Consider the following 144,179-nt stretch of genomic DNA (forward strand, 5'->3'; position numbering starts at 1 on the left):
ACCTCGCCCAGAGAATGTGGGGGAGCTGCGCTCATTCCTGGGTTTCTGTGGCTACTATCGGCGATTTGTGGAAGGGTACTCACGTAGGGCCAAAGCCCTCAACAGCCTGCTCCGCATATACCCGTCTGAAACGGGCCAGAAGAACCACTCTGCCAAACAGCCCTTCGGGGATAAAAGGACCCCCGAGTGCGACCAAGCCTTCCACGACTTGAAGCAGAGCCTGACGGCTGCTCCGGTCTTGGCCTACGTCAATCCCGACCAACCCTACATCCTACACGTGGACGCCAGCCTGAGTGGCCTAGGAGCCTTGTTGCATCAAAAATATCCCGAGGGGTTGCGACCCGTAGCATATATCAACCGTAGTCTCACAGTCAGTGAGCAGAACTATCCGGTACACAAGCTCGAGTACTTGGCCCTTAAATGGGCCATAGTGGACAAACTTCGGGACTATCTGTACGGGGTGTCGTTCAAAGTATGCACCGACAATAATCCTCTCACTTACATCATGACCTCAGCCAAACTTGATGCGACTGGGCATCGCTGGTTGGCCACGCTCTTCAATTACAACTTCACCTTGAAATACAAACCTGGGCCTTTGAACATTGGAGCTGACGCCCTGTCGAGGCGACCGGGGTTGATCCCTACCACCGACGAAGATCAGTGGGAAGAGATTCCGGGGCCCGGGATAAGAGCACTCTGTGGCACGGCAGCCATCATAGATGAACAAGTAGCCTTTTCAGAATTATGGGTGGCTGACTCCCTAGGGTGCACCTCTACCGCTATACCTGAAGCCTATCGTGACCCGAGTGGGATGCATGTTACCCCCGATCAAATCATTGCTTGGGAGGACATGGTACGTTACCAAGAGCAAGACCCAGTCGCAGGGATTATCCGTGATGCCATTCGACAAAAGCGACGGGGCCTGCTTTGCCAGACTCCGGGGGATGTCGGAGGTATACTAATGCGGGAGGCAGACAAATTTGAAATACAAGATCGGCTGTTGTACCGAGTGGTGAAGTATCATGACCATCCGGGTCGCCGCCAACTAGTGTTACCAAAACTACTACAATACTTAGTGTTGAAAGCCCTCCATGATGAACACGGACATCTGGGGGTAGACAAGACTTTCTCAAATGCCTGGCCTTCCAGTCTACCGGATCAAAGACGCGGAGGGTCAGATAAAGACGTGGCATCGCAATCATCTGCTCCCTATTCCCCAATTAGAAGAAGGAGACTTAGAGTGGCCTACAGCTCCCCTGAGTGGGGAACTGTCATCAGAACAAGAAAGTCTGGAAGATCCAAAGGAAGGAACCTCTCAAAATGTCTTTCCGGCCGCGGGGGCATCTCCCGGAGGAGCTACGGGCAAAGAGCCCCATGGCCCCATGACAGAGACACTGACTCCAGTGAGTCCACCGCTAGATCCCCAGAGCCCGTGCTTTGTGCCACAAAGAGACTTTACAGATATGCCCAGCCCCTCAAGGGCCGAGTTGGAAATACCCGATGAGAATTGCTATTCTCCCAAAGAGGTAGCGGAAGAGCCAATTCGCAGAAGCCAAAGAGCTGGCCAACCTCCCACGAGGTTGGCTTATGATCAGTTCGGGGCACCCCATTATGAAGCTCAGCAGAGGGCTCACAGCCGGGTTCAATCAGTGATTATCATGTTCAGTGAAATGTACAAGTTGATAGAGAACCCAATGTATTAGTATTTTTCATTATATAACTGGTTGTGTTGTTATCGTTGTCCAAGCGGGGAAGTTGGAATCCATAGGGGGGAGGATGTAGCCGTGACCCCGGATTCACCCCAATGAGCGGGAGCTTGCGCTTGCAAATAGTTGTTGTAAAAGCCAGCGAAGGAGGAGAGTGCATTTGGTGGGAGGATGCATGTCCCTTGACCCAGCAGACCTGCGGGGAGGGTCAGGTGGGAGAGTCTAGCCAATGGGCGGAGGAGGTGCCAGAGATATAGGCAATGGTTGCGCGCACGTGGAGCCAGAGCTGATTGGAGAGGAGAGGAGATGGAGAGTCTGTGAGGGGAGGTTGAACCGCCCCGGCGCAGGCCAGGTGCCCCAGGCCCAGCTAACCCTGAGTCACCTTAGAGACAAGCTGCACTAGGGATCGCCTTAGTAAGGTTCCTGCCCCCCTAGTACTGTAAGTTTTGACCGGGACTATTCTGTCGAGAGGGAGGTCTGGGCTCAGACCCCCTCCTGGAGTTGCCGGAGTCCGGGTGGGAGCGCCCCGGACCCTAGAGAGAGAGAGAGAGGGATAGAGCGGTGTCGACGTAAAGAGACCCTTTTTGAAGATTGTGGCAGTTCGAAGCACCGGAGTGCTCGGCAGGTATTTCATCAAGTGCACCAACTGTATCATTCATTCACCCGAGACATAGTGGCTGCGCAGTCACCCATACACACACATAGGGCCTGCTGTGAGCGGGAGGACTAATCCATAAGGATTGGACACGGGGTGGGCTCACCCGGTGGCGGGTGTGGGGATTATTGTTTGCGGCCGCCGTGGCGCAGGTTTTGGGGCGTCCGACGTGGCGCTAGGAAATGTTGACGTCCGCCGTGGCGTGTTATATAATGTATACCCGTATATAGGAATGTTATGGCATGTAATGTACTGTGAGTTTGACCTGCAAGTAAAAGAGATTCGTTTTAGAACTTGGCTTTGTAAGTGTGATTCTTGCATATATGTCCTGCGAAGACTCACTCCCCTTTTGGCGAGAGCTGTCGCAGGTGGAGGCGCTGCACCCGTTATAAATATTGCGCGCACCCCAGGCTCTCCGTGGCAGAGACTTAGGCCCTGTGAGCCAGCAGGTAATACAGCACATAGTAGCAGCTTGCTAGTGATAGGAAGCAGGGCTACATATATATATATATATATATATATATATATATATATATATATAAATACACAGTGGTCGACAAATCACCCAAACATCTACTCGCCAAAAAAAATATCTACTCGCCACCTAGTCCCAACTCCATCCTAGTCCTGCCCCCAAGCCCTCCCCGCTTTAAAAAAATAAAATAAAATAAATTGAATAAATTCCTAGTAAGAAAAACATTCGTTTTTGACATAAGTTTATTTATTGTATTACATTATACTACAATTAGTCCTTGTTACGTGTGTGTGTGTGTGTGTGTGTGTATATGTGTGTGTGTGTGTGTGTGTATGCGTGCGTGCGTGCGTGCGTGTGTGTGTGTGTGTGTGTGTATGTATGTGTGATCTTACCTGATCCGCAGTCCAGGTACCTCATTCCCGCAATGTTATATGTTGGAGGTGAGGTGTTTCTTACCTGTCTTCTAGGTTAGGGGGAATCCTGATGTCTCCTGTGTGAAGCTTGAGTCAGATCTGGAAGTAAGCAGTATAGGTTATTTCGGTGTAGGTATAGGGCAGTTAAGATATATAGGGTAAGTAAGATATCAAGGTCCCGTGTGAGAGAGAGAGACAGAGAGTGGGTAAGAGAGAGTGACACACAGAGAGAGAGAGCGACAAAGAGAGAGAGAGAGAGCGACACACAGAGAGAGAGAGAGCAACACACAGAGAGAGAGACACAGACACAGAGAGAGAAAGCGACACACAGAGAGAGAGAGAGCGACACAGAGAGAGAGCGACACAGAGAGAGCAACACAGAGAGAGAGAGCGACACACAGAGAGCGACACACAGAGAGAGAGAGAGCAACACAGAGAGAGAGAGAGCGACACACAGAGAGAGAGAGTGACACAGAGAGAGAGAGAGAGCGACACAGAGAGAGAGAGCGACACACAGAGAGAGAGAGAGCGATACACAGAAAGAGAGAGTGACACACAGAGAGAGAGAGAGCGACACACAGAGAGAGAGAGAGCGACAAAGAGAGAAAGAGAGAGCGACACAGAGAGTGAGCAACACAGAGAGAGAGCGACACAGAGAGAGAGAGAGCGACACAGAGAGAGAGAGCAACACACAGAGAGAGAGTGACACACACAGAGAGAGAGAGCGACAGAGAGAGAGAGAGTGACACAGAGAGAGAGAGTGCGACACACAGAGAGAGAAAGCGATACACAGAAAGAGAGAGCGACATACACAGAGAGAGAGCGACACACAGAGAGAGCAAAACAGAGAGAGAGAGCGACACAGAGAGAGAGAGAGATCAACACAAAGAGAGAGCAACACAGAGAGAGAGAGAGAGCGACACAGAGAGAGAGAGCAACACACAGAGAGAGAGCGACACAAAGAGAGAGAGAGCGACACAGAGAGAGAGAGAGAGCGACACACAGAGAGAGAGAGAGCGACACAGAGAGAGAGAGAGCAACACAGAGAGAGAGAGCGACACACACACAGATAGAGCGACACACACACAGAGAGAGAGCGACACACAGAGAGAGAGCGACACACACACAGAGAGGGTGATAGAGAGAGAGACCAAGTCAGTCATCTCCCTCACCCACACTCTCACACTCTCACACACTCTCACACTCTCACACACACTGACACACACACACTAACACTTTCACACACACTCTCACACACACTCTCACACACACACTGCCACACAATCTAACACACACTGACACACACACACTGATAGACACACACACACACACACACTGACAGACACACACACACACACACACACTGACAGACACACACACACACTGACAGACACAAACACACACTCTGACAGACACACACACACACACTTTCTGACAGACACACACACACACACACACTCTGAAAGACACACACACACAAACACACACTCTCTCTCACACACACTCACACACACACACTCTGACAGACACACATACACTACCAGAAACAGCGCCGGGAGTCCCGCTCACCATCAGAGGTATGTTGGAGTCATCGGGGGCTGCGGGCGACATCGGGAGCTTGCGGGAGACATCGGAGGTTTGAGAGGGCCTGCGGGGGTTTGTGGCGGCTTCAGGGAGACATCAGAGGTTTGAGGGGGCCTGCGGGGGCATACGGCAGCCAATGGGGTTATGCGGGGGCCTGCGGCGGCAATTGGGGGTATGCGGCGACCATTGGCGGTATGTGGGGCCTGCGGGGGTCATTGGGGGTAAGTGGGGGCATTTGAAGGTATGCGGGGGCCATTGGGGATATGCGGGGGCCATTGGGGTTATTTTTATGCTGGAGTCTCAATATACATAAAACTCACACGGCCTGATGTGAGTCCTTGTCCTCAGAGGGTGATGTCCTGTATGGATGGTGTCTGGGTTGTCTCAGCAGAATTATCCCCCGATGGGTGTAGTGTGTGAGTGTCTCCTCTCCCCGTTTCCCAGATGACCAAAAGGAGTGTATGCCAACAAGGGTTAACAACAATAAAAAAGGTCTTTAATGGGTATACAGTGGAGACATAAGCATATGAAATGCAAACATGTGGTGAACCATAACACAATGAAATACAATAAAATAAGACACAATGAAATGAAATAAAGCAAACACAAGGACTACACTCACACTTGATGTCAGATAAAATGGCCCAGCCTCAGCCGCTCGGTACACTCCTGCACGGTCTCCTCCTCCGTTCTTGTTCCCACTGGCGCGTCCGGCAGCGGAACCGGAAGAGGGGATCTGCAACGGATGTCCTGTAGTGTGCTGGGTCCCTCTCTCAATGAGCTCCGGCAGCTCATTGAGAGAGGGACCCAGCACACTACAGGACATCCGTTGCAGATCCCCTCTTCCGGTTCCGCTGCCGGACGCGCCAGTGGGAACAAGAACGGAGGAGGAGACCGTGCAGGAGTGTACCGAGCGGCTGAGGCTGGGCCATTTTATCTGACATCAAGTGTGAGTGTAGTCCTTGTGTTTGCTTTATTTCATTTCATTGTGTCTTATTTTATTGTATTTCATTGTGTTATGGTTCACCACATGTTTGCATTTCATATGCTTATGTCTCCACTGTATACCCATTAAAGACCTTTTTTATTGTTGTTAACCCTTGTTGGCATACACTCCTTTTGGTCATCTGGGAAACGGGGAGAGGAGACACTCACACACTACACCCATCGGGGGATAATTCTGCTGAGACAACCCAGACACCATCCATACAGGACATCACCCTCTGAGGACAAGGACTCACATCAGGCCGTGTGAGTTTTATGTATATTGAGACTCCAGCATATGAGTCTGTAATCAATCCACTACAGTCAGCGTTGAGGGAGAGACACCACACAAGCCTGTGTGAGTCACTGAATCCATAATTTTATGTATTCTTTGATTAGTTAAAGTGGAAAACCAATTATCAACCCCTCCAGCATTATCCTCCTCCTTGCTTCCACACCCTGCCCTTACCCCCCTCCCCCTTTCCCCCCCCACCCCCCCCCCCTCTTCCCCCATCCCCCACATGTGTATCTAATACACTGAGATTTTAATTCTTTTTTATTTCATTCGGTTCCATCGACATCGGGAGGCCCATGAGGTTTGCGCTGACTATCTTCACACTACAACTGCCACGCTAAGAAGGAGACGGGATTCCCTTCTCCGAAGTCAAGCAGCAACCAGGAAATCATCAAAAAAGGGCCAGTATATATTTTTATATACTCTTTTACACTTCGTACACAATCACATATCTATATTCCAATTTATTTGAATAGCTTAGGCGTTGCAGCACTTTCTCCGCCACAAATCCTAGGGAGCGCCCCAGTTCAAACAACCTCCAGCCATTGGGGTTATGCAGGGGCCATTTGGGATATGCGGGGGCCATTGGGGATATGCGGGAGGCCTGCAGAGGCACTCTCTGGCTGCTTCAGGGAGGAGAAACGTGCTCAGAGAGGCGGGGGAGGAGGGAGTGCTGCTTCGGCCAATAGGAGCTCGCCATGTTGTTAAATCCACTCGCCCGGGGCGTGCAGATGTATAGGTTTGTCGAACACTGTATATATATATACCATAACCTAATAATAATTTCACTGCTTGCTGAATCAATGCACTCCTATCCACATCCTACAAGTTCTCTAATGAATACTGATTAATTAGTCACAAACACTGCAGCTATATCCCTTCACCACACACACAAACACAATACAGTAGCATGCTAATTTAATATTTCCAAGATACAATATGAACATACACAGACATTTTACTTTTATTTAGTAATTTTTCATGAACTACAGTGCAATTATGTTTTTATGCCCACAATGCACAAGAGTGGTTTATTTATTTTAGAATCTGTATGATTGGGTTAGGGGAGTGTTCTGGTGTATAGGGTTCAAGTTCACACAGAGGGCTTAATGTGTGAAGGTGGGAAGTATGGGGTCTAAGCAGGTTAACCACATTAATTTCAGCTCCATGAGCGCTCCAATTCCAGTGATACAGTACATACCTGTAAAGATATTGCAGGGGTGTAAATATTGAAGCAGAGGTACTGTGAGGGTGTAAATCAGGAAGACATGGTAGCGTGGGGTGTAAATAAGAAACACTGGTTTTGTGGGCTCTAAATACAGAAGCAGTGGTACAGCTGGGCACACAATATGGACATTTAAAGCTCCCTCATGCAGAAGGATAATAGGAAGCGGCAACATCATCCCTTGTGGCTTCTATATGACTTGGGTATATGAGAGTTTTAAACAGCATTAACATACATGCTTCACATCTAGGGAGGAAATTTACAAATAAAAAAAAGGAAAAGCCGCGTTAAACAGACTCAATGGTTTATAAGTTAAAATATGATATATATTTTTAAGGAAATGGTTCGTGTGGAATCCATGCTTCAGTATAAGCAGTAATATCCTGCCAAGCTCTACAATCTATAATATTACTTGCAGTAAATATGGATATGGAGCTGCATACTGCACATATTGAAATTTGAGCCAAGTATTTATCAATAATATGTGCTGACATGTATGCTTACACTATTGTACAGTGTGCCATAATAAAACACCTACATATGCAGTACCCACAGCACGCACAATATGTACGCATCTCCCTGGATTGCATACTGTATGCGTTTCACTGAGGAACATGGGGATTAGCACAAGACCATAATGTGACCATGGGACACTGCGAGATCAACAGAAGTATGTTTTTGGTTGCAATAACATTGGCAACATCTTTATATGCAAAAATATAGCAACTAAAAAAAATATTTGTCTGTTGCCAGAATTGCATAGGTTAACTATTCTCTCTCTGCAAAATGTTTGCACATCAATAGTCATATGTCTTTCTTCTATAATTTCTAGTCATTCATTAAAATGATTTATTTGTTTATTTTCCAGGTACTGTTTCATTCCCAGGTGTAGCCCCAAGTGGGTCTCAGCAGTGTGAGGTTTGTTGTACTATATTTGCGATATGCTACAGTATATGGTGGAGGGTTCTTGTCGCCTTTTTCACCCACCATAACTTATAATGTGTATGGTAAATCCTACAGCCTTGAAAATGGCAAAGACAGTACAGCCAACCTCACACTGATGAGACCTATCAAGGTTGAAACATGTCTGTGAGTGATTTCTCTGGCTTTGCATATAATCCCATGCTGTGCTTAAAAGCTGTGTTAGCAGCGAGCATTAGTTCATAATGGTTCCATGTAAAAATAGTTTTCAGGCAAAAGGTGACACTGTGTTTGCTCATTTGCATGTGATTTCCCAGAATCCCTTACTGCAGTGGAAGCACTGTAAGCTAGGTGATAATGGTTGAAAGGCAGGGTTGCAGACCTGTCTAAGACATGTGAATGTGCTCACAAGTGATATTCCTTATTGGCAATACAGTATGCTAACAGTGGAGGTTTTTTGTTGCATTTTCCCCCCCACCACAACATAAAAAGTGTGTGTGTGTGTGTGTGTGTGTGTGTGTGTGTTTGTGTGTGTCAATTATTTATTTATTATCTAACTTAACAATAACGTGTATTAAAAAATCTATCCTCCTTATACCAATCTACGTTTCATCAAATATGGATGAATATGTGAATCTATATATTAAATTTAAATATTAGTTGTAAACCTAAACCTATAATAATTTTAATTCCAATATCAAAAATTAATTATATCCAATAGTATAATATAATAACAATCTATCAATTATATACCACTACACCATATAAAAAAATATATATAATAAAATTATATCAATCACATAATTATTTAATTCTTAGTGTGATGAGAATAGCATTCACAAAATAAAAATTATAAAAATAATAATAATTTCATATTCATAAAAATCTCATATGGTATAATCATACATAACATTAACATAAAAAAATTATTAAAATGATTAAAAAATGAAAACAAACTGGAATGACTGAAAAGTAACATCCAATCAAGGAATTATAGAAATGTATAAATGATTCCTCTCAAAGAAAAACACAGAACACTATCCAAAGAAAGGGAGAGAGGAACCAAAAAATAATAAGAACCAGAGACGCAAGGCAGAGAAACGCAAAGGCAGGACACTAAACCAGTGTACTTGTATCTAAACTCTCGTTACGACCCCTGAGAGAAAGTGTACCAAGTGAGTATATCCAAAAAGACTCTCTCATACAAAGTGTTTTGAATCTATCTCCACCCAGTAGAGTACTTGGAATACTTTCAATGCCCATAACAACAAGTCCCTTCGGGTCCTTAGAATGCACTTGAGCAAAATGTCAAGGAACACTGTGTGCCAACTTTCCCTTAATAATGGAACGTCTATGCTCCAGGAATCTGACACACAGTGCTCTTTTAGTGCGACCCACATATTGCAACTAACATGGGCAAGATAGAACATACACTATGTATGTAGAGAGACAATTGATTGGACCCTTTATTGTATATTCAGATTTATTACTAAATGAAGAAAAGGTGTCCGACAGATGTAGATGTCCACACATTAAACACCTAGATCTGCCACATTTAATATTTCCCGATACCAACTGTGAACACTATTCGCAACTGTTTTGTCACTGAGTCTACTTGGGGCCAAGATGTTTTTGATATTTAAACCCTTACAGAAGACCAGTGGTGCCACAGTGGACAGCTGACTGCCGAGGTGCAGATCCGAAAGCAACACTTTCCAATGGCGATTGATGATCTGTCTAATTTTGTGAGAATACCAATTGAATTTTGTAATAAACTTGACCTCACAGTTGTTGTTATTGACTACCAAAGGCATAGATTGTTTATACTGTTTAAGCTTGGATTTGGCTAACAGATCTCCACGTTCAACAGACCTGACCTTCTTAAATGCCTCCTGCACTAAATCCATATCATACCCTTTTTCCTTGAAATTGTCGATAAGAAGACGCGACTGCAATTCAAATACCCAGTCGGACGAGCAATTCCTCCTCAGTCCATTAAATTGACTGAGGGGGATATTGCATAGCCACTTTGAATGTGCAGTCTAGCGTGTATATAGCCATTAACCTCAACGTCCTTGAAATGCACCCGCGACTGGATGTTCAAATTCAAATCTATCGACAATTCCAAATCTAGAAAGACAATATTAGACACATCAATCTGGTGGGTAAATCTAAGGCCCATGTCATTGGAGTTAAAGTCGGTCAATATCTGCTCGAGATCACCCCCATCCCCATCCCATATGATCAAGATGTCATCGATGTACCGGCCATAGAACACCAAACCCTGGCATTTTCTGATGATTCTGAATTTATTAGACAGGAAGCTCTTAGCACTCAAAGGGTTATATCATTTGATAAGGAAATTATGGAGAGGAAAACTAAAAAACTTACTAGAGATAATGATGATTACGAGAATGGGAAGGTATTGAATTGGAAACTCCCTAATCCTTCTAAAAATTACCAAGCTAGTAGGAGGTATTATAAGAAAAAATCTCATCGTAGTCATTCTAGGAATGAATCTCATAAAGAGGTATTTGATAAACAGAGTGAACCAATGGATGCTTCAACCGCAAACTTGGAGAAGTTATCTGTGCTGATACATTATATATATATATATATATTAAACACAAAATATATGCCGCAATCAAATCACCCCTGGATGACTAAGTAGTCAAAGATAACCAAAGGTCAGGGTAGAAAATGACCCTCTGGTGGTGCTACCGACCCATAGGGAATATGTTACACAAAGAAAAAGAAAAAGGGAGGGTCAAAAAGGTGCACTCAAACAATATATAATGAAAAAATGGAAAAAATGGGCTTTATTAGCAAAGAGTATAAAAAACACACAAGACAGACCCACAGAAATCATATAATAAATTGCTGTGTGACACAATGATGGAAAATTATACACCACAGAGGCTCATGAGGTCTGGTAGGAACCAAAACAAAAAAGTACAGATATACCATAACAAACCAGGGGAAAGAAAATTCCCCCAGTAATGTAACTAAGATCGGCCGATCTATAGCAAGAAAAATACAAAAAAATAAATAGAATTGGTAAAACAAACCAGAACACAGAAAAAATAAATTGACCTCTTAAAAATGGTGAGAAATGGTATAACACACAGCTGAAGGTAAATAAAAATGTGACCCTATAATGTGCTGCAAACAGACTGTGAAAGGCTGATGCCAAAGCTGTGCTGCACACATGAAATAAGCAGCAAGAGAAGGGAGTCCAAATAGTGCACTGGTAGCACTCATCACAAGTCCCCAGAGGTAAAAGCTCAATAGTAATGAGCAAAGGTAATGCTAGAGCAGCCCAGGGACAGGGAGCACTACAGATGGGTAGTGAACAGGGCAATGAGGAAGTCCCGCAATACAGACCAGTGTCCCATGCTAGGGCATCAGCGACGTCACAAAGGAAAATCTTGGGCAATCTGATGCAGCACACGGGTCAGGAGGAGGTGGGGGTGCTGTCACAGCTCTGCTCCGACAGCCGTTTCGCCAAAAAGGCTTCTTCCGGGAGCGTACAATGTCAGCATTCACAAGCATTCTTTAAAGGGCTCCGTTTTCGCGCCAAAAGTTCACTCGCGGCAAACAGCCAATAGGAATTTCTGAAAAATAGAACCGCGTCAGCTGTTGCTATGTGAAGGCGAGAAGAACTTAGAGGGCAATGAACCTTAAAGAGACAGACATAGGGGGACATAGAAAATAACATAATGTGTTTAAAAAAAGACATAATTACTAAGCAGGATGTTTAAAAGCAAGGAGAAATGGATGAGGATAGAATAAATGAGTAATAATAATATCAAAGAAAGTAAATAAAGAAGTGATATTCTCAAAGTAAAATTAAGTAGACTGAAAATATTACAAATGAGCAAAAAATAAATAAAAAGAAAGATGAACTAAGGAAAAAAGATAAGATTCAGAGTTAGACATCTCAGAAAGGCAAAGCAATTTGGGAAAAACCTAAAAGCATAAAATAGATAAATGAAAACCTAAAGAAACATTGCAAAGCTGAGATAGTCATTGAGTCCTGTTGGAATAAAAGTCCCCAATTGAACTATCCATCTGCATTCTTTTTTCAGGAGAAGTTGCTCCACATTACCACCTCGAATGCCTATGTTAATTTTATCAATGGCAAAAGCCACCAGGGATGAAGGATCTGAGTTATGCACATCACGGAAGTGGCGTGCCACACTGGTGATTTTTTTAAAACATGCCAGATCTTTAGTTGCATTTTTAATGTTCCGTGTGTGCTCCAGAACCCTTACACGAAGTTCCCTGGTGGTCATGCCAATATAGATCAGGCCACAGGGACAGCTCATATGGTAGATGACATTCTTGGATTTACAATTAAGGAAATGGAAAATTCTAAAATCTCGGGTGCCTTTAGAATTATGAAAGACATTGGTCTGCTTCATATGTCTACAAGCAGAACAATGTCCACATTTGTAGAATCCTTTTAGGTTAACTTGGTTAAGGAAAGTAACTTTTGGAGGAGTAGTGTAATGGCTCCTGACTAGTAGATTCTTTAAGTTGGGAGCCCTTCTACTAGTGAGATTGACTCTATCACCCAGAATGGCCCGAAGATCCTGATCTACCAAGAGGATGTCCCAATGTTTTTGGAGGATGTTTTTGAGACTGTTCCATTTATTATTATAAGTTCCAATGAACCTGATTGTTTTAGAAGATGTTCATTTTGGTTTTGGTTGTAATAGAGCTTGTCTTTCTAGTTTATAGCTATTATTAAGACCCCGTTTTATGGCCGATTGACTATAGCCCCTTGCTTTGAATCTATTGCTCATCTCTGTTGTTTGGGCTTTAAAGGTATCCATAGTCGAGCAATTACGGCAGAGTCTGATAAACTCTCTATTGGGTATTCCCTTGATCTGGTGCATGGGATGGAAACTGCTTGCATGTAGTATAGTGTTGCAGGATGTCGTCTTCCGATAAATATCGGTGACTATGCGTCCATCAGAAGCAACACTGATACTAAGGTCAAGGTACTTTACATTAGTAGCACTTGAAGTGTAAGTGAGCCTGATGTTAATGCTGTTGTGATTGAGAACATCGATGAACTGTTTCAGCAGGGATGCGGTGCCCTGCCAAAGAATGAAAATATCATTGATGTATCTCAACCACAACAGCACATGGGACGTGTACTCACTATTGGCTTCCGAAAAGACCTCTTCGCGTTCCCACCACCCCAGGAAGAGATTCACATAGGAGGGCGCACATGTTGCACCCATAGCCGTTCCTCTGATCTGTAAATAATAAGTATTTTTAAATAAAAAATAATTATGTTTCAGAACGAAATCCAAAAATTGTATTAATGTATTTGTGAGGTTTATACTCAGTTTCTGCATGGATATAAAGAATCTTGTGGCAAAAATGCCATCTTCATGGCGGATACAGGTATATAGTGTTTCAACGTCACAAATGACTAGTATAGTATCATTTTCAACAAACACATTATCCAGCTGTGAGAGTATATCCATGCTGTCCCTGAGATAAGAGGGTAAAGTTTCCACAGACAAACGTAGGAATGCATCAATGAAACGGCTTATGGGCTCACATAACCCTCCTATACCCGATATGATAGGTCTTCCTGGGAGGTGGGAGAGGCTCTTGTGGATTTTGGGCAGAAGATATAATGTTGGTGTAACTGGGTATTTAGTAATTAAACCGTCATGATGGCGTCTAGTAATAACACCCTCTGCCAGTGCCTCACGCACTAAAATATCGAGCTCTTCCTTGAACTTAGTAGTAGTTGACTATGATTCCAACAGGACTCAATGACTATCTCAGCTTTGCAAAGTTTCTTTAGGTTTTCATTTATCTATTTTATGCTTTTAGGTTTTCCCCAAATTGCTTTGTCTTTCTGAGATGTCTAACTCTGAATCTTATCTTTTTTCCTTAGTTCATCTTTCTTTTTATTTATTTTTTGCTCATTTGTAATATTTTCAGTCTACTTAATTTTACTTTGAGAATATCACTTCTTTATTTACTTTCTTGATATTATTATTACTCATTTATTCTATCCTCATCCATTTCTCCTTGCTTTTAAACATCCTGCTTAGTAATTATGTCTTTTTTTAATCACATTATGTTTTTTTCTATGTCTCCCTATGTCTGTCTCTTTAAGGTTCATTGCCCTCTAAGTTCTTCTCGCCTTCACATAGCAACAGCTGACGAGGTTCTATTTTTCAGAAATTCCTATTGGCTGTTTGCCGCGAGAGAACTTTTGGCGCGAAAACGGAGCCCTTTAAAGAATGCTTGTGAATGCTGACATTGTACGCTCCCGGAAGAAGCCTTTTTGGCGAAATGGCCGTCGGAGCAGAGCTGTGACAGCACCCCCACCTCCTCCTGACCCGTGTGCTGCATCAGATTGCCCAAGATTTTCCTTTGTGACGTCGCTGATGCCCTAGCTTGGGACGCTGAACTGTATTGTGGGACTTCCTCATTGCCCTGTTCACTACCCATCTGTAGTGCTCCCTGTCCCTGGGCTGCTCTAGCATTACCTTTGCTCATTACTATTGAGCTTTTACATCTGGGGACTTGTGATGAGTGCTACCAGTGCACTATTTGGACTCCCTTCTCTTGCTGCTTATTTCATGTGTGCAGCATAGCTTTGGCATCAGCCTTTCACAGTCTGTTTGCAGCACATTATAGGGTCACATTTTTATTTACGTTCAGCTGTGTGTTATACCATTTCTCACCATTTTTAAGAGGTCAATTTATTTTTTCTGTTTTCTGGTTTGTTTTACCAATTCTATTTATTTTTTTGTATTATTCTTGCTATAGATCGGCCGATCTTAGTTACATTACTGGGGGAATTTTCTTTCCCCTGGTTTTGTTATGGTATATCTGTACTTTTTTGTTTTGGTTCCTACCAGACCTCATGAGACTCTTTGGTGTATAATTTTCCATCATTGTTTCACACAGCAATTTATTATATGATTTGTGTGGGTCTGTCTTGTGTGTTTTTTACACTCTTTGCTAATAAATCCATTTTTTCCATTTTTTCATTATATATTGTTTGAGTGCACCTTTTTGACCCTCCCTTTTTTCTTTTTCTTTGTGTTATATATATATATATCTTCCATTATTTCTCCATCCAGCAGAAGCCCTATTTTGCCTACAGATGTATCCAGACTAACTGTTCATGCACATGGGGAAGCAACAGAAGCCTGACCAGAGCATCCCCCATAAGCAGTTAATCTCTATTTTTGGAGTCACATTTGGTTGAATTGAACCCCATTGGCATCCCCAGAGCCACATTGTTTGGCTTTCTATGCTGCAGCTCTAGAGACAGTAACTCTGGCTACATCTGTACCTGAGGGAGGCAAGATTTCTGGAAGTGAATTTTCAAGTGATATGCAAGCTTACAGCTTGATGAATAGTACAGGATTGCACAGCCAGAACGAAGTTGTGTGAAAACAAAAAGTTTTGCACATGGTTCTGACATACTGGTCATTCCTGAAGAAATGGGGCTTTGCATGTGATAGTGCTAAATCTAAATCTATGTAGCAGCCAGACCTTTTAGAATTATCTTATTAGATGACTTGATGAATATTTGTGATTATAGGCTAGACTGAAATTCTGGGCATTATTGAAATCCCTGATCTCTTTATGGTCAAAATTCTATGCATTATTCATTCAGTAATGGCCCGGAAATTTTTGGCATCTTGCCAAGTTTTTCCGCCAATCTGCTTTGAGTTCTCATATACACTGAGCGAGAGTAGCTCTCAGACAGGGGAGGTGATTGGATAGGAGGCTCCAGCCAGACACTGACTCCTCCCCCACACTGCCTGAAGAGAGATAAGCACAGGAGACAATAAAAAGTTATGTGTGTCTGTAACTGCAGTGTGTTTTGTGCGTGTTTAATGGATGTGTGTGTTGTGTGAGTGTGTGTACTAAGGGGGAGGCTTCATTGTGTGTGTATATTAAGAGGGAGGCTTCATTGTGTGTGTTTACAGAGGGGGGCTGCATTGTGTGTGTATGTGTGTGTATAGAGGGGCCAGATCACCAACAGGGGGGAGAGCTGGGACTGGTGTCCCTGGCCCAGTGGCTGTGTGGCACTCCCCCAACTGCACGCCTCCCTCACTAACTGTCCCATGCCGTGCTTCTTATGCTGGCATGCGCTGGGCCTCTCTGATGTCAGCGCATGCCAGAAGCAAGCTGAGTTCAGCTTCCAGCATGAACTAGCATGAGGCCCGGCGCACACCTGCGTCAGAAGCTCGGCTTCTTGACTTCATTTTATTTATATGTATTTGGTGGGTGGGTTTTTTTTGTATGTATTTGTGGGGTGGTTTTTTTGTATGACAGATGCAGACGCCATTATTCGAACATTTCACGCGTTGTATACAGCTGCGGCATCCATTATCCTAATGCGGCCGGATCCGCGTCGCTCTGATAACCGCGGGCAGATGCGGTATATTTTCTTTTTTTTCCGGAGCAGTTTCCGGTATGTTAGCGCTGTCTGCTATACTGCAATACTGTCTAAAAACACAGGTGGGCATTCGCGAGCTGTTGTCTTAAATGTCTAATAGCCATTCAATGTTCAGCCGTACATTTTCTGCAAGTCTGTGTGTGCGAGCACAGTATTTGTAAAATAGAAGATTTAAAGTATACAGTATTACAAAAATATAACGTTGCGTCTTCTTCAAATATAAAATTAATAAATTTCTATATGTACTGTATTATTTTGTAATCAGTACTTTTACTTCTTTTCATACTGTTTTTATATTATGCGTGTACTGTACAGTACTGTATGTCTCATTTGAACATTGTTAAAATGCATAGGCGTGTTACAGTATCACATTTCGGCGCATACAGTATAGCGCTCTCCCTCCCTCTCGCCCCCACACACACACCAAGCTAAAGTACTATTTCAACTTCTTATCTACAGTACACCTCTCCCAGCCAGATGTTTTCTGAAAGCCAGATGGCTTTCTGGCTTCAATCATCCCGAACATGTCATCACATTCCTGCGTGTATAACGTACAGAGCCTGGTGTCACATTTCCGCGCATGCGTGTATAACTTCACATTCATTTGGAAGTTCAAGTTTTTTTTTTTTTTTGTTTGTTTTTTTGTTTCGTTTCCAGACATGTGCCTGCATAAAAATTATTGGTATTCTGATATTCAATCGGTACTGTAGCTTTTTAATGAGACACTAGTCATTCACATGCTTTATGAGATTTTTATTGATTTGGTGGTATGGGGATCAAAACATTATTATGACCTGTTGAAAATATTTCTTTGAACTACAGTACAGCTAATCCATTATGATGACTCATCCATCCCCCCACTCAACCCTTTGAGGTTTTGTTCACGGTAACGCATTCGCACTTGTGATAAGCCCTTCTCGAATTGAATATGTTAATCTGATTAGAATATCTGAATAGAATAATCTGAATAGAAATGTGTATCCACACCTTCCCGAATTTTATATTTTAATCTGACAAGCCCTTCTTGGCAACTACAGGAAGTAGTGTAGCCCAACCCATAAACACTTCAAACACAAACTCAAAGCCTTCTTCAAGAATCCCCACCCCCCACACACACATTCAAAGTGAATTTAAAGTTCAAAGAAGAAAAAAAGAGAGTTAAAAAATATTCTTAGGGGGCGGGGCTGGCTGTTTCAATTATTATGATTATCGTGAATGTAATGAAATATTTATTTTATTTTATCAGGAATAAAAAATACAAATAATCATGAATAATACAAAATTCAGTGTTTATCTTCTTTGTACACGTACAGTACTGTACAGTAGTTCTTCTGTCAGTTAAAAATTGAGGGCCGGTGCATAATCATGGAAGAATGAAAAATACAAATAATCATGAATAATGCACATTTAAAATAATAAAAACAGTAATAAACATTTTTAGTCTTTCTCTTCTTTGTCATGGCCACATTTCATTCTGTAGTTCATTGAGAGAGGGTTTTTTTTTGTGTAAATGTGTGTACTGTAGCTACACTATACACACAGTTCACACAATTTACACATGATACACCCCTCCCCCCGCCATACTTTTTTATTGCAGATCTCTGTGAAAAGGAAAGAAACAATTAGTGCAGTTACAGTAAGTGCATATAATGGCATTGTGTACAGTATTGCTACTCCATATTGGACTATGCAGTTACTACTGCCAAACTACTGTATACTGGAACTACTGTATGACTACTGTAAAATGCTTTGTAACAAGATTGGGAGTGCAGCTCTCTGTGAAAAGAAAAAAATTAGTGCAGTGAAGTGCATGCTGTATACTGTAAAACAATCGGTGCCATACTTACATGTATCATACTGTACTTGGTGTGCCTGTACTTACCATACTACAGTACAGTACTGTACCATACTACCTTCCTGATTCATGCCCATTATGCTCTATCACAATGGGCAACACAGTCGCAATATGGGCGATATATTTATTACATTGTTCCACGGTGAGTACATTGTTCCAAAAACTCATTATGCCATTTGCCAACTCATCCTTTTTTGAGAGTTTCATCACTTTTCGGATATGATCCTTCAGCTGATGCCAGACCATTTCGATAGGATTGAAGTCTGGCGATCTGTCATTGGAGGGGGGGGGAAGGAGAATTAGTTAAAGAGATACACAGTGAACAGTGGGAAAAAATGAGACACGGTTACCGTACTTACTCCGCTGTCATCTTCACCCAGTTTATACCGCAGGCAAGAATATGCGCAGTTGACGCGGTGTGCTTCAGATCGTTGTCCTGGTATAAACGTTGACCATCTGGGAACTCACGTGTGATGTATTCCACAATCTAAGGCACTATTTGCTCTTGGAAAAAAGCTTTATTCATGATTCCTGTAACAAGAAAAGAGAAGTGCTCAAAATAATGCACACTACAGTAGTACAGTACAGTGCATAAGGCAACAGTATGTGACTTTGTGCATTATTATACCGTACCATCAAAGATGGCGATGCATCCTGGTCCACGCCTAGAGATGGCAAACCAAGCATGCATCTTCACTGGGTGTTTTGGACGCGGTTTCATAGATATGTGTCCTTTTTTGTGGAATGCAATGGTTCAAATCTCTTCAGCGATACAGTAGACTCGTCAGTAAAGATGTAATCCTGAAATGTTTCGTCACTGTCAATCCATGCCTGTTCCTGGACCACTCTCTTGATCTTGTTGACGTCCCTTATCATAGTGTACGCTCTGTAATGACAAGGAATAATTTTATAGGTACAGAACAGTTTAATAAACCACACTTTAACTCCTGAACTGTCCAGTACTAACATCACACGTCCATATTTCCATCCAATTCTGCGTCTCATCTTCTTGATGTTGGTCTCTGATACGGTTAGGTTGTGATTTGTATGCACAGTGTCTTTGACCCTTAGGGCACTCTTCTCATCATTCTCTGGAATGATGCCAGCCAATCAGAATGGCTGTGCTTCATTTGCATTTAAGATGACGTCACGAAATCCAAGATGGCCGGCGTCACATGGTATTTCAGCCAATCAGAGTGTGGAATTGTTTCCCACGATCTGATTGGCTGAAATACCATGTGACGCCGGCTTCGTGACGTCATCTTAAAGGCAAATGAAGCACAGCCATTCTGATTGGCTGGCATCATTCCCTTAAAGTGACGTCATGTAAAAAAATAAAAAATAAAGCCGGAACATGGTTTGAACAGCCAATCAGGTGGCTGCTCACCATTTTGATGCTAAATGTGACATCACAAGCCCTATTTAAGGCCGTGACGCCTCATTTGAGCCCAAGAAGCTGACGAGACAGCATCGGCTGTGATTTAACATAGGGTATTTTGGATTGACAGATGAAGAAAGAAGATAAATAAGAACAACAAATGGTTACAGATGAAGATAGAAGACGGTGAGTAAAGAAAGAAAAAAGAAGATTTGGGTACCTTTACTGGATCTTCATGGCGGATGGCATGGGATGCTGTTGGAGGCCTTCAAGGTACGTGATTTTCCTGTTACCCCAGGAGTCGGAGGGCCACCGCTTCTAATGGTAAGTAATATATTGAATGTTTGTAAATGTCTCTTTTTACAGGTTTTTTCATTGGATGTGATTTTTGATTTTTTGGGGGGGAGGCACATTGACTGATAATATATTAATCTGTACCACTTTAGGGTACAGATTAATACATTATTATCACAATATTTGAGGGCATTTGTGGCTTGGTATTGCTGTTGTTTTTTTTAATGTCAGTTTCTTATGTGGATGTCATTGTTTTTTTTATGCTTCATGTAATAAAATGTTTGCGATTGGTGTTCGTTTGTAGTTAATGTTGTATTATGTTGGCTAATGCGTTTTATGGTTCTTTCAGAGATTGTTTGAATGTATTTATTTGTCTTTTAATGTTTACATTCATTAATGTTGTTGTAATTAATTGGTTTGATTGGTTAGTGTTACTATTTATTTTGAGTTGGTTTAGGAATTAATTGGTTTCAGTGGTTAATGGTTTAATTAAATAATTGTTGATGTTGTTACTGCTTGTATTGATTGGATTAGCTGGCTACTGTTTTTATTGACTTTATTTAGGTATGCTAATGCAGTGTTTAATAATGGGCAAAAAATCTATTATCCATATCTGGATAATAGTTATTTTGCACATTATTTTACTGTATGTGTTAGGGCGGATGGGGGTCGTGTATTGATGTTTGATAATTCTTTTTTTAATATATATTTTAATAATAGTGTAGATGTGCAGGGGGTCTCCGGAGCTGACCCACGTTGGTTTCAGGTCCGAGGACCCCCTACTTCAGGAGATACAGGCCCCATTATGGGGTGCCGGTATCCTCTGCACTTTCAAGCGTCCGCGTCACGTGACCAGGATATTGAAATTCTGCAGGGGATACCGGCACCCCATAACGGGTCCTATATCTCATGAAGTAGGGGGTCCTCGGACCTGAAACCAACGCTGTTCAGCTCCGGAGACCCCCTGCTCACGTACACTATTATTAAAATGTATTTATTTATTGTACGATCGCCTGTAACAGCCTTGCATGGAGATGGCAAATCTCCATGCAAATGTTACAAGCGGCTTTTTTTTCAATCAGCTAGCGTACGTAAAGGTTTAGAACGCTAGCAGGGGGAAAATACATTGCACGCACGATAAGCCAGTTTTGGGCACGTCCGATAAAAAATGGGCTGAGGGCCTTAGTGAATCGCGCCGCCAACTTCATTTTTTATCGGACATGCTAATTTTTTTCAGCCCGGCGCGAAAGCTCGGAGCTTAGTGCATAGCCCCCTAACTGTGAACCACTATTCTCAACTGAAGTATCACTAAGTCTACTTGGGGCCAAGATGTTCTTGATATTTAGACCCTTGCGGAAGACCAGTGGTGCCACAGTGGACAACTGACTGCTGAGGTGCGGATCTGAGAGCAACACTTTCCAGTGGCGATTGATAATTTGTCTAATTTTGTGGGAATAACCATTACATTTTGTAATAAACTTAACCCCACAGTTGTTTGTGTTGATATCTGCCAAAGGCATGGATTGTTTGCACTGTTTGAGCTTTGATTTAGCTAACAGATCCACACGTTCAACCGACCTGACCTTCTTGAATGCCTCCTGCACCAGAGACATATCATATCCCTTTTGTTTGAAATTGTCGATGAGACGGCTGGCTTGCAGCTCAAACACCTGGTCGGACGAGCAATTCCTCCTCAGTCTATTAAACTGACTGAGGGGGATATTGCTTAGCCATTTGGAATAATGTGCACTTTTTGCATGTATATAGCCATTGACCGCCACGTCCTTGAAATGCACCCGTGTCTAGATATTCAGATTCAAATCTACTGACAATTTCAAATCTAGAAAGACAATACTAGATGCATTAATCTGGTGGGTGAATCTGAGGCCCATATCATTGGAGTTAAAGTCGGTCAGTATCTGCTCGAGGTCACACCCATCTCCGTCCCATGTGATCAAGATGTCATCAATGTACCGGCCATACAACACCAGACCTGCCCCCAGCCGTGCATTGGGCCAGATAAATCTGGATTCCCAATAACCCATAAAAAGGTTTGCATAGCTGGGGGCAAATGTGGTGCCCATGGCCGTACCACAGGTCTGGAGATGGAAGCTATCCCCGAACAGAAAATAATTGTGACCAAGGATAAAGCCGACAAGGGAGAGGATGAAATTAGATTGTGATACATGTAGATCTCCACCACCCCCCAAAAAGTGCGCAACATCCTCAATACCCTTATCATGCCCAATACATGTATATAATGACTGAACGTCACAGGTGGCCCATTGAAAAGTAGATTTCCACTGTATAGAAGAGAGGGAGTCTATGACGTGGAGCGTGTCCCTTATATACGAATGGAGATGGACCACATATGTTTGTAAAAAATGGTCCACATATTTAGACACACTCAACGTCATAGACTCCACCCCTGACACAATGGGCCTACCTGGTGGGTTCACGAGGTTCTTGTGCACCTTCGGGAGGTGGTAGAAGATAGGAATACGCGGATTGGCTACATAAAGAAATGTAAGTTCATCCTTTGTAATAAGCTTCTCATTAAAAGCCTCCCTTAATAGTGAGCTTAGCTCTAACTGATAGTCCAATGTGGGGTCAACATTTAAGACCACATAAGAAGCTTTGTCTGAGAGCAATCTCCTTGCCTCAGCCTCATATCCTTGCTATTCTGTACCACAATACTACCTCCCTTGTCGGCCTGCCTTATCACAATCTGATCTTTCAACCGCTTCAACTCCTTAAGTGCCTCAGATTCACCCACTGACAGATTGCTATTAATAAATGGTGAATCCAGACATAATCTTTCAAAATCTTTCAAAACAAGCGTATAAAAAGTATCAATATAACTACCCCTCGATTGATAGGCGTAGAATAATGATCTGGGTTTAAAAGAGGTAGATACCAAAGCCTGTGCAGGAGTGTCCTCCAACAAATCCAACCAACTGTCTCCCACTTCTGAATCAATACAAAGCACAGAATGTACACTATCCTGTTAGTGTGACTCACCCATAAGATCAACTAATGTTTTCAAACAACCCATATCACCTTCATTCAGCCCATTAACTAAAAATTCTGGATCCTTTCTCGATCTGATAGAAAATAGCGTTTTATTGTTATTTTTCGCACAAAACTATTCAGATCGACAAACAGATCAAAAGCTCTCGGTTTGGAGCTTGGGGCAAAGTGTAACCCTTTATTTAAAAGTGATATTTGTTGGTTGTGAGTATATGTGAAGATAAGTTGTAAATACCACTCGGTTCTGGAATAGTTATTCCTTCTCTGCTCTTTTTTTGCTGAACCTGCCTTCCTGCTCTGGTTCCTCTTGTCCTCTTTTAAAGCCCTTTGTTTGATTCGGCGTGCGATTCTGGGCATCCCACAATGGGTATGATTTCTCTTTCAATGCCCGTTGGCTTTTCTCTAAAAAAGAGGCACAAGATTTATTAGAATCATATTTCTTGGAAGCCCGAACCAACTTAGGTCTAGCTCCCTGGCTATCATTAAAAAATTTTGCCTGAACAATCAGGTTTTTATTAGGACTTGTGATAGCTGTTGGGACACTAAGTACATCAAATTTGTTATTAGTCTGAAATTTCTCCAAATTTGCTGTTGAAGCATCCATTGGTTCACTCTGTTTATCAAATACTGTACCTCATTGTGAGATTCATTCCTAGAGTGACTACGATAGGATTTTTTCTTATAGTGCTTCCTACTTGAGTGATAATTTTTAGAGGGATTAGAGCGTTTCCAATTCATTATTTTCCCATTCTCGTAGTCATCATTATCTCTAATTAGTTTTGTAGTTTTCCTCTCCATTATTTCCTTATCAAATGATATTACCCTTTGCGTGCTAAGAGCTTCTTGTCTAATAAACTCAGAATCATCAGAAAATACAAGAAGCTCTTTCTGCAAGTTATTTATTTCCAACTCAAGTGTTTTTAATTTGTCCTCCCTATAATCAACTAAGATTTTCATCAAAGATAGAGAACACTTTTCAAGGGTGTCATTCCAGTTTTTAAAAAAAATTTCATCCATATCGAATGATGGTTTCTTTGAAATCCTGAGCCCTCTGGGAATAATATTTTCATCAATATAATGTTGAAGGGACAATCTGTCCCACCAATGCCTTGTCTCATCGTTGAGACATTTTTCTAATTTAAACAGATTACTTTTCATATCTGGATCATCTGGCAATATAGCAGGGTTATTTTTAGCAACAAATTGATTTCTCCTGCTAAATCTCTCTGCTGCAGATTGCATCATTATGACTAAAAATATCTGTGATAGTTAGTGATAAATTTGTGATTATGACCTCTTTAATAGCAGCTACTAAGCTATATAGATAACAAAGACAACACAAAATTTAAGTAGCGCTAAAGAGGATGTGAAATAACCCTAATAAATGATAAATTATAATAACATATTTAAAATATTTAAATAAATTAAAATTACCACAATCTAACCTAATAATATCTACAAACCATAACGTGATAGTAAAAAAAAAAGGAAAATCAAAATTGAATGTTCCATTCAAACAAAAAATCCAGAGAGAAATATAGTTCCAATAGAAGATCCAGGGAGCGTCTTTGCAGCTTTAAGGGGAGTGGTATAGCCAACCACTTTTGGAATCTATGAACAAAAAACAAACAAAAGCGCAAGCTCCATAGCACGTAACTGAGTAAAAAATAAGGTACATTTATTTAAAAAATCAGCAACCCATAAGAATGTGCACTTACAGGATTTTAAACAGAACCATTCGTGGGAGAGAAATCTCTATTGTGGTCATCTGCAGGGGTAGGGTGAGTCCCAGGTTTGCAGAGTGGATGTAAACAGCCCAGGTTCACCATGAACTCCTATCCCAAATTGGAAGCAAGATATAAATGCATCCAATGCCTGCACGTCCTTTGCTCCCTCATACAATGGTTGCTAACACTTGAAATTACCGCCAGCCGGAGCGCAGGGAAGCCAGGGACTCCAAATACACCAACACAAACGCGATGACATCACAGCTCTACGCGTTTCGTCACACTGCAGCGACTTCGTCAGGAGTATGTGATTGTCAAGGACAGCCAATTAAATAGGCTGGATCAAGAAAACCTATTTTCACATTGGTACTAAGTTTCACCAAAAATCGTATAACTCTAAAATTACTATAAATATCAACATTACAATGAATAACAACAAAAAAACATCAATAATTATGTTGTTCACATCATACAATGAAAATAGCTAAAACTAAACAATTTAATTATGTATAAACTCAAATAACACAATGACATGTTAGAGAAAGCTGTCCCACTATTACCAATCTAAGTTTCATCAAATATGGAAGAAAATATATATATCAAATTAAAATTAAAGCCTAAACCTATAATTTTAGTTTCAAAAGATATTAATAAATCAATATATTAATTAGAATATAATAATATGAATATATAAACAACCAAATACCACTACACCATATAAAAGTGAATGATAGGAAAATCTAAATAAAATTGAAAAGATATATTAAAATCAACCTATTTAATTCCTTGTGTGATGAGAACAATATTCACAAAACAATCTTTACATTATATATACTAACAAAAATTATTAAATTGATAATTCACATAGTGCATTAATTAACATTACATCTTATTACATATAATAACAACAATTGTTACATTAAAAAATAACTACATTTAAAAAAGATAAAGGAAAAAACTGGATTAACTATTAAATAACACCTACTTTAAGGATATATCATATAATATAGAGGAATCCCCTCCAAAAACACAGAACCCCATCCTAGGATAGGGGGAGAGGAACTAGCAACCAGAGCAGCAAGGCAGAGAACAGCAAGGCAGGAAACTAAACCAGTGTGCTAGTATCCAAGCACTCATTAAGACCCCTGGGAGAAAGTGTACCAAGTGAGTATATCCAAAAAGACTCTCTCATACATAGTGTCTTAAATCTATCTCCCCCTAATAGGGTACTCGGAATACTCTCAATACCCATAATAAAAAGTCCCTTGGGATCCTTTTGGTGTACTTGGGAAAAATGTCGAGGAACACTGTGTGCCAGAACTCCCTTAATGATGGACGTATATACTGTTGCGGCAGACTTTATTCTATCAAATCAGCGGTTTGTCCCTGGCTTGTTCCTGGAATGCGACGCTGTTCACCCGGAGCATGCTGCGTTCCCAGCCAGGGGTCATGCCCGGCTGACGCGCGGTTGATGTGTTAATTGATAATGGTTCAGGATTTAATAGGCTGCAATGTTTCTCGTGTCCGCCAGATGGCATAAATTCATGAATTGTAATGCAGTATATATATAAATATATATATACTGTATAACAACAACAACTATAATCCCCAACATACAGTACTGTACACATACAGTACTGTATATGCACATCAATGATACTATAGGCCGGTGGGGGCGAGATGTGTTTGCAGCAGAGAGAGATCCGCTGCTCTCTCTGCGCAAACATCGGCACATTAAAAATTATTTAAAATACATTTTTATTCATAGTGTAGATGTGCAGGGGGTCTCCGGAGCTGAACCGCGTTGGTTTCAGGTCCGGGGACCCCCTGCTTCCCGAGATACAGCCCCTTTTATGAGGTGCCGGTATCCCTCTGCATTTAAAGGTCCCGATCACGTGACCGCGGCATGTAAACCAAGCAGAGGGATACCGGCACCCCATAAAGGGGCCTGTATCTCGGGAAGCATGGGGTCCCCGGATCTAAAACCACAGCGGTTCAGCTCCGGAAACCCTCTGCACATCTACAGTATGAATAAAACACGTATATAAATAAACATTCATTCCTTACCTTTGCGGCTATGTGCTACGGTAACGAAGCAGCATGACTGTATTTTAAATAATATTGTACAGTGGGCAGGGGGTTCCCTGAGCCACAAATCAAAGCTCCTGCACAATATTATTAAAATACAGAAATGCTGCTTCATTACCATAGCTGATAGCCGCTAAGGCAATGAAGGGGTTAACCCACCGTGCCAGCTTTATTGTGGGTAGCGGTGGTGGGTGAAGGGGGTATTTGGCCCTTGGTGTGAGTTTAGGACTTGCGGGGGGGTTGCGGGTGCACTTAACCCCTTCAAGACCATAGCAGTTAATACCGCTATGGTCATGAAGGGGTTAACCCCTCCCGCTACCCCCCCGGAAGCCCTAAACAACCATCATTGGGGCTAAAACCTCCTTCACCCACCCCCGCTACCCACAATAAAAAAAATTCACACACAGCAGCCGCCCAAAAAATAAATAAATAAATCTAAATAAATAAATAAATACATGAATATAAATAAATATATTTAAAATACATTTTTATTCATAGTGTAGATGTGCAGGGGATCTCCGGAGCTGAACCGCTGTGGTTTTAGGTCCGCGGACCCCCTGCTCCCCGAGATACACGCCCCTTTATGAGGTGCCAGTATCCATCTGCATTTAAAGGTCCCGATCACGTGACCGCGGAATGTAAACAAAGCAGAGGGATACCGGCACCCCGTAAAGGGGCCTGTATCTCGGGGAGCAGGGGGTCCCCAGACCTAAAACCAAAGCGGTTCAGCTCCGGAGACCCCCTGCACATCTACACTATGAATAAAAATTTATTTTAAATGTATTTATTTATATTCATGTATTTATTTATTTATTTAGATTAATTTATTAATTGTGCTGCTGCTGTGTGAATTTTTTTTATTGTGGGTAGCGGGGGTGGGTGAAGGGGGTATTAGCCCCAACGGTGGTTGTTTAGGTTTTGCGGGGGGGTAGCGGGTGCACTTAACCCCTTCACGACTGTAGCTGTATTAACTGCTACGGTCGTGAAGGGGTTAAGTGCACCCGCAACCCCCCGCAAGTCCTAAACTCACACCAAGGGCCAAATACCCCCTTCACCCTCCCCCGCTAGCCACAATAAAAAAAAATCATGCACAGCAGCCCCACAATTAATAAATAAATCTAAATAAATAAATAAATACATGAATATAAATAAATATATATATATATATATATATATATATATATATATATTTATATATACAGTATATACACACACATGATGAACCAATATACAAATAAATGTAGAAGGGTTATCAAAATCATACTGTACTACAAATAACACTTCTCCATACAGGCACACTACATTAAAATGAATTTCCTTTAATAATCCTAACTGATCTTAAAATCTAAATCATCAATTGCCAATGAAAAACCTCACATTCCAATCAATACATTGCATTTACATTGTATTTATGATGCATAAAATCTATGCACCATATACATTCTGCAAATGAATGTGAACAATATCATTGCAAGCAAAATACAAATACTGTACCTCCAAACAAGTAAACTATTTTAACCAATCAAGTAAACAAAAATCAAAATATAAGTACCAACCAGAATACAAAATTTAAAACCACAGCTAACCCTTACAATACCAAGGATTACATCTATCTAATTATAAAAAACATTATAATGTACACACATTGAAGCATTGCAATAAAAAACATACAGTACAGTCATCCCCTGTATCTCCCTGCCTTGAGTGTAATCTGTGTAAGGCCCCCTCCCCCTAATGTTTCTGTTAAATCTCCCTGCCTTGAGTGTAATCTGTGTAAAGACCCCTCCCCCTAATGTGTCTGTTAAATCTCCCTGCCTGTGTTGCTGTGAGTGCAGTTTATGTAAATGTGGGGAGGAGGAGTGGGTTATAACCCCACCTCCTTGACTGTGATCTGTGTAAAGCCCCCTCCCCCTAATGTGTCTGTTAAATCTCCCTGCCTGTGTTGCTATGAGTGCAGTTTATGTAAATTTGGGGAGGGGGGGTACCCGATGTGCATACTGTATAATGCAGCGCCTCACTGCCAATGGCCCACCCGGTGAGGTCTAACCACCCTCACCCACTACCCACCTACCGTTACCCCCCCCCATCCTGGCCATGGCCCCTCCGCTTCTGCAAAACAGACACAAAAATTAAAACATCCAAAGTAATGTCCCCTAAACCCTTAATCACCATAGCGGTTATTAGCTAGAGTCATTAAGGGGTTAACCCACCCTCACCCACAACTCGGGATGCCTACATACCCTCCCACACTAACCCCCCACCCCGTGAGGTCTAACCATCCTCACCCACTACCCACAAGGGAGGCCTACCCACATACCGTTGGGGAACCCCCCCCCCCACCCTCAGTACCCACAATAAAAACAATACAGTGACCCACAATAAACATCATTATATTTATTAAATACATTACCCACCCCCTGTGCCCCCCATAAATACAAGATTTATCCTTTTACAAACAGGGTTCATAACGCAGCCCCACGCGAGTCCCCTTTGGGCTGGCGGGGCACCTGACAGACCTACAGGGTACCAGAAGCCCTTTTCAAACAGGTTCTGGAGGCCTGCTGGTGGGTCCCGCCAGCACCATGGCCCCCAGGTGGTCTCCATGGGTCACCGTGGGCCACAATTGGGTACCCACGGTAGGCCCGCGTATGTCTGGGAGACCCGGGTCAGACCCACAGGTGTCTGCGGGGCCTCGGGTGGTTCCCACGGGGGTTTGGGGAACTCACGGGTGCTCACTACGGGTCCGCAGTGCCCCCACAGAAGTGGGACCACACAGCTTTATCCCCGCAGACTACGGGTCCGCGGTGCCCCCACAGATGTGAGGCCACCGCTTCATGACCGCATGTGTCACCCGTGGAACCACCAGCCTGAAACCCGTGAGATACCAGAGAAAACCACAGGTGGTCTCCAGAGGTCTCATGTGGAACCACAGAACAAACCCTGAATGTAAAAAAAATAAACCTTGCCTATACATTCAATACATACACCACCCCCCCCCAACACCTACAGTACAATAATGTGCAAAATAACTATTATCCAGATATGATTGCCCATTATTAAAAACATTAACAAGCATATTCAAATAAATAATAAAGTGCTACTGACCTCATCAAGAAGAAGTCTCCGTCGCCAGCAACATTCTTGTCTTGCCCACAAAATACATTGCCAAAACAAAGCCAATACATTGCAGTTACATTCAGATATCAATTAACCCCTTAAACACCTTATCGGATAATAACCGCAAAGGTAATTAAGGGGTTAAGCCACACTGGGTCGATACCCACCCTTCACCCATGAATTCGTACAGTGGCTGCATCATGCAACTATATATATATATGTAACAGCTGCTCTGCCTGTAAATATATGGTACAGACCGACAAGTTTCTAAACAGTAACCATACAAAACTGACGAAGTACTTGGTACGAAACGCGTAGAGGTCACGAAAGGTCATCCTGCGCGTGTATGCTGGTAAGCTGAGACGGAGCTTGCAGGAGACAGCAGCGGTTTTATCCATCTCCGCGGTGCCGAGATCCGGATCCTGTGCAGACACCGCGAGTCTGCTGACTGTCTCAGTGTGAGTGTCCATTTCCCCTTGCCAATGCCCAACCCTATGGCGGTTTCTATACAAATCTGTTGATAGGTTGTTTTCATGTTTGTTTTTTTCTTTCATGTTTTTTATATAAATTTTATTGTATTTGTATACTGTGCAGCTTAGGGTTTAGTCACCATTAGGTGTTCTTCTTGGTAGTACTTAGCCGTCCACCTGCACAGCTGTTCTGAGGTGGGGTTGGATCCCCTCAGTTTTTGTGTATTTTTAATAAATTACCTTCCACTAATCCCTGGTGCGCATTTGTGCATTTTTTATTATCTTGTTTTTCAGGGTGCCTTCCCCCCTTTATAAGGGGGGTTCACCTAGATTTGAGAGTTTCTGGGGAGACGCTTTATGTACATGCTGCAAAGGGATCATCCACACCATCACACAGCACGAGCGCTGAATATCCTGTTTTTTCTACATTCTGCAAATGAAGTTAACAATATCATTGCAAGCAAAATACAAATACCTCCAAACAAGTAAACTATTTTAACCAATCAAGTAAACAAAAATCAATTAGCAATCATTATTTACATCCCTAAACAATTGACAGTCCATCCCGAACAATGAAACAATTAACTAATTCACGCCTGGAGTAGAACAATTTAGCATGTGAAAAAATATTAGTACCAACCGGAATACAAACTTTAAAACCAAGGCTAACCCTGAACACAAGCACACAATACAATATCAACAATTACATCTATCTAATTTTAAAATACTTTAAACACACAATAAAGCATAGCAGCATAGACAAATTATTTTAAAATACACGAAAGAAAGCTTTTAAAACAACATAATTTCTTACCCTATATGTATATATCTCTCTAGACATATATACATACATACATACATACATACAGTTGCAAGAAATGATATACCACAAAAAAAATACACATGTTAAAAAAGCTTTTAAAAAAATTAACAAGTTAAATAAAATACATTTATTTAGTTCACTTACCATTACTTGGCCCCACCGACTCCCGTTGCGCACCTTTCTCACGAACCAATCCACCAGGCAAAGGAACCCATAAAATAATAAACCATACAAAAAAATAAACATTAAACTAAAAATCCAAATCAATCCATGGGTCTTCTAATTGTAATCCATCTTCATCTTCATCTGTATTCTTCTTTCTTCTATCTTCTTCCGGGCGGGGTCTTCTTTCCATCTTCGGCCACGCCCTTGTCTTCTTTCTTCTCCGGAGGTCCTTCCTCCTCGGCGTCTGGCTTCAAAATGAGACGACATAGGCTTTTAAAGGCCTATGACGTCACATTTTCGTCATATGGTTCCCACGGCCCTGAATGGGCTGTGAAAACCATGTGTTTTGGCCGATAAAAATAAAAATGATGACGACACTTAAAGCAATCAGAATGGCTTTGCTTCAATTGCCTTTAAGATGACGTCATGAAAAGAAACATGGCCGGCCTCACATGGTACGGTAGCCAATCAGAGCGTGGGAACTCCATCCCTACTCTGATTGGCTCTAGTATACCATGTGACAGAGGCTTGGGGGGAGAAAGGATGTGACATCATTGAAAGCTTGTCACATGGTACTAGAGCCAATCAGAGCGTGGGAACTACATCCCTACTCTGATTGGCTGTAGTACCCTGTGATAGGCTTTCAAGGACGTCACATCCTTTCTCCCCCCAAGCCTCTGTCACATGGTATACTAGAGCCAATCAGAGTAGGGATGTAGTTCCCACACTCTGATTGGCTACCAGACCATGTGAGGGCGGCAATGTTTCTTTTCATGACATTTCTAGGGTATCTCACGGGTATCAGGCTGGTGGTTCCATGGGTGACACATGCGGGGATGAAGCGGTGGCTTCACATCTGTGGGAACTACATCCCTACTCTGATTGGCTGTAGTACCCTGTGATAGGCTTTCAAGGACGTCACATCCTTTCTCCCCCCAAGCCTCTGTCACATGGTATACTAGAGCCAATCAGAGAAGGGATGTAGTTCCCACACTCTGATTGGCTACCAGACCATGTGAGGGCGGCAATGTTTCTTTTCATGACATTTCTCGGGTATCTCACGGGTATCAGGCTGGTGGTTCCATGGGTGACACATGCGGGGATGAAGCGGTGGCTTCACATCTGTGGGGGCACCGCGGACCCGTAATCTGCGGGGATGAAGCTGTGTGGTCCCACTTCTGTGGGGGCACCGCGGACCCATAGTGAGCACCCGTGAGTTCGCCAGACCCCTGTGGGAACCACCCGAGGCCCCGCAGACACCTGTGGGTCTGACCCGGGGCTCCCAGACATCCGCGGGCCTACTGTGGGGACCCAATTGTGGCCAACGGTGTCCCAAGGAGACCACCTGGGGGCCATGGTGCTGGCGGGACCCACCAGCAGGCCTCCAGAACCTGTTTGAAAAGGGCTGCTGGTACCCTGTATGTCTGTCAGGTGCCCAGCCAGCCCACCGGGGACTCGCGTGGGGCTGCGTTATGAACCCTGTTTGTAAAAAGATAAATTTTGTATTTATGGGGGGCACAGTGGGTGAGTAATGTATTTAATAAATATAATGATGTTTATTGTGGGTCACTGTATTGTTTTTATTGTGGGTACTGGGGGTGGGGGGGGTTCCCCAACGGTATGGGTAGGCCTCCCTTGTGGGTAGTGGGTGAGGGTGGTTAGGCCTCACGGGGTGGGGGGTTAGTGTGGGAGGGTATGTAGGCGTCCCGAGTGGTGGGTGAGGGTGGGTTAACCCCTTAATGACTGTATCGGTTAATAACCGCTATGGTGATTAAGGGGTTAGGGGACATTACTTTGGATGTTTTAATTTTTGTGTCAGTTTTGCAGAAGCGGAGGGACCATGGCCAGGATGGGGGGGTAACGGTATGTTGGTAGTGGGTGAGGGTGGTTAAACCTCACGGGGTGGGCCATTGGCAGTGAGGCACTGCATTATACAGTATGCACATCGCCCCTCCCCTCCCCACATTTACATAAACTGCACTCACAGCAACACAGGCAGGGAGATTTAACAGACACATTAGGGGGAGGGGGCTTTACACAGATTACACTCAAGGCAGGGAGATTTAACAGAAACATTAGGGGGAGGGGGCTTTACACAGATTACACTCAAGGCAGGGAGATTTAACAGAAACATTAGGGGGAGGGGGCCTTACACAGATTACACTCAAGGCAGGGAGATACAGGGGATGTACTGTTCTGAATGTTGTTTATTGCAATGATTCAATGTGTGTACAGTATAATGTTTTTTTACAATTAGATAGATGTAATCCTTGGTATTGTAAGGGTTAGCCTTGGTTTTAAATTTTTTATTCTGGTTGGTACTTATATATTGATTTTTGTTTACTTGATTGGTTAAAATAGTTTACTTGTTTGGAGGTACAGTATTTGTATTTTGCGTGCAATGATATTGTTCACATTCATTTGCAGAATGTATATGGTGCATAGATTTTATGCATCATAAATACAATATAAATGCAATGTATTGATTGGAATGTGAGGTTTTTCATTGGCATTTGATGATTTAGATTTTAAGATCAGTTAGGATTATTAAAGGAAATTCATTTTAATGTAGTGTGCCTGTATGGAGAAGTGTTATTTGTAGTACAGTATGATTTTGATAAACCTTCTACATTTATTTGTATATTGGTTCATCATGTGTGTGTATATACTGTATATATATGTATATATATATATATATATATATATATATATATATATATATATATATATATATATATATATATATATATATATATATAAACCATAATACTGAGTTAAGTTATGGTGAGTAAAAAAAGTGACAAAAACCCTCCACAGGAAAGCAAATATGCATATATAGCTGTATGCTCATCTGCATGTCTTAGGCAGGTCTGCAACCCCGCCTTTCCCCATTATCACCCAGCATACAGCACTTCCACTGCAGCAAGGAATTCTGGGAAATGACATGCAAATGAGCACACAGTGTCACTTTTTGCCTCAATAACCATTTTTTACCATATATATACTGCATTACAATTCATGAATTTCTTGGCTTCAAAGACAACAGCTCGCAAACACCCCCATGAGCTTTTCCACGGCATTGCAGTATTGCAGCCAGCAGGAATAAAATGCTTAAATCACAGTTGCGAAAATAACGCAATACACCCCGGGAGATAACGACACAAAACCGCAGATAACCGGGATAATCTGAAATTCGCGGAGCTAGCCGAGTTAAAATAAAGTTGGTTGCCACTGTATATATACAGTATAACAGATATATATATATAACATAATTTAACAGATATAATATTAATGGTACTTAATGTGCGTGTGTGTGTATGTGTGTGTGCCAGAATGTGAGTAAACTGTGTACTGTAATGAGGGGGTTGTGAGTGCGTGAATCATAATGAGTAATAATGAAGTGAGTGATAAAAGGTGCAACTCACTTTCAAATAGAATTGATTATAAGAATGTAGGAATGCAATTAAGATAATAGAGGAAGGAGGTGTAACACAAAAAAAAATTGTACTGTACAGTTTATCTAATAATTGCTAGGAAAGTGGTTCTGTTAAAAACAATAAGCCATCTAACCAATAAAAGTGCTATTGCAGTACTGCACGGTACAGAAAACATATAGTACAGTATTCAAAATACTTAACAGTATAGTACAGTACTTACGCAGTAGTTACCGTTGGTGTCCTCTTGACTTTTTTGGTCTTACCGTGGGCATGATAGCTTACGGTGGCTGCTGGTACAACGAGGCCTGAAGTACTTAACCAGTGTTGAATATCTGCAATTCGTTGTCCTCTCGTATACATCTCCTTTATTCTCATGCTGAGATCCTTAGAAATCTTTTTAACAGGCATCGTTGCGTGTAGAAAGAAATTACAGGCACAAGAATGTGTATTCGATGTTTAGTCGATGTGTATTCAATGTGCAGTGAATTCACAAAATGGATGGTGTATTTAAACTTTAATGACTCACATTAGAGTGCGCCCACTTTTAACACCTGCACCTCGTCGCCATGCATAAAAGGTGACACACATTGCATAGCCTCCCACTCGATGATCTGTATCTGAACTTGCCCTTGTCCAGATATTGCATTGTGCCATCTGCTTCCATGGATCAACCCAGATTCTACGGACTCAAGAGCCAACTCTCTTCTGCCGTGCCTGTCTTGCAGAAAAAGTGAAAGGCAGCAGCCGTTTCCAAGCCAAAGCCAAAGCGACAGGCTAAGGCTAATAAAGAAAACTTTCTGACGACTCCAAATGCTAAGGCTTTTAAGAAGCCTTATTATGTCAAGAAGAAATTTGGTGATGTACACTCAAAGCAAAACAAATGGTCACCTTCTCCATCAGCCCTCGCCGACGCTGCCACTTCTCTCCCGGGAACCCAGAGGACACCTCCTCCATCACTTCTCGCCGCCGCTGCTGTTTCTCTCCCAGAAATCCACAGGACACCTTCTCCATCACTCTTCGACGACTCTGTTGCTTCTCTCCCGGAAATACAAAGGACACCTCCTCCATCACTCCTCGACGACGCTGCTGCTTCTCTCCAGGGAACTCCCATCTCATCCTCTTCAGCACCCATCCACACAGATGTCCACAGCTCCCCATGCACAAGATCCAGCTTGCTAGACCGCATGCTGAATGGGTTAAGTGTTGATATCCCTGGGAACTCTATGCTGGTAAAGATAGATCTTCTTTTAGAGACCATGCTAAATATGGATCAACGGATGGAGAAGATGGATAAGCGCATGGAGAAGATAGAGACTGACATAGCGGGGATACATAATTTGCTTGGAGTTTATGCCCCTGTATCTCGGACGCCGGAGCAGGAGGGTGGCATGGATGGGATGAATGGGACCTTCTACCTTCCATCACCAAGCGCACCCCCTCCATCAGATGAATATGTGTTCATGTATGCCGTTGAAGAGGATGATATGACAATCCCGTCAAGACCACGACAGGAGACAACACTGACAAGGTGACCAAGACAGGAGAAAGCATCCTCCCAGACAACCTACCCTCCCCCGTCGCCACAAGCACACCCGCTACCAGAAGAACACCCGCTCCCAGAATCCAACCCACATATGCTTGCATTGAGATGGTGCCCGACGTCCTCCTGCGCGAGCTGCCCCAGCCACTCAGGGAGGAGTATAGGTTTTCAAGTGCTGGAATACCCCAGAGGCATGCCATGTTGATTTTCAAGCACCACATGCCCTACCCGGTGTACTGCGGGTGGGCCCACAATGTAAACTATGAAGGGAATCGCGACAAAAAGGCTCTACCTGAAAATTTAAGAAAGGCTATTGTGGAGGAATTGCAGCGCTATTTTACAATTACCGATCCTTTAATGAAAATCGTGAGAGACTCCATTAATGGCATTTTGCGGCATACAAGGAATCGGCCCTGGAAGGACAATCTGCTGGGGTTCGAATTCGCTGAGTGATTGGTCCTCTGTTCAAATGTTGATTCATTTCTGACTTGTTCATTGTTTTAAATTGTATTCTAATATGTTTTTGCTTACAGTACTCCAGAAATGTTTTTATACTCTACTTACAGTACTCCACCAATAAAAATAATGTTGATTGTTGTAGATTGTATTCATACTGTCAATGTTTTTACTTACTGGACACCATTAATGTTTTTTTACTTACTGCACTCACCAATAAAAAAATTGCTGCTTGTTTTAAATATAAGCAGCGAGGATGTAGAGGAGCACAGCAGCGTTTCTTGGCAGCATACCAGCTAGTGGATCGCCAAAATGAGGATAACTTCAAACAGGGAATTGTATTAAAAGGATACTTTAATGGTCAGTACTAAACAACAATGGTAGGGACGCACCTACGCGTTTCGTCCGTAAAGGACTTTCTCAAGGTGTAAAGAGAGGTTCATAGATGCATCCTTATATCCACAAACCTTTTCGCGCCAAAATCGCGGCATCTATGACGTCATCTCCATGCGACCGATAGTCTCGTCGCTACTGTGACGCGGGCTAGACTCCTAACTCACGCCCATAATGGAGAGGACGCATAAAGACGCCGTGATTGGCTGAAAAAGCAATAATATTGAATGTGAAAACTTTAATCAAAAAAAACTTCGTCAAACATATATTTGTACACAAAAAACTCATATAGACAAGACCAGTGGATATAAGATTGAGCCTGTCCCCTTAGAGAAGGAAAAGGGCAGACAGAATCAATCAATAACCCATGAAAAAGTGAAATTAAAATATATACATAATATGGAAACCAAACTAGGAGTAATCAAATTAATGCCTACAAATGCATATGCAATACTAATTAATTAGTGGTAGAGGTTAATAATCCTAATTCCGGGCAACATACTAAGTATATAGGTAAATATATCAAAAAAATGCTAAAGAAACATGGAACTCTCATTCCCAAACTCATTATATTGTTAGAGCTGGAATCATCCATTGAAAACAATATGGATAAATTGGGTGTAACCTACAGTATAGTTCAGTGTATAACCAATAGTATACAATTATTTCTTTGTACTGAATCCAGCAAACAATATAGCTGGATGTCCTTGAACTTGTCCTACATGTCCTTGAACTTGGATCCAATATGGTATATGTTATTATCAATATATCAATGAGCTATCTATGGTGAAGCACCAAAACACCACTAACTTGTTTTAAATATACCTGTATGTTTTTACTTACTGGACACCATTAATGTTTTTTTACTTACTGCAGACACCATTAAAAAAAAATGCTTCTTGTTTTATATATAACTGTATGTTTTTACTTACTGGACACCATTACTGTTTTGTTACTTACTGCACCCACCAGTAAAAATGTAGTGTACTGTACTATACAGTTCCATGAGGCATACTGTACAGTACTGTACTGTACAGTATACTGTAGGCATGCGCATTACAGTACATCAAAACAGTATTAAAACGCATTATCGGCATTAGTATTATTATTAGAACACACATACTGCACTGTAATACATGTACAGAATAAATGCATACTTTTTATTTTTGGGGTTTATTATACAGTACAGTATGTAAAAAAGTATTGTATACTTTATGAAAAAAACAGCATACTGTTTCAGGTTTCTATAAAGCTCACAGATATTCTATCCTAATCAATAAAAATGACACGGATTCAGATTCAGCAGTGTGCAAGCATCGTTACAAAAAGCGATATTATCCATCGAAATCCCTCCATTTGCCGTTCTCAGCCTGATGACTAAGTTTATTTTCTGATGAAGAAAAATAAAAGTATTACTGTAATGATTAGTTCAAATTAATCAGTCCCCTAAAGAAGTTCCCACAGTCAGTCCCCTCGGTCAGTCCCAACAATAATTTTCTCGGGTGGGTGTCTCTTGTTCACATACTGTACACGCATGCGCCTACAGTAGATGTGATGAGACGCATATGCGTTTAAACAAGGTTCCAATACGCATGCGCCTAGCTGTCCACCAATTGTTCAGTATCTACTGTAGAAGCTGCTCAGCCAATGATATTGCTAGACTACATTTTGGCGAATTGTGACAAAAAGAATAGAACTACTGTAAATAACCCTAAGCAAAGCGATTGATCATAGGAGAATCGCTTTAATGTGCATTGATATTGATATGGTAAAAAAAGAATTACTGTAAATACTGTACGGCAGCTGTACCCACCATAGACATTGCCAATCGGTTGGCGCCGAGCCACTGACAGTCCCGTATTCTTGATTATACACGTAGTTGACAGGTGACAGCAGGCCCGCTACACCTGTAGTTGACAGCTCACGAAGCTAGAAATCGTTTTGGTACATGCAAGTTTGCTGGTATCTGTACGTGAAATCTGGCCCAGGCAGCAGGTATCCAGACGGGGACAGATAGCAAGGGTTGCCGGTCAGCAGATTTTCACTGACGGTCTGACCGTTATTGGAAGCCGGTACGTTAAATAAGCGTACGTTATGTCGGGTTTTTTGAACACGGACTGCAGTGTTGCACTCATCTCTGAACTCTCAGAACAATAGAACACCAGACACTGCGCATTTAGTTTTTAATATGAAAAGACTAAATTGATACATTATTGTAACTTCTTCAGTACCAAGGTCAATTCACAATGGACCACTGTTTTTAAACACTTGCAAGTTGACACATTACTGAAGCACATGTACAGTACTGTAGTGTACACATTAGAATTCATTACAATTCATGAATATCTGCCACCTGGCAGATGCGCGAAGAATTGCAACAAATGAAATCCTAACCATTATTATTAAACAGATCAAGCGCGGGTGACGCCGGCATGAATGCAACATGAATACGGCATGAATGTCGCATTAACGCTGCATGAACGCGGTGAAGCGCGTGGCATTCGGAAAAAGTCACCGAAAAATATCCGAGAAGTTTTCAAATAAAAGGGGCCGTGGCTGTACCTCGGAATACCCATGTCATGGCTCGTCATTACCGCGTGTTGATTCGTATTTTATCGAGTGCAGAAAATTGCATTTTAGAGTTCACACATTACATTACAATTCATTTTTTTCTGCCACAGAAACGCGAAGAATTGCACCCAAAGAAATCGGAATCCATGAAATTCAAACAAATCAACTGCGTGATTTGCTGCGTGGAGTACAGCAGAGCACACAAAAACGACTCTGTGATATGTTCGAATAACGGCCGCTGCAAGATGATTCCAGGATGTAGCCTGCTCTCAGAGAGTGAGGTGGTGTCTGCCTTACCCCATCAGGGTGTAAGGAGGTGGCAACTAGCCTCAATGGCCTCAAGCCCTTGGGGGGGCCTAGTACGGAAGTGACCATATGCAAGATATGAGGGAAGATGTACCATGATTTGTAGGGTGTAAAAGAGTACCTCTCTTGCAAGAGAAGGAATCGGGTTCTTGTCTGTCAAATAAAAGATGAACCGTTCCTGGCCTCTGTGTGGTTACTGAGAAGGGGTTCTTGTAGGGAAAACTCTCTGCCTCTGGCAGCTCCCTACAGGCTATAGGCACTGCACCATAGAACCACCAGCTTGTCCCGTTGTGACTCCCACTACCATCGGTGGAGACTCAGGCTTCCTGGCCTACAGCTGGTGAGCTACCCAGCACCATAGACACACGTAGCATGCAGATCTCCCGTAGAGGGGGAGGGGGGAAGGGATTGAATAAGTATTTGGGGAGGGGTTAAATATGTATTTGGGGGTGGGGGATTTGTATTTATTTGGGGGTAGGTTTTTTTAAATATGTATTTGAGGTGTGGGGGGATGTATGTATTTGAGGGGTAGATTTTTTTTGTATGTATTTTGGGTGGTGGGTTGAATGTATTAGGGGGTAGTTTTTTTTATATATTTGGGGGATGAGAAGGTTTTTTGTATTTGGGGGGTTGGGGCTTTTGGTATGTATTTTGTTGGGGTATTGTCTAAGGGGAGAGGGAATTAGTGAGGACTGTGGTAATTGATGAGGGGGAGAGAGAGAAGAGAGAGGGGTGAGGGAAGGAATGAGGAGGGAGTAAGTGTGAAGAGAATTGAGGGAGTAAGAGTGAGACAAAGGGGAAAGAAATCCATGCGAGGCAGGGAGGGATTGAGTGAGAGTGGGATAATTGATGGAGGGGAGGAGATTAAGAGGTGAGAGGGGGAAGAGATGGAGGGGAGAGAAATACATGGGAAGAGGGGAGGAAATAGGGTGGGCTCGTGAGATGTGAAATGGGGGGGCTTGTGAGAAATTGTAGTCTTGGAGCCTGGGAAAATCTGTCTGCGGCCCTACAGAGGGGGGCTGCATTGTGTGTTTATGTGCACAGAGGGGAGCCTGCAGTGTGTTTTTGTTTGTTCAGATATGGGGGAGCTGCAGAGTTTGTGTGTGTTGAGGGAGGGTGTGTGTGTGTGTGTGTGTGTGTGTGTGTGTGTGTGTGTGTGTGTGTGTGTGTGTGTGTGTGTGTGTGTGTGTGTGTGTGTGTGTGTGTGTGTGTGTGTGTGTGTGTGTGTGTGTGCTTAAGTGTATTTACAATTTCATTTTAATAACCAAGTACAGTAAAAGCACAAGAAAATGTAAAATATCATCTTGCTAAAAAATTAATATAACTATACAAAAGTGTTTGGGGGCTATGCACTAAGCTCAATGGCTTTGCGTTTTGATTTGACCAAAAAGCAGGTTCGTTAAAAAGTGAGGCCGGGGACGCGATGCACTAAGGCCTTGAGGCCATTTTTTAACGTACCTGCTCAAAATAGCTCAAAACAGCCACAGTGTACGGTTTGCTTTTTTTCCCCTGCTAGCGTTCTGAACCTCTCTGTTCGCTACCTGATTTGCATGGAGATTTGCTATCTCCATGCAAGACTGTTACAGTTGATCCTACACTAAATAAATACATTTTAATTATAGTGTACATGAGCAGGGGGTCTCCCTAGCTGAACCGCATTGGTTTCAGGTCTGAGGACCCCCTACTTCTGGAGTTACAGGCCCCGTTATGGGGTGCCGGTATCCACTGTAATTTTAAAGCTTCCGCGTCACGTGACCGGGAAATGTACATTCAGCAGGGGATACCGGCACCCCATAAAGGGGCCTGTAACTCCTGAAGATGGGGTCCCCAGACCTGAAACCAATGCTTTCCAGCTCCGAGGACCCCATGCCCATTGACAGTATTATTAAAGCAAACGTAATCATTATTTTTTATATGTGTTCATTTACACGCTAAGGCCATGATGGTCCCCTGAGGTTCATATATGTCCCCTTATTTTTCTGGGGTATATGTGGGATAGACCATGGAAGGAGTGAATCCATGTAATATAATTTTCTTGTCAATTACAGTGTGTGTCATTATTTTTGGGTTGGGACATGGCAGTGTAGTGGTTAAATTCTGAAATGCTGACGTCGTCAATTTAGGCAATCACCTGAAAACAATAGTAATCACACTTGTGGCCAACTATTTGGGAGGGATACCCTATATATAGCGTCCATTTTGTTCATTTAGTGTGGGTGTTGTTGTGAGGAGAGATAGAGTCGAGTTGGTGGTAGTAGTTGGAGAGAGTTGTAGAGAGTTGGAGAGAGTTGGTGATTTGTTGGCGAATATTGAGTGAGTTGTCTTGTATTATTATATTTTGTTTATCTACTTTTTTTATTGTTAGTGTGATTGAACTTTCTTAGTGTGTCATTTTTCTTTATATTTGTTTCTTGTGAGTGAGTCAAATAGAGAGGATGAGTGGACGTGGGAGTGGACGTGGGAGTGGATATGGGAGAGGACGTGGGAGTGGTGTGGTGGCTGGTGGGAGTGGGAGTGCGGTGGAGCGTGGGAGTGTGGGTGCGGTTGAGCGTGGGAGTGGGGGTGCGGTGGAGCGTGGGAGTGGGGGTGCGGTGGATGGTGGGGGAGTGTTGGAGTGTGGTAGTGAGGGTGTGGTGGCTGGTGGGGGAGTGTTGGAGTGTGGGAGTGGGGGTGCGGTGGCTGGTGGGGGAGTGTTGGAGCATGGGAGTGGGGGTGCGGTGGAGCATGGGAGTGGGGGTGCGGTGGAGCATGGGGGTGCGGTGGCTGGTGGGGTTGCGGTGGCTGGTGGGAGTGGAGTGAGACGTCGTGCCAGGGCAGGTACGTCCCGTGATGACACTCCAGGTGGTGGAGTGCAGGTAGATGAGGGTAGCGGGACTACTGGACTGGGAGAGAGGGACACTGTTCACCATACAAACAGTGATGATGATGATGATGATGATGATGATGATGATGATGATGATGATGATGATGATGATGATGATGATGATGATGATGATGATGGAAGTGATGAGGGGCCATCAACAAGCCAGGCGCGGCCAGAGGGCCTAAGAAACCCCTGCTTTTCACATCGCGAAAATGACATCCTGGTTGAAAGTGTCATGGATTCCTATGAGCAACTCTATGGATCATTAGCATGTAAGTTTTGTATTTTAATTATTCGAGAACAATATATACATTAGGTTGTATATGCCGCATTCTCATGTATTAACTATATTTCACATGTGTAAGTTGTGGGGTGCTGTGGAACAATGAAGGGACCTCTAATCTGTCTTAAGTACATATAGAACATAAAAAGTGTTGTCCGCACTCATAATGAATACTAAACAATCAATGATACTTTAAATGATGATATATATGAATGACTCAAAGTGAGGGTCATTCATTGTCAATGTGCCTACAAAATTTCATCACATACAATTAACTGAAGGGTGAGGGATGGTGAGGGAAGGGTGAAAATTGGCATTATGAAAAATTATAGGATATAATAAACACATCCCTAAGAGGGAAGGAAGTGGTTTAGATGAGACGCAGGGGAACGCGACGTTTCGTGCTCACTTACCCCTTTTAGAGGCCCATTATCATAGTCAGCACAAAGTGGGACTATGTTACTTACCCACTCCCTCACACTCATTTCATCACATTGTTAAAATAAATGGTATTAAGATGCCATTACTGTTAATTCAAGACATGCCTAACGTTACATACAGTTGTTAAACATGTATGCTGTAACGGAGGTGTGCAGCTGATTGTTCACATGTAATTTGTCAGGAATGCGCGCATGACCTACACTAATAGGTGTCTGTAATTAGAGGGACATGTTATAATTGTTACAATATTAACATACAGTATGATTTAAATACTGAAATTGATATGAACACTGTTACATATACACAGGTAAAACCAAGACCAGTGTGAAGTCAAAATTGTGGGGCCAGATAGGCCGAGCTGTCTCATCAGCTGGTGTCTTTCCAAGGACATCAGAGACGTGTAAAAAAAAGATTTGGGGACATAAAACATAAGCTCAAGAATAAGATGGCACAGGCCGGATGCATCACAAGTGGGACAGGAGGTGGACCTCCAGCATCACTGAAGTTACAGCCTTACCAGGAAAAGATGATATCAATAATGACTCCCCGCCTTATATTTCGAATTGGAGGGAACAGAGATATTGGGCCATCTCTTTCACATTCGACACCAGGTGAGTCGTATGCTATGAGATCAATATTTACTTGAGAAATGCAAGCATTTAAAAATAAAACTACAATAATCTTTTAAGTTGTGAAACTGAAATGTCAACATTACACATGTCCTTATTCATTTATGTCAAATATGCATTTTATGTTAAGCTGCAGTTCAATAATTATCCTGCATGTGTGTTTTTAGATAGCAATCACTAGTGTACTGACCATAAATACTTGTAGCATGTTCAGTTTTAAACAAAACTACTTGTAAATAACAATTGTATTTGATTTGAACAAGCATGCTTGTTCCTCTTGTTCATGTATGAACCATTCACATTAAGCATATTTAAATATGTCGTCAAACTCCGCACATCAATACAAGGACAACTATAATTTCGCAACCTATGCAGTTGTTTATTTAATTAGAGATTGCACACAAACTATTGCCGTTATAAAATTTACATAACAAAAACATAAACAGGACATTGAACTGCAGCTTTAACTGATGCACATCTCCAAATTTTCGACGAAACATATGTGCATTTACATAGTATGTTCAGCCAAATAAAGAGGAGCACAAAATTACTTAGTCATTATGTTGAATTTAAAATGTTGTTATTTATTATATAGTGATTGCTGAGGACATGGATTCTGATGTGCCTGCATCACCACAACAACCTTTCCGAATTGAGGATGAGATGACAGTAGATCCCACACATATTAGTGTCCCAGATGCGTATGATTCCGGACCTGATTTGCTTGGATTCCAGGATACCCAACCAAATCCTGAAAGTGATGACAATGGGGAGATCCAACCGGGCCAGGGAGACCAGGTTTGTGCTGAAGCATTATCAAATTTAACCAGCCTAGAGGCCAGGTTTATCAAAAACCAGCAAGATCAGTCACACATACACTCTCAAACACATGAGAAAATATATGAAGAAATGAAACATATGAGCAATATAATGACAAGACACCAGGACACACTGGAAAAAATGGCAAATAGCCTCTCTGTCATAGCCACATGCATGGGTCAACTTGTGGCACATGTCCAGGCACAGCCTCCGCCACAGGCACAATTACAGCCACAAAGCCAGCCACACGCACAATCGGATATACACATACTATCCGATCTGGAGCTATTATCAGATATAGATGTAATATCAGAGCCAGAGAGGCAAATAGCTCCAGAGAGGCAAATACAGGCAGAGATCCAAAGTGAGGCAGAGATCCAAAGTGAGGCAGAGATCCAAAGTGAGGCAGAGATCCAAAGGGAGCCAGAGAGGCGAAGTGAGCCAGAGAGGCAAAGTGAGCCAGAGAGGCAAAGTGAGCCAGAGAGGCAAAGTGAGCCAGAGAGGCAAAGTGAGCCAGAGAGGCAAAGTGAGCCAGGGAGGCAAATCGAGACAGACACACAGCCAATACTACATCAGGATCATAATGCGCCGGATCCTATGTCCCAGGCTCTTCCCCTGGCCCAAATACTAGCACTGGCACTGGCACAACCATTGGCACTGGCTCAACCACTGGCACAAGCCCAGGCACTGGGCCAGCATGAAAAAGGCAAGAAGACGGCAACGATCAAGTCACCGTGGACGTGATCCCACACCAACTCCTCCCACACGTTCAACACAACGACTATCCCCCCCCAAAAATAAAAGGTCTTATTATTGTTCCCGTAAATCTTCATATTCAATTATTAGCATTCATTAAGGTTCAGCAAACATACTTGACAATGTGCAATAATCAAGTGTGTATGTAACACAAGTAAGGTGCATACATGTGAACGAAACAGCATATGATCTTGCATGTGTGAATAATGTATGTCATATCTATTTATATTTTATACCGTCTGAATTGTGAAAAATTAACATAATAAATATTTGTTCATTTGAACATGTTATTTCACAAAACAATTCTATCCAAAGTGTGTTTCAGAGCTTGGCTACTGAATCATGTATAATACTGCACCGACACACTTTATTCGAGCAAATGCCCGATTTGTACCTGGCAGATACTTGGAATCCGCCGCTGCTCACCTCTTGCATGCTGCGTTGCGTTTGCCTTCCCAGCCACGGTTCATGCCTGGCTGACGGGGGATCTGATCTGTTAAATGATAACCAGAAGAATTTACTAGGCGGCAATGTTTCGTTTGTCCACCAGATGGCATAAACTCATGATAACCAGAAGAATTTACTAGGCGGCAATGTTTCGTTTGTCCACCAGATGGCATAAACTCATGACTTAAGTAATGTGTGGACTTTGCAAGTTGTTTCGTTTACTATACCAAAAAAGATACTTTATCCCAGTACAGTATGCTACAGTATTGTAACTTGTCCTTGAGACTGAAGGAAAAGTTGCAAAAAATGTATCAATTTAGGCTTTACATACAGTACTGTATTAAATAAAGACAAAGATCATTTTCGCTTACACTATTCTACAGAGACATGAGTGTTCAAGTGGAGCCCTCTTTCCAAAAACCTGACAGAAGTTATGCTTATTTGATATGGGCCGCTATTAATGCAACAGAGGATAAGATGGCAACAGTTGTTCAAATTTATCAGTATTTTATCGAAAATTATGACTTTTACAGATTTTCGCCAACTCCTCATTTGTGGAAGCGCGCAATAAGGAAAAGGTTATGTAGTGACCCCTGTTTTCACCGTATTGAGCCCCAATTTGTTGGAGGGTATTGGTGTGTGGCACCGGGTTTTTCCCGTATCTATGATAATGGAGGCGGCAAAAGGCGAAGGGTCGTGTTAAAACGAAATAAGAAGCGACAGTCCCTGCCAAGCAATGCGCCAGAACCAGAACCAGAACCAGCAGCAGCACCAGCTTATCATGATGCCCTCGCCATCGGTGACAACCCTGAGATGGATTTCGCAGACAGTTTTGATGAAGCTTGCATGTACCTAAGCGATTTCCCGCTGACTACAGGTGGGCTAGTCCCTCTGCAAACTATCGACGTGGGTGATGATGAAAGCTGGACTGGAAGTGGGCCGGCGCCGGCGCAAGCTGAATGGGAAATTCAGTAATACAGTATGGTGAGTACTATTATTTTGGTGGGGCTGGCTGGGTACTTCTTTAGGGGGCTGACCATTACTGTACATTAAAACTTTTCATTTTGTTTTTCCTCAGAAAAGAAAACGGCTAATGGGGGGATTTCGATGGATAATATTGTGCTGTACAGTACAGTATGCTGATGTTTTCCAGCCGAACAGTATACTGTGTAATAAACCCGAATAAATAAAACTATGCATTTATTCTACAGTACATGTTCAGTAAATTACTACACATACTGTACTGGGGGCGAGATGTGTTTGCAGCAGAGAGAGATTTAATAATATTGTACAGTGAGCAGGGGGTTCCCTGAGCCAGAAATTAATGCTCAGGGAACCCCCCCCCCCCCCTGCTCCTGATCAATATTATTAAAAAAATACACACAGCAGCCGCCAAAAAATAAATAAATAAATGACAATAAATACATTTGAAATACATTTTTATTGATAGTGTAGATGTGCAGGGGGTCTCCGGAGCTGAACCGCATTGGTTTTAGGTCTGGGGACCCCGTGCCCCCCGAGATACAGGCCCCTTTAGGGGGTGCCGGTATCCCTCTGCGTTTAAAGGTCCCGATCACGTGACCGCGGCCTGTAAACCAAGCAGAGCAGAGGGATACCGGCACCCCCTAAAGGGGCCTGTATCTCGGGGGGCACGGGGTCCCCAGACCTGAAACCTGTGCGCTTCTGCTCTGGAGACCCTCTGCACATGTACACTATCAATAAAACACATACAATATACAGTATAAATAAACACTCGTTCTTTACCTTAGCGTCTATGCGCTATGGTAAAGAAGCATTATTTTAATAATATTGTAAAGTGAGCAGGGGGTTCCCTGAGCCAGAAATTAATGCTCAGGGAACCCCCCCCCCCCTGCTCCTGATCAATATTATTAAAAAAATACACACAGCAGCCGCCAAAAAATAAATAAATAAATGACAATAAATACATTTGAAATACATTTGTATTGATAGTGTAGATGTGCAGGGGGTCTCCGGAGCTGAACCGCGTTGGTTTTAGGTCTGGGTACCCCGTGCCCCCCGAGATACAGGCCCCTTTAGGGGGTGCCGGTATCCCTCTGCGTTTAAAGGTCCCGATCACGTGACCGCGGCCTGTAAACCAAGCAGAGCAGAGGGATACCGGCACCCCCTAAAGGGGCCTGTATCTCGGGGGGCACGGGGTCCCCAGACCTGAAACCTGTGCGCTTCTGCTCTGGAGACCCTCTGCACATGTACACTATCAATAAAACACATACAATATACAGTATAAATAAACACTCGTTCTTTACCTTAGCGTCTATGCGCTATGGTAAAGAAGCATTATTTTAATAATATTGTAAAGTGAGCAGGGGGTTCCCTGAGCCAGAAATTAATGCTCAGGGAGCCCCCCCCCCCCCCTTGCTCCTGATCAATATTATTAAAAATACGGAAAATGCTGCGTCATTACCATAGCGAATAGCCGCTAAGGCAATGAAGGGGTTAAGGCATAATAAACAATTAATACATTCAATACATATTTTTCACGTCTGTGTTAAAACTCCCTGCCTTCTCTCTAATCTATGTAAAACCCCCTCCCCCTATCCCCCTATTGTGTGTGTGCGTTAAGCTTCCCTGCAAGCTATGTAAAAAAACCTCCCCCTATTGTGTGTGTGTGTTAAATCTGCCTGGCCTGTGTTTCTGAGTGCTGAGTGCTCTGCGTTTAAAGGTCCCGATCACATGATCGCGGCCTGTAAACCAAGCAGAGCAGAGGGATACCGGCACCCCCTAAAGGGGCCTGTATCTCGGGGGGCACGGGGTCCCCAGACCTGAAACCTGTGCGCTTCAGCTCCGGAGACCCCCTGCACATGTACACTATCAATAAAAATGTATTTCAAATGTATTTATTGTCATTTATTTATTTATTTATTTATTTATTTAGATGTATTTATTAATTGTGCTGCTGCTGCTGCAAGTCGTAAACTCACACCAAGGGCCAAACACCCCCCTCACCCCCAATAAAAAAAAATTCACGCACAGCAGCCCCACAATTAATAAATAAATCTAAATAAATAAATAAATAAAGACATGAAGAGAAATAAATATATACTGTACAGTATATACTTTGTATATATACTGTATATACACTGTATATATATATATACAGTATACTGTACATATATACACTGTATATATATATATATATATATATATATATATATATATATATATATATATATACAGTATATATATATATATATATATATATATATATATATATATCATACAGCTATATTTGTATATATATATATATATATATATATATATATATATATATATATACAGTATATATATATATATACATACATACTGTATGTGAGTGAAAAGAGAAAAAAGTAACCCGTATGGGAGCACTCAGGTATGCAATTGATATATTTGTTTATTTATTTGACACAGTGCAAAAAGGGATGAATAAACAGTACATGATTTAAAAACACTTAAAAAAGAGGCATGGACCCTTAAACACTAATGAACAGCACTAGGGAACGACACACACTGTCAACCCTAAACATGAAAAGGATAGTGACTCAAAAAACACTAGGGAGAATCAAAGTGAATCACAATAGGTTACTGGGTTCAAAGGCACCTACTGTATACAACGCTAAGGATAATGCACACTACACACCAAAAGGTAGACTTGTCAAAGTATAAATGACAGTCTCAAAGCATCACACATCTGCATTAGCATACAGTGATATAACCAATGCCTACAGCACAAATCATGTGTAGTGCAAAATTATATATCAATGGCGCTCTGCACTAACAAATTGTAACATATAATAATAGTAATATAAATATACAACCAGTGGCGTGGATGTTTCTCCTGGAATGGATACTCCACATGTGATGAACGAACATGTAAGGAAAAAATCATAACATAGTGTAATACTGTTAGGCATACATACAAACATATAACATAAGACGGACGCTGGGAACAACAGATGACCAATTACAAACACATTTAATAAAGCATTAAAAATACATAAAATACATAAAAATGAAAACTGTAGGACACTCCAACTCAGGTGGGGGTACCTGCTTACCGAATGTAAGAAGGTATCAAGCAGTGGATATATAAGATATATAATGTGTAGAGCAATGAAGTTAATGAATAGCATACAGTATAAAACATAACATTATAATCCACACAGTACATTGCATTTACAGTACATTGTATACTGTAAATGATGCATAGCATTAAATCTATGCACCATATACAGTACTGTACATTCTGCAAATGAATGTTAACAATATAATTGCAAGCTACTCTACCAGTAAATACTGTACAAAAACTTCCAAACAAGTCAACTACAGTATTTTAACCAATCAAGTAAACCAAAATCAATATATACTGTAAGTACCAACCAGAAAAGACAATTTAAAACCAAACTAACCCTTACAATACCAAGGATTACATCTATCTAATTGTAAAAAACCTTATACATTATACACAGCATTGTTTAAAGCCCCCTCCCCCCTAATGTTTCTGTTAAGCAGATTACACTGAAGGGACAGAGATATAAAGGCCTAAAGCCCCTTCCCCCCCTAATGTTTGTGTTAAACAGATTACAATGAAGGGAGAGAGATATAAAGGCCTAAAGCCCCTTCCCCCCTAATGTTTCTGTTAAGCAGATTACACTGAAGGGAGAGAGATATAAAGGCCTAAAGCCCCTTCCCCCCTAATGTTTGTGTTAAACAGATTACAATGAAGGGAGAGAGATATAAAGGCCTAAAGCCTTACCTGCATTGGTAAACCCTCCCTGCATTGGTAAACCCTCCCTGCATTGATGTCGTGCAGTGTACAGTATGTAAATGTGGGGAGGGGGGGGGCCCAATGTGCATAATGTACTGTGAGGTCTAACCACCCTCACCCCCTACCCACATACTGTACCCTTACCCTCCCCCCCCCCCCCCATCCTGGCCATGGCCCCTCACGCACAGCAGCTCCACAATTAATAAATAAATCTAAATAAATACATGAAGAGAAATAAATATATACTTTATATATAAATGTGAGTTTATAAATAAAATAAAGAATATTATTTCTAGGGGCCCTAGAACAGAAGTTCCCACGCCAATTTCGCGCTCATTGCTCTTTTTTTGCTCTTTTTTTACAATGTTGCTGGTCTTGCGGCTTTGCAGTCTGCAAGCAAAAAGCGCAAAGTGTATGAAGTCTGGGTGAGCGCTTTCCACATTTGATGCCTACGGCACCTTCCCATTTCTACACACTTCAATACCTGCACAATTGGTAGCGCTTTCCATCCCAGCTACCATTCTGGATATTCACCTCTCACAGGCCATTCTTGCCCGAGTCTGTCCTATCAGACAGGGGCATTAACCTGTATCCACACCACCTGGACAATTTCTCTCTGTCAGAGACTTGTGCTATTTATTTTATATATTTTTGTGTAATTATTCATGCAAATTTATGCTCATTTCATACTGTATGTGGTTTTCAACATAAAGTGGCTGCTGGGCCTGATCCTAACTCATACAGTATAGCGCTTCCCTGTTTGTTTGTTTGTTTATTGCAAGCAAAAAGCAGTTTGTAGTACTGAGTGTGAGATAAATTACTGTATTTATCAGTGTTGATCAAAGAGAGTTGATCAGAAGGATTCCCCTTATATACAGTACGTAGAATTAATAAAATTGTATTATTTTCCGATATCCGCAGTGATTCTGGTCAACCTGACAGATTTTTAGTAATACAGTATACTGTACTGCAAGACCATGTGTTGTCTACCTTTTACTACAGTATACTGTACTGTATGAATGACAATAGAGTGCTGTATACTTTATAAGGGGAATCCTTCTGATCAACTCTCTTTGATCAATACTGATAAATACAGTATCATATTTATACCCCTTTAGCACCTGTCGTTCCATCCTATGCACCCATTTACTGTACAATGGTGATTGCGGTCGTATTCACGTACTTTATGTGAGATAAATTAACCAGTTCTTTTATTGCTGAAGTCGCCACAAAATACTTTTATTTACAAATACAGTACAATACAATGGTGAAACTTTTCAAGTTAACAGCAATTCAAAACATCAACACACAATAATACATACTTTACAGTACTGTACAGTATACTGTACTAGTATATTTGGGCCTTGTCTTTGGGGGTTTATTCATGCAATTATTAGGGTGACCTGGCATTGGAAATACTGACATAGTACAATCCTAAAGCTACACCACCCACCCCCTCCCTTAGAGTTTTTAATCCCTCCCTGGCCAAGCATCAATCGTCTGGCTAATCCAATCCAAGCCATTGTTTTGTTAATCTGGCCCTGGGCTGTTCAGAACAGCCACTGCTTCTAAATTACTGAAAATATACAGGATAAATATACAGTGATGTTAAATAATCCTTTCTGTGGGTCTGAGAGGGTTGAAAGTCACCAGGTCCTCATACAGTAGAGTACATTCTCGAATACCTTTAGAATAAAAATACAGTATATATAAATATACAGTATAAATATTGCACAGTATACTGTAATGTTAAATAACCCATCCTGTTCTTTTTCCCTTCATACTGTAACAGTATCCTCATTGTGTCTGCGGTACAGTAGTTCATTGAGAGAGGAGAGGTTTTGTGTACATCATTACTGCTGTTTATATACTGTACATTTGACTGCACAAGCAGATTTGACGAACACAAGGCCCCCCCTCCCCCCTAGTGCACCCTTTTTCCTGGAACGACAAGAAAACAAAAACTTTGTTCAGTTACTGTACTGTACTGTATGTGCGTACTGTATTATGGTAGAACTACTGTACAGTAGGTGGCTGGTGCAGCTTTCTCTGGAAAGAAAAAAATGGAGCAGTTAGTAGGCAGTTACTGTAGTATGTCAAACTAGTCTACTGTACTGTATACTGGAACTACTGTATACTCTGACTATTGGGAAAGCTAAAATCTGTGCCATACTTACCTGTATCATACTGTACCTACTGTACAATACTACAGCACTGTACTACTTTCCTGATGCTTGTCCATTGCGCGCGATGACAATGGGCAACACAGTGGAAATATGGTCTATATATTTATTGCATCGTTCCTCGGTGAGTACATCGTTCCAAAAACTCATTATGGCTTTATACAACTCGTCCTTCTTGGAGGGTTTCGCCACTTTACGGATGTGGTCCTTCAGCTGATGCCAGACCATTTCGATCGGATTGAAGTCTGGCGATCTGTGATTGGAAAGAAAGGACAATTAGTTTAAGAGATACAGTACACAGTACAAACAGTGGGGAACATAAATGGGACACGGTCTACTGCACTTACTCCGCTGGCGTCTTCACCCAGTTGATGCCGCGCTCAAGGATATGCGCCGTCGACGCGGTGTGCTTGGGATCATTGTCCTGGTAAAAGCGATGACCATTGGGAAAGTCTTGTGTGATGTATCGCACTATCACGGGCACAATGTTGTCTTGGAAGAAATCTTTATTCATGATTCCTATAGCAAGAAAAGAAAAGTGCTCAATAGTACAGTACAGTGCATACGGTAAGGCAACACTAGTCAAGTACAGTGCATTAGGCGGCATTATATTTGAGAAATTGTACCTTCAAAGACGACAATGCATCCCGGTCCACGCCTAGAGATGGCACCCCACACATGCAGCTTCACAGGGTGTTTTGGCCGCGGCTTCAAAGTTATGCAGCCTTTTTTGTGGAACGCAAATCTTGCAAATCTCTCCAGCGACACAGTAGACTCATCAGTGAAGATGCAATCCTGGAAAGTCTCACCGCTGTCGATCCATGCCTGGGCCTGGAGCACTCTTTTGATTTTGTTTGCGTCCCGTATCATGGGGTACGCTCTGTAATGACAATGAATAAAAAATGTTAGCGTCACAGCGCAGTACAGTTTGCAAAACAACACTTTTACTTTACAGTACAGTACCTCCTGTACTGTCCACTACTAACCTCACACGTCCATATTTCCATCCAATTCTGCGTCTCATCTTCTTTATGCTGCTCTCGGATACAGTCAGATTGTGGTTTTCCTGAAGAGTGTTTTTAACCCTTAATGCGCTCCTCTCATCATTCTCCTCACTTATTCTGTCCACCAGAAGAGTAGTCTCCCTACAATGCAAAGAAATTATATTGTGTTATTAATATGCAGCAATATAAAATGTATACTGTATACTGTACATGTAATGTTGTAATATACAGTAAATATAAATATACAAAAAATGTATACTGCTGTACTATAAATATAAATAGACAAAATATACAGTATACAGTACTGTTGTAATATAAATATACTATATAAAAATACTGTTATTATATCATAATAAATACACATCATACTGTATACTGTATATTCCGTTGTCAGATGAATTGCAATATACCAAAAGTGTATACTGCTGCACAAAAAATATAAATTGACCACACATACAGTACACTACAGTATATACTGTTGTAATATAATAAATATACTATATAAATACGGTATACTGTTGTTATATCATAATAAATACACATCATATACTGTATATTCGTTGTCAGATGTATTGCAATATACCAAAAGTGTATACTGCTGCACAAAAAATATAAATTGACCACACATACAGTACACTACAGTATATACTGTTGTAATATAATAAATATACTATATAAATACGGTATACTGTTGTTATATCATAATAAATACACATCATATACTGTATATTCGTTGTCAGATGAATTGCAATATACCAAAAGTGTATACTGCTGCACAAAAAATATAAATTGACCACACATACAGTACACTACAGTATATACTGTTGTAATATAATAAATATACTATATAAATACGGTATACTGTTGTTATATCATAATAAATACACATCATATACTGTATATTCGTTGTCAGATGAATTGCAATATACCAAAAGTGTATACTGCTGCACAAAAAATATAAATTGACCACACATACAGTACACTACAGTATATACTGTTGTAATATAATAAATATACTATATAAATACGGTATACTGTTGTTATATCATAATAAATACACATCATATACTGTATATTCGTTGTCAGATGAATTGCAATATACCAAAAGTGTATACTGCTGCACAAAAAATATAAATTGACCACACATACAGTACACTACAGTATATACTGTTGTAATATAATAAATATACTATATAAATACGGTATATTGTTGTTATATCATAATAAATACACATCATATACTGTATATTCGTTGTCAGATGAATTGCAATATAGCAAAAGTGTATACTGCTGCACAAAAAATATAAATTGACCACACATACAGTACACTACAGTATATACTGTTGTAATATAATAAATATACTATATAAATACGGTATACTGTAGATGTACACTACAGTTTTCTATATTTTTTTTGGTTAAGTTTTATAAATACAGTATACTTACGCATTTGTTATCTTTGGTGCCTTTTTGCGGTCTCTGTTTTTTCCTTGTGCATGACAGCACACGGTGCTTGATGGCACAACGAGGCCAGAAGCAGTTAACCAGCGCTGGATATCTGCAATTCGTTTTCCGCTCGTGTACATCTCCTTCATTCTCATGCTGAGATCCTTTGAAATCTTCTTAACAGGTATTGCTGCGAGTACTGTAGAAAGAAATACAAACACAAGAATGTGTATTCGATGTTTAGTCGATGTGTATTCAATGTGCAGTGAATCCACAAAATGGATGGTATATTTATATGTTAATGACTCACATAACAGACCACCCACTTTCAACACCTGTACCTGGCCGCCATGCATAAAAGGTTGTACACGTTGCATAGCCCACCACTTGCTGATCTTTATCTGAGCCATTGTCCAGATACTGCATTGTGCCTCCCGCTTACATGGAGCAGCCCCGGTTCTATGGACGAAAGAATCATCTCACCTCTGCTGTGCCTGCCACACTGAAAAAGAGAAAGGCAGTTACCGTTTCCAAGCCAAAGGCAAAGCGACAGGCTAAGGCCAACAAAGAAAACCTTCTGCTGACCCCAAAGGCTAAGGCTTTTAAAACACGTCAGCCTTATTATGTGAAGAAGAAATACGGTACTGTGCTCGGTACGCAAGACGCATGGCAGCCAACTCACCGAATCCGCAGACCACTTCCCATAAGCTTCGACGACTCTGCTGTTGCTGTCCCGGAAATCTTCAGCCCGGCTTCTCCACCCCCATCTTCTCCGGTTCCATCTGAAGATGCTGCTGCCTCTGAAATCAACGGGTCACTGTCTCCTTTGCTCTTGGACGACTCTGCTTCTCTCCCGGAAATCCAGCGGTCACCTTCTCCATCCCTCTTCCACCACGCTGCAGCTTCTCCTGTACCGGGCATCCCCAGGTCACCTCTTCCACTCTCCATCGATGCCGCTTCTCTCCAGGGAACCCCCATCTCATCCTCCGTTGCACCCATCCCCCCAGATCTCCAGATGCCATGCACAAGCAGCTCGTTGGACCGGATCCTGAATGGGCTAAGTGTGGATCTCCCCGGGAATTCTAGTGTGCTGGCAAAGCTAGATCTGCTTCTGGAGTCGGTGCTACATATGGAGCAAGGGATGCTACAAATGGAGCAGCGGCTGGATCAACGGATGCACAAGATAGAGGCAGACATAGCGGGCATACATTATTTGCTCGGTGTTAATGCCCCTGTTTCCCCGACGCTGGAGCAGGGGGGTGACATGGATGTGATGCATGGTACCTTCGACCCCCTTCCATCACCAAGCACACCCCCTCCACCAGAAGATACAGTGTACTATGCTATTGAGGAGGACATGACAACCCCGTCAAGACCACGCCAGGAGACAACCCGGCGACCACTACCGGAGGAAAACTTCCTCCCAGACACCCTACCATTGCCCATCGCCTCAAGTACACCCGCTCCCAAAAGACCTCCTACACCCGCTCGCATACAAACAGTGCCCGACATCTCCCTGTGCGATCTGCCACCGGCACTGAGGGAGAAGTATAGGGTGAGGAGTGCTGGTATACCACACAAGTATGCCTTGATCATATTTAAACACCATGTTCCCTACACATTGTACTGCGAGTGGGTGTTCAAAGTGAACTATGATGGGAATCGCCAAAAAAATGCCCTTCCTGCCAATTTAAGGAAAAAGATTGTGGAAGAAATGCAGCGCTATTACCCTGTTACAGATCCTGTAATGAGAGGCGTTAGAGACTGCATTAATGGCGTTTTGCGCCATGCAAGGCATCGGCCATGGCTGGAAAATGGGGAGGACTTTCAGTGAGACCATACTGTAATATTGTGCTGTACTGTACAGTACATGTTTTACCCTATAGTACCTGCTGTACTTAAACAAAGGATACTGAATATTGTTGTGTGTTGCACGGTTTTTGTACTGTATTTGTAAATAAAAGTTTTTGGTGGCGACTTCAGCAATAAAATAACTGGTTAATTTATCTCACACTCAGTACTACTGTACAAACTGCTTTTTGCTGCCAGACTGCAAACCCGCAAGACCAGCAACATTGTAACAAAAGAGCAATGAGCGCGCAATTGGCGTGGGAACTTCTGTTCTAAGGCCCCTATAAATAATATTCTTTATTTTACTTATAAACTCACATTTATAAACCCCGTCACCCACCCCCGCTAAACACAATAAAAAATAATCACACACAGCATCCCCGCAATAAATAAATAAATAAATAAATAAATACAAATAAATACATTTGAAATACATTTTTATTTATAGTGTAGATGTGCAGGGGGTCTCTGGAGCTGAACCGCACTGGTTTCAGGTCGGGGGACCCCGTGCCCCCCGAGATACAGGCCCCTTTAGACATGAAACCTGTGCGCTTCAGCTCCGGAGACCCCCTGCACATGTACACTGTGAATAAAACACACACATCATTAAAGAATCATTCTTTAGCTTAGCGGCTATGCGCTATGGTAAAGAAGCAGCATTTCTGTCTTTTTAATAATATTGTACAGTGAGCAGGGGGTTCCCTGAGACAGAAATCTAATCTCAGGGGACCCCCTGCTCCTGCACAATATTATTAAAAGTTCAGAAACGAGGCTTCATTAGCATAGCGTATAGCCGCTAAGGTAATGAAGGGGTTAAGGCATAATAACCAATAAATACATTCAATACACTACCCACTACCCATGGCAACCTCCGCTGCTGTACAGTAAAACAGAGAAAAAAAATAACACTTTCAAAGTAATGTCCCCTAACCCCTTAATCACCATGGCGGTTATTAACCGCTACAGTCATGAAGGGGTTAACCCGCCCTCACCCACCACTCGGGACGCCTACTGTACATACCCTCCCACTCTAACCCCCCACCCCGTGAGGCCTAACCACCCTCAACCCTCACCCACTAACTACCCACAAGGGAGGCTTACCCACATACCGTTGGGGAAACACCCCACCCCCACCCCAGTACCCACAATAAAAACAGTACAATGACCCACAATAAACAGCATTCTATTTATTAAATACATTACCCACCCCCTGTGCCCCCCCCCCCCCATAAATACAAGATTTATTCTTTTACATTCAGGGTCCATAACGCAGCCCCACGCTAGTCCCCGGTGGGCTTGCAGGGCACCTGGACAGACCTACAGTTTACCAGCAGCATTCCACAGGTTCTGGAGGCCTGCTGGTGGATCCTGCCAGCACCATGGCGCCCAGGTGGTCTCCTTGGGTCACCGTGAGCCACAATTGGGTCCCCACGGTAGGCCCAAGGATGTCTGGGAGCCCCGGGTCAAACCCACAGGTGTCTGCGGGGCCTCGGGTGGTTCCCATGGGGGTCTGGGGAACTCACGGGTGCTCACTACGGGTCCGCGGTGCCCCCACAGAAGTGGGACCACACATCATCATCCCCGCACCTACGGGTCGGAGGTGCCCCCACAGAAGTGGGACCACACATCGTCATGCCCGCAGACTACGGGTCCGCGGTGCCCCCACAGAAGTGGGACCACACATCATCATCCCCGCATGTGTCACCCGTGGAACCACCAGCCTGCTACCCTTTAGGATACCCGAGGATTCCCCGCGGGTGGTCTCCAGAGGTCCCACGCAAAACCACGGAAGTAACCCTGAATGTAAAAAAAATAAACCTGGCCTATACATTCAATACATACACCCTCCCCCCCAACACCTACAGTACAATAATGTGCAAAATAACTATTATCCAGATATGGATAATAGATTAATTGCCCATTATTAAAAACATTAACTAGCATATACAAATAAATAAAGTACTACTGACCTCATCAATACGAAGTGTCCGATGCCAGCGCCTTCCTTCTCTTGCCCACACAAAACATAGCCAAAACCAAGGCAATACATTGCAAGTACAGTACATTCAGATATCAATTAACCCCTTAAACACCTTATCAGATAATAACCGCAAAGGTAATTAAGGGGTTAAGCCACACAGGCACGATACCCACCCTTCACCCATGAATTTGTACTGTGGCTTCATCATGCAACTATACAGTATATATATATACTGTATATATATATATATATACAGAGAGACAGAGAGAAAGAGAGAGATATATATATATATATATATATATATATATATATATATATATATATATATATATATATACATATACACACACGTTATATACACACCCATGATAAACCAATATACAGTACAAATAAATGTAGAAGGGTTATCAAAAGCATACTGCCCTACAACCAAAAACGTCTCCATACAGACACTACATTAAAATCAATTTCCTTTAAAAATCCTAACTGATCTCACAATCTACTGTACTGTATATGATCACAAACCAATGAAAAAAGTCACATTCCAAAATGCATAAAATCTATGCACCATACTGTATACATTCTGCAAATTAATCAACGTAAACAAAAATCAATTAGCAATCATTATTTAGATCTCTAAACATTTCACACTCAATCATGAACAATGAAACCATTAACAGATTCACGCCTAGAGCAGAACAATTAAGCCTTTGAAAAAATATAAGTACCGACAAAAATACAACCTTTACAGTACAACCAAGGCTATCTATCCCTGACCTTCCTCAAACACACAATACAATACCAAGGAATAATACATCTATCTAATTTTAAAATACTTTAAACTCACAAAATAATTAAAAACACATCTAATCCAGCTTTTAAAACATCATCATTTCTTACCCTGAATGTATACTGTACAGTATATCTCTCTAGACATATATATTGTACATACTGTACATACATACAGTGGCAAGAAATGATATACCACAAAAAAAAAAAATACACAGGTTAAAAAACCTTTTGAAAAAATTAACAAGTTAAATAAAATACATTTCTTTACTGTAGTTCACTTACCATTACTTGCCCCCACCGACTCCCGTTGCCCAGCTTACTCACGAACCAATCCACGATCAGGAACCCATAAAATAATAAACCATTCAAAATAATAAACATTAAACTAAAAATCCAAACCAATCCACGGGTCTTCTACTTGTAATACATCTTCATCTGTATTCTTCTTTCTTCTATCTCCTTCCGGGCGGGGCAGGGCGTGGTCTTCTTTCCATCATCGGCCACGCCCTTGTCTTTTTTCTTCTCCGGAGGTCCTTCCTCCGCGGCGTCTGGCTGCAAAATGAGACGACATAGGCTTTTAAAGACCTATGACGTCACATTTTGCGTCATGGTTCCCACGGTCCTGATTGGACCGTGAAAACCATGTGTTTTGGCCGATAATAAAAAAATGATGACGTCACTTAAAGGGAATGAAAGCACAGCCAATCAGAATGGCTTTGCTTCAAATGCCTTTAAGGTGACATCATTAAAAGACACATGGCCGTGCACACATGGTACTAGAGCCAATCAGAGCGTGGGAACTTTATCCCTACTCTGATTGGCTCTGGTATACCATGTGTCAGGGGCTTGGGGGAGAAAGGATGTGACGTCAATGAAAACCTGTCACGTGGTACGGTAGCCAATCAGAGCGTGGGAACTTTATCCTTATTGACGTCACATCCTTTCTAATAATCGTGATTAGTGTTATAATGTGATATTAATGTGATATTAATATAATAAAAACCTGTTACATTATACATTATAACACTAATCACGATTATTAGAGCGCAGTTCACCCTTTGTTTCTACCACTTTTTGCTCACCACTGCTGCACTTAATTGTTGTTTTTTGTTCTGTTTTATTGCATATTATAACTCATCATGGCATGGTCATTGTCCAGCTGTAGAGAAAAAAGGGCAGCCCTTTTTGACTCTATGTTCAAAGATGAATCCAGTGTCTTTGCTGTTGATACTACTGATCTTTCCATTGAAGTTCATTTCAAACAATTAGAGAACTTATTGCTAACTGAAGGCAAACAATGGTTAGATCGTAATATGCTCCAAAGATATCTGGATTGTGGCAGGGTGCCACGTGGGTTACGGTTTTCAAAAAATCCCACATTTGGGAGAGATAACGTTCACTTCATGAAAGAGTGGGACAGAATACAGGAAGAATGTTCTAGAGAATTAATGAGATTAATTATCTATGAGCGCACTAAAAGCATTGCTGAATTAGAGAAAGATATTAGCAAGAAAATTCTTATTTTGGAACCCCTGGTAATACATCAGGATTGCTCCAAATTAGAATGCGAACTCAAAATGACCTTAGAGTCAACCACGGAGGAAATTATGTTAAACAAACAAAAGAAATTTTACCGTGATAAACATGACTATGATAATGGAAGACAGAAAGATTGGGCAAAATTTGATAGAGAAAAAGGTATCTCCAATAATGGTCAAAATCCCCCCAAAAAGCAAACAAATGATCAACAACAAAAACAAAGGACCGGTAGTTACCGGACAACAGGTGGAAGTAATAAAAACTATCAAAATGACCAGGAGAAAAAATCTCATACAAATTATCCTAAGAAGAGATATGATAATTATTATCAAAGTCAAAATAAAAGAAAAGATAGTTAAAAATAATTATCAAAATAAGAGAAGAGATAGTTCTAATAATAGATATGAACCTAGAGAGACACATCACAGAGACACATATCAGAAAGAAGCTCATCAGGAACATCATAAACGAGCTAATACACCCCCAAGATTAGACTCTGACCGTCAATCCCCTCCACGTTCCCTTTTTCTGGAGGCTCTCAAGTCTCGGTACTTGGGGCCGACAGAGGGAGGGAAATCCGAAAAGGAGAAACAACACCAAGGGATAATACGATGTCAGAAAAGACATCATTCACCCGAAGAGGGACCAGGGGAGGGTGTAAATCCCAAGCAAAGAAGAGAATCACGATAGATTCCATAACACAAAGCAATAACCTATCCAATGGCATATTCAATTTATCCTCAATTGCCTTGTCTTCTTATCAAGAGCAAGTCTTAAATAAAGGCCTTAAATTTTCGCAATCTAGCGGGCCTAATGGATTTCAATTATTTACTGACTTGCACAAATTTACTAGAAACTTGACGTTAAAAAGACATTTCATTAAGAATAAACTGGGTATTGATCAGCCTAATTTAGAAATCAATCAGATATCAGTCAATGAGGATGAAGTTGATACTTTATGCAAACACACTGATTTTAAACCTCAATCAAGGTTTTATCCTGCCCATAGTAAAGGCAGTTTTATTGATTCATTCTTTAATGTTGTGAACAATGAGTTCACTAAAATGGTTAAAGACTTTAAATTCTCCGACATCAAACACAATCTAACGTTCAAAGAACACCAAGCTGTGAAAGAATTACAAGAAAATAAAAATATTGTTATAAGACAAGCAGACAAGGGTGGGGGAGTCATTGTCCAAAATAGACAAGACTATGAAACAGAGGCATTTCGAATTTTAAACGATTCGATTTACTATGGCAAGTTGTCTAAAAATCCTACCAATGACTTTTTATCAGATTTAAAAGCTCTATTAGATGAAGCCGTGGAGTCCACAGTAATTACAAAACGAGAATATCAATTTCTTTGTGTTGAGTTCCCAAGAGTTCCAGTTTATTATCATCTGCCTAAAATTCATAAAAGTTTACAAAATCCACCTGGCAGACCGATAATTTCTGGCATCAATTCCCTGACGGCAAATCTGTCCCAATATGTGGACCATTTTTTGCAAAAATATGTAAAGATTTTGCCCTCCTATGTTAAGGATACAACTGCCGTTCTTAATTCATTAAAACCCAAAATATGGAAAGAAAACTATAGATGGGCAACATTTGACGTGCAGTCATTATATACGTGTATCCCACATAGTAAAGGTATTGATGCCATTAAACAAACTTTATTGAAAGATGAGGAATTGCATCCCCTCAACTGTGAATTCATTGTAGACGCCATTCAATATATCCTGTCACACAACTATTTTCTATTCATGGATCAATATTATATCCAGTTGTGTGGCACAGCTATGGGGACACGCTTTGCCCCTAGCTACGCCAACATTTACATGGGAGTATGGGAAGATCTCTTCATTTGGAATAATAATCCATTTGCTATCCATGTGATTAGTTGGCAGAGATATATTGATGACGTTCTATGTATCTGGGAGGGGGATGAGACGATTTTAGATCAATTTAAATCGTATCTCAATTCCAATGATTTCAATCTGAAATTCACTGCTGAGACTCACACAAATGAAATTGATTTCTTGGATCTCCATTTGGAATCTAAAACTGGTTCATATATTAACACGAAAACCTTTTTCAAAAAGGTGGATACCAACAGTTTTCTATTGTCAACCAGTAACCACAAACGGTCCTGGATAGACAATATTCCTGTCAGTCAATTTATGCGAATTAAACGCAACTGTAGTCAACAAATTGACTTTGAAAATCAATCCATCGTTCTAATGGACAAATTTATAGAACGTGGATATGATAGAGCACTTTTAATAAGTTCGTTAGAGAGGGTCTGTAAAATGGATAGAGAATCCCTCCTTATACAAAAAGGTTCTAAAAAAGATTTCAAACAAATAGACGAGAACACTGAGGGTGATAAAATCAAAATTCCATTTATTACAGAGTATAACTCAGTTAACACACAAATCCAGAATATTATTAAGAAAAACTGGAATATCCTGTGTAATGACCCCATTCTGGGTTCTTCTTTGTCTCCACAGCCTAGCTTTATATACCGCAGGGCCAAAAGTCTCAAACACTATTTAGCACCTAGTGATATTGGACCTCCAACTATATCCTCATCTGAGACTTCATGGCTACCAATCAGACCTAGCGGTAACTATAGCTGTGGCAAATGTAAATCTTGTAAAATGCTTAGTTTGGAACGGAAGAAATTTTCTTCACACACTACAAATGAGAGTTTTTTAATAAAAGATTGTATATCCTGTAAATCGACATATGTAGTGTACCTCCTTCAATGTCCATGCGGATACCAGTATGTTGGTCGGACAAAACGTTACCTTAGAGTGAGAATCCTGGAGCATGCTAGGAATATAAGATTAGGATTAGAGAATCATAGCGTCTCCAGACACTTTAAGTTAAAACATAATAGTGACGATAGTTGTCTTAGATACATTGGCATTCAGACTGTACCCGCAGGAAGAAGGGGAGGAGATAGAGACAAAATGCTCTCTAAAGAAGAGAGTGTTTGGATCTACAAATTACAAACACTGTCCCCGTTAGGACTAAACGAAGAAATTGATGTCTGGTCTTTATACTAAATTATGAATCTTTTTATAAAAATTTAAAATAAATATTTTAAATTATTTAAAATGTACAAAATACTTTTATTGGTTTTAAAGTTTTACAACTAATAAGGAATCAGGTTATTTAATAATGTTCTAGTTCTGCAATAATATTTTATCTCTGTGAAAGTGTCAACCTGTCTTTTTCATATATATCCGTATCTTATATCTACTGTCTTTCAATTCATGCTAGTTTAGAGTTGTTTAACATTGATATGGTTATTAATATTTGTTTCTTTATACTTTTAGTTATTTATCGATTGGATTCCCCTATTCTCAATAAAGTTATATGTATTAGGGGTCCTATCTTTTTAAATTTCCCTCATTTGTTTGAGAGGCTGGACTCAAAATAAACAGCCAATCACAGGAGAGGGTTTTGGTATAAGAAGCGCCCCATTCTAGACCTCCGATATCCCTGACGAAGTACCTTTGAAGTACGAAACGCGTTGGATAAGAGGGCGCATTCTGATACTATCTGCAGTGTGCCAGTACCCTATTTCTGTCACCTAGCCCCATCTCCGTTACTGCAATCTATGCCATCTAACTTCCGTGGCTGGCTGAGACTGCAGAGTGATCGGCGCCGCTTGATGACGTCATCCGAAGCGCGCTGCAAGCAGACGCCACACGTGCAGACGCACGCCTGAAGCCAGTGACTGAGAGCCTGCTCCTACCGCAAACAGCCACGGTTTACACGTGGAGAGACAGCTGTATTCCACCGGACTGCTGTATTCATGCTGAGGGGCTGCTGCCCTGCATCACGGCATCCTGAACGAAACGGGAGAGGAGAAGGGGAGCCATCCGGTGATCTTTACCCACCATCTGTTGCTGACTGGTAACATGTCCAAAACATGTACTGTTAGTAACTATTGAATTTGATGTACGTGCAATACTCACCTGTTTTACCACAATATAATTTTATATACTACACTATGAGGTTTTTTGCGCTGTTTCTTTTGTCTTTGTATTTCTAGCTCTGGTCTGTGGAGCCATTCCTTGAATATAGCAGCATATCCTCACCAATTAAGTAACAGGTTTTTATTATATTAATATCACATTAATATCACATTATAACACTAATCACGATTATTAGAGCGCAGTTCACCCTTTGTTTCTAAAAGTAAAGGTTGCATTTTTTTTTTTTTGGCTTAATAATTTTGTATATTCTCCTAATATTGTACCAGGATAATAAAAGATGAAACACATACACATTATATCCTGTGTGTGTGTGTGTATATATATCTATATCTATCTATCTATCTATCTATCTATCTATCTATCTATCTATCTATCTATCTATCTATCTATCTATATATATATATATATAGATATATAGATATATAGATATATATACAGGCATACCCCGCTTTAAGTACACTCACTTTAAGTACACTCGCGAGTAAGTACATATTGCCCAATAGGCAAACAGCAGCTCATGCATGCGCCTGTCAGCACGTCCTGAACAGCAATACCGGCTCCCTACCTGTACCGAAGCTGTGCGCAAGCGGGGAGACTATAGAGCCTGTTACACATGCGTTATTTACATCAGTTATGCACATATATGATTATTGCAGTACAGTACATGCATCGATAAGTGGAAAAAGGTAGTGCTTCTCTTTAAGTACATTTTCGCTTTACATACATGCTCCGGTCCCATTGCGTACGTTAATGCGGGGTATGCCTGTACATATATATATATATATATATATATATATATATATATATATATATATATATATAAATTAGTGTGTGTTTGTAAAGAAATATATCTATATATATATATATATATATATATATATATATGGAAATAAAAGACAGCGCCCTTATTAGCATACACCTATAACCCTGCAAAACAGACCTCACACTGCAGGATGATATACCCAGCACAGATATATGACAATGCTTGTAGATTAGCAGGAAACCAAGCAAATTGCAATATAAAAGGTGAAAAAACAAAATTGTGAAAAAATATATGAAAAAATAAAAAATATATTAAAAAATGTATGTTGGCAACAAAAACAATAAAAAAAGAAAAAAATACCTAAAAAAATTCTGTGTACTGCTGCGGCACAGTTTATTCGAGCATTTGCCCGTTCTGTGCCGCAGCAGTAGCCTGGCGCGCGCCCGAGTGTGACGGGCGCACGCCGAAGCAGCGGAAGAGCGCCCTCCGATCGGGGCGCTCTCCCTACCGCTGCCGGGTCCGCCGGGTCCCCCGGAACCCCCTGCCGCTGTCCCGCGATCGCGGGACACCAGGGCTCCCTCGGGGAGCCCCTGGACACGCGTGCAGGGGGCGCACGCTCCCGATGACGCGTGACCGCGCGTCTATGACGCGCGGCACGCCGAGGGGCGGCCACTAGCAAGCCGGGAGATTTCCCGGCTTGCGGTACCGACCACACTTCAATAAAGTGTGTCGGTAGTGTAAGTCTCTTTTGTGTTGTTGACAAAAATGTATAATCAATATAAAATGATGTCCATACAAATCCTTAAAAATGAATTAGAAGTCCTGGGCAGCTTAATTCTTGGGATCACCAACCTCCCAACGATATCTAAGAAAAAAAGAAGAAAGAAAAAGCGCCCGATCCTAGTGTAAATTCAGATTTAAAAGGTTTTAATTATCATGAACAGACGATTGCCAACTCACACTTTGTCAGTTTAAAATAAGCAATTTATGGGACAAGCCCATGCACCACGCTGACGTCCAGGTTTCAGAAGTCTTCCATCTGCATACAAGTGTAGCTGCTGTGAATCAGCACTGCTGTGGGATATGCTGCCCGTACAACCTTTCTCCTCTGCAGGGAAGGTAGATGTTTCTGGCTGTATTCAATCACCCACTGATCAAGTAGCAGGATGCAGGAACTGACGTCTGTGCTCTGGAGCTTGAGCTTGAGCTGCTTGGCCACCGTAGTTTCCTGTACCATGTGACCCTACGCGTTTCCTCTGTCTCAGCCGATTTCATCAGGGGATAAACACTGGTAGAGTTGACTGAATATTTATACTAATGCAATCCAATAAAATATGTAAATACCAGTCAACCTAGATCAATTACAATTATATAAAGAACATCTGTGCTGGGTGGTTTAACCTAATAGCAGAGTATATACAAGGACATGATATATATAAGAGAAATTGGATGATAAAGTTATACATAAACTACATAATTTTATGTGGATATAAATAACCATAAAATATAAAAAAACATAATATAAAATGAACAAATATTATAAACAACATATATTATCAAAAGTATAAGTTTTACCTATAAATTAATTTGTTTTACTATAACTTTACTACAAATTTATACAATTAATTAGCTAAAATGATTGATAAATTTATACCATATTATATATAAAGAAAGGTTTAGTTAGTATTAAATACATTATAAAAGCATTCATTATCTATTAAAAGATATATATCATGTCCTTGTATATACTCTGCTATTAGGTTAAACCACCCAGCACAGATGTTCTTTATATAATTGTAATTGATCTAGGTTGACTGGTATTTACATATTTTATTGGATTGCACTACGGTGGCCAAGCAGCTCAAGCTCAAGCTCCAGAGCACAGACGTCAGTTCCTGCATCCTGCTACTTGATCGGTGGGTGATTGAATACAGCCAGAAACATCTACCTTCCCTGCAGAGGAGAAAGGTTGTACCGGCAGCATATCCCACAGCAGGGCTGATTCACAGCAGCTACATTTGTATGCAGATGGAAGGCTTCTGAAACCTGGACGTCAGCGTGGTGCATGGGCTTGTCCCATAAATTGCTTATTTTAAACTGACAAAGTGTGAGTTGGCAATCGTCTGTTCATGATAATTAAAACCTTTTAAATCTGAATTTACACAAGGATCGGGCGCTTTTTCTTTCTTCTTTTTTTCTTATATAGATATGCATATATCTATATATGTATATATTCTTATACATATATATATTAGTGTGTGTAAAGAAATATATATTAGTGTGTGTAAAGAAATGATTATTGACATATATCTTCTTGTTATGCAGTAAGCATTTTGTGGTTAGATGTAACATTAATGTTGTTAACGAAATGATTTACGTTTAGTACATAGGTACATTATACCAACCGTGTGTTTAGATGCATTATTAAGTAACTATGTAACCGATATATTTCTAACATTAATATTATATATCTACTTCTTTCACAGATGTTCACCGCTCCGTTCAAGACAGAAGATTATGTGAATGCATGTATCCAAAGACCGAGCAACTGAGAGCTTTTCCATTATGGCCACATGCCAAAGACATCACATGGCCAGTCATGCTATGATACCTCAAACTGAACATGCACACTTTTATATATCGTAGTTAATCATAGATTATCGCTTTTTAAAAAAAAAAACATTAAATAGATAATGTAGGCTTTTTGATACTAACTTTAAATGTGTGTTAACATTCCAATAAACTTTGACATGACATCTTTTGTTAGTGCTCCTTTTTTATCAATGGGACGCAGATTACAGTGACATCATTGAAGTATAAAAAATAAAATTGTATATGTGCCTGAAGAAACACACGTGTACTTGTGTTCAAAACGTATTGTTAAAAGTTTTACTTGAACTATTGTAGGAAACATTTACATAAAATATGAATCTGGAAATGTGTGGTTTTAAATTAAACATTAATAATGATAGGGATACATGGCAGCTTAATGATAGAAGAGATCAACATCTCATCTGCTTATACTCATGCAGACACTAATTATGTATGTAGTTATACTTACATACGTAACAATCATAATATGAAGTAAGGAATGTGAAGCATAACAATTCTGTAAACCTTTAATAACACCATTAATTATTTATAAGTTGATCATGATGTTGAAAGTATGAGCCAAAATACATATATAATCATTTACAGTAGTTCAGTTGTAAGATAACACTATGCAGAGTATTGAATACAGCATTTGTTTTTCACTTAATACACAATATTCTGCATGTAACGATGCACACATTGTACAGTTGGTTTGAAAGAAGATTAATACAAGAATAGAGGTATTAAAAATAAACATACCATAGGCAGCCGAAGTTCTGATCATTCCTTAGAAAATGTACAGTTCGCTGGAGAGAGCAGCATCCTAAGATTATACACACAATGCAATGTTACACACACAACGAGATGATGACAGATTATATGATATGTATTGTTAAAACTTACACGTGAAAAATTTAGCAATTAAGGTCCTGCGAGTCTCCACCCCACTGGCTGTGTGGTCCCTAACCCCTGCAGGAGGCACGAGAGGATCCTCCTCTAAATCATCACGAATGTTGCCTTGAAGATTGTGACGTAGTGCTATGTTGTGCAGAATGCAACAACAAATCACTATGTCACTAACCTTCGCTGGCGAATACTGTAGCGCACCACCAGATCTATCAAGACACCTAAAACGACTTTTCAACACTCCAAATGTCCTCTCGATCACCGAGCGTGTGGATATGTGTGCGGCATTATATCGTTCCTTTGCAGGGGTTTGAGTATTACCCAGTGGGGTCAGAAGCCAAGGGCGGCTACCATATCCTGAGTCGCCTATAAGAGAGTCAAATGACATAAAGGCTAAAAGTTGTAAGTAAATTCCAAACATTGTGTATTGCCTTTTCATAATACATGACAGTGAATAATATAGAACACATGCCCTAACAATGAAATCCTGATCTACCATTACGATGCATGACATGGATTACATATAGAAGTTAACAAAAATGAATGATTTGATGTTAATTAGAATCTTAGCAACACACAATGAAACATTAATCTGGACATTAAATGTAGCTGTAAGTTCAGTTTATTTAACATTGACTGACCCAATAGCCAACCTTCCTCGAATTCCCCCGCTTCAAATTTGCGAAACACTAACGAGTTTTTTAAAATATGTGAATCGTGGCAGACACCTGGGAACTAAGCTACCACACTCAGAATTTTCATGTATGCATCACATACGACCTGCACATTGAGCGAGTGGTAATTTTTCCTGTTCCGAAAATCCCTCTCCTCTTCATGTAGCGGGGTCAGCGCAACATGTGTGCAATCTATAGCACCCATCACATTGGGTAGCTCAGCTACATTATAAAATGCAGTCTTCAGTGCCTGCCACTCTGTTTGCTCACTAGGAAAATGTATATAATCACTAGCGCGTCGAGTCAGTGCACATAGAAACTGGCTAAAGGTCCACGAGAATGCCGACTGCGAGACCCCGCCTACTATGCCCACAGTTGTCTGAAATGAGCAAGAAGCAAGAAAATGTAAGGAGCTCAGCATTTTAACAAGGCCAGGCACTGCATGACTCCTGTCTGTTGTTGGCTCTAAATCTTCTCTTAAAATTTCATACAGTTCCAAGATAGCTGCTGAGCTCAATCTGTAACACCTGATAATTTCTTCCTCCGTCAAGCCCTCTATGGAGGTTCTTTGTCTAAAATTGTGGGGGGCTATATGTCTCACAACACGGATCTCCCTCGCTTCCCTCTCTCTCCTCTCTCTCCTCTCTCTCCTCTCTCTCCTCTCTCTCTCCACTCTCTCCTCTCTCTCCTCTCTCTCCTCTCTCTCCTCTCTCTCCTCTCTCTCCTCTCTCTCCTCTCCAACATAATCTCCCTCCTCCTCCTCCTACAAAAAAATCAGAAAAGCGCAATCTGGTGGCGGTTCCATGTCGTCGTGGTAGGTAAGTGCCTTCTTCTATCCTTTAAATAGGCAGACTAATTAGTCAAATGATTATAAATGATGACACGTGTGTTGGTTAGTATTGTGAGCATATTAATTTTACTAATTGTACAATTCATTGTAATGTGATTTCGATGTGTTACACACATAATGAAATGTGATGTCATCATCAATTATGCACCATTCAAAAATAAACAATGTAAGCGATGCTGCGACACAATATTACTAATTGCCAGAAAATAATAACTCTATTATTACATTTCTCAGAAACATGTTGAGTCATGAACGTAGTACATCTCTATAAATAATGTTTTGTGACTGTAAAGCTGTGTCAGAAGGGTGGATTATTGGCAATATGTTTGTTTGGTGATGACGGGAGTATTGCCCTTTAAATTAACCCCCTGCTAACGTTTGATGGAACACTATAAAGTTTACAAGATACATGTAATTACATTGATATACAAATACAAGCAAACATGTGGTGACCTTTAATGTAAATTGTTGACTATCATGTCCGGGGGAAACAAATATATTCACGCCAACATCCGTGGACCCCCAGACAGCTTGGAGGACCACCCATGTACCCCTCAGAGTAAATGTTGTTTCTTTCTCCATCTGAATGTATGTTAAACAGAATTATGCATATGTGGATAATATTATTTACTTACACTACAATACTGTACTGTATGTGTTATGTGTTTGTATTAATTGGTATGGTTACTTGTTTGGGTCTGGCACACGATTGGTCACGCATGCAAATGGGGAACCACGAACAGTCACGGACCCCCCAACACACCCGGGACACCCACGGGGATACCTGCGTGACCCCCGGCCTCCCTCGGGGACCTCAGCGGGGTCAGCTGCGACCCCCGGGCTCCCTCGGGTACCCCCGCGGGGTCAGCCGGGTACACCCGCCGGCCTGCTGTATGGGTTTTGCGCATGCAAAAAAACCCAGAATTTTTTCTAAGTCCAGATTTCTTTGCGTCTACTCTGACCTGACGTGTTCTGATTAACGCTACTTCCGCGTTTGCTAAGGTTGCGTTGCTTAGTGCATCCCGCTTAATAGCAGAATTTCACGCAAACAGGGCTGCGATCGAGCAAAGTTGGACTTAGAAAAAATTCCTGAAAAAAGTCATTTTTAGAGTGCAAAGTGCCTGTTTGCGTTGCTTAGTGCATCGGGTTGAGCCAAAAAGCACGATCGAAGAGCACTTTGCGGTCTAACGGACTTAACGGAGCTTAGTGCATAGCCCCCTTTATCTTTTTTTAATGATTTTTTTTTTATAAAAAGCCTACATTTAGTCTATAATAGTAATAATCCCCTCAGAACAGGGCATTACTGGTCAATAATTCCCTGGCTGGGTTAAAGTCCCTCGGCATCACCTCAGGCCTTCAACTCTTCCAGGATATTATTGGCAAGTGATGCCCTGTTCTGAGGGGATTATTACTTAAATATTGATAATTTTGCAAACAATGCATGTCCAAGTTTTACACACTTGTAGTCATATATCTTTCATATAATCTCTTCTCCCATTTATTCCAAGTTATACTGTAGTAACAATATTAGTTCTGGACAAATATAGATTGTTGTAGGTTGCAATACCAACATTAGGGATTTTCATATACTGTATGACATATTATTTCCTATTATTATAATACACATTTTATTTCATATTTCTTATAAAATACATATTCATTCATCTATGAAGAACCGCAATGTTGGTCCCCCAATAGATGTTACAGCCTAAAATGAATCTGCAAATGACTTGTAACAAATGTAAAGGCACTTATAATTCATATTAAAATGTACTGCTTTATGTTGTAAATAATATGGTCCATTTAATTGATTGAATCTACATGCTCTTGTGTGCTGTCTCTCAGAGAATCATTTAAATAGTTTCCATTTGCTGTTGACATGTTTATTTTCCAGTTCAGTTGAACAATTCACTCTCACAAGGTAAATTCTTAATTGCTGTAGTCACAAAGTTCAATATAGCAGCTTTGTGAGCTTTGAAATGTTATCTTAATACAGACTTTTTACCTATAAAATCAAACAAAATTACCAGTCTATTTCAGACATTAAGTTCTCATTATTTATAATTGTATGGTCTAGCATCCCTCCCAGCTACAGCATCTGTGTGACGGCCCTTGCACTCTCATTTTTTGTTGTTGACATATTGATACCCTTTTTAACTTCAAACTATTTGTTTGTTCATTTTAAACTTTCCTGATTTGGCTTTTAAACATTGGTATGTCTATACAGTACTTCATTTGTTTAGAATTTTTATTTGCTAGGAGATATAAACTGAGCAGTAAGTTACAAAGTTATTCTCACTAATTAAGTTATTTGTGTGAACTCTATTGTCGAACTAAGATACATTCTTGGATATATTTTTCATTATGTCTGCAATTTTGATATCAAACTTTTTTAATTGTTAAGTGCAGTTTGTCCGTTCTTGTGTTAATTCAGATGTGTATATATTATAAACAGGAAAAAAGGGAGGGATTTTTTTTTTTGCCAAACAAAGCATGCTAAATCAATTTTTTAGCACTGTATATCAGAGATTAGATTTTCAATTAAAATTTACGTAAAATGTAAGTAATGGATTTTGAAAAATAGAATTTTTGCCAATACATTGCCATTGAAAGAGTCAACTTCATGTTGTGTTTTAAGGTATGAATATTAGTTGTATCAAGTTAGCTTTCAGTAAACTGCTAGTTGTGTTGTTACAGTATATCAGGTTATTTATTTGATGCAATATTATAAATAGATGTGGAAAATGGTTAATAAGATGCTGGGTTGGATTGAAATGTATTAGAAGCTATTTATAGTTCATTGAGGCAACTTCAGCTAAAGTGTTGTGCAATTTCTGCAAGCCCTTTACATAAGGACAGAAAATAGAAATTGTGCAAAGAAGATAGAAGATAAACAGAATAAAGCATTGTATACATCATAAAACATGAGAGGAATAACTTAACATAATCAAAATAGAAGAAATAAGGGATTGGGCCAATGTGGAAGAAACTTTTTAATACATAAATTTTTTAACATGGTAAAGAATTAAATTGTTTTTAGAAATAGAGTAAGCAATGATGGTAAAAAAAATGTGGTCAAGCTCAGAAGCTTGGGGGATAGAAAGCTCAGGGAATGTATGAGGACGTTTCTGCTTTGTGAAATTATGGAATATACACAGTAGTTGTCAGCATTATATGGAGAAAACACTCAGATGTGATGAACATAATACAGTAGTGTAACAATGGGCAAGTGGTTCTTATGTGCCAACTTTTTCTATAATGTACTGTATATACAGTAAATGTATCAAAAATTCCATCCTTAATCAGCACTGCACTGTATTTCTTTATTTGCATTGACAACATCTCTAAGCCTTAAATAGTAATAACTTTAAGACAAATTCCATGTGTAACAAATACAATTGTTAAATGTATTATTGTTGGAGCCATAATACATTAATTCAAAGAACAATTATGCCTTAGTATAGAGCTGAGAAAGTAATGAGAATAATGTAAACTACATACACATCACCCTAAATGAGAAACTATAAAGAAGGTATATTGTTGACACCTTAGAATTTAATCATAGAGGTGTAGAAGGAAAATACACTGTATCTTAAAAATAAATCTCTGATTACGTGAACAGATGTGATTGTCAATTTATATAACTGTACACTGTAATCAGATTATATTTGAAATAAACACAAATAAATGTTAATGAAAAAATAATAGAAATCATTATTGTTATATATTCATGATGATGATCCTTTTTATTATTTGATCCTCTTTGATCCTTTTATTTAAAGCTCATCCACACCACCACTATTTAATCAGTACATACAGGTACAGTAATTATTGTAGTCATTGGGAGATTTTTCCCCCAGGAGAAGGGTGGAGTTGACATTTGCTGTAGCTATTAACTTTGAAATATCTTTTTTTTCCTTGCACTTTTTAAAAATGTTAAACTAATTTTTAGGGCAATTCTGGGGTTTCAACCAGTTTTAACTGCATTGTGACTCACTCAAATGGCACATACCGGTATGGTGCTTCTACATTTTAACCTCTAAAGTATTGCATATGTAGTGCACTTTCCCCCACCCCATGGGAGATATGGAAGCTACCGTGTGTGTGGTGCGTTACCTGTGGCTCACAGGAGGCCTGAGCTTCCACTGCTGGGAGCCTGGGGTGTAGCTGATCCATCTAATGACAGCGCGTCTACCTGTGCAGGATCCTAACAGTGTCGGATTACCCTTTCACATGACAATGTACTCAATAACTCACACCAGGATATGGTATAACGATATTTACTAAGCACAACTGATAACACATATATATATTTCACACCCACACCGTACATATAGCCATAATCCCACTCTATATTCCCACAGTACCTGGGTGCAGGGGCAACAATTTCCTAATGTCCGGCAAACAATAGGAACTCCCACCCCGTGTGTGCGACAGCGCTGCCAACAACTAACGTGTGTAAAGTTGGTGCACTTAATGATACCCGACGGGTGCTCCAGCACCCGGTAGGGCCGACTGTAGGCAAGAAACCATCCGGTCCCACATCATCATCATCAGCGATGAGTCCGCCTCCACTTTGGGTGGTGTCCAGCAGAAGTGTGCCACCATGAAGATAGTGTCTTAACTGTTTGTGGTGATCTGGTCCCAGACCACCTGATGCCAGGTTGCAGCATGTCCTGGCTGTGTCCCTCACACTGGTACTACAGGGGCAGTGTCCCTAACTACTGGGCCAGTCACTTCAGCAACCACAAGCTGAGGGAAGTTGGGGCCTAGTTGGGGCCTAAGAGTGTCTCTGGCCTAGTGCAGGGGTCACAGATGCCCTGCACACAATCTACCCTCTTCTAATCCCAGCTCTGACTGGCATGGTCTCTGAAGCACCCCATGTATCAATATCTCTTGCAGGGAACTCTGCAGCCCTATTGGCTGTCTGGCCGCATGTGATCTGTACATCACATTGGCATGATGGGGCTTGTAGTCCCCGCGGAGCCCTCTGCTGCAATGGCCACCTCTAGGAAGTCCTCAGCGCATGTGCAACTGCACTGCACATGCGCACCTCACTGTCCATGGTGGCGGCCTGCTAACGGGTGCCGCTGTTTGCCTCTGGCGACTGGATCGCCAGCCGCAACCTCCTTGCTTCCACCAGCAATCTCCGAACTCCTCTGCCCCCTCCACAGCGCCATGGGAGGCAAGGGGCAACATGGGGAACCCAGAAGGGGACCCAGGCTGGATCCTCCCCCTAGTGAAAAGACCAATGCCCTGCTACAAAAAATGTAACACATATATAACCATAACCGCACAAACAGTTATATAATAAAAATGCAATATCATATGTACAACTTAACACAGGAATCCCATGAAGTTATACATCTCAGTAAACATTACTATGACCAACTTGATCTTACTGTGAGACCACTGCTTAGCCTCAATGGGGTGCCCCAAAAGAATCGTAGGCTACCCGGTTGGAAGGATACCTAACACATTGGCTTCGGCGTGTTACGCCGGTGCTGCCCGCAGACCAGACCCGTTCCCTGTGCTGAAGTGGGATGTAGGAATACATGCACCCGCAGCAAAGGGAGTGTGTCCGGAGTGTCGTATTAAGCGCTGCCAGGCCAGATGTAAGTAACATAGACAATACTTGCCGGTACCGGGTATAGGAGTAGAATAGTGATTGCCTTGCCAAGGTCAGGGAGCGGAGAGATGAGGAAGGTTGAAGTCCAAGCCGTGATCATTGGATGCCAGAGTATACATAGTCCAAGGAGAGCCAAAGTCGAGAGCCAAAGGGGGTAGTCTTACGAGCCGTGTCAAAACCTGTAGTAACCGAGAGAACACCAAACACTTCCATACAGAGTCTATGTCGAGCGATGAGTGAGGTGACCAATCAGGGATGGGGGCGGGTCAGGAGGACTGCAGGGAGCCTCTCTGGATAGGTGTGGCTGATACAACATAGGTGAGCACTGATTGAACTCTGATTACACCCGTGCGGTGTTCGGGGGCAGAGCCTCACAGCAGGAGTGGAAGTTGAAGAGTGGGTGCTGGGCGCGCGCTCTGTAAGCTGCGTGTGCACGTGACCAAAGTTGGAGGAGGACACACGTGTGCATGCGGGAGGGAGGACCCGTGCCTGCCACTGAGAAGGAGGAGGAGCGGCGGAACCACCGAGGGGAGGGACCCTGCAGTTACGGAGGTGCTGACGGCCTGTGGAGGCAGGTAAGCGGAGGTTGCGCTGCGCACCCTGAGTCTCCCTTAGGGTAGTCTGTGTGTTGCGTGGACGCTGCTGAGAAATCAGATTCCTAACTCGGCGATGCCCTTCTTCAACTACCTCTAGGGAGTAATATCTGTATTCTTGAGGCTCAGCCTCTCCCATTGGGGTACTAGTGTCTCTGTAATGTCTCTTTGGGGTATGAAGCAAGGACTTCTGGGGTCCAGAGGTGGGCTCATTGGAGCCACCGAAGTAGGTGTCTGTTTTCTGGGCACATTACCCATAGCTCCTTAGGGAGGTGCCCCTTGATTTCTGGGTACCATTTGAGATGGTCCATCCAGAGGATCCTCAGTTGTTTCATTCACTGTTTCTTCAACTCTTCAGATCTTACCGGCTCAACATCTAATGGTGTAGCTTCTAATTCTGGTTTGTCATCCACCACTTGTGGGATAGGCAGATGATTCTGGTGCCAGACCCTTACCTGGCCATCTGCATATTTTATGTGGTAGACCGGGAGGCCCGGCATCTGTGACTCAACTTTAATTACTCCGTCTCGCCAACGGTCGGCCAATTTGTGTTTTTCCCGGGGATTCCAAGGTTATGGAGGAGCACGTTGTCTCCAGGACGAATTTCCCGATGACGGACCTTATGGTCGTAGCATCTTTTGATGTTAGCATTCAGATAAGCTGAAGAAATTTCTGCCAGATAATAGGCCTATTGCAGGCTTTTTTGGTGCCGTTGCACATATCGGAAGTGCGTCGTGTTTGGTTCCTGTCAGTTGATAACCTCAGACGTATGTCTACAGGAGGCCGTGCTTCTCGCCCAAACAGAGGGAAGTAGGGAGAGATTCCTGTATACTCATGGTGATATACCCAGGATTCAACATGCCTGCTCCACTCACTCTTCAGAGAGTCTTTCAAGGTGCCGAGCATATTGAGGAGGGTCCTGTTGAACCTCTGTGGCAGAATGTCTCCCACCGGATGGTAAGGGGTCGTTAGGGACTTGGTAATGTTGAGCAGTTCCAACAACTCCCTGATATGTTTTCTCTCAAAGTCCCACCCATGATCTGAATGCAGGTGATTGGGTAGGCCATAGTGTACAAAGTACTCCCACAGAATCTTCACACTGTGTTGACCTTCTGGTCTTTTGTGGGGAAAGCTTGGGCATAGCGGGTGAAATGGTCGGTGATAATTAACATGTTGCCGATGCGTCGGGCATCTGGTTGATACACAGAAAGTCCATGCATACAAATTCCAGTGGACCTGAACTCTTCAGGTGAGCCATTGGAGTGGCTCTGGTGGGAAGAGTCTTGAGCTGGATGCACCTAGAACAGCAGCGGCAGTGGTGTTCAACCGACTCTCTCATGTGTGGCCAGAAGAATCAGTCTCGTATCAACCCGAAGGTCTTATCCACACCGAGATGGCCATGTTCGTCGTGTAGTGATCTCAGAACCATATATTGCAAGTTATTAGGTAGGACCAATTGCCTTCTATCCAGGTGGTTATGGTACTGCACCATCCGATAGCTTAGACCATTATTCATGTCTAATGTGTCCTCCTCTCGCACTTGTAGAGTGACCATGTCGCTCGGGGCACATTTCAGCAATGCAGGCTTCTTTTGCTGGACTGTCTGGAGGATAATGTCAGCCAGCCACTGGATCCCATATTTAGTATTGTACTAGATCCTTCCACGCAATGATTTTGTCAGGGTGATGTTCATTCCCTCTTGGTTACAAAAGGTGGCAGGATTAGCCTTGGATTTGCATCCCAAGGAATCCTTGAACCTCAGTTCGGAGAAGGCCACTTTATCTTTCATGATGGCTGCGGTTGTATACATAGCCCACATCCCTCGTCCAGGGATTTCCTCCCAGAGGTTGTCGGTCAGGGTGGTACCCAGTTCAGGTCTTCTGGATAGGGCATCAGCTCTGATATTCAGGGCCCCCGATTTGTACTTCAGGGTGAACCGGTAGTTCGAAAGGGCCGCCAGCCATCTGTGGCCAGTGGCGTCCATTTTGGTGGACGTCAGGATGTACGTCAACGGATGGTATTTCCAGACGAACCTTCACCATGCCGTCAATGGCGTATTCCTCATTGCTGAGTCCCCACAGCTTCATCTTGTCTGCCGACTGCAAGGGCAGATATTTAAAATGTTGATCATAGAACGGATGGTACACAATGGTCACCTGGGTCCCAGTGTCCAGCAGAGCCGATGCGTATATGCCATCCACGAGGACACAGATGAAGGCAGCCGGTCCTATGCGATGGTAAGTGTCCGATGGTGATCGGGTTTTGTCGCAGGTGCACTCTCTGAGGACGGGGACGTTGTTTCTGCGGTCTGAACTTTGCACATCATGGACTTGGGATGGAACATTCTAGTTGGGGTTTTTTTTTCCATACAGTCCCACGAAAACTCCGAACTCCTCCGCAGCGCCATCGGAGGTAAGGGGGAACACAGGGAATCCAGAGGGGTCCCAGGCTAGACATACATGTCACACTTTCATGCTATTGATTATATCATTGTTTTATTTCCTCTTTTCTATATGGAGTGGAGAAAATACAAATAATACAGTATAAAATTAGTTATGTACAGTTGATACCTGATGAAGAGTCTACCCTGACATGATTACAGGCTTGATATGCGATAGCCAAAAAATTGATCTAAATGACAAATATAAGAAAAAAACCTATAGAAATTAATCAAATAATTTGCCATATTAGATGTCCATTTGCTACTTTTTTACTCACAATGTATTGTATGTCTTTATTTATATAGCGCCAAAAGTGTACTCAGCGCTTCTCAAAGAATACAGTACAGGAAATTATAATTATACAATAAGTGCAGCAAAATCAGACAATAGGAATGGAAATCCCTGCCCCGAAGAGCTTACAATCTAAGAGGTTTAATGGGAAACTTACAGAGACAGCAGGTGAGGGAGTAAGTGCTGTAGATGGCAGTGCTTGGTCACAATGGGTGGTAGGTGTGACTGAGTGTGGACATTAGCCAAGACGGCAGGCTATTGGAATGCTTGATTTGTGGGGTAAAATTTAAGGAAGGTCAGTGTTAAATGAAAAGGTTAACACCATTTACAGGGGAAGAGGTGGCAGGGAGGTTTGAGTGAGATCAGGTGTGTATGTCTGGATTCAGGCTTAGGGTAGATCCCCAGCAGCAGGAAGGAGTAGATAGAGGGTGTGAATAGAGGATTTGTGTGGGTGTTTTTATTGATGGGTAAAGAAGTTGTTGGGAGAGAGGTGTATAAATAATGGTGCAGTGGGGAGTGGAGATGTTGTAGAGAACAGAAATGCTCACAAAGGAGTGAGGAAAAAGTAAACAGAAAAAGAAATAGGGAGGGCATACTCTATGATTTCTGGGTAATTGGACCAATGTATAGAGGCTATGGAGCTCCCAGAACACATACTAAAACACAAAATATACAAATTAAATAATCATGTTGGGTAGTTTCACGGTGTGTCACCTCCCAGTTACGAGAATTATAAAACATATAGGTTTGAAAGAAAGGAGTATGTTACACCAAAATAGGTTTACAATACAGACAGAGGAGGTAAAACAAAAGAGGAATACTGTATACACATAAAATACTAACTCTTTCAAGTTGAAAGACACCTCCAAAAAGATGTGGTAGGTAGAGATAGGCAAAATATTTAGTCAGATTTGAATTCGCCCAGGTCCGGCCGGATACTTTGTCCTGGGGATATCCGCGAATCGGTCACGAAAAGGACAATCAATAAAGGCGACTTAAAATGTCCCTAGTTTTTTTTTTAATAGGTTTGGAAAAGGGAATCAAAGGGAGCAGAACCCCATTCATTTATGCTCTTGAGTCTCCCTCTTTCCCGAGATAAATACTTGCACTCACTATGGAGGTGTTTATCTTCAGTTTCAATGTACTGGGACAATAGGAAGCAGTGAACGGGACATTTAAACTGCACAGAGATACCGGCAGCACCTAAGAAGATGTGTACCTTTGGAAACAGTGGATCCCTGGAGCTGAAATGAATAGGGTTGAGCTCTGAATAACCCATGCTTCAATACCTATATAAAAAGATATATATATGAAGCATGGGATACATGCTGGGTACTTGCTGGGTACATGCTGCAACATTTCAGTGACATTTATGCAGACAGACTAATGGCCCATCGGATTAACAATGGGGGTCCCTGGCTGTCCCATTCAAACTGACAAGCACATTCCAAAAGCTATCCTATTACCATAGAGGATCCTGTTGGACTAGCTGATCACTCTGATTGTGTTTGTCCTATCAATTTTTACAAAAAGGCCCAAGAGGTTTCAAAAAGATCCTACAATATGCAGTCGCTGTGGATTTATCAATAATGATCATATGAGTCCTAGAGATATAATATCTCGATCACTAATAGTAATAGAATTAACTAACTCATACACAACCTCCTATGCAGTTCATATAAGGACTGCGTTAAAAATAATTAAGTTCTACTAAACCATCATATTAAAATGCATTGATTAAAAAATCCTCAATGATGAGGGGTGGCGGCCACCTAGAGCCAAGTATGATTGTAACCTGATAAGCATACAACTTAATATTTGTAGGAAATGGTCACAAGATAGGTACTGCTGCGGCCGAGTTTATTCAAGCTTTTGACCGTTCTCGGCCGCAGCAGTAACCTGGCGCGCGCCGGAGGGTGCCGGGCGCGCGCCGAAGCAGCGGAGGAGCGCCCTCCGATCGGGGCGCTCTCCCTCCCGCTGCCGGGTCCGCCGGGTCCCCCGGAACCCCCTGCCGCCGTCCCCCACATCGCGGGACACCAGGGCTCCCTCGGGGAGCCCTGGACGCGCGTGCAGGGGGCGCAGGCACCCGATGACGCATGACCGCGCATCGGAGATGCGCGGCACGCTGAGGGAGTGCGGCTAGCACGCCGGGGCATCCCCCGGCTTGCGGTGCTAGCCGTGCTCGGATAAAACGTGTCGGTAGTGTATGTGTGATAAACTGCAAACTCTGCTCATGAAAAGGATAGGAATATCAATACCTAACAGAATCCCAGACCCCATTTGTCTAACATATCACAACACATGTGACCAGTAGATGACCAAATTGTGTGTTTGCAAATCAGCGTTAGTGCTGCTTCAAATAGCATTTAGCCAGTATATATACACAAGTGAGCGGATGCATCCTGTTTGCACATACATTAAGGAAGTTACTGTACCATCAATTGGTACAGAGACATATTGTATCAGTTAGTAACAATCAGATGGTAGAAACAATAACTCACTCCGATCCTACCCTCAATACAATAAATAGGTAGTGCAACCTGGGTAAATATAGTGTATGTGATAGTGTAGTCAATTGTGAGAATGTATAATAAACATGTATCATACAACTCACAATTAAATAGGCATACTACATAACCATGTTGATGAACACTGTCATAAATTTACAGTGTCTACTATGGTACGCCCACTCCTGTGTGAAACAGAGCTGCACTGAGACATAAAATGACAATATAGCATGGGGCTCAAAATGCCCAGCAACCGCTTTACTTGCCATATAGATAGCCGGGATCCCATTTCTCACTCTAGATATTGGGGGAGGGTGCGCTGCATAGAGAGTACTCCGATACGGAGGTTCCACGTCATGCAAGACGCCATGTTCTGGTTGGCACCTGTTAGACTTAAGGTTGCGTCAGAGGTTGCGTCAAGACAGAGGTTGCATCTGCGCAGAGAGTTTTGGCCAAAGCCCGCGAAGGAGGAGAGTGCTAATTGGAGGGAGGTAGCGAGACACGGGTCCCAGCAGCCCTGCGGAGACCCCATGATAGAGTTGAGCCAATGGGTTGAGAGTTAGGAGGAGGAGGGGGTTGCGCGCACGTTGTCTCAGAGCTGGCTGGAGAGGATAGGAGACGGAGCTTCGGAGTAGGGGAGGCCAACCGCCCCTGCGTAGGCCGCCTGACCCCAGGCCCAGTCTGGCCCTGAGTCCCAGTCGAGACAAGCGGAGCTAGGGATTGCCTTTTTGAAGATTGTAGCAGTACCGGGTACCGGAGTACCCGGCAGGGATTTCTACACGTGCACCAACGGTACCATCATTTCATTCGGGACACAGGGGCTGCGCAGTCACACTCACATATACATATCTATACTGACTCACTTGAGAGTGGCAGTTATCCCAAGGGGATTGGACACGGGGTGGGTTCACCCGGTGGAGGGACCCGGGAGAGTTGGGGTCCGCCATGACGCAAGTAGAGTGTCTCCCCTAGGGATATCAGATATCATATATGTGTAAGGTATTGCATGAGAGTAAAGTCGTTTGGTTAAGGTATCCTGCTGTGTGGTGGTATTTATCGTGTATACGTCCTGCGAAGGTCCACTCCCCCTCTGGCGGGAGCTGTCGCAGGTTGAGGCGCTGCACCCATTATAAGTATTGCGCGAGTACCCCAGGCTCTCCGTGGCAGAGACTTAGGCCCTGCGAGCCTACAGGTGATACAGCACCGAGTAGCGGCCTGCGTTCGATAGGAAGCAGGGCTACATAGAGGAAAGCTCAGGTCCCCTGGACATCACCATCGTGGACTTGCCGGAAACCCTTGACCGGGGTATACTGTAGTACCAAACATCCTGGTACTCTTTTCGGCTTGCAATCCCAGCCGCAACCGCTACTGTACATTCTATTTTCAGAACTTGGCCCTGAAAAGTGGGACTTCGAAAATGTCTCACCTTGAAATTTCTGAAGCTGGCTTGCTGCTATTTCTCTCTGAGCAACAAAGAAGTCCAGAGCAATATCCAATGTGACAAAAATACACATTGAAATACCTATATATCTCTTGAAAAATGGTCATTTAGTTAACACTTTGGCCAAAGCGTATAAGCCTGCGAGCCACTTTCAAGGCATGACCATACTGTAATATCGTAGGTCCTAACACTAACTGATTAAAATCCTTATTAACCTCTATAATTAGAGGAAGGATGTCATTGTCGCAACCAGCTGCATGACAAGAAAACCTGCTTACCTGCACAGTGGGGTGGGGAGAGCTTTAAACCCTGGGTGGGAGGACCCACTAACTCTTTTTTGAGCATCTTTTGGTGATTTTGAATTTGCCTCTTCTGTCTTGGCACTTAGAATCTGTGACAATCTCTCGTCCGGATTCACTGAGGGTTTCCTATAGTATTTCAGTGTTTCTTCATTAAATACTCTAGCCAATCCAAGCGTGGGAAGAATCCTACCAGCCTATCAGAGCTTTGCCAGTCTATCTAAGCCAGGCAAGCACAGATTCGGATTCTGATAAGGACATGCGCCATAAATGCAAAAGGACTGACAGCTGACTACCAATGTAAGTATAGTACCCACATAATAAACCTGTATATTACAGGTGGTGCTCCCTGGAGTCAGTGGAAGTACTAGATGCAAAGAAGAGAATCCGCCAACATGGCGCCTCTGCCACCTGTCCGTCAGAAGCCACCCGCGGAGTTAGGCTCCTCAATGTCTGGGCAAATGGTGGACCGATGACTTCCATTCATCCCAGGACGTGAGTACTTGAGGTTAACTCCGCTGCCCAAATGTCTTTCACACATTGGCAACCTCTGAGGTTTTCATGTCTGGGACCCGAGAAAACTTGGTGGCACTAAGCTTGGTAGCCACATGGTCTCTCGGGACCATGGACCTGGAAGTCCCCATCTCATAATACCGTGCACAAGCATACCGTATATACCATTTAAACACCATTTAATAAAATAAACTTTTCACATATTTTTTCTAAGTCCTTTGGGTAGAATGAAAAAACGCGCAGGTTCATTCTCATGGTTGTTTACTCTTATCTAACTGAAATCCGGACATACAGTAGGTTTCTTAAAAACCCTCGCAACCTCATATATGGTTGGCGTACCCTCAGAACCTCTATACTGGTTCTCGGTAACCTGGCATTAAACTTGGGATCCCTCTGTTACTGAGGGGACCCCGGTAGTGTTCAGGGGATACTTTACACCTCTATATCTCTCTTACCTTTTTGGTCTGTTTTGAAGCAGGGAGTCCTAGCGGTGAGTCGCAAAAGCATTTCCAGAGCAGGATTTTGACCGGATCCTTTTGCCTACATGTATCCGGCTACCTGACTCCCGGGTACATTATTGGAGCACCCAGCAACTCTGGACCCCGACTATGTAGGCACAATCTGATAAGATTTTCTCTGCAAAATCACCCCTGGAACTCATAGCATAGCAATCTCTGCTTGCTGGCACCCCTGGAAAGGTAAAACACATATTCATTATTTATTGTTACACAATCACATACATTTCATGTACAACAAATGGGTTCAAGAGCTGACACTCTAAACCCCCAAATATGGCTCAGAGTTAACCAGCCAGGCATAATATCTTTATTGATGGCCTGGTTACCCCCTCACCGTCACAGTCGGTACTATTCTCTCTCTCCAGATCTTCAGCTGTGATGGGATATCCCTATGAGTTTTGCTTGACTGTTTTCTCTTAGGTATGAGGACAGGCTTTATTCCTTTATTTCTTGGTGTCTCACTTAACACTGAACAGTGTCATTTTTGTAGTTAGGTTTATTCGTTTTGACCGTGCATACACGACTGTACAATCCACTTCAGACACAGGCTAACATTAATTATCTGTTTATGCCTCAGTCATATTCTGATTGGGCTAGTTGAGGATTTAGAATTGAATTTATCCCTGTGTGTATGTGTATATTTGCTGCTGACCTACATATATATTCTGTGTTCGCATATTTATTGCATTCTCTGTTCCTGGGTACGCCTTTCCATTTACCATGAGGGGTTCAATGTGATATCCCCATTCACTTTAGATACGAAATTTTTGTATAACATCTCTGACTTTTTTGCTTTTAAAGTGTAGGGTGTATTCTCTGTTAATACCCATGTTCTCATTTTAGTTGTTTTAATTCAATGTATTTAGGTGTGTATAAATTAATTGATTATTTGATTTTTTGAGCATATTTTTGAGTGCACTATTATGGGAGTTTTTTTGCGTAGTCTTTTAGTTTTCTTGTAACGTGCCATACTTTGTAAGATTTCTTTCCTCCCTGACAAGTTTTTTTTTTTGTATATTCTTGCGTGTTTGTTTTGTACTGTAAACCACATGCAATCCTAGGAGACAGAGATAGATGACATGTATTAAATATTTAGCGTCAAGTGTATACAAAATGTATCCATAAATAAAATGTTTTATGTAATGCTGCAATGTTCAGTAGCAACATTTCAAATGGCAAAATCTTGATAAAAATTAGCATCTGTGAATTAGAAAGAATCACAAACAAATAAATACAACATAGTTAATTCATATCAATATGTGTTTAATTATTTGACTAATAATAAAATGGTATTCAATTTCATATACTTTTAAAACCAAAGTATGAAAATGGAACTTCAGTAAAAAGGGAAAAAAAAAAATACATGAGTATTAATATACTTACAAGTACATGACCTTTATAATAGTCAGCTCTGATTTTCTTCAAAGAGGCACAGGTCATTAAGTTGTTAAATTGCTACTAGGATATGTGGTGTAAAATCCATCAGCATTTTAAGAATAAAGAGGAAGAAAAATGAGCCTTACAAATCTTTGGAACTCAAACTAATTAAAGCAATGTAGACCCTTAAGCAATAAGTGTGCTTGGCAAACCTTTTTGATTTGACAAGCCTAGATATGATCAAACTGAAACCTACTCTAATAGAATATTAAGGACACTAATAACTTTTTGTCTTGTTAGACCCAGGACTTTACTACAAATTACAGAATGTGAATGTCAACAGTGATTGAATGGTTTTCATAACAGTTTATCACTATAACACACATTTCCAAATGCAAACAAATATAGTTGCACAAATACAATTGTCCATAGATCATACCTTGATGGTCATTTTAAACAAGCAGCTAGTCAGTAATAAAGATGGGCTAACCTGACAGAATCCGTTGTGCAGGTTGTTTCTGGCTTTGTGGGTGCAGTTGGATCTTCGGAATGAAAAATTTAGGTGGAGATTGCTTCCTCTTAACTCCATTCAGACTCACTGTAATCTGCCAGCAGGTTCTGGCAGTGTGGCTTCGGTGCAATCCGTGAGTGGTATCCACCAGAATCTGTTCCTCTGGTTTTGCCGAGTCCAAAATGGCAAGCATTTTTACTGTCATATCCTGCTTGTTTGTAACTCTCTTTCTGTAAGGATCTGTTACCTGCGGTGTGTTCAGCGCAGTGCCCACCTACTCTAACCTGAGATCAGGTGCCCCAATTCCTCCTCCTCGTGTGACTTTTCCCGCACTGTCGCTGGTACCACCCGTCAGCCTCAGGGCGTGTGCGGATCCTGAGCTAGAGGAAATACTGTCCCTGCCAGTCCCGCCTCCAGGTTACAACTGCGCGATGACATCATCGGCACACAGCGCACACACGCTATGCGTGGTTGGCATGTGCACGCACCAAACCAACTCCTGGCTTTGGGCCAATAATCCATAGCTGCTGCTAATGTCCACCCAGCCTATCACAGTGAGGATATTGGTGAGTCCTACCTGCCTGCAGATCATTGGCCTAATGTTCCTTTAAATGAACAGCCAGCCCTCTGGCATATCGGCTGAGCATAACACTTCATCTGTGCGAAGTGCTGACTGCAATTCCTGCCTCCTTGCATATTGAACCTGTGTCTTGTATCCTGTCAGGATCGCCACCAGGGTCCGCCCCCAGCACGCGCCACACGACTGTACCTCTGGCGCACGTAGACCGCTATCTGTGCGTGCGCAACTATGCATTGCTTCAACCACGAAGGCGTGCTCCAGCCGCATCAACATGGCGTCCACTCTCTCTGGCGGTGCTCCCGCCCTGTGCTGCACTCTTCGTGCACATGAACGCCGTGCGGCAACAAACACTAGCATCATCAGCTGTGTTACACCTGCAGCCAATCCAGCACCACCCTATCGGCTGGTGGCTTATGTGTAAGGTCATTCTGTCTGCTCCAACCCAGTTGCATACCGCTTACGCCTCCCCAACTCTATGAGAATTCCGCCATTGTTCCACACGTCACTGCTTAAACCGATTATCCAGGTCCCTCATTCCCCCGCCTCGCCCTCGTCTCCAGGACCTCTTCTCGTGGAGGGAAACCAGGAGTTCAAGGTGCAGTCCGTGTTGTACTCCAGGATCACCAGAGGAGCTCTTCAATACCTGGTACGCTGGAATGGTTTGAACTAAAAGAACGTTCATGGATACCTCGGCACCGTCTACATGCCCCAGGCTTGTCCGCCTCTTCCACTCAAGACACCCACACAAGCCTTCCTTGACATGCCGGAGATCACTCCTGATGGGGGGGGAGCTACTGTAAGGATCAATGACCTACGTCGTGTTCAGAGCAGTGCCCACCTACCCCAACCCACGATCGGGGTACCCCGCTTCCTCCTCCTCCTCCTCCTGTGACTCATCCCACACTGCTGCTTGTACAACACATCAGCCTCGGGTCGTGCATGGATCCTATGCCAGAGGAAATACTGTCCCCACTGGTCCCGCATCCAGGTTACTGCCATGCGGTGATGTCACTGGCGCGCAATGCACACACGCTATGCGGCAAATACTCCACAGCTGCTGCTAACATCCATCCAGCCTATCACACTGAGGGATACTGGTGAGTACTATCTGTCTGCAGCTCATTGGCCTAATACTCCTTTATATGCTCAGAGCATAAAACTTAATCTGTGCGAAGTGCTGACTGTAATTCCTGCCTCCTTACATATTGAACCCATGTCTTGTATCCATGCCTTGTCTTGTCTGACCTTGGCTTTCTCTGAACTCCACTCATCCCTACTCCATACTCGCAATGACGATCCATACCTCTCCAACCGCGACTATGGCAAAGTACCTACGACTATCCGCACCTCTCCAACCCCGACCTCTGCAAGTACACTCGACAATCCGCAACTCTCCAACCCCGACTACGGCAAGTATCTGCTAACATTCTGACCTCTCCAACCCTGACCCGGCTACCATGACCAATCTATACTCTGAACGTGCCCTCGCGGCTGGAGGTTGGTGTTTTGTCAATCCCCACCTCGGCCCTGTGGTACGCCCTGTTTGTGGTGAACACTCTGTTACACTTTCTGGTGAGGGAACGGAGAGGGTGTAGCGTGTGTTGCAGGAATGGGTATGATGGAGAAGGGAGAGAAAGAAATAAATAGAGAAAGCTAGAAAGATAAAAATTATTTAGTATTTGCAAGAGAGAAAGGGAAAAAGAAAGAGAAGGAAAGAGAAAAATAAAACGAGAAAGAGAGAGACAGACAGAGGGGGAGGCAGAGAGGGAGGCAGAGAGGGAGAGAGAGGCACAGCTGGCGAATCATAGCAACCGAAATGTCAATGGGGGGGATCAATGAAACTAAGAAAAAAAGTAAAACCTAAAAGCAAATGCCAATAATCAGTGAATTGTAACATAATAAATGAAGTTCACTGTAGATTGATTGAGGAAAGAAAAAGTATCCAAGGTTGATACTGAGCAGAGGATCAAACCTGGCACACAGTGGAAGGCAAACTCTGACACCATCCATGTGGACTTAGCATGGTGTACTCTGCCTGGATATGGGAAAACACTAGTGTCCAGAAGATTGTCACAATGTTCTATGGGATCTCCACTTCCAAACACTACTTCATAGAATTCTATATGGCCAGCTTGTCTAATGCCAGGAGCAGGAAGGCGAGGAGGTCCCTAGGCTTATTGCCCCTGGACACCCAATAATAAAAATATGTGTTAAAAGTTACAGCCACAACTGCAGAAGAAGGTCCCCCAAGAGGGGCAGATGTGTTGCACAACTAAAATAAAGGTGGTACATAGTTTCTTTCTCACCACAAAAGGGGAAAGTGGTGTTAGAATCCATGAAGTGGGACAAGTACTCTCCTATGCTCAATGCATGATGCCGACTTCTCCAGTTTAGATCCCCAGTGGGGATCGGGAACCAACTCTGAATAGAATTCCCTCCACTAGGATATTTTGCTCTCATTAGCTGGTAGTACCCACCTCCAGATTATATCGGTGAGGGCAATGTAGTGCACTATAGATAACTACTGAAGGTCAGGACTGGAGGATCCTGAAGGGTTGCATTTAAACAAACATTAAAAAAACCAAGCACCTAAACAATACAACAATTAAATAAACCAAACACCTTAACAACACAAAAATTAAATAAAAATAAGCCCTACAGATACATAGCAATTAACTAAAAACAAGAAACAGAAATACAAAACAAAACAATTAAAAACAAGCATTTGCCAAAAAATCCATTGCCTGTCACTGTATTTATCTATAGCCCAAAATGGGCATAGATAAACACATTGACAGTCAATGGGCAACCTAAAAAAAATAAAGCATAAAAAAACACAATTCTAAAAACCAAGCATAAAAAAAACAGAATTAGAAAAAACAAGTATCAAAAAAACACAATTAGAAAAACTGAGCAGCAAAAAAGCACAATAAAAAAACAAGAATCCAAAAAGCACAATTAAAAAAACAAGAATAAAAAAACACAATAAAAAACAAGAATCAAAAATATGCACATAAAATACATACATCCAACGTTTTTCTTACTTTTGACATATCTGTCATCCGATTCTGAATCCATCAGCAAAGCAGGAACCGCTTGACAATCGACACAATGATCCTCAACCGTTGGTATGTCCATATTCTTCTTTATGTTCTTCTTTATCTTCATCTTCTTTATCCTTTCTTCATCTGTCCATTATAATCCATTTCAATCCATAGGGCGGATGTAGTCTTGTCGGCTTTTTAAGCTAAAATGAGATGGGACAGGCCTTATATAAGGTCTGTGACATCACATTTTAGTGTCAGATGGTACCGCTTCAATTCACCTACAGGGTGGGTAGCGGGAGGCTTAACCCCTTCATTTTTCCAATATTTTTTTATTATTTTACTTAAATAAATTAACATCTTACTTTCATGTACAATTTTGATAAAGGAATAATATTTATACATCTATCTTAGTAAAAACAATTATCTTCGTAACAATTTTTCTTCACTATTTTCTGTATGTTACATATCGATTTAATTTTATATAATTTTATATATAAATCTATTTGTTGCTTTATATCGCACATTTTATTAAGGGGCTATAACTGGATACGGACTAGATCCGTGCCCCAGAGCCAGTTATCACACTTTGTGAGCTCTTGTGCCCAATATACACTACTGTCATCACTTAGGCAGTGAGTCAACATCCATACTATATACCCAGTATCTTCAAGAGGTATATACATGTGTAAGATCAGTCCCATGTTACCTGTTCTATTTACACAGGCTTTTTAAACTTTTTTATTGCTGCACTAGGAGGTTTACTCTCATATATGGGTTTCTTCTCTGCCATTAGTCAGTCTGGTTAGATTTTGATCAACCACCTAGTTTGCAGTTTAAGGACTAATTAATGTTGTCTGTTTTTTGTGTTTTGTCACCAATGTCAGTTGGATTTTTGGTTCTAATGTTTTGACAATTATTTTAACTAGTTGAATTAAAAGATTACATTTTAAATCATTCATCTTTACACTATCACATACAACGAGTGCTGTCAAAAAGGGTGCTTTTGTTTTCTTATATAAATCTTTGGATACTTTTAATTTCAAATTATTTTTATTTTTTATTTTTTAACATAGAAAGGATAAAGAAAAAGGATATATAAAGATGGGGCCAGAGAGGAAAGGAATGGGAAGGGGAGGGAGGGAATGCTTAAGGGCTAAAAGGTAAAGAGACAAGGGATAACAATCAACCAAGATCAGGATTCTACAGTACCTAAATAATGAAGGCCACAGTTCCCATATCTTATAGAATTTATCTAATTTTTATTTAGTTGAGCTGAAAGCTTTTCCATTAATTTATCTTCATTCACTCTTTTAATTATTGTACTTTTCTCCATGGTACATTTATATTCGTCCACAACGCTGCTATAGAGCAACGGGCTGCTGTAAGAATAATAGAGATCATTTTTCTCATCGTATTAGATACCTCATCAACAGGCTTTGCTAATAAATACGTTAGTGGGTCTAGAGGGATTCTTGTGTCTGTAATTTCCTGTAACATATTCTGGATCTTTGTCCAAAACTTTTGAATCTGTGGATATGACCACCATATACATGTATGTACCATATCTCCTCAGGCCACATCCTCTCCAGCATAAATCTGATGTGCCTGGGGAGATCTGGCTCAGCCTACTCGGGATTAGGTACCATTGAAATAAAATGTTGTATATATTTTCCTTCGTTATTGTGCAAATTGAAGTTTAGCAGCCGATTCCAAGATATCCTCCCAGGTTTCCCTATCTATTTCTACATTGAGATCTTCAGCCCATTTTAACATATAATTATGATTCTGAGAAGTTGTTGCTAGAATTAATTCCTCATATATTCTCGAGATCAACCCCTTTTGATACACACCTTTTTTACAAAGTCTTTAAAATTTTGTTAAATCAGGAAATTTCTCTTTCTGTGATAATTTCAACAAAAAATGTCTAATTTGAAGAAAACTAAAAATTGGAATATCTGGTGTTTGATATTTTATTTGTATCTCCTTAAATGTCATTGGTTTCCCTTCTACTACCAAGTCATTTACCATTGTAATATTTAGCTCTCTGAATTGTTTGAATGTATTTTATGCGCATCCTGGTTTAAACTCAGGATTATTAAATATAAGAGTTAATAACGATGGAGTTGAATTTAGTGAATATTTTTTTTTACCAAATTTCCCATGTACCTCCCATCTATCGTAATTTAAACTTCTCCACGTGTCTTTCTTCTTTTAACCCAGTCCATAGGACTGACGTCAGTGAAAGTGGACTCACATAAATTGACTCAGTCCCCAGCCAGCACGTAGTTGCCGGGCCGTTATTCCACATCACCACTTGTTTCAATTGGGCCGCCTGATAGGTATTAACTTCTAAGGTAATGAAGGGGTTAACTCCTGCCACAATTCCCCCCCCCGCAAGGCCTAAACACCCACCATGGGTCAATACCAACTTGACCCGCCCCCACTACCCACAATAAACATGGCACTGGTAGTTAATCCCTTCGTTGCCTTTGTGGTTAGCTGCTAAGGTAATGATGCTGACTGAAAAAGCATTTTTATTGCATCGGAATGATGCTGGGGGTCGCAGGTGCTGATATTAAGGTGTATCAGCTCAGAGACCGCCGGCATCAATCTGATGCAGGAAAAATGCATTTTTTTTTCTAAGTCCCTCTCTCACAAACCTTCTCATCAGCTTCACGCCAGCTTTTGCTCGCGAGAAGAATCTTTGATCAAATCGCAATTCCAGAGCCTCGATAAGATTATCAAGGCTTTTAGAATTGCATGATTTGATCAAAATTGTGATCTGGGGCCTCTCGCTGGCTGCCACATGGCGTTTGGCCAGGAGTCAGAAATCGCGATAAATGCTTTCCTCAACAATTTAACAAACGTATCTAGACTTTCTGAATAGCTACGTTGCAAGAATAGCTCAAAAGCCTCGATAAGTTGGTTATCGAAGCTTGTAGAATAGGCCCCTAAGTGTATCTGAATGTTACCGTGCCCTGTATAACTGTGTTAGACAGTATACAGTATTTTTGACAGAAGTACTGTAAATGTATCTGAATGTGACCCATATAACAGTGTTACATTTGTTTTTTGTCCAGGAATCATGGATAACATGTATTTTCAGGAGGCCATTATCGCCCCGATAATACCATGTATTAGACAAGAATTCCCATCCTGTCACCAATTCTTCAAAGATAATCACCCAAAGCACAGTACCTCTGCTAACTTTTTTAAGGAATGTGGAATCAACTGGGTCAGAACATCGCCAGAGTAAGTATTGTATTGTAAGTTATTGAACAGTAGTACTGTATACTATTTAATGTACTGTGCTGCTGTGTGTGCTGCTTTAATTCTTGTAAATAACCGTACTGTCTTTCTCTATGTTTGCAGATCCCCCAATTTGAACCCCATAAAAATGGTGTGGCATGCTATGAAACATCACGTGAGAAAATATGTCAAGCTGACAAACAAAGAACTTCACAGGGAAATACTTAGTTACAGAAATGAGACTCTAGGGGGCCTATTCTAGCAGCTTTGATAACTTTCTATCTTGAACGATGTGGCATGTTCCCGCTGAATGGTTTCTCATTTGTGTTATCACGGTATTCAGAAAGAATCTGAAACTGTGAGGCAGGAAAATGCCAATAACGCTCGGCGTAGAAGCAATGTGATCTCAGCTGTTCTCTAAGTTCTCCCCCTGTGATCTGCTCACAATCTTAGTTCCACAGAGTTGCACAGAGTTGCACAGAGAGCCGCCTCTTCCTGCACAGCTCTCACAGGCGATCACACTGTTTTTATTTAGGTTGAATACTGGTGTGCGGTAGCAAGGGGTCTCCAGAGCTGGTATTAATGTGTATCAGTTATGGAATCTCCAATCCAATGCAGGAAAAATGCATTTTTTTCCCCCACTCTCAAATTCATCGAGAGTCAAATTTCCCCCATTCAAATGCAGGGACCCCTGCATATTAATTTGATGGGCCATTAGTATGGCTGCAGAAATCTTGCAGCGTGATGCAGAAATCTCACAGTGTGGAATGGGTTTAAGTGCAGAATTCTCAAGGCAAGCAGTGAACAAACGGTAGTTGCAGCTGTGAATACAAGTTAATAGACTACAAATAGAAACCTGTCAAGAATGAGGGCCAGAGCCCATATAACTTAAATTCTAGTCAGTCATGTCTAATTGTTAATGGTTAAACTACATCTTTTATTAAGTAAATAATGTATAATTTTTTAAGATACAGTCTAGGGTTTGGTCCCTAGGTGTTAATGGCTTATGCTGAGTACCGGGATCGGGCACTCAGCAACTTGCCGGCCATTTTCACACTTGGAATCTCTGAGGCTTTTCAACCCTGCACTTCACTAGACTCAGAGTCTCCCACTTAGCAGGGGCTATTTGAAGTACAGGGAAGAAAATACCCTCAGCTCATTCACCCTTAGCATATTTACATACTAAAGGATTTTTCCAGGCTTGCAGAAAAAAACCTTTCCTGTCTGTGCATTTAAAACTAACAGTAAAATACATGTTATTAGTAAAATATGTTCTGCTTATTTATTTATTTATTTATAAAATATTTTACCAAGATGTAATACATTGAGAGTTGCCTCTCGTTTTCAAGTATGTCCTGGGCACAGAGTTAAGACAAATAATACATGATAACAAATACAGTTACATAATAAGCAGGGTATACATTATATACAAGACATTGCATGCACAGTTAAAGAAAATATATATTATGGGCATATGAAACAGTTACAGATTAGATTAAAATGTGAGACAGCCTTAGATTTGAAAGAACTTAAACTGGTGGTGGATGTGAGAGTCTCTGGTAGGTTGCTCCAGTTTTGGGGTGCACGGTAGGAGAAGGAGGAACGTCCGGATACTTTGTTGAGCCTTGGGACCAGGAACAGTCTTTTGGAGTCTGATCTCAGGTGATACGTGCTGCAATTGGTAGGGGTGAGGAGCTTGTTCAGATAGCTGGGTAGCTTGCCCATGAAGAATTTAAAGGCAAGACAGGAAAGGTGAACTTGTGCCTAGACTCTAGTAATGACCAATCTAGTTCTTTGAGCATTTCGCAGTGATGTGTGTTGTAGTTGCATTGGAGAACAAAACGACAAATTGAATTGTAGAGGGTGTCAAATTTGCTAAGGTGGGTTTGAGGTGCCGAGCCATATACTATGTCTCCATAGTCAATAATTGGCATTAGCATCTGCTGTGCGATACGCTTTCTGACCCGGAGACTTAGGGAGGATTTGTTCCTGTAAAGTACCCCTAGTTTGGCATAGGTCTTGGTTGTCAGGGTATCAATGTGCATCCCGAATGTTAAGTGGGAGTCAAACCATAAGCCCAGGTATTTAAAACTAGTGACAGGGGTTAGGGTGGTGTTAGCATTGGTTCTAATCAGGAGCTCAGTCGCTGGAAGCTATACAAATTTAGTCTTGGTCCCAAATACCATTGTTACAGTCTTTTCAGTGTTTAAAAACAGTTTGTTTTGGGAAATCCAGTTTTCGAGTCTCAAAAACTCAGACTGAAGTATGTGTTGAAGGTCAGAGAGGCTATGGCTGTGTGCATATAGGATTGTGTCGTCTGCATACATGTGTATTGAGGCTTCCTTACGAGTTGTGGGAAGATCATTAATGAACACTGAGAAAAGTAGGGGACCCAGAACAGAGCCTTGCGGGACACCACAGGTGATATCCAGGGGGTTGGAGTTAGAGCCTGAGATGAACACATGTTGGGATCTTCCTGATAGGTAGGACTGAAACCAGTTTAAAGCATGCTTCCCTATTCCGGAAGTCTGGAGTTTGTTAAGCAGGATAGCATGATCAACTGTGTCAAAAGCCTTTGCAAAATCTAGGAATACTGCCCCAGTGAGTTGTCCCCGTTCCATTCCACACTGGATTTCATTGCAAACTTTTAGCAGGGTAGTTATGGTGGAGTGTTTGGGACGAAACCCAGATTGGAATTGGCTAGGGAAATTTGTCTTGGTATAGAAATCGCTTAATTGGGAGTGGACACATTTTTCCATGACAACTGGATAGAATTGGGAGAAGTGAGATTGGCCTGTAGTTTGAGACAGTGTTTTGGTCCCCACTTTTGAAGATTGGGACAACTCTGGTAGTTTTCCAGGTCTTAGGGATATGGCCTGCAGACAGGATAGAGTTGACTATGGACGCAATTGGTTTGGCAATGCCTTTGGCACCAAGTCGTAGGAACCTAGATTGTAGTAAGTCAGGTCCACATTGGCTGCTTAGTTTTAGTTTGAGGAGCGCTTGTGTAATCTCCTCTTCAGATACTGGGCCAAATTGAAAATTGTGGGCAGTGTTGGGAGGGGGTGGGACTATAGGGGTACTCCCAGGATGAGATCAGGTTTGTGGTTTGTGCTGCATTTCGCTAATAAGTTAGTGGCACACCCCACAAAGTAATCATTAAATGCATTTGCAATGTCAGTGGGGTTTGTCAGAGGAATATCCCCCTTAGTGATATTACTTGGTTGTTGATGGTTAGGAGGCTGGAATATATTGTTGATAACCTTCCAGAAGTTAGCTGGGTTTGATGTATTTTGGTGGAGATTGTCAGAGTAATATTGTGCTTTTGCATGCCTTGCTTGCCTTGTGCACATGTTCCGCAGGCATCTGTAGTGATTGAGTTCCTTGGTAGTGCCAGTTACTTTGTAGCTTTTCCCCAAGGTATCCCTGAGCTGGTAGAGTGCAATAAGGTCAGTTGTAACCCATGGAAGTGGGGCCCCCGTACCTTTATTTTGCGTAGTGGAGCATGGGTATCGCAGAGTTTTAAGAACTCGGATTGGAAATAGTCGAGCACAGAATCAGGGTCGGGAATTAAATCGATTCTGTGCCATGGGCAGTTGGTAAGGTCATCCAGAAACTGTTGTGGGTTTTTAATTGTTCTAGTGAGGAGAACTTTAGGGCTTGAATGGAGCGGTTTAATTTTCCTTACATAGTACACTATTGCATGGTCACTGAAAATGTCAGGAAGGATGCCATAGGATTGGATTCTGCTGGGGTTTGAGGAGAGAATCCAGTCTAGCAAGGAATGGTTATGCAATTTCAGGTTTATCCGTGTGGGTTGGGAAATGAGTTGTGATAGGTTAAGTGACTTGAATTGTATCTGGATTTTGTGGTTTTTAGGGTCAAGCCAATTGAAGTTGAAATCCCCAAGAACTAGCAGCTCACTCTTCTCATTCAGAGAGGAAATGGAGGCAAGAAATTGGGTGATATCAGTCAGGGATTGTAGAGGGGCTTTAGGGGGGCGGTAGATGCCAGCAAGCAAGATGGGCTTAGAAAAGGGGAGGCAGATTTTGCCAACTATAATTTCAAAAGAAGGTGGGCTTGGGGGGCAATTTGACAGTGTAAATTGTAAGGTGTCTGCAATATAAAATAACACCCCTCCTCCTCTCTTTGACCTATCTCTCCTAAAAATGGAGTATCCCTGAATGGAGATATTTGCATCAGGGTTTTATGGGTTAGCCATGTTTCTGTGAAAACGATGGCTTTGGGTTTATGCATAAGGCACCATGCCCTTAGTTCGTCCAGTTTGGGCAGCAGGCGCCGGATGTTTATATGGGCGACAGATAGCCCTTTTTGGAATTTAAAGGTGGAATTCTCAGGGGCATGGGACAAAGCTGAAATGGGAGGACCTGGGTTAGGTTCAATATCACCTGCTAAAGAGAGTAACAGTACGAGTAGGAATTTGGGTAGTTGTTTGGAAGTTGTAAATTTGTGGTGTTTGCCATTAGAGTGAGCAGTGGTTGGTGTGCTGCTTTTTAGAGTTCTCCACCAACATTCAGTAGATAGTGCAAGGCTTTTGAGTAGTCCAGGGTGTATGGTGATGTTGGGTGTGGGCCAGGATGGAGGAGTTTGTAGTCGATAGAGGGAGTAACATCTCCATGAGGCCAGGAGAAAGAACAAAGTTAAGATACATAGCAGGTTCATTATGCCAGAGGTAGGCAGTGCTGCATGGAGCTGTTGTGAACAAAGTGAGTGTGCAGACTTAACAGCAGGGGTGTGCCTGTTCCTTGTCAAATGTTTTGGTGCATTGCAATGCTAGAGTCAGTTCAGGGTTTCAGTGTATTGTGCAGTCAGTTTTGGGAGAGGCTGCAGTGAAATAAGTTGTAAAGGGGTGGGGGGTTAAAATATGCAGGTTAGCAAGAATGGGATCATGGTGTGATCTGAATAGCTTACCATTTATTGTCTTGAGTAAAAGAGTTTGCAGAAAGATACAGTCACCAGTCACCTCTAGTCAAACTATAGTCAAACTAAAACTTGTCACTTAAAAGCTCACTTTAAATGTCTCACTATTTCATGGTGAGAATCTGAATGGGATCATGGTGTGATCTGAATAGCTTACCGTTTATTGTCTTGAGTAAAAGAGTTTGCAGAAAGATACAGTCACCAGTCACCTCTAGTCAAACTATAGTCAAACTAAAACTTGTCACTTAAAAGCTCACTTTAAATGGTTCACTATTTCATGGTAATGCAGTAGTTTATGCTACAGGAATAAACTTTATATGTGGGTGTATGGTTTCTTTATTCTGGGCTGCACACCAAAAATCAGAGTGTTAGCCCCCTTTGTTCTCGAGTTAGCGTACTTAATTGAAAGGTGTCTATTGTGGTTTCCGTGGTTAACCTAGTTCTCACGGCAATAGACTTCAACCTTTCAAGTTAAGAACGTTAACAAGATGAGCGATACATTTTGACAGCATCCACTTCAGATTCAACCGCAAGCCACTTATTCAATTGACCATGCGGTTATGAGTTCCAGGGCTTAGAAATGGATACACACTCTTCAAAATAGACCTCCCATACACAGCCACACTTCTTCAATCAGCGCTTGGCTCAGCCTAAAAACCAATACGACAGATTGTATGCATTCTTATTACTGCAGGCAGGGAACAGGCTGTAAAATGGGGACAAGAAGGCTGGGACAGGGGCAAATACATCAGGGTAATGCATATACTTTTAACCCCTTCACTCCCAATGCGAGTTGGGGATAATCAGTCGGGTATAATGCCTTTATTAATGGCTTGATTAACCCCTCCATCGCCACATTTAGACCTTGGTCTCAAGTCGGTATATGGGCCCTCTCCATGTGCTCGGTGTGCATCTTCCAGAAGAGCTCTAAGAGTATTTTCATTAGTTGTATCTAGGGGGTCCTCACCATTTAAGAGTACAAATACTAGTTTCACCCTGGACAGTGACTGATTGTATCCACTTGTTCATCACTGCTTGATACAAATTGATGTTTATCTGCAGTTTAATATTATTGATCCAGAACATTAGCCTAGCATTTTAGGATCACAGCATTTAATACTCATTTTAGTACCCTTAATTTTAAAGTTTGGATAATAAAGTTTTATGGTTTTAATTATTTCATTAATCATCCACTTTGTGTATGGGTGTCTATGGGGTGGATCTATGTAAAAACTGATGGCGGTTGATTTTAAAAACCTGGGAAACTGAAGATCATGGAGGGATTTTAACTAATCTGCATAGTTGAGAGTTGGAACAATTAGCCCGCAAATTTTAATGCGCGGATCAGATTTTGAATTAAAAACCGGGAAAATCAGGAAAGGATTTGGACTGGTTTTCCCATCTCTAGTCCTTAGAAACAAAAATTGTAGTATTTTCACTTTATAGTTGTGATTTTTGTGCTGCAACTTTTATGTGCCTGGAATGTTCTTTTCAAATGTATCCAGTGAACTGAAGCGCTTCAAAATTTCGAATTGGCCACTGTTGTTACAAGGTTTATGACAATGTCTGCTAAATGTATTTATTGTAGTGCCACCAATCCAGGACTGAAAGGTAAATTACATGCAGGCAAACTCCAATAAGCACCCATTTTGGTGCTCCCAACAAATATATTATTAATATTATAATCTCTGCACTACCATCAAACCTACCTAATTATTATTTCTAAGAATAACAGAAAGTGGGCATAATTGTCTCCCCTTGAATCATTTTCCCAATCAAATACATTTTCATCAAATCCCTTTTGTCAATTTTATTGAGCCTTGGCTAAAAATAATATAATAAGGCAACAAGCAAGTTTAATATTGTAGTTTACTCTGTGAAAGAATTGTACATAGCATAACACAGAGGTAATTACAGTATTAAAGGACTGGACAGTGTACAGGGTATTCCACATATAAAACATTCAAAGTGAAAACATGGAATGAAAAAGTGGAAAACAATATTTTACTTGATTATGTCAAATTAACACACACCTGAAGAAAAATGCTACATCACAGGTGTCTGTACAGTAATGTAATTGAGTGAACAGAAAATAAGTAGCATATTTCTCTGAAGACACACAATTTAATAAAGAACAGGTGCATTCTAAATCTCAACATTATGAAATTGTTGTTGGATTGCCTATAGTTTTACCAGAGAAGAAAATTCTTGGAACTCTTATAAGACCTACTGTAGATAATTTCATAATGAAGCTAAATTTAATTTTTTTTCCATTTCTATCTCACTATGTGAGATACTACAAACTGTGTAGACATAGACTATTACAATATTAAACTTTGTAAAAAAAATCATTAACTTACTGTACATATGTAGAGTGAAGTCATTGCTAATACAGAAATATACCAAAAGTTGCTAAATCAATTATACTGTAGTATGGATGTATGTCTTTATTTATATACCACCAATAATGTACATAGCGCTTCACAGCAGTAATACAAATAACACATAATGGGAAGAAGTGATTCAAACATAAAAGTAACATTTATGAAAAGGAGTCCCTGATCTGAACATCCTCCAATCAAATTGGTAGGTAGGAAGAATGCACAGAGAGAGTAGGAGGGCATTCTGGTAAGTGCATCTGCAACGGGCCAAGTTTTATAAATGAGGTGTAAAGTATTAGCCACTGAGTTACTCATACAGATTCCGCAGCTGTTATCCGATAATTTCTTGAGATGGTTTTCGAGATTTCCCTGAGATTCTTCCAAAATTTGCCTCAGCAGACGAATGGCTGATTGGATTAACACAGCAGGGGTCCTTGCTGTGTTAATCCTACCGGGGTCTGCCTGTCTGTAAGGGACGCGCAGTAAGAGATAGGCTTAATCAGTCATTCTAACTGTGCGCCTCTCACAGGTGATTGCGGGTGTTTTATTTAATTTTAAACATTACAGTAATGATGCAGGGGGTCTCCGAAGCTGAACCACATTGATTTCAGGTCTGGGGACACCCTACTTCCAGAGATACAGGCCCTGTTATGAGGTGCTCGTATCCCCGTCATGTTAAAATCCTGTGACTCACGTAATTGTGGGATATAAAGAAAGCAGAGGGATACCGGCACCCCATAACAGGACCTGTATCTCAGGAAGTAGGGTGTCCCCGAGGTTGAAATAAATTTGTTCATCTCAGGAGACCCCCTGCTCACAAACACTGTAAATGGGTTTAAAGCACAATACGCAGGTTTATTGGGGCAGAGGGGTGAGTGAAGGGGGTACTTGGCCCTTCGCTCACCCCCTCTACCCACAATAAACATAACAATATGTACTACCCACCCACCAATAAACAAGCCATCCACCCCCTGTGTCCCCACATAAATACATTTTTTTATTTTTTCTGCACAAGATTGATACCAGAGGCTGGCGGGTGTCCTCGGGTGGTCCCCACAGTGTGTCCGGGGGTCCCCACTAGCCTGCAGTATCAATCCAGTGCATAAAAAAAGCAATACATTTAAATAAATACACTAACCCCCAATACATATAGTAGAGTGTAATGGGCAAAATTACTATTATCCAGGTATGAGATGCCACTTTGCCATGCAATGGGGAACCTGCAAAAAAAATAAAACATGCATAAAATTAAAACCACATTATTTTTCAGGAATTGCAATGTGGTGTGTATGAGTGCCAGCCCGAGCCCGTGGAGGGAGGGAGGGGGGGGGAGAGTAGTGGGTCCCTCCGCTCAAGCCACGCCCCCCCTCCCACTCAAACCTCCCACTCCCGCCCACCTCCCGCTCCGGCTCCCGCTCCCTACAGACCGCATATCGCGGTCTGTGTCTGTCAGCGCCCCGCCTGTCTGCAGTGCGGGAGCGCTGACGCAGGGAGCGGGGCCTTAGCCTAAGGAGGAGCGGAAGAGTGTAAAGCTTTACAATGGAGGAGGAGAATTCAGTGTGGGATATAAGATTTTATACGAAGCCTTGAGAGGGATTTCAGAAGGGAAAACTCTGAGACAGATTTATGAAAGAGTAGAGAGATTCTGGCAGCAGCATTTAGGATAGATTGTAGGGAGACAAGTGAGAGGCAGGAAGGCCGGACAGCAGGAGGTTACAGTAATCGAGACAGGAGAGAATGAGGGCCTGTGTCATAGTTCAAGCAATATGTCGCAATATGCAACAATATCACATTAAAAAGGGACTAAGATGGAATATTATTACTATTTATAAATATATCCAAACTGAGACCAAAGGAACCTTTCATCCAATAGACAATTGGTCATGCCTTGAGATTAAACAAAATAAGGTTTTTGATGCAGCAAAGGAATTCGTTCTTTACAGTAAGAGTAGTGAAAATGTAGCGTATACTACAAAAAAAAAAAGTATACACCTTATTCGAAACAAAATGCTTATACAGTAGGATGAACAGAATAGGTTAAACATACAGATTACAGTATCATGGAAACAGAATAACTGGTTTGAACTCCTTCTGATTTCTGCACTGAAAAACCTGACCACAAAAGGTAGCTATTGCTAATGTAGAGCTGTGTGCTATATCTTCCTTTTAGCAGCTCCTCTTTCAATTTCACCCCAGCTATACAATAGAGAGGGAAGCCACTGATGTCTGTGTGTTCCCCTAAGTCTTCTAAAATGCTGAATAGGCCAGGCAGCAGCAATATCTAAGTCTAGTCAGGGCAGTACAACCCCTGTTTCTGCAAGTTTTCGTTAAATCATCAATTTGCAGAGGGCGAGGAATTGTGTGCATTCTTCTGGTATTTGTGCCATATTATCATGAAGCAAGGGAACACAGGGAGTCATCTTTGCAACTCTGCCCTTATAGAGTACATCATAATTAAGCTACATGATAAAGTGAGTAGTGAAAAAAATAATAGCACAATTGGGGATGACTGACTAATTTCCTGGTACGGTACTAATACGAGCCGTTATTCGTTGATCAGGTTACTCAGAGGGTTTTGGTGGTGTTTCAGTAACTGATTATTCCAGCCCACAGTCCTCAAATGCTGCAATAGTCAATTAATATTGCTTTGACATTCTTTAATTCTGCAGTAATGTATTTACACTGTTTCCTAAGGGCATCTACATGTGTGCCGATGAGTATTCTAAAACTTGCCTTGGAAAATCTGGGGCTATCATCAACAAGACCCATGTACATGCTGGGTACATACTGCAACATTTCAGTGACATTTCTGCAGACAGACTAATGGCCCATCGGATTAACACAGTGGGGGTCCCTTGCAGTCCCATTCAAACTGACCCAGCATGTACCTGGGTCTTGCTGGTGATAGCCCCAGATTTTCCAAGGCAAGTTTTAGAATACTTGTCGGCGCACCAATACAATAGTACTATTCACATTTTTCAGTATTGCCTTCTTACCATGGGAGCTATCAAAGGTCACATCTTTGGCCCACTTGGCATAAAGATGAAAAGGCAGATGTTTGAATAGAAACTGGGCAAAATCGATGGGGCGGTCCCCTAAAGCAGGGGTGCACAAACTGGGGGGTGTGAGAGCTTTGTTAGTGGGCGCTGTAGTTAGAGAGGCCCTGCACTCTTCCCAAAAGCATTTACATTATATGTCGGGGAGCACGCGGGGCCTCTGTAACTCACTTATCTTGGCTTCGGGCAACATATCGCCATGCAACACGTCACCTTGGCAACATGGTGTCAATTGATGACTGTCACCATGGCAATGTGGCGTCAAATGACGCCCCGCGGCGTCACGTGACGTGATGTCACATGACCCCATGGCGTCATTTGACGCTGACACAATGGTAAGGGGGGCACAAACAGTGGAGGAGAGCAGGCAGGAGGCGCAGCACCAAAAGTTTGCACACCCTTGCCCTACAGCATGCACCATACAGTATCTTTCCAAAGTTTCCCTGGATATTATGGAAAGAGGAATGTCAGCTACTGGATCTCTAGTGACAGGTTTACAGGTGCATCTCTGAATTTCTGGTTCAGTAACTGCAAGTGTGCGTTGGAAAGTAGGTAAAGGTAACAGGTCTGCCCCAACAGCATGGGGTTCACAGGCAGACTTTCATTATTGTCGTAAAATCAGTATTGTATGATGGTATTTAATATGTATATATTATTAAAAATGCCTTCCCACGGGGGGCGTGGCCAAGACATGAAGCAGGGAAGACGTGTGGCAAAGGAGCTCCGTCCTAAAGACACCAATAAAGTGTGAAAGGGGTCCAAAAAAAAGATATTTTCCCCCAGGATTGAATATACTACTGGGGAAAGACCCCCTTTAAATGTGCAGGGCTACATATGGGCTGCAAACCAGACAAAGTAGAGCCCAGAGACAAAACAACGGTCTTCGGAGGCTTCCCTGGCAGGCCGCCAAAAATCTAAAGTGGCCGCTGCGCTTGCTTAAAAACAAGAAGAACCTTTCAAAGTATTGAGTATTGAGGCAAGGCAGACCGGAGACAGCTGGAAGGACACTCAGACCCACAGAAGAGCCACAGGTCACATACACTTACCACTCACAACCCTGAGAACCGGCAGAGCTTCTGAGAGAACTGAGCACATAGACCTGCCGCTTGCCTGGCCATGGAGGGAGCTCTGGAGCTGTGCACAGGCTGTTAAGGGCTGCCCAGGAGGTAAGATACCTCATCATACGAAAGATTGTAACAAAAAAAAATACAGTCTGTCAAGAAACATAAGCACTCAAAATATTAATACACAAGGGAAAAGGGGTAAAGAATAATTAAATAAATAATATTATATTATATATATTCCTGCACCCCGCTCCGCCCTCCTGCACCCCCGTTGTGGAGGGGAAACAAGACAAGGCTGCCACCTGAATCGAAGCTGCCCTGCTCTGTGCAATCCATCCTGTGTTCCAGCCGGATCCAAGATGGCCACCGCCGGCTGGTCTTAAAGGCACAGTGTCCCCAGAAAAGGAAAGAAGTACAAAAACACAACAAAACAGCTTGACCTTAGTTAAGGTGCTACTGAACCATAACAGTATAGCAAGTAACAGCCAAAAGCATAAGCATTTAAAAACAGCTATACAGGCGCACGCGCAGTGGCTGAGCAGAGGCAAGCGTGAAGGCTGAGCTCCGTACACGGCCGGCAATAAATGATTAAATAAACCATAAAGCGGGGGTTTCCGGTGATGTCATACGACATGGTGATGTAGTCGAGGAGTTCTGCAGACCCACCAGAATAATTTAATCAATTCGAGCTCTTCCACTCAAATTTCCTCTACTTGGTGTGGACCCCTTGCAAGGGCAATAACAGGAGAATGCCCAAACAACTTAAGAAACCCGCGAACCAAGCGGTTATGAAGTATTTCTCCCCACCGCAGAAAAGCTCTGAGATCCCGGCAGAAAACCAAGATGGCGCCGGAGCACGAGGCTCACATACTGCACAAGGCAAGGGAGCACGGCCTAAAGAAACCCTCCCGATGGAGGAACCCGTCATGAGAGCATACCTAGAGGATCTCATGGCATCCATGCATGCAAAATTACATGCAAAATTACACGAATCCCTCCAGGCTGATATTAAGACAGCGGTTCTGGAACTCAAGCAGGAAATATCAGGCCTCACAGAAAGAACAACAAGCCTGGAGGGCAGACAAGAGGAGTCCCTACAACACCAGTCTGAGGCTGACGAAGAAATCCGGAGACTAGGAGAAGAAATCTCTCATTTAAAAGACGGATTGGAGGACCAGGAGAACCGGGATCGACACCAGAACCTGCGCATTCGTAATATCCCAGAGGCGGTTCTCTCTGGTAACCTCCGATCTTACTTGGCAGAGTTATTCAATTCAATCTGTGGCCCGATTGAGACCAGGGACCTGGAAATAGATAATCCCCACAGGGTTCTAGGCCCCCGTTCAGAAGATCCCAACCGCAGGCGGGACGTCATAGTTAGGATGCATAGCTATACAATAAAAGAAAAAATATTTGTGGCCTGCCAAGGAAAGGACTCCCTAACTTTTCAAAACGAACAACTTCAGATATTCAACGATCTCTCAAGAATAACGGTGAACCGCAGAAGAGAAATTAAGCCTTTAACCTCCTTCCTACGTGAGAATGAAATTAAATACCGCTGGGGCTTTCCATTCAAGCTGACTGCAAGCTATGGAGGTAAATATCTCACAATACGAAGCCCTGAAGATATGGCCCCATATGTGCGAGCCTTAGGATTAACCCATCCACTAACCTGGTCGGCTGACTCCCTGCAAGCATCCGCACAGATGGAGGAAGATGAAGGCAGCTCTACTCGGCCCAGGAGGAGAACCGCAGCACAACGTCAGACGAGGAACAGATGAAGACGAGAAAGGATCTCCCATCTCCAGAAGCCCACACCATCTTCCCAGGGGACACCTGAGACGACTCTTGGAACTCAGAGGATAACAGTCATCTGACTCACAAAAAAATGCTGGGCTCCTTTGAGAGTCCTGTGGAGATCCCCCCGACTGCTGATTTCACGGGGCTACCAGCGGCCCCACCATCAGAGGAGAAAGTCACGGCGGTCAGTCGCCCCTCATATTTCCCGGAGAACCACAGAGATGCCTGTTCACCTGAGGCTCCATGCGTTGGGGCCAACAGATGGTTGCAGCCCTGAGTTCCCCACTTGTAAATTTGTTATGGACCCTTCGCCTGCTATGGATAGAGGACCCAACTGAATGGCAGGTTGCCGTGGGGGGGGGTGGGGGGAGGTGGTGTCACTAGTTTCATAGCAGAGAAGTTTTGGCTGTGGGTACTGCCCCCCCTTCTACCTTTGAAATTTTGGGGCGGTTGCCTTTTGGATGCCCCATCCGCCCGCGGCGGCCTCCGGGTTGATATCGGGGGGATACTCAGGAGGTATTTCTGGGTCTCAGTGAAAGTCAACAACTGACAAACACTCTCTGTAAATATGGGATTGTCAATATGTTAATGGTTTGCAGCCATTCCCCACCACCTCCCCCGCCCAAGTTAAGTTTGAATATATATGCCTACCCAGCTAACCCACTACTTGTCTAGGTTAACAACACAAGTTCACAATGTTATTTTTGCTCAAAGCTGTGTAGTTTCACAGCGCCGAACCTAGCCTCAGCATTTCACTGTCAGGAGGTTCTGTCTTCCTGCCTTTTGTTGAAAATGCTAAATAAGTTAAAAATGCTGTTATCAAATGGTTAGACTGTTTCAAACTAAGGTATATGTTCCACCCCCCATACCCCCCCACTCTACCCCCATCCCCACAACCCCCCACTCTACCCCCATCACCACATCCCCCCATACTCTACCTACATCCCCACACGCCTCCATCCACCCCACCCCCTACCTCCCCTCATTTTCCCTTCCCCGCCTCCAAGAAGGGTCAACAGTCTCAGAATTTTACTGTCAAGAGGTCCTGTCCTCCTGTTTGTTGTTCAAAATGTTAGTCGGATACATAACCATGTAAGGTACACCAGTCCCAAACATATGCCTGGGTTTAAAGCACACTAAATACCTCAATCAACATGTGCCCTCCACACCCCCCATCCTTTCCCCTCCCCACCCCCCCTCCCCACCCCTTCCTTTCCCCTCCACCCCCCTCTCACTCCCCCACACCCCCTCCTCCACCCCCCCCACACCCCCTACAACCCCCCTCCTCCTCCACCCCACCACACCCCCCTCCCCCCACACCCCCTTTCCCCCACCACACCCTCCCCCTCCACCCCTCCTTACCCCATCCCCCCTTCCACCCCCTTCCTTTCCCCCCCACCCCCCTCTCACTCCCCCACACCCCCTCCTCCACCCCCCACACCCCCTACAACCCCCCTCCTCCTCCAAGACCCCTCCCCCCTCTCCCTATTGAGCCACCCAGAAATAGAAAGGGAAATAAAAACAGCCCTCACGGAGTATTTCGCTCTCAACGAAGGCACAGTCACATCGCCGGCGGTTCTTTGGGAAGCCCATAAGGCAGCAATTAGAGAGACTTTTATATCCATTGCATCCCACAGAAAGAAGGTAAAGGTGAAATTAATAACAGATCGACAAACAAAATTATTTAGCTATAACAATAACACAAAACCAACCCCTCGAAAAAGATTTACAAAACCTTGACCGTGGCAAGAAATTAACTAAAACAGACTCAGCTAGAGGAAGTAGAAAAAGCCCTTATCTGGACTAGCAAGAAATTTTATGACAAGGGCAATAAGGCCGACAGACTTTTGGCTAGCAAGTTAAGAGATATACAGAAACGCTCAGAGATCACGGCGGTCAAGAGTAAAACTGGTGAGATAATCTACACTGGCGACACACTTTATTCGAGCTCGGCTAGTCCCACGAATTCGGGTATACCCGGGTGTATTGAGGTTTGTGACTGTTTTCTGCCCGAGTGCATTGAGTTATTTTCCAGGCAGGGATTGAAGCATTTTATTCCCGCTGGCTGCAATACTGTACAGTATATATATATATATATATACTGCATTACAATTCATGAATTTATGCCATCTGGTAGACACGCGAAGCATTGCAGCCTATTAAATCCTAATCATTATCATTTAACAGATCAGCCGCCCATCAGCCAGGCATGAACCCAGGCTGGGAAGGCAAATGCAACGGGGTTTGTCAGAGGTGAGGAGCGGCGCATTCCAGGTATCTGCCAGGTACATACTGGGTATTTGCTCGAATAAAGTGTGTCGCAGCAGTATAATGACAAGAAAATAGTGGAGGAATTCACCGCATTTTACACTAACAATCGAACCTCTAGCGTCTAAAATACGAGACAATATAAACATACAGGGCATACTAATTGGTGAAAAAAATTACGACGTCTCATTATTTGCCGATGATATTATCCTAACATTAACGCAACCTCAGACTTCCCTTCCCAATCTTCATAAAGAGTTAGCAGAATTTGGCAAAATATCAGGTTACAAAATTAATAGTGACAAATCAGAAGCCCTGAACCTAAACCTGTCAGAACAAGAGATGCAATTACTGAAACTAAACTTCAATTATAGATGGAGCCCTTCATACATCAAATACTTGGGACTACATGTATCAAGGAACTACCATTCCCTCTATCAAAATAACTACCCAACCCTCTTTAGGAAAATTACAAATTATCTGGATTAATGGGAAAGATACCAGATCTCATGGATCGGGAGAATGATTTCAGTTAAAATGAATATACTCCCCAGATTATTATATTTTTTTTAGACGCTCCCGGTCCATATCCATGGTTCTGAACTAAAAAATATTTAAAACAAAATTTTTCACTTTATTTGGCAGGGTAAGAAACCCAGAGTAGCAAGATCATTTCTTTTGTCACCCAGAGCGAGAGGAGGCTTGGGAGTCCCAGATGTCTCAAAATATTACCAAGCAGCCCAATTAAGACAGGCGGTCATGTGGAACTCGGACCCAGACCAGCTTTTTTGGCTAGCAATTGAATCTCAATATTCTAGAACGCCTTCTCTGCCAGCTTATCTTTGGTGTGGTGATAGAGGGACTGACATGGCGCCTACATTTGAACTGGGAGCAATGACACACATGGAAAATATGGCTAAAAGCTAAAACTAAATTCCAGCTCACCTCCACAAGCTCACAGCTCACTCCAATATTTAACAACCCTAAATTCCCTCCAGGGTGCGAAACGAAACAATTCGACCTATTCAAATCATTGGGGATCAGAGCGGTCGCCGACCTGTTGAGCGATGGAAAGTTCCTGAGTTTCCAAGATTTATGCACCAAATTCAACGCAACTGAGCTAGATACATTCAAATTTCTCCAAATTCGGCACTTTTTACAAAAAATGTCCCCATCGTTGAAATTTCCCCCTCTCACAAAATTTGAGAAGCTGTGCCAAGAAGCTGCACACCAAAAAGGTCTAATATCACAAATATACGCCAGAAAGGAGAAGCCAGCGAACCCCACCGCACACGATTATATGCTCAAATGGGCAGTGGAATTGAACATTGTTATAGACAGAGAGGACTGAGAAGAAATATGGGACGCAGCCTCAGGAACTTCCATATGTACCACAGTGAAGGAAAACATATATAAAATAATGTATCATTGGTATCTTACCCCAGTGAGACTGAAACAAATATACCCTCTGGCCTCATATTTATGCTGGAGAGGCTGTGGACAAAGAAGGGACATGGCCCATATCTTGTGGCTATGTCCAGAGATTCAGAAATTTTAGCTCATAATACAAGATTTAATAAAAGAGGTCACAGACCTCACAATTCCCATTGATCCACTGACCTTCCTATTGGGCAGACCAATAGAGGAAATTGATTGCCCAATATGGAAATTAATCTCTTTTATTCTCACAGCAGCGAGATGCTCAGTTGCATCATCTTGGAAGAAGGTAACGCCCCCCACAAAACAAATGGTGAAGAAAAGACTCAATGAGGTCATGACAATGGAAAAACTCACGGCCTTCCTTAAGCGTTTGACAGAAAGTTTCTATAAAATTTGGGAGTCCTGGCTAACCCACTAACCCAAACCAAAATATTCTTCACTAAGCAACGTAAACGCAGAAGAGCCTTGGGATATGGATGGGAGAGTCCTGCCGGTCGAGGGGAGGGAGGGCCAACTCCCTTTCCCCCCCCTTCCCCCTCCCCTATCCCCACTTCCCCCTCCCCTATCCCCACTTCCCCCTCTATTCCTCCGCACTCTTTTTCTCCCTTTCCAGGCCTCCGGACCATGATGTGGTCCTAGGGTCATCCCCTCAGGGGCTCTACCCCGACCCTTCTACTATTTGAAAAAGGAAAATACTATTGTATTAGGCCAGATATGTAATGTAATGTAACGTATGCAAACCTAAATATGCCTAATAAAAACATTTAAAAAAAAAAATGACTTCCCGCAAAAAAATTTGGATCAGAAATGAATGCTGACCTTAGATTACATCTAAACCCTCTTGGGATACGTTTTAGCCAATAATACTCTGGTAATGTTGTTGCACGCAATTAAAAATTAAACTTATGCTTAAAGATATTTTCTAAATATTTGGGTATACAGAATGTGGAACATGTTCCTCAGATAGAAAATTCCTTCTGCCCTTATACAGTGTAGCTATGCGATCTGCATCAATATGCAAGTAGTTGTTTCCATCCCAGAATTCTGAGATAGAAAAGACTTTAGATCTGCTGTATGGGTTCGTGTTTGCGAAAAGGGGATCACATACAGTAGAATTTAAAGGGACAAACAGCACCACTAGTAATTAATATAACAAGTAAAGTAGTATGTGGGTGTCAGAGGAACTGTGAAGGACCCATCTCTCAATCATAATGTATAAAGTACAGTACAAAGTCGTTCCCAGCACTCCAATCAAAAAAGACAAACTGGAGAAAAAATGTCAGAGAAAGAAAATCCATTATTTATAAATTGTACAGAGATACATCTTTACTTATAAATCACATTTAAATCTGCAAGCACAGACACACACTTACAGTGATATACAGTATTTGTTCATTGTAAAAAGTATGTATAACCACAGATAAAGTATAATTTCTGATACTTCTCCACCAAACAAAGGAAGAGAGCAGAGAATGTGAGCCTGAAAATTGTGCTGCTAGTGCTCTGTGTAGGAGCAAAATCTCAACCTCACCTGGTCAGGAGTTTAACTTAAAAAAAGAAGGCAGGATTGAAGGGAGGAAATAAATAGAAATATATATTTATTTGGTCAAAAGAGATATTGAGAAACGCATCAGCATAAACGAGTCAACTTCTCTGGAAGGGACAAGAACCTTCTTAGGGAGCTTAAGAATAACAAAGTCATAATAATTAAGCAAGCAGATAAAGGTGGGGCTATTGTTATTATGAATAGCAGGTAAGATTGATAAAGCTGTGTGTGTGTGATATTTAAAAAAATATATATAATTATTTGATTAAAAAAGAACCAGAGACTCCGGTATGGCACAAGACAGAGCAGCAGCAGAAGACTGAGCTCTGTGAAGGCTCTGCCTGATCGCAGCCAAATAGGCAATAATCTGCACACAAAAAAAGGTACCAGAGGAGTGGGAAAGCTAGAGGAGAGGCTCCTTAGCATTTTAAAGTCAGATTATCCCCAGAAAATCAAGGGGTGTTCTGTTTTGGTGCTAGGCGAAGTGAAAGCAGAGTGCTGAGCTCTGCAGAAACCAGCTAGTAATCACCCAAAACAGCACTAACCTGAACAAAAAGTGACAGGCAAGGAGAGAGGAACGGGTCCCAAGTGAGATGGATGGAAAAATATCTCTCAAAAAAATCCAAGATGCCTTCACAGCAGCAGCAACGTCCTGAGAAGGCAGACAAGAAAAACGAAAAATACAAGATGGCTGCTGACCTCATGGGGCAGCATGTAGTGAATCAGCATAGGGTGACCAGATGTCCCGGTTTAGCCGGGCAAGTCCCGTTTTTTTAAGGTCTGGCCCGGCTGCCCGACATTCTTTAAAATGTCCCTTTTTTTGTGGCTGTCCCAGTTTTGACCATCAGAGCAGGTAGATAGCAGAGAGCAAGAATGCAGGGAGGAGAGCAGAGGTCGGGTCTGAGCTGCACTGGGTGGGGGCAGGATTAGTGTCAGCGGAGCCCCAGCAGTGGGAACTTCCGGTGTCTCCTGCCAGGGCTCAAGATGGCTTCCCCCCACCACATTCCACAGTGACAGGTAGGGACACACACACAATACTATAGGGAGACAGAAACACAGCATGGGGAGAGAGAGAGACACACAACATGGAGAGAGAGAGACTCACACACACAGCATGGGGGAAGAGAGAGAGAGAGAGACACAAAGCATGGGAGAGAGAGACACACACACAGCATGGGGAGAAATAGACACACACTCAGCGTGGGGAGAGACATACACACAGCATGGAGAAAGAGACTCCAGTTCTCTTTGCTGCAGTGCTCCTTGCTTTTCTCTCTACTTCTACTGGGGAAAGAGACACACACACATCATGGGGAGAGAGAGACACACACAGCATGGGGAGGGAGAGAGACACAGCATGGGGGGAGAGAGACACACAACATGGGGAGAGAGACACACAGCATGGGGAGAGAGACACACAGCATGGGGAGAGAGAGACACACACAGCATGGGGACAGACACACACAGCATGGGGACAGACACACACAGTATGGGGACAGACACACACAGCATGGGGAAAGAGAGAGACACAGACACAGCATGGGGAGTGAGAGAGACACACACAGCATGCGGAGGGAGAGACACACACAGCATGGGGAGGGAGAGACACACACAGCATGGGGAGGGAGAGACACACACAGCATGGAGAAGGAGAGACACACACATCATGGGGGGAGAGAGACACAACACCGCATGGGGAGAGAGAGACACACAACATTGGGAGAGGGATACATAGCATGGGGAGAGACATACACACAGCATGGAGAAAGAGACACACACATCATGGGGAGAGAGAAACACACAGCATGGGGAGAGAGAAACACACAGCATGGGGAGAGATAGAGACACACACAGCATGTGGAAAGAGAGAAACACACACACACAGCATGGGGAGAGACACACACAGCATGGGGAGAGAGAGACACACAGCATGGGGACAGGCACACACAGCATGGGGAAAGAGACACACACAGCATGGGGAAAGAAAAACACACACACATCATGGGGAAAGAGAAACACACACAGCATGGGAAGAGAGAGACACACACACACAGCATGGGTAGAGAGAGACACACACAGCATGGGGAGAGAGAGAGACACACAGCATGGGGAGAGAGAGACACACACAGCCTGGGGAGAGAGACACACACAGCATGGGGAGAGAGAAAGAGACACACAGCATGGGGAGAGAGACACACAGCATGGGGGACGAGAGGCACATACAACATGGGGAGAGAGAGACACAGCATGGGGAGAGAGAGAAAGACACAAAGCATGGGAAGAGAGAGACACTTAAATATGGTATGTGACATCACATTTGGGAGGGAAATGTTTCAAGAAGCATCTGATTCGCTGTTAAAACCATGTGCCTTTTTTTCTCTATGACGTCATTTAAAGGGAATGAAGCCAACCAATCAGAATGGCTGGGCTTAATTTCCCTTTAAGATGACGTCACATAATCCAAGATGTCTGGTGTCACATGGTATTTCAGCCAATCAGATTGTGTGAACTATATCCCCAATATGATTGGTTGTAGTAGACCATGTGACTCCCTTTGGATGACGTCACATCCTTTCCCAAGAATTACTGTCACATTACTACAACCAATTATATTGGGAATACTGATAACTCCTGAATATGGGGAGAGGGAGTGGCTCAGTGAGTAAAGACACTGCCGTTGAGGGCCTGAAGCAGAGGAGCCTGGTTCAATTCCAAGTGTCGACTCCTTGTGACCTTGGGCAAGTCACCTTATCTCCCTGTGCCTCAGGCACCAAAAACATAGATTGTAAGCTCCACGGGGCAGGGACTTGTGCCTGCAAAATGTCTCTGTAAAGCGCTACGTAAAACTAGCAGCACTATACAAGAACATGCTATTATTAATATACATTCTAAAATGTGCTTTGTGACTTAGGCCACAGTTTTAAATTGTACAGTAAATATGTGTTTTTAAAATTTGAGACGCATATGCAATAACTCTATTGTCATACTATACATACAGTAGTTAATTTCTGAAACAATGTATAGCTATATGAGGTATTATTGAATGTGGTTGGCAGATGTAGGTGTTGGATCAAAGCCAACTGTTAAAGAATTCTCTAAATTAGATTTTAAATGATTTGTAATCACAACATGACATTTTTTCCTCTGAGTGCAATAACAATCGAATCAATAAAATGTATTAAAAAATGTATTTTCTGGATTTTGCTATTTTGTTCTTCTTTTATTTACTTCACATTAGTTTTAAAAAGCATTGTTCTTCTGTCATTTAATTCATGGATATATATCTTATTTCCCAGAACAGCAGTTAATCATTTGAGTGCAGAGAGACATATTTTGCACATTCATCTTCAGGATGTGTCTGTGAATGTTGAAATTTTAATCCTTTTAAACATCAGATTAAAAAGTCACCAAAAATTGTTCCTTGTACAACAATATAGCTGAAATTATAGGTGCTATATAATAACTAAATTGTGTATGTGGATACCTATTACTGTTGTGCATAATTGTGATTTTTTTAATGGGAGTAGCAAACACCCCCTCCCACAATAATTTTAAATAGCTGTCATGGATTCTCTAGAAAGGATTGAACCCAGGCTATTCTCACTCCTAGCCTGAAGTTGTTCTATTCTGCCACAGCAACTGATGTTGCTTGCTGGTTGTTTACTGGTTGTTTACTGCAGATAACTCTCTGAGGATACTGATTGTTAATGCTCAACATCTGTTCCTTCCCAGTCAGCCTTGATAAACCTCCCTTTCCTGTTCCTCTCTTGTCTGTTTACTGTTCTTCACCCTGTAAGCACGCTCACTGCCTCTTTGTGTTATTTACTGTTGTTGTGCTCCAGACCCTTCTCAGACCTTGCCTCTCTCAAGTCTACTGCACCAACACACTTTATTCGAGAAAATACCCGGTATGTACCTGGCAGATACCTGGAATGCGCCGCTCCTCACCTCTGACAAGCCCCGTTGCATTTGCCTTCCCAGCCTGGGTTCATGCCTGGCTGACGGGCGGCTGATCTGTTAAATGATAATGATTAGGATTTAATAGGCTGAAATGCTTCGCGTGTCTACCAGATGGCATAAATTCATGAATTGTAATGCAGTATATATATATGTACTGTACTGTGCAGTATTGCAGCCAGCGGGAATAAAATGCTTCAATCCCTGGCTGGAAAATAACTCAATGCACTCGGGCAGAAAACAGTCACAAACCTCAATACACCCGGGTATACCCGAATTCGTGGGACTAGCCGAGCTCGAATAAAGTGTGTCGCCAGTGTATAAGTGTCACCAAATAGAGTCTCAGGGTCACTGCAGCAGCTCCCACTCTACACGTGTTTCACCTTGCGGCTTCTTCACGGAGTTGACTTTGGGACTTACAACTATTTTGGATTCTGATATCTGGCGGAAACTACTGTCTGGCATCTTTGAGCTATAGTATTGCACTTTTTATCTCAAGGGGGGATGAGTATACAATTTTTTCTTTATTCCCTATACTATAATTGATGGACTTTACATGTTATTCGTTCATTCAGACCTCTTGTTATCCTGGATATATTTGGATATTTGTTCATTTTTATGTTAGAATTTTTTATGACACTTAGATATTTTTTTTTTGTGTCATTTTTTCCAACATTATAATCCATCTTCACATATTTTTTCCTGGATTCCGGCACACTTCTCACCACAGTGGGTTAATTTTGTACCTTTATGGTTTCCATCTTGCAGTGTGTATGATTAATATGTGTACAGTATGATATCAGTTTACTCATTAGTGTGTCCCTTAGGTCTTTGTGGTTTATATTGTGACCGGACGGTCCTGTTGATCCAGGGAACTAGTTTCCCTGGGATCTCACCTGACATTTTTCTTGCATTAGCTTGATATTTATGTAAAGGTTCAGACTTTTTATATGGGCCATAGGTTATAAGTAGTCACTTAGTCTATTTCAGGGTTCTGCTTTGTGTTTTTATCATATTTTTGGTTTGTTACAATTGAGGACATTAAAGTTATATTCTTTTGGGGATTTTTTGAGTGCTTGTTTTTGAGACTTCTTGTGTCTTTGTTGTATAATATATATATATATATATATACTGTATGTGTATACAGTATATTAATATATATATATATTTATATATATATATATATATATATATATTACATTTCTTAGATAACAGAAAGGGGATTACAAGAACATACAGTACAATTACAATAAATGCAGAACAGTTTCTCAAAATAAAAAGGATAAACGTAAACAGAAAACCTTACACATTACCATGCAATAGGTTTTCACCAGAGAGATCACTGGTGCAGAAAGATGAAATATCATGTGTTTGGTCCAAACACACCTCTGTTGAAATCTAAATTCCTAATACATTGCTATTACTTTAATACATTCTTTCTCCATAGAAACAACATACAACGTCGTAAATCAGCTGTGAGATTGACCGTTTTATGACAGAGAAAAAAACCTTTACAAATGACGTTTAAACTGCTTTTCAATATCTAAATGTACTCATAATTTTATTTAACTAATACCTACTGTACACACACATGAGTCACATCAATACATTCAGATGCTAACCTGAGCGACAAATTAATATCTGTCCCCCAGTACCTGTTAAACATGCAGTGTGTGATGTCAGATCATGCCATTCTGTGACACGATTACAGATTTGTAACTCATATTATACAGAGGAGATGACATCACTTGATATTCTCATTTTTAGTAGTCACTTATGTTGAATACCAAGCCATAAATCATTGCTTTGTATTTTTAGCACCCAACTTCAATCAAGCCCATTTGAAGCTCCCAAAGATTCATGACAAGTCATAAACCCCAAATATTGTATTTTTAAACCCAACTGATTGCACCATTAACCCCTGAAGCACCATATTGATTAAAATACATAATATCTCATGATATTATCATGACAACATGTTTATAGTTTTATATGTAACGCATTATATCTTATTGTAATGTTTAATATGGGACTTTTTATATGTATATAAGGAAAAGAAAACATTGGATAACTTTTTTCCTCGCATTATCCTTAATTGACCCCATATGTAACCGACCCCATATGTAACCTCCTTATTAAGCACAAAGCCATTCGAAATTCATAGCGGTCACGTTACACCACAGCTGTTTCTATCTGGTGTCCCACATAGCCTATGCAGAAACGCAATAGCTCACAACGTCGGAGCTTCCATCACTGACGCAAGCAGGAAGTGTTGGACGAGTTGCACCCACTGTGGCGCTCCCTGCTGACATCACTGTGTTGACATCGTAAAACCGACGTACGTTTCGCGCTTTACCGAGCACTCTGTCATGGTAGGGTGACTCCCTACCTTGACAAAGCGCTCGGTAAAGCGCAAAATGTACATCGGTTTTATGACATCACCACGGTGATGTCAGCAGGGACTGCCGCAATGGAAGTCTGAGGGAGACTACGTTTGAGCATACCACGCTTGCTCTTGGCTATCAGGTCGTACACGGATTCATGCACATGTTGCCTAGTGCACTTTCAGCGATTGTAAAGTTTATCCCTTCAGTTGTATGTGTCGGAGAATAGTTTGTATCTCGTGTATGCCACTTAACAGTTGGCAGACACTACATTGGGACACCCAATCATAATATGTAACGACTGTATTAACCACAATATGTTACCATGATACTATTGTGATATAGCGGTGGATAGAGAGGTTTATTAGCTCTACCAAACACTGTTATGCATTGATAAAACACATCTGTGGTTCAAACATTCAGTACATTCTGTAACTCATTTGTCGTTCACATTCACTGGAACCAGTTCATTCGACTGCATGTAGCTGCACTATGGTAACATTGTATGCAAGTTGACACAACTGTGATACAAACCGTATTTATTATGCGGTGGTTACATCTATGTACATAGTACTTTGAATTGTAATACTAGTGTTGTCTTGATCGCATTTCAGCTGCGGAGATTACTCACTGATCCCTGCTTATTTAAGCTAATAGGAGTTGCATTAGTCTGTGTTAGGAAAATTTTACTGATGTACATATGTTTCTCTCTTGAGGAGTAATTACTCCTATTATATCTCAATTGGACTGACACACAATAAGACTACGTGACGATATAATTTCCTCCACTGTTGCATTTCTCCGTTATTTTAATTGTATATGTCTGTATATTGTATACATATATGTTAAATAAACTATTTTATTTAAATTACTAGTGAGTGGCCAAATAGGGGCACTCCACCCCAGGATTGAATATTTCAAGCCCTCAACTGGGTACTAGTGAGTGCACATAGGTTCTTTGGGTTGTATCTTCAACCATCCCCTTCCTTGCTACGTACTATATTTCATTAAATCATATTCCAGTAAATAGCAAAACTATTATCAACTTGGCTGCACTCAAGAAACGATTCTCTCAAAAGGTGTCTGAATTTCCTATTATCCAATGTTTTATAAATTATGCCCAATCAAAGTATTCTATCTTTTGCATACTCATCTGGCTCAGCAAATTCAGACATTCTTCTCCTTCTAATTAATCATCAGCCTGTGACAAATAAATTATTTGTATACTTTTTAAGGAAACTTCTGCTCTGTCATATCCATAACCCTTTTTTATAATTATCAGTGCCTCCAGAAATAAAATTCCACCGCATGTAATCAAGAAATTTGGCAGATGGAGCTTATACTTTTTATACTCAAACATTATATACAGTACTTTTCCCAGTGTTTGAAATCCTCCTTGCCTTTTACACATCTAACCTCTTAATGCCTATATAGAGGGTTAATGTGGGGAGAAGTACTGCATGTTTCAACTAAGGGAGGAGGGGTCACTAACCTCCAAACAACTGTTAACAGTTGACAATTTATGAACATATACAATCCCTTCAAGCTGTTACCCCTACACACCATATCATGTTTGTAAATTTTTAACTGGTAACAGTTGTTTGGAGGTACTGAAGTCTCCTTCCTCAGTTGAAGCTCACTCCTCTCCACCTTTTAGGTAGCAGTGCACCTGCAGAAAAACTGCTATATTGAGACATTTTTCCTTCCATTACAGAGGTAAATGAGAATTTTCACAAATAGTGTTAGGACCTGCAAAGGGGCCATACCTTGGTGGGGCTGCAGGCTTATAACGCTTTTGCCAAAGAGTTTTACTAAATGACTGTTACTTATGAAAAGACAAACAGGGAAGTATTTAGCTATATATTTTTTGTCATATTGGATGTAGCAATGGGAAAAATGTTTTGCTGTATACAACACCAATTAGCAATGCTCATCAAATATCAAAGATTTAATGTTACACTGCTTGCCTATCTTGTTTCTTACAGGAATATTGTTTCCCATTACAAAGTTCCTGGTTATATGGGCACTCATCAGCTGACTTGGATTTTGAACCCTGTTAAAACAAAAATGTGTCAGAGTAACTGTCCTGATGTCATGGAACATTCAAACACTTTTTCTTCAGACTTTACTTTGAGAAATGTCTACGTCTGGAACTTAAACAGCCCCCAAAAATGATCAATGTGTAACTATGTTTTACAGTATTTTGTATTTTTTATGGATCCAGTCAGAATGAGGATCTACTGTATTGTTTATTTGGGTATAGTAGGTGTATATCATTAACATTTCTAACATACACATTGTACTTCCCTTATTTTTTTTAATGAAAACTCTAATGTGAACAATGCACATTTACTAAATGCATGGTAAAGTAACAATGCATACATTATCTTGCCAGAACCATACTGTATTGTAGATGGAGAGTAGTGTAGATCTAAATGCAAAAAAAAAAAAACATTTTAAAGCGATGTATTCAAATGTGCTGTCTACTACAGAACTTGATTGAACATGCATTATTAATGTCTGTAACACTTCATTATTTATGTGCCACTTAAACCAAAAGCATTACTATTTGTGTCATGTAAGAAGCCCAACTGTTAAGGATAAAGAAAGGTTGCTTTCAAACAAATTGTCAGCAGGTAAAGCAAGTTGCTTTTTTATATTCTCTCAATATAAATCATTTTATGATTTCTTGAGAATCCACAATGCTGTAATTAGGAAGGTGTCTTTATTAAGCATGGACATTCTCAACCCTTCATTATTGTAGAAGCTTTGGCTTTTCACCAGTAAAATAAACTGTAGGAGCCTTAAAAATAATATAATGGCATTTTTTTCAAAGTATTAGCAATAGTGTGTTTTTTCAAGACCTGTATTCTTATCAGATTATTTTGGTTAATGCTAAAAACCACTATTAGTCACATTTGGTAGTGGTAGTTACTACTGTACTTGGCTAATTAAGGTGTTAACCCCTCACATTACCTAACTGGAAGGCCTAACCAAAGACCCTGGTGCAACTCCACCCTTCACCACCCCCTCTTTCAAGGCCAACAAAGCCCTCACCAAAAAAGAAAGGTAGAAAAAACTTTAAAATTTGCATTTTACCTTCTCATTGGGTTCCTTCTGATGGGTAGGACATCCACATTTCCCAAGTTTTATAAAATTCAGTAGATGATTGCTTCAGGAAGGCAGTGAGCTTCTCCATCAGCATAACCTAGTTTATACGCCTTTCGACCATTTGTTTTGAGGGTGGAGAAATATTTTCCCATGAAGCCGCGAGTGAACACCTTACGGCGGTGAGGATAAATGAGATCAATTTCCTAGTAGGGCGCTCGATATCTTCTTTAGGTTTTGCTAAGAGGAAGGTTAATGGATTAATGGGGGTCGCAATACCTGTTAGTATAAGGCTCGGACTCCCTCTAAGAAGGAGCCTTTGAATCCAAATTTCTGAAACGTTTCGTCTAATAACAGCCAATCTATTCTGTCAAATGCCTTCTTTGCGTCCAGACTCAGTAGAATAGCCTTAGTTCCCGTAAGATGATATGATCAACTAAATCAATTACCTTTCTAGTGTTGTCTGAGGCCTGACGGCCGGAGACAAATCCCACCTGGTCCTTATGGATTAGTCTGGGTAAGATAGGGTTCAGTGTGCACGTCAAAATTTTGTTATACAGCTTTAGGTCATTATTGAATAGGGAAATTGGTCGGTAACTACCACACTGCATGTGATCTCTCCCTTCCTTATGAATAATGGCTAGATTAGCTGCAGTCATGGACGGAGGGATTGGATTGCCGTCCAGAAAAGAATTAAACAGTTCCAATAAATATGTGGATAGAATAGGTAGGAATCTCTTATAGTAGACGTTGGTGAAGCCACCTGGACCCGGGGCTTTGGAAATTTTTAACGTTTTAACCGCATCCTTTTTTTGCGTCTTACCTTCCGGTAAGACAGGTGCGCCAGGATTTGAAAGTCTAACCCGGTAAAGGGGGAAAAGGGGCTGGGTGGGGGAGGGAGGGGGCGTATTATGGGAGGGGCCCTACTGGGACAGAACCTAAGGGGGGGAGAAAGAAAGGCAAGGGAGATATGAAGAGAATAAAGGGACAATTCTGGCCTAAAGGGTAGGTGACCAGTCGAACTAATGACTAGTTTTGTGAGCTTAAGGACCCTTGGAGGTAACCTCGGTCATTGAACAACTCAGGGTTGGGCGGGAAAATACAGACATCCACATTTATTATGGACTAACAAATCCCCGGTTATAGGGAGAAGGGGTGGTGGCAGGGGAGGGAGGGGGGCTGGGGAGGGAGGGGAGAATGGGATGTTGGGGGTGGGGGTGGGATGGTGGGGGGGGCAATGGGATGGTGGGGGGGCTGGGGAGGGTGTGGGGGTGGGAAGGGGGGCAGGGAGAGAATCACAGAAACTAGGGCACAGTTTAGTAGTTTCTACCTGTATCTATATCTACAAACTACAGACTTTATCACTGGCATCTTTCACTTTAAACATTGTAAGGGTTCAATTATCTTTGTTATTGCTAGGTTGGACCAGGAATGGAGTATGGTTACATAGGGGTGGGGGAAGGGGTATGGGTAGGCTCGTGTGGTAACAAATTGCATCATCAACTTATATATATAATTACAATGTGCTTGACCTGTGTCATCCAACTATATACATCTCGATTATATGCTCCCTTAACAGTAGGGATGGGCAAAGTGAGCAGAGGGAGAGAGGGAAAATGAGAAAGGAAAAACATAACAGGATTTCTAGCCAGAATTTTTCAAACAGATGATAAAACTTATTTCACATTTATACATATATTGTTGAACGGTGACTCATTTAACTGTAAACTCAAACCTTCCAGAATTACTTTTTTTTTTTAAAGCGGACTGCAAATTGGTCCTCGTGCCTGTCCAGGGTTGTTAAAATCTGAGCTAGAATCTCACTCTAAACTGGCCAAACCTCGGTAACTTGTAGATACAGTAGAGTTCCTTCCTCACGTGGGGCCCTTTGATAGACTCCGGGTAAGGAGTGAACTGACCGAAGGAAGGGGGGGGGGAGTTGTGTGGATGGGCCACATAGGGTCCAGTCTCAGGTAGCCACCCGGTATAGCTGGGTATCAACATTGAATCCCTTCCACCCCGGGTCTCCGGCGGCCTCCCACCTCATATACTCGGGTCCAACCCCCGTGGGTCTGTCTCTTCTCCAAACCAGCCTGTCCAGCAGGGGAGAACCATTTGTACCCCTCCTGCTCCTGCTCTGCCAGCAACTCACCAATGTCCTGGTGTCCCATGGGGGTGGGGGGTCTACCTCATATGGATTGGGTGGCTCGTCGGTAAACTACAGTTGGCCCTCTCACCTCTCATGAGACCGCGGGGCATATATCTCCAGAACTCCAAAAGGTGAAGGAACCTCAGCAGGTCGGTAGGAACGGACGTGGCAGAGGCGCATGTGAGGAGAGTGCCTTATCCACGCTTAGGGGTCTAAGCCCGGGCAGCCTGTAACTCCAACGGTCCTGTGCGAACAAGTAAGTGACTTTGCTTAACTGAGCCTTTAATCTTTAGGTGAGAAAACAAGTGGAAGCGTTCATTCCTTTTGGGGGACTTGACTCGCCAACCTCTCGAGGCTCTTACAGGGCCCCCTCCACATTCCCGCGACTGGGAACCTTGGTTCGTTTGGTCTTGAGGGGGCAGGGGGTCCAGATCTAGGGTGTAGATATGGTGATCCATTTCACTTGGGTGCCTGATGACTAGAAATTTCCCGTTGTGGTTGACTGTCAACTTGAATGGAAACCCCCACCTCTATTTAATTCCGCTTTCCCTTAAAAGCAAAGTCAGGGGTCTCATTTCTCTACAGCGATTTATAGTCACTTTAGAGAGGTCGCTGAAGACCTGGATAGCCTCTCCTTGGAATTGTACAGAGTCTTTGCCCCTGCAGGCTCCAATCAGTGTTTCTTTTATTGTGTAACTATGTAGGCGGACTATCACATCGCATCTACGCTTTGGGTCGTCTGATTTGGGACCTAGATCTCTGTCGTCTAGATCATTGCACACTGATTTGAAGAAATCCAATAGATACGGCCTAAGTGGTCAGGGAGAACCGTCTCCGGGACATTGCACATTCTTATATTTTGTCTCCTGTCCCAGTTCTCCTGATCCTCCAGGCTATCTTTCATCCAGTTGATTTCTTCTCCGAGCCGTATTATTTATTCTTCTGCGTCTGACTGAAGGTGTCAAGTTTCCCCCAGCTACATCTCTAGGACCTTCGTTCTCTGTGAGAGGCCATTTATTTCTTCTTTAAGCTCTGTTAAGCTCTGTTACCGCTGCTTTTAGGTCCTTCTGGAGCAATTGGTGCAGCTTCTCATGCAGCTTCTCGTGCATATTAGAAAGCATGTTCTCTAAATAGGAACGCGTGATTCCTTCCTCTGTTGTAGGGCTCCCCCCTGGTCGGTCGCGGCCGCTCTTTGCCCCTGAGGGGCCGCGTGCACCGGCGCTATCTTGCTCCCCTGAGTTTGCTTTGAGGCCGTGCTGTGAGGGGGAAAAGTACTTTGTAACTCTGTGTGCAGTCGTTTTCTTCCCTTTGTTTGACATCCTGTCGGTTAGTTCACTATTTTGTGCTAGTTTGTTCTGAAAACAAACCGGGGAAATGTGTTTTTTATTGATTAATCGTGCGGAGATCCTCAGAGCTCTCCAGCTACTCGACCATCCCGGTTGACGTCACCGGAAGTCCCCCGCAGAGATTTTCTTAACCAATGTGGAATTCAATTCGAATGAACCTCTTCTGGTTTTCCCTCTGCAAGCTCGAAAGTAACTTATATCATAGCCATGCTGACCAGTGATGCCCTGGCCTGGACATTCCCCATTTGGGAACAAAGACCAGAGATTACCCAGGACTACTCTCACTTTATAAAATAATTTAAGCAGGTCTTTGAAACCCCGGGTCGCAAGATCATGGCAGCATCCTCTCTCAAATCTCTCACTGTCTCCGGCCAGTCGCTAAGTACGCTCTTGAGTTACGGATCAGCAGAGACGGCCTAGAATGATGAGGCATTGTCTGCGGCCTTCCGGCAGGGGTTAGCCAAACCCCTCAAGGATCAACTGGCTGCTCAGGAAAGACCTACTAATTTAGAGGATATCATTGTGGTATGTATCCATGTCGATCTGCGTCTCCAGGACAGAAAGGTCGAACGCTCTTGCTCTCGGCCTCTTCCCGCCAGACCATCTATCCACAATCTTGTTCCTATAGATCCTTCACTTTCAGACGATCCTGAACCTATGCAACTGGAAAGTCATCTTTCACTGAGAAACTGCGCCGGCGGTACAGAGGCCTCTGTCACTATTGCTGTCACCCTGGTCATCAACTATCTCGCTGCCCACTCAAACCGGGAAACGCCAAAGCTCAATGAGGTATAAGGGGATCACATTGGGCACTATCTCTCCTTTCCCTTCTTCCCAGGAAACCTTGCCGAGCCAGATAATGCTCCCCATTCTCCTCAAGGGTGACAAGTTCCAGGTCTCTACATCCACCTTCATTGACTCCGGTTCAGGAGTTAATTTTATTGACCAAGACTTTGCTTTAAGAACAGGATTACGCTTCTTCATAAATCTGTGCCTGTTGGGTAGGAAGCCATAGACGGACGTCCCCTCAAGCCAGCCTTCATCTCTCTGAAGACTTGCAAACTCTCTCTCATCACTAAAGACGGCCATAAGGAGGAGATCGTTCTGGACGTAATTCATACACCATCCGTTGAGGTCATTTTGGGCCTCCCCTGGCTTCAACAACGCAACCCAGAAATGCTTTTAAGTAGAAATGTTTAAAGTAGTTATGAGGTTTAAAAAGGAAGTTGGGACAATTGAATCACTGATCTTATCTCTTCTCTTTCCTCAGGTAAAAACATATTTCAAATTATCTGTCTGTCCTGATATCCTCCCCTGCTGTCTATTTAGTTCTATTTAGGTAAAAACATATTTCAAATTGTCTGTCTGTCCTGATATCCTCCCCTGCTGTCTATTTAGTTCTATTTAGGTAAAAACAAATTTCAAATTGTCTGTCTGTCTGTCTCCAAATTCTCCCCTGCTGTCTTAATTTAATTGAGCTTTCACACTTGTGCAAGACAACACCCATCTTAGAAAAACCATTTGCTTTAACGTCCCTCACATGTGCTAATTAAGTTGTTTGGGCCAGCCAGGTGACTTTGTAAAAAATATATAAGTAAACTCACAGCAGCCATAGCTGCCTACAGCCATGCTCTTAAGCAGAAATGCTTTTAAGTAGAAATGTTTAAAGTAGTTATGAAGTTTAAAAATAAAGTTCAAAAAGAAGTGGAAAAGTGTACACACCTACTGCTTCTGATTCCTGCATTTGATCTACGTTGGAAAGAAGGATATCATCCCAGACTGCACAAGTCAACACTTAACTATTGCTGTGATGCCTCCTTTACTTTTTGTATTTGCTGTAACCTCACTTATTTTCAGATTATGCACTTCCTTCCACCAGTCTCCTTATGTCTCTAACTCTATTCATATATCTCCATCTCTCCTTTCTTCTCCACTTCTCAGTTCACATGAACTCCTTTCTTACCTACACCCTATGACACAACACAGTTATTCCACCTACACTAAAACACACCCCTACAAATCCTCCTTACACGTTCTCTTTCTTTCCATGCTGCTCCTTCTTGCTTCTGGGGAATCTCTCCCAATCCCGGTCCCTGCCTTATTTCTACTTGCTCTCACCTTCGCCTGCCACATGCAACTTCTACTCCTTCTGGTGTCAACCCTCCAACCTCATACCAATCCCTTGCCACCCTCCCTCCTCTCTCCCTTTCTCCTGTGCCCTTTGGAATGCTCGCTCCCTCTCTAACAAGTTCCTCTCTGTGCATGACTTCTTTCTCTCTCACTCCCTGCTTCTCTTTGCTATAACTGAGACCTGGCTCACTCAGTCTGACTCTGCTCTGGAAGCTGCCCTCTCCTATGGTGGCTTTTCCTTCTCCCACACTCCACGCCCTGATGGCAGGGGTGGAGGCGTGGGGCTCCAGCTCTCCTCTCTCTGCCATTACCGAACCCTTCCTATTCCCCCCTCTCTTGCTTTTCCCTCCTTTGAGGTTCACAGAGTCCAGATCTTCTCGCCTCTCCCAGTCCACATGGCGGTCATGTATCGCCCACATAACTCTACTCATCCCCCCTCTGCCTTTCTCTCTCACTTTGAATCCTGGCTCTCTTTCTTTCTCTCATCAGACTCCCCTGTTCTTCTCCTTGAGTACTTCAACTGCCACATTGATGACCCCCTCTTCCTTGGGCTTCCCACTTTCTCTCTCTAACCTCTTCTTTTGGCCTGCAACAGTGGACTGAAGCTAGCACCCACAGAGATGGCCACTACATTGACCTGGTTTTCACTAAAAACTTTTCTCTCACCGATTTCTCCATTTCTCCATTTCCTCTCTCTGACCACCACCTCATCTCATTTTCTCTATCACGCTTCTTCCCCTCTCCATCTCCATCTCGCCCTCGTTTTTGCAGAAACCTGAGCTCTATTAACCTGCCAGCTTTTGATTCCACTTTACGCTCCTCCCTCTCCTCTCTCAGCTCTACTTCAGACCCTGACAACCTGGTCAGGAACTACAACTCTGCCTTATCCTCCTCTCTTGACCTACGTGCCCCGATTTCTCTCTGCCGTCCTCACCCTTCTAACCCCAGACTGTGGCTAAATTCCCACACGCGCAAGCTGCGTTCCTCCACTCGCTCCTCTGAACACCTCTGGAGGAAATCTCATACGCTCGCAGACTTCCTTCACTACAAATGTATGCTGTCCTGTTTCAACTCTGCCCTCTCTCAGGCTAAACAAACCTACTTTTCATCACTAATAACACGCACAAGTCTAACCCACGTCGACTCTTTTTTGTCTTTTACTCTCTACTCAGACCACCCTCGGCTGCCTCCTCTTCTTCCTCTATCTCACCTCAGGACTTTGCTGACTTTTTTAAGGAAAATGTGGAATCCATACGTCAGAACATTCCATCTGTTGCCTCCTCCGCTTCCTAACTCTCCTCCTGCCTTTCTGGACTCTTTTGCTGCTATTTCGGAGGAGGATTTGTCACTGCTGATCTCCTCTTCTCGCTCTACCACCTGCCCTCTTGATCCCATTCCTTCCCATCTCCTAAAACCTCTTACTCCTTCTATAATCTCTATGCTCACACAGATCTTTAACTCTTCCCTCTACTCTGGTACTTTTCCATCCTCCTTTAAACATGCAACCGTGATACCATTGCTCAAAAACAGCAAGCTTGACCCTACCTGTCCTTCTAACTATCGACCTGTGTCCCTCCTGCCTTTTGCATCCAAACTCCTTGAATGTCTTGTATTCTCTCGATTGCTACACTTTCTCAACAACTATTCTCTTCTAGACCCTCTACAATCTGGCTTCCGCACTGCTCACTCTACTGAAACAGCCCTCACTAAAATAACTGATGACCTCAATGCTGCCAAAGACAGAGGTCATTACACTCTGCTCATATTACTCGACCTCTCTGCAGCATTTGACACCGTGGACCACCCTCTACTCCTCCATATTCTCCATACTCTTGGTATTCGTAAAAAAGCTCTATCCTGGATCTCCTCTTACCTCTCCCATCGTACTTTCAGTGTCTCTTTTGCTAACATCTCCTCCTATATCGATCTCTCTGTGGGGGTACCCCAGGGCTCTGTCCTGGGACCCCTTCTCTTCTCTCTTAGCACACTCTCTCTAGGTGACCTAATCACATCTTTTGGGTTTAAATATCACCTCTATGCTGACGACACACAAATTTACCTTTCAACCCCTGACCTTACACCTGCTATACCCTAGACCAAAGTTTCTCAATGTCTCTCTGGAATATCATCCTGGATGGCCATCCGCCGACTGAAAATTAACATGGCTAAAACAGAGCTCCTTATACTTCCTCCCAAACCTGGCCCTACTACCTCCTTCCACAATACTGTTGGAAATACGATCATTCACCCAGTAGCCCAAGCACGCTGCCTAGGGGTCACAATCGATTCCTCTCTCACATTCTCCTCTCACATTCAAAACATTTCTAAAACTTGTCGCTTTTTCCTGCGCAATATCACAAAGATACGCCCTTTCCTCTGCTACTCGTCTGCTAAAACTCTGAGTGAGGCCCTCATTCTATCCCGTTTCGATTACTGCAACCTCCTGCTGTCCGGCCCCCCTGCCTCTCACCTGTCTCCCCTACAATCTGTTCTAAACGCTGCTGCCAGAATCACTCTACTCTTTCCTAAATCTGTCTCTGCGTCTCCCCTCCTGAAATTACTCTCCAGGCTTCCGATCAAATCCCATATCTCACACTCAATTCTCATCCTCACTTTTAAAGCTTTACACTCCTCTGCCCCTCCTTACACCTCATCCTTAATTTCTCGCTATGCACCATCCCGACTCTTGCGGTCTTCTCAAGGATGTCTTCTTTCTACCCCTTTGTATCTAAAGCCCTCTCCCGCCTCAAACCTTTCTCACTGACTGCCCCGCACCTCTGGAATGCCCTTCTCCTCAATACCTGACTAGCATCCTCTCTATCCAACTTTAAGACCCACCTTTAGACAAATTTGCTTAAAGAAGCATATGAATAGCACTGTGGATAATCCTGGACACATGATACATAAAGCTTGGCCCGATGCAGACGCACTTAATAGAATTCCCTCCTACTGTCTCTATACGTTCTCCTACCTACCAATTATATTGTAAGCTCCTCGGAGCAGGGACTCCTCTTCCTTAATGTTACTCTTATATCTGAAGCACTTATTCCCATGACCTGTTATTTATATTATTTGTTATTTATATGATTACAACATGTATTACTACTATGAAGTGCTACTGTATGTACAGTAGAGGCAACGTTTATTCTAACATTTGCCGTAAACTAGCCGGGTTACATTCTGGGTATGTGCTGGGTATGTGCTGGGTATGTTCTGGGCTAGTTTGAGGCACGTTTAAGGCATTTCTGCATTGACTAACGACCCATAGGATTAACACAGCAGGGATCCCTGGCAGTCCAATTCAGTTTGAATGGGACTGCCAGGGACCCCCGCTGTTAATCTGATAGGCCATTAATCAATGCAGAAATGCTGGGGCTAGTTTAAGGAAAGTTTAAGGCATGTATTCAGAATGTACCTGGGTGTTTCCTGTTTTTTTGGGGGAATTGCCACTGGTTTTTGTTCAAATAAGAGTTGCCTCTACTGTATATTTATGGCACTATATAAATAAAGACATACAATACAACCCACAGTTGGATTGGACAAACAAAGTACCCATACAGTGGAGCCCTCAATGTACCAAGTCTTGTATCAGTCCAAGATAACAAATCGCGGTTTAAAGTTTCATAAAGAAGACAAGACTACTCTTCCTGAAATTTATGCTGAGTTCAAAGATGTGTTCGACAAGGTACGCTCCGAGGTTCTTCCCTCACATCGGCATTTTGATTGCCCGATTGATCTTTTGCCACGTTCTGTTCTTCGGAATTCTTTGTCCCCAGCTGTGCTGTCTTTTTCTTTGTTAAAAAGAAAGAATGGTCTCTCTGCCCTTGTATAGACTAAAGGGGGCTTAATAAGATCACTTTGAGAACCGCTACCCCCTACCGCTCATCTCTGATGGGCATTACGAATATTTAGTCATGCCCTTCGGCCTTTGTAATGCTCTGGCAGTATTCCAAGTATTCGTAAGTGAGATTTTTCGAGATCTTCTCAATCTTTTTGTCCTTGTCTATCTTGACGATATGCTCATCTTCTCTAAATCTCTCTCAGAAACATCCATCACATTAAGGTAGTCTTGTCTCGCCTTTGGGAGAATCTACTATACGCCAAACTAGAGAAGTGCCTATTTCACCTGAATTCCATTTCTTTCCTGGGCTATATTATTTTGGACACCTGATTCTCCATGGACCATGCCAAACTCAAGGCAGTGCTAGAATGGCCACAGCCGACCTCCTTGAAAGCAATTCAACGATTCTTAGGATTTGCTGATTGTTATCGCAAATTCATCAAAAAACATTCTTCTACTGTAGCTCCTATTACGGCCTTGACAAAGAAAAGAGCAAACACCTCTTCTGGCCACCTGCAACACTTCAAGCCTTCAAATCTCTCAAAGAAGCTTTTGGCTCCGCACCTATCCTGTGTCACCCATATCCCAAACTACCTTTTACTCTGGAGGTAGATGCCTCTGACGTTGGCGCAGGCACCATTCTTTCTCAAATACAATTCCCTCAGACCAATCTTCACCCCTGCGTTTTTTTTTCTACAAAGTTTTCCTCTGCAGAACAGAATTATGATGTTGGCAACAGGGTGCTCCTCGCTATCAAACTCACACTACAAGAATGGAGGCACCTCTTGGAAGGTACTGAAAATCCCATTTAAATTCTCACAGATTATAAAAACTTGCTGTACATAGAAAACTCCTGTCATCTTGGAGCTCGTCAGGCCCGTTAGTCTCTCTTCTTCTCTAGATTCAATTATCTTATTTCTCATATTCCTGGGTATAAAAACCTGAAAGCTGATGCACTGTCCCGCCAGTTCATTGTCGAGAACAAGTCTGAAGATATATCGGAGACTATCCTCCCTTCCAAATATGTTATTTCCGCCAATTCTTTTGACGTCAGGGATGACATTTTGTCTATTCAAACACACATTCCCGATGGTCTTGAGGTGCCGGATGGTTGTCTATATGCTGCTCCTCAATTTCGTAAGAAGATTCTAGACTGGGGTCATTCATCTAAGTCTGCCGGTCATCCTGAAACCAGAAGAACTTCTGACCTCATCAGACAAACCTTCTGGTGGCCTGTCACGGTGGACCAGTACTTAACAACACTTTTTATATTTTTAGGATTCTCGATTGAACACGACAAGGAGGCAAAATAAATTGTCATATATTTCCTTGATAGACAAACACACAACAGCTTCAGAATACACTTAATACAACACTTACTGGGATGGGGAACCTAAATAAATTGTCCTTTGCAAGAAAACGCAAGAAATGCAGTCTCTGTTTAAAGTCTGTTTGGCTAGATCGCAAGTTGCTAATCTAATAACTCCGCCAAATGAAGGAATTTCATAGAAGTTTGTAAGAATTCGTTCGGGAGTCACCAGGGCTAACGAATTCCAGAGTTTGGGGTGAATCCTTGGTTGCGATGTTATTAACCCCTTGCGTCTTGGAACCGCTACCGCTGTACGTGAACAGAATCTTGTGCAAAGCTTGGTTACGTCATGAATCACACTGGGGATAGCTCGGCGGGCAGTTTTATAGGGTTCACAGACCTATCTCTAACATGCCTGCCCAATCTTTCTGTGGGAAAACGTAACCCACCAATCTCCGATTTGCCTGTAGTTTGCAAAATGGGGCAAAAAGGCTTACCTGTTTGCCCCGCACATGTGTTAGCTTGACACCCATGCGACTTAGCATACCTGGGATTCACCCCTTTACTGGCGACCCTTAGTATGGGGTTTGGCTCCAAGGTGTGAAAGGCTCATGCTGAGTACTGGGATCTAGCACTCAGCAACATCCCGGCCACTTTCACACTTTGGACCTCTGAGTCTTTTCATTCCCGGCACTCCACTAGAGTTAGTCTCCCACTGAACAGGGTGTCTTTGAAGTGTAGGAAAGAAAATACCCTCAGCTCATTCACCCCTGGCATATTTACATGCCAAAGGGATTTTTGCCAGGCTCACAGAAAAAAACTGTTCCTGCCTGTACATTTTAAACTTACAGTATTTGACACTTTATTAAAACAATATGTTCTGGGTGTACCAAAACTGTAATTTTTATGTGTGTGAGTGGTTTATTTATTTAGACTTGCACACCAAAAATTAGAGTGCTAGCTGTCTGCGTCTGAGTTAGCCCACTTAAATGAAAAGCTTGCTGGTGGGAAGCCAAGTTCACCTACTTCTCACGTCAATTGACCCACTTCCCACGGCAATAGACTTTCTGCCTTTCAAGTTACTGGAGGTAACAGGGTACGGATACATTTTATCGGTAAACCACTTCAAATCTAAATGCAAGCCACTTATTCAATTGACTTGCGGTTACAGAGTCGAATGCATGGAAATGGATACCCATACTTCAAACAGACCTCCCAGCGCCACCCACGCTTATTCAATCAGCGCTGGCTAGGGCGCTCACAACGCCATCTTGTGCCTAAAAACAATATTGCACACTTTGCATTTATTTCTATTACTGCAGGCAGGGAGCAGCCTACAAAATGGTGATAAAAAGGCTGGGACAGGGCAAATACATTAGTGTCATGCACATCCTTTTAACCCCATCACTCCCAATATGAGGTGGTGTTAATCAGCCGGGTATAATACCTTTATTAAGGGCATGATTAACCCCACTCTCGCCACATGGCCTACCATGTTAAAGGACATTGAGGAGTTCGTAAATTCCTGTTCTATCTGCGCTCAGGGTAAAACTGCACGCAACAAATCACGGGTCTCTTACGCCCACTGCCAGTGCCAGAACATCCCTGGAGTCATCTCTCTATGGATTTTATTGTCGAGCTTCCTATTTCTAAAGGAATGAATACTATTTTGGTTGTCGTCGACAGATTTTAAAAACAATCTCACTTCATACCTCTCAGAGGCCTACCCATTTCCGCTACCTTAGCAGATATCTTTGTCAAAGAGATTTTTCGTATTCACTGGGAACCACTGACCATAGTATCTGACAGTGGGCCTAAATTCATCCAAATTTTGGCATGCATTCGCCCAAAGAAGTGACATTGCTCTTAATTTTTCTTCAGGGTGTAATCCCCAGATCAATGGATAGATCGAAAAAACTAACCAAACTTTGGAAAAATATTTACAGTGCTTCATTTCCAACGCCCAAGATGATTGGGTGGACCTTCTCTCATGGGCAGAGTTTGCCCACAATTCATTAAGGAACGAATCTACACAACAATCACCATTCTTTATCAATTATGGATTTCACTCGGTACGGCTTCCCATTTCCTCTTCTTCCTCCGGGGTCCCAGCAGCGGACAACAGAATCAATTCTTTACAAGAGTCATGGAAGAGGATTCAGAGGACTCTTGTGGAAACAACTCACAGACAAAAGGTTCCAGCATACCGTCATCGATGCAAGGTGCCCAACTTCAAACCAGGAGACAGGATGTGGCTCTCTCCCATAAATATCAGGCTGAAGACACCGACCCTTAAACTGGCATACATTCCTGGGCCCATTTTCCATTTTGGAGCAAATCAATCCGGTCGCATACCGTTTACAACTGCCTCCTTCTATGAAAATACCTTCAGTCGTTCATGTTCCTCTCCTTAAACCTGTGTTTAAAAGTTCTCTATTTCCTAACACTTCTTATACTCCTAAGCCGTTGTTTGTACAAGGACAAGAGAAGTACTGGTACGAGATACAGTCCATCATCAACTCTAGAATATCAAGGGGATCAATCCAGTACTTGGTCCACTGGAAAGAGTTTGGACCCGAAGAGAGGTCCTGGATACCCCATCACCAAGTACATGCCCCCAGTTTGCTGAGGCACTTCCATGCCAGGTACCCCCACAAGCAATATTGGAGTCATCCTGGGGCCGCTCCTCAAGGGGGGAGTACTGTAAGGAATTGGGGAACACGTCCCCTGCGGCTTGTTCCCTCCTTAGCTCCTGCTGCACAGCATCCTGTTGCAAGAAATCAGAGAGCGCATCCCCTGTGGCATGCTTCCTCCTTACCCCCTGCTGTACTGTCTCCCGCACACCTTGCAGAGCACATGCGCCCACGGAGTTCTTTCAAGGTTACCACAGATCTTGGCTCCACCCCTCCACGTGTGCTGTGATGCATGTGCACCACTCCCCAGCTGCGCGTCAACTCTAATATCTCCCTCACCTTTCTCCTGCTTCTCACAGCCTATCCCTGCCTCCGCAGAGGCTGCTCCTCCACTCCACCCCCTTCTCTCATTGGACTCCTGTTGCAATATATGCTCAGCTCTGTTACTTCCTCTTTGGCTGAGCATAGTTATTGGTAGCCTTGTGTTCCCACATCTCTATTCCTGCCTCATTCCTGTCTGTGTACTAACCTTGTTGCTGCTTGCCTCCCTGTGTACTGGCATGGCTAGACTTTGGACCATTCTGTGGATTACCGACCCCAGCTTGCCTCTGACCTTCTGCTCTTTTCCATCCCCGACCACGGCAAACAGACTATCTACTTCTCTACTGGCTCCAACCCTAGACTACGGCACTTTGGACTCTGACCATTCTCCTGGAACCAACCTACAGTCTTCCTTTTTTCCCCTCCTTACACTGGCGACACACTTTATTCGAGCTCGGCTAGTCCCACGAATTCGGGTATACTCGGGTGTATTGAGGTTTGTGACTGTTTTCTGCCCGAGTGCATTGCGTTATTTTCCAGGCAGGGATTGAAGCATTTTATTCCCACTGGCTGCAATACTGCACAGTATATATATATATACTGCATTACAATTCATGAATTTATGCCATCTGGTAGACACGCGAAGCATTGCAGCCTATTAAATCCTAATCATTATCATTTAACAGATCAGCCGCCCGTCAGCCAGGCATGAACCATGGCTGGGAAGGCAAACGCAACGGGGCTTGTCAGAGGTGAGGAGCGGCGCATTCCAGGTATCTGCCAGGTACATACTGGGTATTTGCTCGAATAAAGTGTGTCACAGCAGTATGCTTATGTACTCAAAATATGTTATTAGTCTTCTTCATTGACTTCATTGACTTCGTCATTGACTTTGTTATTTTCTCTTCTTCTTGAACCACATGCTAATGTGATTATTTACGTTGCCACCTTCTTTCTGCCTAATCTGATATATAGGGGAAAGTAAGGGGAGCACACAAAAAAAGGATACATATCGGTTTATGTAATTCAAGTGAATAAATAGTGCAAGTGGTGTGAAAAGTATCAAAATATGAAATTATACCTAAAGTAAACACAAGGTTTGGCTGGATGCCAGGGGATTCCCATCAGATGTTCATCTATATGTCCAGCTCAGATATGAATCTACCTCATAGGAGAGACAAGCATACAATGGTACAGACGGTATAGACAGAGATTTAATAAGAAAAAAGCTCCCCACTGAAGAGATAGAAGGGACAGCAGGCACTGCTAGGCAATTACTAAAGGCTGGACTGCGCTGAGGTAAAAAGTTATTTATTGACCATATGCAAACAGGAATAAAAGGGAAAGTCCCCCGTAGTAACTCTAACGCGTTTCACCCCTACGGAGCTTTGTCAAAGAGTAATAACTCTCGGTACACAACACATGTAAGTAATGAGCCTAACCATGAGTAAGTAATGAGGTCTAAGGACATTTGAGAGGGTGTCATTAATAATACTACTAGCACATGTAAAATAGAAGACATTAAGTATTAATGACACCCTCTCAAATGCCCTTAGAAAATCAAATATAAACCTCTATGGAATCAATTTTTAATATCTTTTAGCTATATTTTTTCCCTTGTCCCCCACTTGGTTTTAACAATTTTTTTTTTATATGTATACAGTATGTTTATTCACTAGTATGATATAATTTTTTCTAATTTTATTATCACTGCAGTATTATGGTTGATTTATTTGTTCACGTTTTTTATTGCTTATGTTTTTTCCTGTTATTCTTGTTTGAGTAGCTGGGTTCTGATTGGGGTGGCTGGTCTGTACACCGGAGCTCCTTGAGAAAGCACCACAGTAGGCGTGAAACATGTGGGAGAGTAGTTAGTATTGTCTGTTTTTTTGTTTTTTATGTAGTCCATTAAAGTATACCTTTTTAACCCCTTTTTTGCTGGTGAGTGCCTACTTTTTGTATCATGGAGCGGCTGGAATTTTGATTCTTACCTTGTTCTATTGCTGTGTATGAGAATCTGCTTCACCACCGGATGCCTGGAGGAGACGCTTTTGGCAGCGTCAGGGCAGCTGCAACAAGAAAGGATGATCAAGGCGGCGTAAAGTAAAGGGTATTACACGCCGGGCATAGCCAGGGTAAGGGGGACGTTAGTGACTGCACCTCACAATTGGTTGTCCCCCCCTGTGTCCCCTCCTTGTCACCATTATTTATCTGAACACAGAAAACTGCAGCCCCTTAATCCTTTATTTTCCGGTGTCAACTCCTATTATCATTTTACTACTGCCTAAAGGCTTTATTTCCAACCTCCTGGAGTTTTGACACAGTTTTTTCTTTGTTTAGTATATATTGTCTAATTGTTATTGGATAAAATTAGACGAAGCAATCTTTTACTTATAAACAGAGCACTACCCAATTACTGTACTTGAATTTTATATGTATACATATCACCAGGAAATGTATTAATAAGAGTTATGTTGCCAGATTGATTTTGATTTTATCAGTTAGATTACACTCTCACACTTTGTCTGTTGAATATTGTTCTAATGTTTGCAACTATGTATGTTGTGCTTTTATTTAACACTTCTGCAAACGCGAGTCCGAATTAGGGTAACAATTAAGGGGTTTCAATTAAGCCTTTATTTACTTTTGTTTATTTGATGACCCACATTTAAGCTTCCATAATATCACTGTAATTAAAAATGGAAGTTGCCACGCTATAAAAGGAAGCCCACACTCAACAACCCACATGAACCTGACGAAGCACCGTTGGCTTGCGAAACGCGATGTAGTTTTCTAGAATTCCCCGGCTACAGTCCTACTCACCGGATGCGGGAGCAGTTAACTGCAGCGAAGCACGAAAGGAAGCTGCGGCCAGCCAGAGTATGTGTTTTTTTACATGTAAGTGCATTGTCACTTTACTTTTATCAATAAATTGCATTTTTAACAAATTTGGCTGTCTGTCGCCCCATTGTGGTACTCTGGGAGGACGTGAGATGTCCGCTACTTCATCCCATTGAGTGTGGAGGGACTACAGAACCAGACATATTAAGATTTCGATGTGAAAGCCACTCACACATGGCCGTGTGAGTGATATATTTTTATTATTTCAATCCCTCATCCATTCCGTAACTCACCCGTTCCTCCCTTATTCCCCATTCCCTCCCTTCCCCTCCTTCCCCCCCTTCCCTCGCCCTGCATCTTATTCTGCTGATATCTTATGTGAATTTATTGAATATTAATAGTGGTATCTGATAGTACTCATCAATCATAGCTATTTCTAGTAGTACATATTTTTGACTGAACTTATTATCCCTTCGTTTACGCTCACAGAACATTGTGCCAAATCTAATTACACCTGATCCCAGGTGAAGGGAGGTGTGGCAGTGAATTAACCTCTTAACAACCTAAAACTGAACTGGTAAAAGGATACTGAGGAAGCCATACATTGTGGTTAAATGCGTAGACGTAAACAAGAGACAGCACACAGCATATATTCCCCTTACTGTTCAGGAGGTTGCTGTCTAGCCTGTCACGAACATCAGCTGCAGCCCAAGGTATCCTCCGTTGATGTCACATTGAAGCATCATGCGTAACATCACTTTAGGGTACGGACAAAGAGAGAGGATGCCATCAATAGCAGACAGCATAAGAAGTAAGATGCCAGTAAGAAGTAAGAAGTAAGATGCCACTCAGGTACCCAGGAGATCAAACTTCACCAGCAGTGGTCACATTAGGTGGAATACATCATCTCCCTCTCCATCCAACGGTCCAGAGAGACTACCATTATGAAGGGTCGATCCGCTAAATTGGGTTGCAAAACAAGATTTCAATACACCACGTGATTACATTGTTTATATTTTATTAATTGAATGCCTTCTTTTACTGGTATTTAATATTCTTATAATGTATTTTATGCTATGTACTGTAGCACACCTCTTCTTTCTTTTGATGGGGTAGATGCCCCAGGGAAAGTGGTTAAGCCTTCTGGGTGAGTAACGAGAGGGGTTTAAACCCTTAATTACCATCATGGTTAATACCGCTAAAGTGATTAAGGGGTTACAGGCCAGTTGTTATTTTATTTTTATTTTACTGTTGGTGCCCACTTAAGATGCATAGGACTAAAATGACGAGAACAACCTTATTTTTAATGGGAAAATATGCTACTATCCAGATCTGGATAATAGAAATTTTGCCCATTACTGTACTGTGTGTGCTGGTGGGGAGGGATTTTTGGAGGTAGATGGGTGCCCATTCATTGCCATTGGGGTTATCTGTGCTCCCATTGAGGACATAGGTAACCCCAGTGGAAATAAATGGGTGTATTGGCTAGTGTTTTTTGTTGTATTGTATTTTAGTGTTTATTTTATTGTGGGGTTTTTTTGTATCACAAATGGACAAAATTGTTATAAGCCATTTGGCTACTAGTGCTTTTGTCAATTTGTGTGTGTTGATGATGGTAGAGGGGGTGTGGCATGGGGGAAGTGGCCATGTGGCAGGTGATCAGGGCTACTTGGAGGGTTACGGGATGGGTTAACCCCTTCATTAATGGTTACAACCGCTAAGGTAATTAAGTGGTTAACCAATCCTGAAATCCTCCCGGGTTGCCTAATCACCGTCCCTGGGGCAACTACAGTACACCCTTCACCCACCCCATTAAAACACTAGTAAACAATTAATTACCTTAGAGGTAGTAATCGCTAAGGTAATTAATGGGTTACGTATTTTAATGGTTGCGCATCCACTCTTATAGGGCAGAAGAGGGAGACACCTTCAACCTCAAAGGTATACTGTAAGTAAAACATTTGCTAATTTACTATGTTATGTGTTTAACTGTATGTAGTTTACTGTATTTGAATGGGCAAAAGTGCTAGTAGCCATATTTGGCACTGGTTTTTCTTGAAGAGTCTCTCTATGATGCAAGTATCTTTGTAACACTCCCATGGAAGAAAGCAAACTGTCTACAGTGAGAAACTATCAGCATAAGCTACCTAATCTTGGGAGACAATTCTGTTCTAAGAGGCCAAATAGGCACAGTGTATCCATTAATAGCGTAATGATGTGGAATTAACAAGACAGAACATGCAATGCACTTTGGAACAGATAAGAATCCTATAAGTTCCTTTGGAACAGATAAGAATATCCTTTTTGACTGTGCCATCTCTCGGGTTACACTTGAGCACCTTACTTTTTAAAAACATTGAATTGTCCATCTACTGTACTTGCTCCATTTCTGACTGGAGAAGATTTTATAATTTGATAAATGTTAAGTTTTTAACAGAATTATGTTCCCCTTCACTGATGAGTTGTCTTTTGATGTACTGTATATACAGTATATGGTCATGTCTGTTGATTTCCATAATGCACTTTATAATTGTCTTGTTAGTGTAGAGGTGGGACAACACTCTCATAGTTTCCAAGGGTTTTTGTCTAGGGATGTGACCAGTAAGTTTCTATTTAAAAAAATTAGTGATTATCTCATTATGATCTGTAGTGAGTTGTCTACTGACAAAGGCAGTCACGATCAGAAGTCCTGGTGGAAGTGAGGAAGAACTGCAGGATATGAGCAGGAAGGACCCTAGTTCAACTCCCCTCATGGACGTCTCTGACACCTTGCAAATTAGCAGCAAAGTTATTGAAGCTACTAGAATAGGCCCCTATAACACTTAAATCATTTTCAGTTAAATAATAGAATGTGCTATAAAAAAAAACTTGCACATCACCTGAATGATGGGTCAAAGATACATGTCATCATATATTAAAGAAAGCCTTGAATGAGCGATTTATTAATAAACTGGAATTTAATTTTTTGAAGATTGTCATCCAAATGTGCCCACTCTCTATGTTATTGACAAGATGCACAAATCCATTAGAAATTCTCTGGGTCATCCTATTGTGGCTGGGATTGAAAGTGGCACAGAAAAAGTGAGCTGCTATGTAAATTAAGTATTAAGACCTTTCCTATTAAGTCTACCTCAAAGATTCTACTGATGTTCTTTAAAGAATAGGTGTTCTTCATGTAGGCATTAATGTAATACTGGTGAAATTGGATGTGAAATCCTTACATATCTCCATAACCTATAAGGTGGGGTTGAGAATGATTGAGATCTTTTTGGACACAATAGGATTTCATTTCAAAATGCATAATTCCTTTGTTCTTGTTTTTGATGGTAAATATTATTTACAGATGCAGGGAACTGCCATGGATGCCATTTGTACACCAATCTACAAATTGGGCTGGTGGGACAAACCTGGGCCATGGGACAAACAGTCCGTTTTTGGCATAGATAACTTTGTGGCACACATGGTATTCGAACTGAGATATATTGATGATATATTTATGATCTGGAAATGGACTTCTGATGAGCTGAGTTCTTTTGTAAGTCTTTTGAATAGAAATTACCTTAATTAAAGCTTACTCATAAAATTGGTAAGGAACAAATAGTATTTTTTGATCTTTCCATCAAGATATGTGACAATGTGACTGTAACAGACTGCTTTTGTAAACCTACAGCTACAGTACTAACATCTTATTAAGGGCAACTGCCAGACCTTTAAAAGAGATATTCTGGTTGGACAGTTTGTTCACTTACAAAGTACTCTACCTTAGATGTATTTGAACTTCAAGCAAAATAATGATTTGCTTGATTCCTTGAAAGAGAAAACACAAAAAAATGTATTAAAAAAGGATATCGTAGATTCATATGTACAGAGAGGCTATCCTTTATAGTAAAGAAAAATGTAACAAACAAAGTTCTGTAAGATGTAATAGTAAATACAGGCATACCCCACATTAACATACGCAATGGGACCGGAACATGTATGTAAAGTGAAAATGTACTTAAAGTGAAGCACTACCTTTTCCCACTTATCGATGCATGTACTGTATTGCAATCGTCATATACGTGCATAACTGATGTAAATAACACATTTGTAACAGGCTCTATAGTCTCCCCGCTTGCGCACAGCTTCGGTACGGGTAAGGAGCCGGTATTGCTGGTCAGGACGTGCTGACAGGCGCATGCGTGAGCTGCCATTTGCCTGTTGAGTGATGTGTACTTACTCACGAGTGTACTTAAAGTGAGTGTCCTTAAACCGGGGTATGGCTGTATGCATTCCTTTGGAAGTAATTAATGAATTCACTCAATAAATATTGTTATATATTAACATAGGACAATTACCTTAAAAGGATAATAAGGAATTACCCACAAATGGTAGCCAAACGTTCACAGATTTTGAAAGATATTTTGGTGAATATTTTTTAAGTGTGTAAATCCTGTGTAAACAAAATTCCAATTACAGGGAGTTAAACATGTTGTCACGTCAAGCTTGTACATTTATGGAGGTAACAAAATATTGTCCAATTCCTGGTAAACCTGAAAACAAAAAAATGAAAGCTTTTAATTGTAGAAGTGATGGGGTTATATATATATATTTAGAAATGTCAATGCCAAATAGTCTATATAGTGAAAACATTTAAGGAACTGCGGAGGAGAGTTTTGGAGCAGAAAAATAAAATTCTAAAATCACTATA

Source organism: Ascaphus truei, chromosome 1, assembly GCF_040206685.1.
Source record: "Ascaphus truei isolate aAscTru1 chromosome 1, aAscTru1.hap1, whole genome shotgun sequence".
Lineage (NCBI taxonomy): Eukaryota > Metazoa > Chordata > Amphibia > Anura > Ascaphidae > Ascaphus > Ascaphus truei.